Genomic DNA, 142,672 nt, shown 5'->3' with positions numbered 1-142,672 from the left:
GTCGAACATTTCATTCCCACTCAACAGTTCTCACATGAAATAATCAGTTTTGTCTGCGCTGTATAATTTTTTTCCTACTCTATAAAACATTACCATAGGAGTACGAATTTAAAGCTATCATCTTGATTTGGTAAGACGATAGCTTACTAATAAAAGCAACACATCAGCAGCAAGAAGTGCTTTTGTGAGATGTAACTATGAGCAACCATTTGGAGCCCTCTAAGCGTTCATGCTAGGCACTCCAGGAATCTGTGGGCTGTCATGGTGTATGAGCAGCCTCCTGGGTGCTTTTGCCAATGGACTAAACCGTCAACAGGGAAGAAATCGCAGAGGCGAGGATATTCAGAAGAGCGAGCTGATCTCATCAAAGAACATCTGCATGCCTCGGTTTGATCGGCGCGAACCAAAGATCAGCAGGGTTGCACAAAGATCAGTAAAAAAGATTTAATGATTTAGAAGATTCTTTGACTGGAATTTATATTTAAGATTTACTACAACACAACGAAGCTGACAAAGATAATAAACTGATACCGTTTGCTGACACAGTCCCTAAAATGTCACCCAGACATGTTATTCTTTAATCTGCGTTGCCTCAGTGTGCCTCCTTTGATTTTTCTCCACAGCCTTTAAAACTGTTTCCTTTTGACCCCAATATAGAAAACCAGCCACAAGCCAGAGAGTAATTTGCTCTCAGACAGTACATGTGAGGAAAGAAAGGGATTTCCTCTTTGAGATGATACAGTCATCTGTCATAATAGCTGTCACAGTGGTACGGTTCAACAGTTCCCATTCTCTGTTTGCTGTGTCTGAGCAGCATGCCTGCCTTTGTGAACACAAGTCTAATCTCCTGAAATGGAGAATACTGCTGCCTAACTTCAAGTATAAGAATTTTTCAAAAATGTAAAACAACCTTTATTAAACATATATTGACAATCTTATATATACCAGTACAGGAGTACTATCAGAAACAAGTTCTTAAATATCAATAAACTAAGCCTCCATCCTGCATATGATTTCACTGTATACTATTATTAAAGGTTTAAAATGTGTCAAATTGAACTCATTTATCTGTCAAAGCTAATTAGACTTCATGTAATAATCTTGTATGTATTTTTGTGTGTTTAAGTATCTAGTACCTAATGGCGTAAAGTAGACGTCAAGTCAAATGTATAGTATCTGATAAACATTGAGTAAATGTGTTTATTTTTAACTATTTATTTAGAGCAATGCATGTTTGGTCTTCAGCTACAAAACTGACACCTTGATGTCCTTCAGGATTTTTTGGCAGAGAGCAGAACTCCCCCTTTGACTCATTCTGTTCCTCTGACTGTTCTCTTATCTGCTTGCTTGACTGCTGCATAAACCTCTTTTTGTAAAATTGAGGATTTGATTTTGGGAATCTGTTTATGCCTGATACCCTTTGAACAGTTGTAGTAATGAGCAGGTTTTGTGACCTACTGCATGAGTCACCTCAAAGCTCTCAGAGGAATATTGGTAGGTCTGTCTTGTTTGGGAACAGTCAGTATTGTTCTAAGTCTTCACCAATTGTAGATAATGTCTCTCAGAGCAAAACTGCGAAGTCCCAGAGCTTCAGAAACAGCAACCTTTCACCCTCTGCCTCTTTCTTCTCGGATATCTTCTTTTTCTTTTCTTTTTTTTTGCAACATTGTGTGTTATTCATGATACCTTACAGCTTACCTCATACTGCTTGATTTGATTGAACAGGGTTGGTAGTAATCAGGTCTGGGTGCGTCCAGCCCATCTTCAATCAATATCAATGTGTTTGGGTTGTTTGATTTATTAAATAATAGGAGGGGTGAGGGAGGACATTTCTGCACAGGCAGATACGCTTTTTTATAATCATTTTCCTTTATATATCTTTATTATTTGCAACTTTTTGTTTCATTTTTTCATATTTGATCTGGTACAGTTTAGTATGAGATACACACAAAAAATAGAAGATTTTGGAGTGATTTTGGAGTGAAAATCTTTTCCACAGCACTTCAAATGTAAACATTACAAAATAAAGCAGTAAGTAGTACTTTGATGTTGCTCTTCATACAGACGGTGCTCATTTTCACTGCTTTTTAAGGTTTGGGAAATTTTAGCTATTACAAAAAAGCAGATATGTTATTTTTATGCTGATTTTCTTTTTACCATCCTGACTGTGAAATATGAAACTAATGTAAACTACACAATATACTGGAGATCTCTTGTTATAACACATGCATAATCATGAGAAGACAGTGATTGACACGCACTGTGTTCACATCCAAATCAGACCCTGATTTTTCCCACAGAGAATGAGTGAGAGCAAAATGCAAGCGCCCACAGCTCGTTACTTTATCTACTAGAAGAGCTGCTTTGTGCTGTGTAAACCAATAGAGATGGATAAAGTAAATCATACACACAAGAGCCAGAAGTGTTTTCCAGTTGACAGCCACTTCATCATTATTTACAAGATGAGCCTTTGTCCTCTTTGTTTTAGTGACCATGTTAAATTAGCTCTGAACAGATGGGTGCTGTCTTGTTGCCAAGACATCTCTGTGCTATGTGTGTGTGCGTGCATGTGTGTATGCGCCAAGGTAAACAAGACAGAGTCTTTTCGTGCACTGATCTTCATCTATGCTGTGCGTGTTTATGCATGTGCCTAATTGCAGCCATAATTGTGTATGCGCAAATCTGCTTTTCCTGCGTATGAACATATGTGTGTGTGTGTGTTCTAGTGCACAGATGCCACAGGGTCGTTACCCTGCCAGTAACAAGGACTTTTGGGGTGCAAATTTGAGGGGAGGACAGCCAGAGGATTGGCAAGGCCATGAGGTACAATCTACAGGGAGTCCAGTTTTGTGTTTCAGTGATCTGCGTACACTGAGGTACACAACTGTATGTGTGCTTTTAGGAATTGAAAGGTGTTGATGCCATGTCATTTCCATAGTCTCATTTTTGAAATATAACATGCATGTGTGTGTTTTTTGTCACACACACAGACAAAAGTTTTCTATCCATGTTCCGAACCTGATCTTGGATGATGTCATATGCAGCTGCTGCGTGGCTGACAGACAGTTTCCGCACCACAACATGAGGCCCTATGGTCTCCTTGTCAGGCCGATTGACAGGTGAATGACACCAATGAGAGCCAGCCGTCCCTCCCCCTAGGAGCCAGGCACTGAGTGACAGCCAGTAAACAGCCAGAAAGAGCTTCTCTGAACCTGAAAGTAATCTCTTTTTAACTCACTCGCTTTTTTCTTTTTCTTTTTTTCTGCAGTGCGCTTCACTCTTTCTCCTTCTTGGCCTCCAATTCCCTTTGCCTCACTTTGACTTTCTCCAGTCATCTCAGCCTCTTTTCAAAAAAAGTCTCGCTCTTTTACGCTCTCTGTGGATATTTTTCGCTTCCACTGAGGGCCTCTGTCTTTTTTCACTGTCTCTCCACCTCCCCTCTCTTTCTCCCTTTCACTCTGTCTGTCACTGCTCTGTGCTGCTTTCTCTCACTTTGTCACTGAGTCTTAAGGAGCTGCTTGACTGCCTCTCAGTTGTGCCTCTCACTCAAAACTGGGATGAAAAGTGTTTTTAGACTAAACCTAAATAGGCAGTGAACTGTATGAGAAGGAGTTCAGTTTGTTTATTTGGGAGTGTTTGTGTGTGTGCGTGAGAAAGACAGACAGACTGGGTGGCATTCCTCATGTCGAACAGTTTATTGTGGGCATAAACTCAACTCTTCTCTTCTCTTCTCTTCTCTTCTCTTCTCTTCTCTTCTCTTCTCTTCTCTTCTCTTCTCTTCTCTTCTCTTCTCTTCTCTTCTCTTCTCTTCTCTTCTCTTCTCTTCTCTTCTCTTCTCTTCTCAGCACAAATTGTCCGGTTGTCAAGATTTTATTAGAGCTTCACATTTTGAAAACATTACATGGATGGATTACTTTGATGCTCAGTTTGCTTTAGGAAGTCCTCCAGTGAGTATCTCCACCCTTACCCTCTGGACCTTGACTCTCCCTACATGGCCCTTTCTCCCAGCAGACCGGCGGTGAGCCCACCCAAGTGCCTTTCTGCCTGGCATTTTGCCCGAGGCCCACACTCCCATCTGGCCCCGTAGCATCAGGCCCATTGCCCCAGCCCCCTTTGCACCAGTTGACCCCCTCACCTCTTGACCCACTGTCCCACGCTCCCTCTGGCTTCTTTGCCACCTCGGCCAACCTCCACCACCCACACAGGTCTTCAGACTTTTAAAATGCACAGAGAAAACTCAGGGAAGCTTGTTTTACACATGAGCAGTGTAGATCTTTATACCTTGACTTCATATTATGGGTGTGTATACATATATAAAGATATATCTTGGTATTATTGGATAGGTGTAAGAAGCTTGTTAAATCTGTTTCCCCTTTCTATCTAGCTACTCTCCTCTTATTACCAACTCTCCCTCAATTCTGCCTCCCAACCTCTTTATCACAGCATGTTTCTGCCTTATTTGTCCATCACATCCATTCAATCCATCTTCATCTGTGTGGCATCTCACTTGCTCAGTCACTCAATCTCCTTGCTTTGCAAGTGTTGATGCTGTCTCCCAGTAAATCTCGCGCTGTCTGTTTCTGTCTTCTTCTTTGTTGTTTTGCTCTGTGTGCCTTTCTTTTTTGCCTTATGAGAAACTCTTAAGGGTCTTTGTTGTGAGCTCAAGTCACTTCCATGGTGATCAGCATTGACTGACAGCTCTTAAAGAAATCTCTTCATTGCAGGAGCCAGGGAAGGCATGAAGGAATGCCTATGCGTGTATGCAAAACAGATTTGTTTGTGGCTGCGTTTTACGTCTGAGCGTGTGCAAATCTGCATGTGCAAGCTCTCTCTGCTCACCAGTGTCCATCCTCTTTTGGCTTAGTTTTTCTCGCACAAGGGTTTCTGCGATGTTTATCTTAGAAAAATAAAGTGGAAGAGAGTCAGTTTAATCCACGTAATCAGCGCTGAGCCCTCTATGGTTCTGCAGGTTTGTTTGTTTATCCTCCAAGTTTCCTTTGAACCCTCGTCCCCAAACACACACAGATATACAGTATATGAACTTATATAACCCAAGAGAAAGAACCACAGAAGAGACATGCAGGAAAAAAAATCTAATTAATGTAAAAAAAAAAAATAAAAACACCCCAAATTTTATCTGATGATGGGGTTCATCCAAAGTTACGGTTACAGTATGTCACCACGTAGCTTTTGTGGCTATGGTTATTTCAGTCATGCTCGGCCATCATCCAAAAAGAAAACCCTGCAGGCACTATCTGGGAAATCTGACTAAGTCAAACAGAAGGAAGCTTTTATGTGAGTATTTTGTAGCAATTATTTCAGCCTTCGAAACGCTCAGAACAGCAAAAGACTATGCCCCGCACTTTATGCACTTTATCTTGGCTGGCCTCATTTTTCTATGTCAGCCATTAAAGCCAAATATCTGAGTGGTGATTTTAATCAAAATGATAACATCAAGTGCTTTTTGGAATGGAAAACAGAGTTGCTGAAATGAAAGGCTGCACCATAACTGCCTTAAGTGGTCTGAGTGATAATAGGAGGCAGGACAGGACACGGTCAGAGGTTGACCTTTTAACTGACAGGAAACCTGAAGTTTGATGGACAAAAGCGATGAACCTGAGGGATCAACAATTTCGATCTGAGTTTCGAACCTGTTTCATTTTCCATGTTTTTCCGGGTCTGTGCTACGTCTTAAAGATGGAAATATGTGTCTGTGCACCTCATATCAACCCAAGTTAAACATCAGCACCGTGGCACTGTGAAACTCAAGGCCGTACAACAACACGAGCCATAGACATTCCATAGCACCCAGTGAGAGGGCTTGAACTATTGCAAAAACATTCACATACAGGGAAACCCCAGGAAATACAGAAATATGGCATTTGATATTTTAAAGAACATTACTTTAGAAGTAATTGGAAATCAAATCAAGTCTTTGCTTTCTCTGACTTGAAGCTTGCAAAACCGCATTACCAAAATACCCAACTGCCGAAAGAGAAGATTGTTTTGCGGCAAATGGCTGACAATCAAAGTGGTCAAATGTCTTCGAAAAGCAGCAGGGAAAACCATCTTAAACTGGCAGAGGTTACGGCACACAGCACATGTGGTCATTCATTTCAGTGTTTTAGTTTTCAGTGGGAACCTCAATAATTTAGAAGTAATGAAGGGAGAGAACTCAGATGGGCAAGCAAACAAATGAGAAATGTAGTCCCGTGTACTTTATATTTTAAGACTCCCCTTGTTATCGTGAAGTGTTTTTGAAGTCGGTCGGCATTCTTTGAAAAAAAATAAATAATCCAGCACTGTGTTTTGGACAAAGATGGAGTGGGAGGCCAAAGAAGAAGAAGATGAGTGTCACAGTTTTTTGAAAGTGACAGGCTGCTGCCCCATCTTGCTGCACTATCAATCTCTGGGGCATTCTAATTATCCATAATTGGTTATAATTGGATTTAATTGGCTTTGATTGGCTGTAATTGGGCCGATAGGCTAATCTGATTCGAGATCAGAGAACCGGGGGTCCTGTGTGGTTTGCCAGCGAGTATTCTGTTGCCCCTTCACTGAACCAAGATGTTCACATCAAACAGATTTGTTTGTAACACAGCTGATTGCCACCGGTCATCGCTGAGTGGTTTGGGATTTGAACTACACAAGCTTATGTTGTTAGCTACAGCTGGCAATCTTGGAGGGGTCATAGGAAATTTATATAGGAAACAAAATAAATTCCTGGGTGTGTGTATACATTGTACTTGTAAGTGCATTCATGCATTCACACACTAACAAATACCCTCACGAGACAGCCTCGGAGAGAAACTGAAGGGGTGTGAGATGGCAGGCGAGATCATGAGTAAATAGTAATGCAATACAGCACTAATTTGAATCACATTTTCCTGCCCAGAGCTGCTGAATTCCTAATTGTGCATGATGCTGTCCAGAAGTCAGTTTGAATTATAATTTCCTGAACAGAAAGCGAAAAGTGACTCCGCAGCATTTTGATTTGTTCTGATGAGGGACTATGAGAGGAGGAGAGAGCAGGGAGGGGATGTGTTTGTATTGGAGTGAAAAAAAAAATCCTGCCCTCTTTTTTCATTCTCGCTCTCACTGTCTTTTGTTCCCGATCTCGGTCTACCCGGTGGCTTGACAGGCAGATGGAAGCGATTATACTGTAATAATAAACCAAGTGAGGAAACCATGGAAGAGATGAAGGGATGACAGAGGAGGAGGAGGGAGGAGAAAGGGAGATCTTTGGAGCACTCACGGGCCAGCACACGTGTCGATCGGGCCCGAGAATCAGCGCCCGTGCTCATTTCCATCAAAGTGACGGCTCAGACCCACAACGAAACACCACGAAAGAAATCAAGAGTACTGTCTGGTACCCAAGATATGCATCTCCTTTAGCGCAGCTGTAAGATCACACTTCGATCACACTTTGATTAGAATTGATTCAGCGTGTAAATGTTTCGCACTTATCTTGAAAGATGAACTTTGTTCTCTTTGAAGCAAGAAATTCACTTCCCTCCCTTCCAACCTCTCATTCTCATCAACAGTTCCTGTTTTTTTTCTTCCACTTTATGCAGCGATCGTGCTCTGACAGTAGCCCTGTCTCTTTGCTGTCTCTCCTGAGTCACAGTGTGTTTAACATCTGCCCCACAGGCTTACACCTCTTGCAGCCTTTCAGCACCCACTGCATCTCCATAGTGCCCTTCCACGGCACCAAAAACACCCCGTATCAACTCCAGCTAGGCTGCTATTCCTGTTCTGCATGGCATCTCTTTTAAACATAGACCAGTCCTCGGTTAATACAATGTGTCACCCATCACGAGGAGCCCAGCGCGCTGCTTAAATGTCAAACCTTGACCGCAGGACAGATCTGGAAAAAACATGAAGCACCTGCATGAAAAAAGGGCTGTGGGGGTTGTATAATGCTGGCATCAAATGGTGAAAAAGTCTTTGTTAGAAATGGTTAGTGCTCAGGGGGACGGAGGTTGAGTGGGTTAATGTGTAGAGTGTGCTTACGCATGAATGTCAGCATATGTATGTGTGCATGAGGGGCAGCTGGTGTGCGGATGAGGGAGAGCGCCATCATCCAGAGGCACATCGCGCCCTCCCCCTCACCTATAACCTCTCACCTTTCACCCTAACAGCAGCATAATACGTCTGTTGAAGTAGGCAAGGTTGCTTTCTGCTTGCATCAGCATACTCTGTGTCCTCCACGTTGCCTTTGCAAGCAATGTCTGTGACGAGTGGGTAGTTGGTACATCCTTATTTGCCTGTTTTCCTTGGCTGCTGCAATACCACAGATAGCCTCTGTTTACATGAGCTGTGGAGTCTGCTTCGTAATCGTACTAAGTGCTACAAGGTGTGTTTATCGGTAGTTTTTAGAAGTGCCCATGTGTATCATTTTTTTAAATGAGTCCATGTGAAAAAATTTGGATTTGCCAAAATGGTGTGTGAGCCTAGACGACCAGATGTGGCACGCAAAAGATAAGATCTACACCTGGTAACATTAACTGTTTGCATTTAAGAAGTGCGGACTGCATAAACAGTAGAGCTGGTACTTGAGAATTTGCTTTGTGTCATAACTGAAAACTCCTTCAAAAGAGAAGATTTATCAACAAATGGATAAGAAACACAAAATCATTTTTTCAATGTTTGAAGACAAGGACAGGGAATGCATAACAATATTAACTGTGCTATTCACACATGGGTGCATCACATGGGCTTTGTACTAGGGAGCTTGTGAGTTAGAGAGTGGACAGTCTCTATTTCGATTGCATCTGACATTTGAGTTCCCAAATGCACATCTACTGGGCAAATCATGCAGTGCATATGTGAAAACAGCTGTAGAGAAAGCTGAGACACAATAACTGTTTCAGTTCAATTCAGTTCAGTCCTTTCTTATTTATATAGTGCTAAATCACAACAACCGTTGCCTCGAGATGATTTTTTGTAAGATAAAGAAGCTACAATAATAGCAAGAATCACAGGACCATCTATAAGTAAGCAGTTGGCAACAGTGGGAAGGAAAAACCTCCTTTTAACAGGAAGAAATTTCTGGCAGAACCAGTCTGAGGGTGGGGCAGCCCTCTGTCACGACCAACAAATGTATGTAAATAAACACTTTGATTTGTGTATTGACTTAATTATTTAAAATAATCTGTTTTACCAGGCTGTGAAATCAATTTCCACTTGAAGACAATGGCGTGTAAGCATGGTGGGATAATAGCTACAGCAATCAACAAAAGTAACTGTCCTGACCCGCTCAGACTCCCAGGTTCAGGGAGTCACATCAGTCATCACAGTAAAACAGTAATGATTTCACCCAATAGTCCTGTCATGTTTCAACAGGCTGTTTATTAAAAACCCTCGGCCAGCCAGCAACCACACTCGCTCTACTCTCTCAGCTACGGCGTCCAGAAACACTCTCCCACATCACAACCGTCACCTCCAATCTCTGTCTTTTCCCTGTTTTCATGCTACAGCTCGTATTTTCCCTCCTGCTGTCCCTGTGGTGGTTTCCTAAGTATGACATCATCACTCAGCGCCTGGGTGAGGGCTCAGTGATCCGTGATGGTCTTCACCCAAGTTTGACTTGTTTGAAAAAGGAAAATTTTTAGAAAATTTTATGCACGGGTGTTGAGTCACGGACCGTAATCGGTGTGTATTTCTGTCACATCCATCAGCAAGACGTCCCGGACTCAGCTCAAAACAAACACTCTGAAGACCAAACCTCCCATTCAAGATTTGACAGTAACTGGATTTCGGTATGGCTAAAGACAAGAATGGTTTTCCTTTTCCTCAGTCCAATGGCTGTCCGAGTGGCACTAAGTCCATGCTGAGGCCAGCTGCACAGTGCCAGACAAGCACTTCCAGGAAAAGGGTTTCCTTCCGGTTATGGCAGGCCCTCAACTGATTAAAGAGCAGGAGAATAAGGCACACCTGAAAGATACAGCAGTTAATCAGATTGGAGTCACGGACACCAACACACAAAAGCGAGTTCATGCAGCGGAAAAGTTAACATGTCCATACACGCTGACAGCACTGGGGAAAGAAACATGTCATCAGCAGAAACATGCATCAAGCACAGAGCCTTTAATCAAGACGGGTGCTTCTCTTGCCAAATGTGTGTCAAAAAATGGTTTGTGTGTGTGTGCGTAGGTGTGTTTGTGTGTGTGTGGGGCTGGCTGTTCAGCTGAACTTGATTTCCCAATGCCTGCTGCTCCGGATACCACAAAAACATAGCACTGCCTCCATTGTCTGCCTCCCAAGGAATTTCCAAACTCTCCCATTGCTTGATTAGCAGTTCATCCAATCGCGTGATCCTCGCTTGACTGTCAGAGTTTCCCCATGTGGAGAAAAACACATGTTGTTTTAACTATACATGACCCCGAATTACAGAACTTTGGAACAGCGTGATGTCTCATTCCCCCCCACAGATACGTCAAACTACATGGGACAAATCAGGAGTTTCAAGAAGTGGAACGGAAGAAAGTGTTTTCTTTTGCACATTCAACATGATGCATGACCAAGAATACTATTGACGCGTGCCTAGATCCCTACATTTATAAAGCCGCTATCGACTGTTTAGCAACTGTGTCGCCTTAAATGCGAGCGTTTAAGACTAGATTAAGACAATGGAAATGTTTAGCTTTAAAACATGAGTCTGCTCAGCTCTATGATTTCTCCATGTTGCTCTGTTTTAAAGACTTTTTTCTTTCTCCTCCCTAATTGCGATTTACCTCTTCTTTTCAACTCTCAATCGTTCTGTCCCACCAACCATCTGGTGCCCCTTTCCCACTGAGCTGAGTTCACTACTAACAACCCACAGCTGGGCTCGCACACATGCTCACCCACACACACACATTTAGACCCACATTCATTTATTCTAAAGTTAGCAAAGATGGCCAGCAGCAAGTGATTCCCAAATCTATCTCTTAAATGTTTAGCTTAGGAAACAGGATGACCTGAGGGTTGGGGTGGCACAGGGTGATGTTGTCCCGCTGTTACTTAAGGTTTGTTGGAGTTGATCGCTGGCAGATGCTGTTTGTGTAATGGCAGAAGGTCAGAGCAGGGTAAACCAGAGGCGACAGGAGAGCGGCAGATCTGCAGAATGTAGAATAGACTTTGCCACAGAACATAGAGCAGGTCTCTTCAGTCATGAGCTGAGATCCAAACCCTGGTTCCTTCTCCTGTCAGGACCTGAGGCCTGTACACTGTCAGCTTCTGGAGGCACACACACACATAAACAGAAAGTGTAATTTAGCTGACTGAATACTTGTTTGAGGCCTTTCGCACCTCTTAGAGCCATTTCCCCGTATCCAAATCTAACGTGTCATGAGGCTAGAGGATTAATTGTTAATCTTAACAGCCATCATTATCTGGAATAATTTTAAATTCTTTCAGTCTCGCCTTGCCAGCACATGTGGTCTGTCTGTTTGACTGCTGAGGAGATCCAGAACACTTTCTTCCTCCCCAGCTTCACCCGCTTTCTTACAGTCACGTTTTTTTGCCTTTCTTTAGGACTTTGTCTCCCTCCTCTTGCTTCCTGGAGCTAATTTTCAGAATGATTTCATGGCCGCAGAATGTCCTAATTGCGGAGAGCTGGTCTCCTTCGCTGCGGGGCTACTTTTTAGGCCTAGTAATTCAGCGTGTGTGCGTGTCTGTTTCGGCGCGTTTGTGTGTCTGCAGAAAAAAAGGAGGGAAACTGGGTTTTGGGGTGGGTCACAGAGTTTTAAAGCAGGGGTACCTGTCATTTTGATGGACGTCGGAGGGACCTGACTGCCCTTGCGCCCCTGACCTCCTTCTCCAGCGCTCCACTACGCCAACATCTCACTCTGTCAGACAGTTAAATCCAGGTGGGGGGGGGATAAGATGTGTGTGACTTTATGTAAGTTGTGCCAAAAAGCAACATAGAACAGGGGCTCCTTTATAGGAAATCGACCTTAAACTCTGCTCATAGTGTCTCAGTCAGTGCCATAGACTATCAGTGGGCTTGTTTTGCATGTTTTGGACAATATTCTGAATTCCCACTTGATAAAATCAAATAAGAAGTCCAACTATTATCTTCTGTTTGTAATTATGTCATTTAGAGGCAAGTTTAAGTATTCAGTTCACTTTTTCCAATCGCTCAGTTTGAAGGTAATGAGTTCTGTCTCGCAGCTTATGCAACAGAGTATGTGCTCGTCCGTGTTTGTTCATGTGTGTGTACTCCGTGTTACACGCCATTATTTACAGACGCTCTTTCTAATTTCACACTTCACACGCTTTCTGTCATCGTCTGGAAATAGAAAAATGAAAAAACAGGCGGCAGCAGTTGATGAAAGTGAAATTGAAAAATGAAACGGAGTCAGGTCGCAGGGAAAGAGAGTGCACGTTGTCGATGGTTTAGCCCCCGGACGCTTGATGGAAACCAATCACCGTGGAAACAGCACAAATCAGCAGACCGCATCAAACCTCTCGCAAACACACGCACACACGGAGGGTGTGCATATACGTTCACACGTGCGTAAAGGAACAGTAACCTATAGCTTTTCCTGAGATCTGTGCAGTTGAATGAACACGATGGGTTTCCCCCGGCTGCTCAGGGGTTCCCATTAAACATCCACAGTCAATCTGACACAGATGCATGCACAAACATGAAACCGGCACACCGCATCAACCACTCCACCGTAGGCCATGCATGTATCTCCCTATGTGCCTTTCATTGGTTGCCTTTTCTCTTTCTCAACCTCAAATCTGCTTGAATTACTTTCCAACTTTTTCTTTTCCTCTTCTGCCTGTCCTTCCCTTTCTCCTTTTGTACCAAACTTTTCCCTGTCATATAGTTGTAGCAAGGACTAGCGGCCTAGTGGTTAAGATCCTGTGGTGATGAGAGAATGGAGGTAGTGGGGGTGGGTGGGTTTGGCAGTCCATGTCTGTGCCTGACAGGAGCAGAGCTGCCTATACAGTGTCCAAACGGGCTGAGCCGTCACTCCTGATTAACCCTCGTGCTGCACAGAGCCCCAAAGTCAGAGATCTCTGGAAGCCATTATTCAGCCAGTCAGTAAGTACCCTGTCCTCTCTTCTCACCCTTCCAACTGCCTCCCTCCCTTCCTCCCTTCAGCTTAATCACTCACAGCTGAGGAGCTACAGAAGGAGGAGGCTGAGATATGAGAGCGGGGGGTGGAGTCACACCTTAATCAGCAACAAGTGCGATTGATTCCTTTTGTGTGGGTTTTCATTCCCACTGGTAAGAGAACACACACGCACACACTGACACACACTCAGTCACTCACAACAGGGCATTTGCACCCCCAAAGGTGAGCTGCCATGTTCTGTGAGAGTGAAACCTGCCTCACAGGAACAGGAAATGAAGGAGCAGACACAAATACTGGCTGCCTTCTGTCACTGCAAGCACCAGCCTAAACACACTCTCACATTCACAGTGGCCTATGTCCACCCTCAGCTGGAGCTTGTTAAGACTCAGACTGCTGGACCAGCTTGTCTTTGTCAGAAGTCTGATGTTGCATACAAGGTGATGGCTTGGACATTTTCGTGTGTGTGTGTGTTTGTGTGCGTGCATGTTTACATAGATTGGCAGCAAGGACACTGAGCAATGGTGACACGTCGACCCCAGGCCCCCGTGTTTTCCCACTATCCCTTTCTTCTGCAAGTCACTACCCGTAATGCCTGCTGGGTGGGCAGAAAGTCAAAGAGAGAAACCTAAGCCTTCGTGAAACATATACTAATCAGCCACATGGTGACTAACAAATTCACTGTTAATAAGGATCAGCACAAAAAAGCAAATCACCACTCGCCTGCAAGGCAAAGAAAAAAAAATGCACGGGAAGCTGTATTTAGCCATTATTTGTGCTTATTATGTCTCTCTTGTGATTAAGCATACAACTGCTTTTTAGAGCTGCTGTATGGTGCACGAAAGCTGCCCAGCCAACATTAAAACAGTCAGAATGAGTCATTTCTGCAAGTGGTGTTTGCTTTCCTCCTTCGTCAGTAGCAGAAGTGGAGCTAGTCTAAGAACCACAAAGTCTAAACATCAAGCGCTTGGAGTCTTTCTGGCACTCCTTTACCTACTTCCAAGATGGCTGGAACAGAGGATGCAGTCTGAAGAGGTGAACTCTAGCAACATATGAAATATATCGAAAAACAAGTTGCTTCAGCTTGTGGGACAACCCTGATATAGAGCACCGAAATAAAGTCGCTGTGCATACTCAGAGGTCTTGAACGGACAGCAAACTCTGGACTATAACAGAGGAGACTGCAATAAATTTCCCTGTCAAACTACAGTAAAACACTGGTGGACAGATTTGCCAGTATTAAATTGCTATTTAACAGTGAAAATATTACATTACATTACTTTGCTGTGTAGAATTTAACAGCATAATGCTATCAGCTGTTAGCTCACCATTATACTGTTGTTTTTTTTGGTGTTCCTTCTGTTATCTTCGTAAACAGGTCATTACTCTAAAATGTCTATAAAAACACCATCGCTCATGCTGAATATTCAGCGTTTCTTCTCATCTTTCTTGAGCTAATTATCGGCTTTTGTTGTGTTTCCTTAGCTCCTTGAGCCGCACTGCCATGGCAACCTATATACTGTATTCAACATATTAGCAACCACGCTGAAGATGAATGCTGGCTGAAGATGATTAATCACTACACAAGTCTCTGTCATGGTGGCCCATTGCTAGCTAAGCTTCAACATTGTTCTCTGACACAAAAACACAGGGAACCACCTCACATATCCACAACAACCGATATCTAAACACGTCATGAGTAAAATATCCATCTGAACCTTGCTTTATATTACTGTGTGGCACATGCAACATGGCTGACGCTTCATAATTCAAACAGACTGTGCTAATTGATGTAGTAGGACTTGATACAACAAGGGGGTGGGGGGGGGGGAGTAAGCAAGAGTGAGTTTCAAGATTGTAAACTGAAAACAAATACTGTACAGTAGTTTGGTGTTGAACTTATTTTTCATCAAGGGCATGAAAATTAACAATATTCAAAATAAATCACATTGTGTGGTATTTTAAGGCAAATTCTTGCTTTATAAGACATTATAAGAAAGACATGGCAAACAGTTTCCGTTATAGAGCAAAGAGCCAACGGTTAATTGTGCAGCTGGTTGAGTACAAACAGAAATATAAACACTCTTAGCTGATTATTATATGAATAATAAAACCTTTAAAAGCAAAAATCCTTTGACAATTCCTAATACAAATCCTATGAAAGAATTCAGAAATGGCAAATATGGCAGGAGTCCCTCATGCCCAAAGAGCCAGTCAAGGTCTAGCTGTGTTTTTAGGCATATTCATTGTTGGAGCAAAGATGGTGGTAAAAAATACTCTTGCTTAATATATCCATAAAATGTACTATTGTGAACATTCATTGATTTCAAATATGTTGTTTTTCAATTGGTGAAAAAAATATCCTGTAAATTTTAACAAAGTAGCATATTTCTTCCAAAGAATACTTTCTGGATATTTTAACTAGTATACCCAGTGAGTGCCAAATAGCCAAATGAAAGAAGAGTATAACATGAAATGAAACTGGAGGTTTTGCAGGTATTGAGGGCCATACACAACCACCTGATAACTAGAGAAGTGCCACATGATAAAACTTGTTTATTTTCCCAAAAGCCATGTAAAGGTTTTTGAAAGGCACCAGTGATGGCATCCTGTCAATACTGCTATGAGATCAGCAAAAGCTCACATGTGTGATTGCTTTCTGTCAGAGACACCCCGCAGGAAGAAGTGGGGTGATTGTGGCTAGAGAACTAAAAAGAACTATAAATGATGATGGATAAGATTTTCCTCTCTCCTCTACCTCTCATTTCTGCTGTCCCTTTCCTTTGATGTTTACAGTGCTGAGCCCAGGTGCAGAGAGAAAGATGCATTTAACTGTGTATGTGAGAACAAGGGGCATCCACTGAGAGACAGAGAGGTGAATGAAAACATTCCTCACCTGTCACGGACCTGAGCATGGTTCAACTGACAGCTTATAAAGTGTGACCACGAATCCATTTGTTGCTCTTTGGGGGAATAGTTCAGCAGTCAAAGAGGCAGGAAGACAGAAGGAGACCAAAGGATGGGGCAGATACCAGACGAGGAGGTTACAGAGATAGCAGACCAGATGAAGAAAGACTGTTTATCTCCCACTTCCAATCATTTAAAACCTATGATTGCATCACCATCGTTTATGTGTTACACTTCATTATCTTTAGTACCGGGCCACATCTGAATCCAATGAGGTTCAAAATTCATCTCCAATATTCCCCAGGAACCTCTGTGAAAACCTGTTTTGTCAACTATGGCCAACATGACACGGAAATGTTCAGTGTGTGTGTGTGTGTGTGTGTGTGTGTGTGTGTTTTCAGTGTAGTAATAAAGGGGTTGTTAAGTGAAACCAGCATGTTTTATGGGAATAGATTTTTAAATAAAGGTGTTCTTTTTCTTGTGAACTAAAAGAATCAATGCGTTGTATTTCTTTTTACACAGCCACACTTCACATGATGCATGCTTTTGTACAAGCCTGGAAAATCAACTTAAAGGTTATATATTGTGACAAATTGAAACTAATAAAAAACGCTCTCTCCCTTTCTCTCTGGGGGTCGCTGGGCAGACAAGGTCCCTGGCTGCCATGGGACTCGCTGGCCAATTAGTGCAGAATTTGAGCACTGTAACGAGCCTGGGAGGAATAAGGGGAGCTTGATTACAACACCTAAACCTTCCTGTCACCCCCAGCCAGCAGCCCAAATGTCTCACTGACAGCCAAGTCACAGCTGGGGATGCTGGTGTAAAATAACACAGCCCACACAGCTCTTTCTGTTCAGTACAGTTTGTGAATGAACAGCCCTATGGAAAACAGGGTAGCCATTTATCTGATTTCCTTCAAGCATTGTTTGAGTTTATTATAATGCTATGGTAAAGACTTTAGATTTATCTTTCAGAAAAAGAGGCTTTTTGAAAGCACTGCAGACAGAAAAGTAGGAGCAAAAGAAACACACAAAGCACAAGTGCCTGCTTTTTCCTTCAAGCCTGCTCGTGCTCAGGCCTTCATTTGGAATTCGTGGCGTAAAAACCATAATAAACCATGAGAATGAATCATTCAACAGGCCTGATTTGCTTGGCCAAACGTCGGCTCTGAGTTTATTTGTCTCTGTTGACATGAATGACTAGGAGAGGGCTGGTTTCAGTCATCCCTGCTGGAACAGAATTCAAGAAAACGTAGGACACCTGTAGCTGTAAAGCGGATTGCCTGCTAATTGCATTCCTGGCCCTTCCATATGCCACTGTGCCCTTGGGCAAGACAAGTTAGCCCCAAGCTGCTCGAGATAAGAGACCACAGCCTTATAATGGATGTATGTAATGTCCTTCCAAGAACAATTAAGGTTAAAGAGTGCCACAGTTTCAGACATTTACTATTTTATCTTTGGAACCAACACTGGAAAGATTTGCACGTAGCCTGTTTTCAATTCGGGAATGTTTCAAGCCAACATCATTTGATTCTGAATACTTAATGATCACGCCATAGAAGCAAAATGAAAAAGATAAACTAGCACCTTGTGCTAATTGGGGAAACCAAAAGTAGGGTGTCCCAGCTTCTCAGAGCGTATCTACTAATAGCTCACACAACTGTGTAACCTGGATGAGACCCAAACCCCTGAAAAATTCAGGAAAAGCTCCACCGGCTCATTGGGGAACACTGTGCCCTCAAAACGACTCGACCTGGCCACCTCAGATGTCATCATGTTCCACTGTAATCCCGGTGTGATACCGGCACCAAAGGATTCTGTTGATGCCAATATTATCCTCGGTGTCAGCTCAGATCTGCCGTCAGCCCGCTCCTAATGCACAGTGACAGGAGCCCCACTGTGAGGACCCCACTCTGTCTTCTGACCGGGCAACCAGATGGACAGCTCAGCAGCAGGAGGGGACCTGATATCAGTGTCAGCAATCAGATCTCACCCTCTGAGAGCTTGTTTATGTGTGTGTGTGTGGGAGAGAGAGTGCACAGTGCCAAGTGATTGTTAGGAGCATATGTGCTGATGGCAGCCGGAGTGTGTGTTGAAATGAAGATTAATGAATAAGAGACCTGAATAAGTGTGTATGGAGTAGACTGAAGGGCTGGCGGACGTGTGTCAAACAGTGTACAAACTTGAGATTGAGTCTACCTTGTGATTGTGTATTGGTTGGTTGTAAGTGTGTGGTTATTCTCACAGATGCAGGTTATACAGCATCTTTTCACCACCTCTTGTCCCACAGCTGTGAAGTGCAGAGTGACATGAGAGAAACTCACAAAGCTTCATATTAACCACATGATTTAACAAGTCTAAAGTCTCCTCTGCTTCTTTGTGTGTGTGTTGGTCTTTTATGTGTCTGCACGAGAAAGCAAAAGTGGAAAATAAGACACGATTTCTTTCTGCACGTGTGCATTCATAACAATTTCCGAATCAAATTCACCGACTGACAAGTGAAACGTCTCGGCTCAGCCGCATCTATCAACAAGGAGAAGGAAAAAAATGTCTCCGTCTTCAGTAAAATATGAGGGGGTGTAGTTCCAACTGTGATGTGCACCTTGCAAAGAATGACTCAGTAGAGGCAGCGAAACAAAATTACTGCCAAGTTGGTTTGTGCTGTGTCTTTGCCAGATGTTAAGCAAATAGTAAATCAGAATCATGCTTCATGATCCCCGAAGGAAGCAAAATGTTGCTACAAGGCCAGCGAGCATAAAGTGTAAGTGCGCAGTAAAACTTTATCTCTCCCGCAAAAGTTTTGCTGGTACAAAAACTGCGTTTGTACCATTTAATAGGAAATAACAACAAACAACTGTTCAATTAAATAAAATTTTATTTACATAGCACCAAATCACAGCAACAGTTGGCTCAAGGTGTTTTATATTGTCAGTTAAAAACCCTACAATAATACAAAGGATACAACTTTACCGCATTTGATCTCTAACATAGAATTTCGACCGCAGCTTTTGGCAATAAGATGCAATAAGTCTTCTAAATTATATGGACATATCTGTCACTTGTTCCTAAAAAGAATTTCCTTTGTTCTTTATTATATTCACAGTATGGTTTAAGGTGAATACTTTCTTGAAGTTAAGGGATATTTGTCATCCGGATAACATGCATTTATTTAAACAGCCAAAACCCGCAGTTCTTTCAATGGACCCAAGAGGCTGGCTATGAAAGTGAGTCACTCCTCATGTTACAATTACCCAATTTACAGCAGTAATACACATGTTTACACCCTGGTGATATTAAATTGGTTTTGTCTCTATAGCTTATCCCCCCCCCCCCCCCTCCCCCCTTCATAACGACTGGGGTGTGACCATAGACAGTAAATAAAAATTTTAAAGAAAAATAGCTTCGGGCTTTGAAAACGTGGTCAGTGCAGATCTTTTATGGTCACAGTTTACCATATTTTAATGGCTGCTCGGAGCATAAATTAGCTCTACGTCTAAGTAGTTAAATGTTTCCAACATGGGCTTTGAAGTAAATCCAACTTTTGTGAAGGTTTAAATGTTCTGTTTTTGTTTCAGATCATCTTAATTTCTGAGTGCAAAGTTTGATTTGAATGTTTGTTTCCAAATCACTGAAAATGACACATGTGGGACGACTTGGAGAGGATGAAGGTCTGCTTGGACCTCCAGTGATACTGAATCTGCTGCTGTCTGTCTTTTAATCATAACTACGAGTACATTTGTTTTTTATTCTGTGGACGTGAAATTTAAATGTTCGCAAGTGTTGGCAGTCCCCAGGAAAAATAAAAGTACTGCTAGATGCCTGTCTTGTGTGCAGTAAATGTTCACCGCAGTGATTAATATTACAGCCTCTACAAGACAGTTTGTCTCGTATGACAAAAGACAGTAAACCGAGACATCAGCAGAAACAAATGGCCAGCTCTGGGGACATAAATAGCAAGATGTCAACACTCACAGTAAGACCCTGACAAAAGCCTTATGAAGCCACGCAACATAATTAAGAAGTACAGATGTACAAGTCAAACTTCCCCACCCTGCTTCTCAATTTCTTGTGTGTGTATTTTGGGTGGGGAGTTTGTGTGTGCCTCTGAGAGCTCTAAGAGCTGTGTTTGCTCTCTTGTCTTGCCTTTCAGCTCGAGCATTGATAGATGTGACAAGGCAAGGCAAGGGGAGAGGGAATCTACTCTTTTCAGCAGGCTCTATTGCATTGAAGCAAGGGAATGCAAGGGTCCACCCCCCCACCCCTATCCCATCCTGCCTTTTTGCCCGATCAGTCAAGCAGAAGAAATCGGAAGTCCACTCTCCAACAGAGAGCCAGGACTCATTTAGATGCCTGTTCTCAATGACCCTACTAACTGTCAACTCTTCAGGCGTCAGGTTGGCCATAAAATGTATTAGAATGGATCGCTTTCAGTTCACTATTTAGTCTAGTCGGATTTGGCATTTTTCCTGTCATCTCTGTCCTGATATTCAGCAGATAATCTATTGCTTTCTATTCTCTTCTCTTCGTTTTTTCACTTCTATGTGGCGCTGATTGTCTTTGCCATCTATCTGTCCCTCCAACCATTTATTCCAGCAACATCTGTCATTTTTGTTGTCACTTAAATCATGCATCCATCAGAAAATCCATCTTTCAAGCAACACTCTCAGTGTATCCCTTCCTCATTCATCTCTCCATTTTGTCTTCTGTGAATTGAGTCGTGGTTGCAGCTGCTGCTGAAATACGGTGACAGGTTAGAAGTAGGAGACCTTCCAGTTGGCAATACGCTTGTGTGCTTTCATGCAGACAAGACCAAACACACCTGTGTGCCTCACAACATGCAAACATACTTGTGGAAATAAGCTGCTTCCTATGACCCATATGCCTACTCTTTTCATCTTGTATGCCAGGTGTGCTACTGCTCGCATATAAGCTCTCAAATAAGATTTACACAGACAGTGAAGAGAGAGAGTTCACCTCTGTGAAGTGAACCACTAACCGGCCCGAGGTAAATGAATAGGGAGAATGAATTTGCTATGTTTGTGTGAGCGAGCGTATGTGAGCATGTGCATAAGCGGCTGTGTTTACGTGCATGTCAGCCTATACATCGATTTGACAGCGGGGTTAGAAGCCAGGGGCCTCTCGCGAACTCTCTCTTTTTGGCGTGTGAGTGAAATACAGGCCCCGTTGTCAAGGTGACAGCCTTTTGCCGCGCACACATAACAAACACACACCCACATACACATGTCCCTCTCTTTCTTACGCACTCCATCCACACTGTATTACTTTGTCCAGAATGTTAACTCACTGATTTTTTTTCCCCCCACATTTCATTTACCAAATTTCTCCTCTTGCCTCCTGTGCCTGTATATCTTCTTGGCAAGTTCATACACGGTAAGAGCGCTCTGCACACACAGATCAACTTGCCTCATGCTCAGGCAAGTTTCAGCACTCAGAGTACTCGGGTTGCATTCGGATGCGCTGGCGTGAAGCAAACATTTGGTGCAGTTTTGCCACTCGTCCAGGTGAGGGCCAGGTGCTGAGAGATGAGGGAGCAGAGTGAGAAATCACACTGAAAGTGGGAGAAGAAAAAGGCATATGAGAAGTGACACATTATCATTCTTTATTCTAATGTTTTGTTGTTCAGTAATTTGTATGTACCCATCCCAGCCTACTCTGCTATTTGTCAGTCACTTTCCCTGCATCGGTGCTCTTTATCTCTGGTTTCCTTAGATGATCTGTTTGTTTGACAGCTGGGAGGTCTTCCACCATGCCATACCTGTCAAAACCTGTCAAAAACCTCTTTCTGCCCTGTGGACACACACACACACACACACACACACACACACACACACACACACACACACACACACACACACACACACACACACTCAGACCCAAAGAAGACAGACAGATAGAAAGAGAATGAGAATGCATGTGCAGTAGATGAGCTATTTGCAAAGATACAGGAACAATTTAACAGTCACAATTCTTCTAACAAGCAGGATTCGGGAAAAGCAGAGACACTAAACCACTGATGGTTCTCAGTCTGTCCATGGAGCCTTCCTGCTTTTACTACAAATTAAATATATTCTCCATAAATTCAATCCTATTAGCTTACAGATTCAATATGTTCCAATAACTGTCATCACAATGGCTGTTTACAGCCGCTTGTTGGATACAGCTCTGCTCTCGTGCTTCTCGTTCGCTCCCAAATGGGAGTTTATTGTGGGATTGCAGGTTGATTTCTTCTCGTTAGGATGGAAAAGTTCACTGCGAATGCTTTCAAGTTGAATCATAGACGCTTTAACCAACACAAATAAAAGTGATTTATAATCACTGGTGCAAATCACAGGCATATGATTTAAAACAGAGCCATGCCAAAATACAGGATATCACATCACCACCAATTAAACAAAGCCAAACATTTACATCAAGAACTTGTTTGTGAACTTGCTTTCTCTATTAAATTACATTCACGCCTCTTGTTAAAAGTTCTTGATGTTACAGCTCCTGTCTGCTCTGACTGTCTGAAACACCATTGAGCTTTAAGTGAATAGTTAAAAAAAACTGGGAAATTTAAAAGAAATGAAGCTCAAATGTTTGGCCTTCTTTGTGCTGCACTCCTCGTAATATCAGCAAACACAAACAGAAAAAATGCTATCTTTCAGCTATGCTGTAAAAACAGGGTATCATTTTTTAATGGAAGAAGACATAATGATCAAGCATCAAACTGACAGAAATGTATGTAATTAGTAGCTCTGGATAGGGAGGGGTTATACAAATAACACAGCGTGTTTGTAAATGTATGTATTTCATGGATCACACTTCTTGTGTGCACCTAACCTAAGCCCCAGGGGTGAGCTGGGTGAGCTGCGCCTTTGGGATTCGACTGACTGAGAGACTCCTTCATTAATCTGAGGCTTTTGACAACTGTCTGTCGGCAGCTGAGGGGGGACTTCCACTCTTTTCGTCTCTGGCTGGGTTTGAGAACAAAACCCCTCATTAACGCGAGGCATAAATTTTGACACGGCATCTCTCATCACTGCCCGCCTTGACGTCTCAGAGAGAGTCTCACAGCTGACTCGGGTGTTTCCCTGAGTCTTGATTTAAGCAAAATGCTCAAAAATGAAAGGCAGGCGGTTACACAGTTGCATGCATTCACGCTTCCACCTAAGTACACAATCGTCGCTAAATTACTTTAAACTTAGACTTAAGGAATGCTAACCTGTCTGTGCGATCTGCAGAGTGCAAACAGTCCGTGTCGGTAAAGAGTGGATAAACAAAAGCTGTCGGGTCGAAAGTGATGACAGTGAAATAATAGAATCTGGAAAAAATCAGCTAACCGCTGACAGTCTGTCATTGTGTCTGATACAGTTTATCAATTACTGTTGATGACAGGCCAGTGTTGGTCTACAAGTTTAACAAGTGCTGGGTAGTTGTTCCTTCAGGTCTTGAGAGTAAAACACAAGACAGAAGACAAGAATCTGTGAAATTAAACTCTTTGATATCACTGTTTATTCCATAAAGAGCTGGGAATTCTCTCTGGTTTCATCTCTTGTCTGGTCTCATCGATTAATCTGTCTTCATGATCATAAAACTGTCACAGTTGTTCTGTCATTATAGTAGTTGTACTTAGATGGTCCTGACATGCTAAAAGATGGACAGTATGTGCACTGATGGATTTTTATCATGTGTGTGTGTGTGTGTGTGTGTGTGTGTGTGTGTGTGTGTGTGTGTGTGTGTGTGTGTGTGTGTGTGTGTGTGTGTGTGTGTGTTGCGTTGCTGTGGGTTTCCTTCCATGTGGGCTCAGCTGCACATCACGACACTTGATCTGCTCTCTCTTTCAGGCTGCTTTGCCGTCATGCTATGGCGTGACATGACTTCATTTCTTGAATATTCCGCATGCCGAAGCTTAGACTCTCAGTCACTAGAGGGAGAGATCTGTATCTCCACAAATCTACCACACTCATGTGTTCAAACAGCACTAGACGAAGTTTGCAAAGCAGTTACACAAAAGATAAAACAAACGTGAAAGGCTTTCTGCTGTCACTGTGTGCCTTTCTTTGTTGGTTTTCCACTCCATGATGAATGACTGCTGTTATGTGGCTGTGTGTGCGCATCTGTGCTTGCATGTTAAATGTATAGATGTGTGCATACATGTGCACTCCTTTTCTGCCCTCGTCTATCCCACTGTCGTAACAGTTGCTCAGCTTTCACTGTCGTCGCTCGGAAAGACATCACATGTGTTCTCCTTCCCAGCGTATGGAGACTCACACAGCTCCGCACGCCAGATTCATTCACCACCTCCATTGTGTTTGGTTTATGTTATAAAGTGGCTCATCTTCATTCATACTTTCATGCCTTGATTATAATATTATGCTGATTTCCGACTACCATACTGCTGTATTTCTGGGACTCCAGGGGTCTTGGAGGTGCAGGGGGTCCCATCTCCCACTCACTCTCACCAAGAGCAGATGGCCCTGGTTGGGATGCACTGCGTGAATGAACCCCTATTGTCTCTGGATGTAGTGTAGCCGCCTAGCCCAGATGGCTTTTGTACCTTTTGTGTCTATGCTGACTTTCTGAAGAGTAAGACAGTGCATGCTGTCTGCTCCAGTGGGTGGTAGCCCTCTGCTTGCTTTCATTAGATTAATTCACTCTCTGTTTCTTTGTCTCTCGTGCTCTTGTTTTCCAGTGTGTCAATTCATTTCAAGTCAAATGTGCTTTACTGGCATGAGCGTGAATTAAGATTGCTGCCAAAGCAAAGTGCACAAATTTATGTTAATAGTAGGTGCTTAATTTTCACAGATACCATATAAAGCCAAAAGTATGTAGTCAGTCAAACTAAGTGAAAACCTCAATATTACACCAGTATTTAACAATCAAGCATGTTTTTTTCCACGAAACTAGGCTTTCCAATTATCCTAAATGATCAGAAATTTTGCACAGAAATCTGGTAATAAGGTGTGGCTTGGTATTGGTGTTCCGGTTTATGCCAGACTTGGACTGAATGGGACTGAGATCATGGCAGTGTGCAGGCCAGTCCTCTACAATAAACACGGAAAACTACTTTTTGTGAGTCCTCATCTCTGTGGGTGGAATCACTGACGTGTTGCATTCTTTAAACAAAAAGCTGAAAATACACTGATTTCTAACAAATCCTTGCATGTCGTACAGCTGTAATTCTATTGTAATTGCCGTTAAGGGGATTATCCCAGGCCATACAGAAGAATAAGAGCCAAAGATCAAAAGTGCTCAGAACCACGAAGATGAATGTGTCTGTATAGTTTGATGTCACATTCAGATCACCTGCAGGTTTTTGACCTCACTGCATGATCTTCAGCACAGATATAGTTTCCACAGTTTTCCTGAAGCCAGACTTTCTGGCACAGTTTATACTTATTAGCGTATGGCAACATAACTACAGAAATTCAATGTTCAACATTGTTCGCTCTTTGTTTGGAACATACGGCACGTCTCAAAACCTGCACGACATGTTGTTTTGTTTAAGGGCTTAAGTGGAATTCTGCATTTGTGGCATCAGTGGCTTCTCTTTAAAACTGTACTTTTTCCCATGCTCGGGCTTAAAACCACACTTATATAGCCAAACACACGCACACACAAAGATATGACTTAGCTATTTTGACAGTTTAGTTGATAGATGCTCTGGGAGATTATGAAGGTAATCAGACTGTGTAGGTATCTGTAAAGTGAGAGAGATTTAGATAACGCTCGCATTATATCAGTATATCTGTATGTGTGTGTGTGTGTCTCTGTGTGTGTGTGTGTAGTCTGTCATCTTCACCAAACCGCAAAAAGTCACATCAGCACACCACTTCTCTTCTCCACTCATTCCCATCTAATGGCTAATTTAGTGCTTAAATCAAGTCAAATGTCTAATGAAGCTACACGTCTACGCTAACACAGACCTCAGATGACCCTAACATACATACACGGTGCTGTTAGCGTGCACTGATCTCATCACAGGGAGGCATCGTGAGTTCCCTCGTGCCCGAAGGGGCCTCTACAGCATGATGCTGATGCTTCAGAGCACTGACTAAATCCCTGTCAGAGAGAGTCAGCCTGTCTGCCTGGCAGGCTGGCACTTCAGCAGAACATATTTACAGCAACCTCTGGAAGAAAAGGATCTGATTACAGCAAGGAATATATACAACTCATCAATCAGCAGGGAGGGAGAGAGACAACAAGGGGCAGACAGAGAGAGAGAAGAGAGGAGGAGGTGTGTGGTTCGGTGTTGTGGTTTTACTGGTGCTCTTAAACCTTCACACAGACATGCATAAAAGTGCACACACACAGACGTTCACACAGTTCTTTTTTCTGGCAGTGGATGTGGGTCCAGAGAGCAGTCTGGTGTTTCAGTTTCAATCTCCCTCTTTGCCCAGATCAAATACATGAGGCGGCAACTGAAGATGATGTCACTATCCCACAGCTGTCCCTACCACTCAGTGCTACACTCACGCAATATGCACATATGACTGTGTGTGTGTGTGTGTGTGTGTGTGTGTGCTTGCGAAACGCTCCACTGAGGTCAAATCTCTCTCTGTCTCCCGCTCTTTAATTCTGTCTTCGTTCAGGATTTTGGCTATCCTGCACACCATGTTAAAAGCCACGGCCTGGATCAGGTTCTCTCCATGTGGATACGTGACACACACAAATGTGCACACACACACACACACACCGGGTACTCCGATTGTAGCTGCCGGGAATGGCATGGGGGAAGAGTGGGAAAGGGAGGGGAAACGAGGGAACGCGGGGAAGCTTTTACAGCTGGCCTATCAAAAGCAATCAAAGGATAACAATATTTTATTCACACAAAAAGAAGCCACACGGAGAACTGATCGTGTGCGCGCGCCGTGGAAATGGAGCGAAAGTCGATACAGACAATATCGCACTTCAGTGTCGTTTTGGGGTCTATGTTTCTCATTCATTCTTTTTGTCAAACTCAATACTGATCTCAGTTATTTTTCAGTAATTTACTTACATTTCTCTGTTTTGGCAAAAACCAAGTTAAAGGGTTTTGTCTGAAACAGAGTAGCTAAAATCATGACAAATCACATGAGATTTAAATTCATCTACGTTTATAAATGGGTTAACTACACCATAATGTAGCCACACTGTGACAGCTGGTATTGAATTCACCTCCTGAGTCTGTGCACATGTGCATGAGGACAGATTTCGTCAATGCAATAATGTTGTGACTGAGAAGGACACAGCTGCAAAACTTTACAGGCTTGTAGTTCAGTGAAAAATGAAGGCCGAGTTCATAGATGAGTGTGTGGTCCATGAGTAAAGGCTAAAGGACCCTGGAAGCACTTGGGCCAAAGGAGCATTGGCCCTCCCTTTTTTCACCCACGTCCCAAATTCCTTTTAATGTGAAAATACTCGCGGTCCAAGAATGCATCAGCCTCATGGCTGCTGTGATCCCAGTGCAAGGCTGTTTCTCTTTAAATATGTTACAAATAAAATTAGATTTAGTCTTCAGTTTTCTGTGGATTGTAGTTTATGTGTTTAACCCTCTCAGGCTCAAATTAAACTTTTTGTTGTTAATGCACAACCAAGTCCTGCAGTGGTACTTCTGAGTAAAAAAAACCCTCATAAAATATGTATGTGGGGTAATCAGGTTGTTAGTTTTTAACTGTTGCAAATCGGCAACGCCTGCCTTGAGAGGGTTAAAGTGATGACTAGGGCATTACTACGCAGTGAGCTCTGTGCTGCCAGTGTGACTGTCATGGGATTCCTCGCAGAGGTAATGAAGAAAAATAGAGGTAAAGCTTGATGCATATGGGAGAGATTTGCCTCTCTAACATGTACTTATTATTGTGAAAGGGTGCATTTTAACCCAAACCCATGATCTTTTCCTAAGAATAACTGAAGTTGTTTTGGTGCCTAAACTGAACAACACAGCAACTAGAAAACAAAAATTCACACACAAAGGAAAAATGAAAATCTTAGTTTTTCTAATCTATGTAAAACTTTGCACGTCGACAGCATCTCCTCTGATCTCCCTGTCATGTCTTACTACTGCATTCACAACAAGACGATAATGTCTTCTAAAAGGTCTAAAATACAATATAGAGTTGGTTTTCTTTTGTTCTTTAAGAGCATCTGGGTTGGGCTACAGCCTGGGTTCTCAAACTGCGGAGCGGGCCCGTCGTGTGGTACAAAGAGCCAATGCAGGTCATTTTTAAGTTAAGCGAGTTAAGCATGATTTTTGAAGGAGGAAAAAAATATAGTAAAGGAGGGAAAAAAGGAGGGGGGAAATAAGATGCTATCAAGCTTAACTATATTTCACCAAAATCCAACTTGGGTTATATTTTACTGCTAATGATTGGGGGAAAAAATGAGATGTGGGATGTGAACTTTTGCTTCTGAACAGAGGCCAGCCAGAAAAAGCTGCGATGCCCTGAACTAAAGGGGTGACTCAATGCAGACGATCGGCCAGCACGAAATTACTTGGATGATGTTCGGCACTTAGCAGACATACAGCGTATTTATTTTCTGATGTAACTTTTAACTTTTGAAACAGAATATAACCGCTGAAAATGAGACCTTCTTATGTTCAACCAATATTATTAACATGTCTTTGCATTTTCCAAGACAGTTTAATAATTTTATGGGGGGAAAATAATAAGGGAAACACACCAAGTGAAAGGGATTACACAGAGCTGTGCGGTCTTAGCACGACGGAGCACTTAATAGAACATTAACTACTCTTCTTCTATGGGGGGTTAACGTATGAGAGGTGCAGAACTTCCTGGAAGTGAAACATGAGTGCTCGTACTGTAACTGTGCGCAGCTACGTTTATGCACTTCAACACTTGCATTCAGGCCTTGAATGCAGGACTTTTAGAGAGCTGTTATATTACATCTGCAATGATTTAATTAAAGGTTTTTCATGACTTTTCCAACACTATGACAAAAGCAGACATGCACTCTGTTACAACTAAAGAAAAAAATGACATTTGGAGCCACTTAATGTAACAGTGGACTTGTTTTTCCCTCATCTGGTGTGCTAAAGGAAACCGGTGGTAAGTGAAGTGCAAACTCAGCATTTGGTGAGCTCATAATGTGCAAGTTAGGTGAAGAATATTTTATTAAATTATGTCTTGATACTGCACCGTATGAGGCTCGTGTCTGCTTTTAACCAAGCGTTTGCTTTGACCTGCACAAGAACACTGAAGGAAAAAAATAGCTCACATTTTTAAAAAGAGATATTACTTCAAAATCAGATTTGTTTCCTTCTCCTGTGAAAACCCCACATAAAGTGAGCAGTAAATGAATCAAGGCAGCACATGTTTCCTATCGCCCACTTTCTATATGAAAGTCTCAAATATTGAATTAGTGATAATCCTGAACAGACACATCTGTACTATTATGGTTGCTTTGGGAATTCTTAGAAAATCTTTTTTTTTCTAAAAATTCCCAATGTGGTAAACTGAAGTGACTTTGAAGAGACTGAAAATATGCATGCTTGCACTAAAACTAATAAGATTTTTTTTTCCTTACATGTTCAAAAACGTACTGTTCCTGCCTCATTTGCTTCAGGCGCTGCAGAGGGTTCAGCTGCATCTTGGGGAGAGGTCGGAGGTCGCAGCGCAGCTCCCTGCGTGGGTGTCTTTTAACCATTTGACCTCCTCTGACCCGGTGAACAGCAGCCGAACTGGCTGTCCAACTGGGAGCAGAGAGAAGGCCCAGAGGTCAGGAGAAGAAGCCTTTTCTCAAACTTGAGCTTCTTTTCCTCTCTTATTTCTGTATCTCACTTTTCTTCCTAAAACGTAAATATTTCTTACAACAATATTTTTATTGTCTTAATTTGGCAATAAAAATAAAGTAGGGATTTTTTAAAAAAGAAGAAGAAGGAGAAGAAGAAGAATTGTTTTATAAGACACCAGGGATTTTCTATTTATTCACCAGGTTTTAAAGATGTTTCCAGAGCCCAAGGATAATGAAAGTCACTCAACAGATAAATGGCTGTGCAAACATTCAAGGAAAGCAAGAAAGTGGCAGGGGTTTCTTCTTGTCTTATTTATTTTCACGTGCAGAACAGAAAGTGTTTCAAAACTCATTTAATTTATTTCTGTTTTCCTTTTTCTTCTTCTTCTCACTACTCTATTTCTCTCACCGCCGGGTTTCTGCTTCTGTTTTTACATTTTATTGCCGGACCTCAATCACTCATCTTCGCTACCATCCATGTGTTGTTTATCTCTTTCCACTTGAAAAGACTGTAGGCTTTTATACTTGGGGTGAAAGGATTATATCTTAGAAGACAAACTAAAGCTGTGGCAGATTTTTTTCAACCTGGCCAGAGCATTTTACACTCTCTCTCTCACATACACACACACACAAACACACACACCCTCTACTTGGGCCCCTTTTAACTCCCCTCATTCTTCCCATCCTCCAACTCCCCCCCTTCTCTCTCTCCATCTCATCAAGGGTCATTTGCTCAGCTTCCTGCCTGCCTGTCTTCGCGTTTCCTCTCCTGTTCTTATTGGTGGGTTTCTGCTAGGCTATGATTGGTTTACACTGAGAGTACCTCCCCCTCCTTGACAGTCATTAAACACCTCCTCCTTTTCTGGGACACTCCCTCTGTCCATTAAGGGCAGCCCCCTCCTGACTCCGCCTCTCCTGTAAGTGCTCCTCCTCCTCTGCAAACTGGGGAAGAGGTGTGTAAGAGTGCCACCTGGCGGAGAGTTCGTTTTGCACTGAGCATCGTCCGGCTTAAAAACTCTACATGCTGCACTAAATGCGCTTCTTTTACATTTTTTTTTAAAAAGTCGTCGAAAAAGAATAAGCCAATAAATAATTAAAGGAAAAGGTGTGAAAGCAAGAAAAAATGTCAAAGTAAACTGAGAAGATTTTTTTTCTTTGCATTTTAAATAAGATACAGGTGAAGAAAACATGAACTTATTCATTCTAAGAGAATAAATTGAAGCCACAGAAAGTTATAACTGTATGTATACTGTATGTATACTATATTTCTTCAGTGAAACTGACACACTTTCCATTTGCTTGAGCTCCCAACAAGTGCAGAGTGCCTTTACAAAACCAGCCCCATGTTTTGTTATTTTAGATTTTTTTTTTATTCATCTGATAAATACGTACACTGGTTTTAGACTAATGTGTTAAAAATCAAAAACAGATGGTTGTCAGTCATTTAGAACCTCCGTGTGTATCCAGGACCCATTATTTAACCCATGGGTTAAATAATCCAAATTCCAGCTTTTCAGCAACTAAGAAGCGTACTTGTTTTAGAAGACTGTTTTATGTTTATGATCCAAAACATTTCAATGAATTCCTTTAAATCATTTAATCAAAGGCAATTTGGGCAATCTGACCCTGATTTTTCTCTATGCAAAACACACAATCTCTAAATTACTTGTTAGCTCCACAATACGCTACTTGTGAAGATGCTGTGAAATTGCTCTCAATTTTCTCTGGGCATCTCAGGCTAATCATCATCTGAATAGGAGCCATCAGTTCAGCATACAGATGATAGACGGTGTGTACGCTGAAGGATAAATTGCCAAGTCAGGGCTGATAAAAATCAAAGTATATTTGCGGGGTGACAGGTAAACTGACAACAAGTCCAGTCTCCTTCTTTTTAAGCTCCTGAGACTACCAAGGCCTCAATAACTGAGAACCTAGGCAGACATCTGATTTGTTTGTGGATGTTTCTTAATATAGTTTATATGTAAATTAGACAAAGGGGAGTTGGGGTTTGTTTGTTTTTTAAATTGTGGACATATGTGATGATCTGTGTCTATTCTTCTCAACATTTGTCAACAGATCCTAATGACTTGGTCTAACCAAAGCCTGACAACTCTGTGCTGCAGGGCTCCATTGTTCCTTAAAAGCTACTCAAACTCTTAAATGTGACACATAATGGCATTTAGCTAACACTATAAAATGAAACAGACCCTAACAGATGGGGTAGTTGCTGTTGCTAAAGATTGCAGTGCTGCCTTATTTGTCTTTATTGGTTAGCAGTAGAGTTGATAGCCACTCAAAAGCTGAGGGGATTTAGATTTGAAAAACAGGGAAAAATACATTACTGGTTTTGGTCCTTGCTTAGGACTTATTAGAAAATATTTGTTGTTTTTTGTGTAATCCTGTTCTGTACAGTTACCACATGTCACACCCTATCTAAGTGGGATAATTCACGATCTTGTCCTGGGATTATCTCCATAAGGGCATTGCAGTCAAATTCTGCCTGCGTAAAAGGCTAAATACTTTTATATAAAACTCTGTCTTTATGTGCTAAGACATATTTCCAAATGCTTTTCATTGGGCTTCCTTTTTCATGGCTGTCGTGTGGTAGACGTAGATCTATCTATCAGCATCCACCACCATCCGAGACACAGAATCACTCGAGCGTCTGTCTGCCCAGCGTCACTTTGTCTTCCCTTGCATTATAATGCTGTAATTCCACATAAATTGATCTGATCATTGATAATACCATACCCCTTCACCAAGGTTTGATGAATGTGTCTCCTTGCTGAGTGTACAGGCATGTGGAGTGTTGTGATGATGACCTGGCCGATGTCTAAGTGCGGGGGGAGATAAAACTTGACATAAATCAGCTCAACGGGGCGATAACAGCATGCTCCCACAAATCAACGCAGGAATCTGAGGGTGTCCCTGTGCTCGAGAGGAATTCTGGGAAGTTTGCCAAGTCTCGGCCAGACACTGAAAGGGACAACCAGGAGTCAGCGGACTCATTCTTGTCTCTTTCTTGCTCTGTTTATATTCCTTTTCTTTTCGCTTCTGTCTGTATTTGCTTTATTAACTGAAGTTTTTCCAGTTAATAAGATTATTTTAATTGCAGGTGATTATTTTGAATTTGACATCAGCAGTAATGTTTTTGTTTTTTGTTTTTTAAACTGAGGAAAGGTGATACAAGTTATTAGTAAAATGGCTTAGTCTTTTAGGCAGTAACGCATCTCAAATATAGAAAACTTTGAGCACTCTGTAAAAGACTGTGTGGACGTTCAGGTTTAGAGGAATCCATTTTGAATTTTCCTGAGCTATTTAGGATTAGTGCTGAGAAAAGGTGAATATGTCTTCATATGGGGACACTGGGTTTATTTTATAGCATAATGCCATCCAGTTACCATTGCTGAACAAAGTATTAAACACCTTCTTCAGCAGAATAAAGTATAAGGTGCAGAAAAGCAAAGCTGTAATGTCCCCGTATGTAGAGTCTCAGGAGGCTTCTCATCATCAGGGGTGCAAGAGACAAATCAGTCAGTTTAGTTACAATGGAGACTTTTGAAAACTATTTTCAGTGATCAAAGTTCATCACTGCATCTATAAATGTAAGACAAAACTGTATATAAAAAAAGAGCAAGATCGAGAAAAGCTGCCGCTGAGATGTGGGATTCAACATTTTTCTGCAGTTAGTCAGCTTAGCTGCTCCGAGATAAACTGCAAAGGAACAGCTAGCTCTCAGTGCTCAGGCCTAAAGTCATCAACCGGTGTGTAAGTACTTACATGGCATCAGTAACTTTGACATCTGCTAAGGCGCGATTCACGCGGAACAATAAATACAGGTTTTGGAGGAAGATATGCTGCCATCAGCAGGATGCCTTTTCTCTAGGAAGGTTTGCTTATTTCCGCAAGACAGTGCCAAACTACATTCTAAAGAATTCAGTGATCTGATCTTTCTGCAATCCATAAAATTAAAATGATTTGCAGATTATTGCATTCTGCTTTTGGAAAGTTGTATTTGCAGAATTGACTTATCTTTGTTTCCACTGTATCTTCTAGGTTAGTACTTAATTAATTGTAATATAATGAAATTAAAAGACACACATGAAATTCAGGGGATATCTCATAAACCTAATACATACAAGTAATCATAAACACGAGTGCAATATTTGTCAAGAAAAACGTATTTCTGGAGGGCTGACGTGGTTTAAATCAAACTTGGGCCGTATTTCTATCAAGCAAACAGCATCTGTTTTCAAGTACGCAGAGGCAGAGAGGATGGGAAGGGGGGGCCCTAAAGCACGTAAATGGAAAGATGAAAAGGCTGCAGGGGTGGTGAGGGATGAACATTAAAAACATTAAGAAGAGAGAATTACAGTGGCAGCGAACAAGGTCTTCAAGGGAGTGCTGGGGGAGCTCAGCGAAAGAACAAAGGGAGAGCTTGAGGTATAGTGAAGCCTTCTGCAGATAGGACTCTAGATAAGTATCCGACACATGATCGTAAATCTCAAACCCCTTAGTCTGCAGGCTGAGGTCAGGGTCAGAGAGGAAAAGCCCAAAGAGAAACAGGGGGGGTTGTAACACAGAAAAATAGATTGAAACAATAGCCATAAAAAACACTTTATTCTGAACCAGATGTGATTCAGATACTTTAAGCACAGAGGTGAAACTGGACGTGGCAACATGGAAAACGGCAACAATGATAAGTTCGCGTTCATTTCAAATGAAAATTTACCCGCAGGCTGTCATTAAAACCTGCTGCCTCTCAACAGGCATTCCTCACATTCTGTCTGCGTCGACAGCTCCAGTGAGTCATTTGTGCATCTAAAAACACTAATCACACCTTCAGAAACAGGAATGATGAGTGAGGTCATCCATACTCCTGTGGCGCAAATATTTGTCACAGCTGAACTGTCCAACGGTTGCTAGATACAGATACAGAGGTGGAAAAAATGTTTCTTTTTCTCTCCCTCTTGATTTCCCATCAAGAGAGCAGACCTCTCAATCATTACATCAATTTCTGCTCTATGCACTATTTATCATTGTGATCTATCAATGTATTGTCCATATAGTTTGTCATTACATACATCTGGCTTCATGCAGCAAGATAAAAAAAAATGTCCTTTGTTCATGTGGCAAGTGGCAATTTCAAAGTCATGATGTCCTTGCATAAATACTAAAATAAACTACACAAGCTATATTGCTGTCTCTTTGTGTCAACCCTTTGATAGACTGGTGGCCTGTCGGATGAGTGGTTAAGAAAAATACTTCGGTTTAAGAACTAAAACAACTTTTACGTTTACATTTGTCAAACAGGCGTGGCAAAACATGACACTGACATGTGGACTGGCAGTTATGTTACACAACACCCACAGAGAGCCCACGTGCACAGTCACATAACTGCAGAAAATAATCTGGGTTATTTCATGATCGTATACTCCAATGGATGATGTGCACCTTCTGATATCCCAATAAGTGAAGTCTGCCAAATCAAAAGCATATTTGAAACAGATGATCTGTTGAATAGCATGTGGCTCACAGTTTTTGCACGCCAGGAAGAAAGCTCTTAAGAATGGGTCACATGATAAGAGGGGTTATCGGAACTGTGTCGTCAGAGCCAGAGGCCACAGTCATCATCAGTTTTACAGCCTTCTTACTGACAGACAGATTACCCATGGCAATAGGGGGCTATACTCACGCCAGGCCATTCAGCACTTAAGCTAAAAATCCAAACCAGAAATCAGTGATTTGCAAACCTCATAAATTCTTATTTTATTCACAACAGAACAGAGGAAACGTATAAAATGTTTAAAATGAAACATTTTACTGTTTCATGAGAAATTATGGTTTATTTTTAATCTAATGGCAGTAACACATCTCAAATAAGTTGGGAGAAAGGAACAAAAGACTGAAAAAGTAAGAGAAAAAGCTGAAGGAACATATTAACAGTAATTAGGTTGACTGGCATTGGTTCAGTAACATTATCAGGTATAGAAAGAGCTTCTCAGAAGTAAATATGGGTAGAGGTTCACCAAAAAACTAATCTAATCTACACTGTAAAAAGTCATCTATAGAATCTACCCAATAAATCTGAGGTAACAATTTGCATTGACTTTTTTGGGGTATATTTAGTTCAATATATTGTGTATAAAATAACTTCAATAAAAAGCTATGAAATACTTAATTAAATTGGGTAAAATTTACCCCATATTTATGTATACATTCAACAGCTACTTATTCATTGAAATTAGGTAAAATTATCTCTTGTTTGCTAGTTGGTAATACCTGATAATTAGTAATAAAATTTAATTATTATCAGTTGATAAACATTACCTATTCATATAAGGTAAAATGTACCCCCCCAAAAAAGATATTCAAATGGTTCATCATCTCAATGTTTTTATCCCATAAAAATACAGAATAAAGTGCAACACAACGGCTAATGCAGACAACACTTTCAAAGGCCACTCAGTCCATTTTAAAAGCCAAAAGCACAGAAACTCTACAAGGTTGTTTCTGTGCATGTACGTTATCAAACATATGGATAGACAGAACAGAACACTAACACCAACATTCAATAGTTTCTGTGCTTGCTGTCAGAAGAAAAATTACAGCTCCATCTAGCTATGTCCTCTGGGAACAAGAGGGGAAAGGTGTGTGCATTGCATAAGCTTATTTTTGAGGCCGTGGACCTAGGTCAGTAGTTTCGCCCCGTCTATTTCCAAAAACAGTTTTTGAAAAGTGTCAAATGTGTTCTTCAGCTCCTTCGGATATTCGAGGTTGAGGGCATATATCAGTCCCATCAGCAGTACACATGCCTTTGTTCGGATTCCACATCCCTCCATCACTTGGTTTCCCTCAATCACAATGGACACATCTGATGGATCCTCCTCAGCCATGATGTTGTGGATCACGATCACCTTCATCATATTGTCTGTGTAATCCTCACATTCCTACATGTTAAAAAGAAAGAAACAAAAAGCATGCACACATTTTATTTTATTTAAGATGCTTTTTCAATATATTTCAGTTGATCTAAAGAGGGGAGTGGACAGAAGATGAATGGAGAAGGGGAGAACAGGGGATAGGAGAGGACAGGAGAGAAGAACATTAGGATCCCTTGAGTTAATAAGTAAACTGTTATCAATATGACAAACCTGGCAGTCATGAAAAAGATTTTCTTGTCTTTCCCCGAGGAAGGTAATGAGGCAGCAGATAAGGAGATCCCTTTTCTTCTCAATGCTCTGTGTCTGTAGGGAGATACAATTTAGTGAAAAGACTAAGTCGAGTGATTTACTTACATTAAGACTGAATTACTTAAAAACAAAACATGGCTGATGCCTCTCTCCAGCTTTCAACAGGTGAGAGGCTGGGTACACCCTGGACAGTCAATCACAAGGAAACATAGAGACAGACAGGATAAACAACCATGCACGCACACACTCAAACCTAAGGACAATTTAGAGAGACCAATTAACCTAACAGCCATGCTTTCTGACTGTGGGAGGAAGCCGGAGTACCCGGGGGGAACCCACACATGCACAGGGAGAACATGCAAACTCCATGCATAAAGACCCTGGGCCGGGATTTGAACCCAGGACCTTCTTGCTACCCACTGCAGCCCTCCATAATTACATATTTGTGAAAAAAGTCAAATAACATAGGTCATTCAAAGTGTCCAGCAGAGGTCTCATCTTGGAACCAGCGGCTCCTCCTTTGGCAGGCATAAGCTGCAAAAGACCTGGTGTGTACTCATCAAGTTTCAGCATGAATGTCTCCACCAAAGAAACTGTGGTGATGTGTCTGAACTCTTCGATGAGCTAAGAAGTAAGGGGACAAAAAAAAAGACATTTCAATTTGTTGACATTTGTTTGACATTTGTTTTTTGGTGGATAGGAATAGTTATCACACATACTCACCTGAGCCTCAGTGAATAATGCTGGCCACCTTTCTTTTAACTCACCCACAGAGGGGCAGAGGCTGACCACTCCAAGTCTTCGGCTAGAGAACGTTTTATTCATTTTATCTGCAATTATATTTGCATTGTTTTTCTTTGTTATTTCATAAATTAATTCCAGCCTCTCTTTCTCCAGTGTCTCTTGGGTTTCTCCAGTAGGATGCGGAGGGAGATAATTAACCTCTGCTTTTTTTTGTTGGCTTTTTTACATTCTTTGATGGCACTGCATCAGCTGGATGCTACCTTTTTAAGGCATTAATTTCAATTTCCGGGTAAGAAAATTTTCGAGATCTTAGCTTGGCACGGTAATTGTGCATCTTGTTTTTTATGCGCTGCTGCCAGCCATATAAGCTGGCAAATGATAATAAGACACGGAAACTTTGAAACCAAGGCTTCAGCCACTGAGAGGATCTGCTGATTGGTTGGGTAAGCAGTGTACGAAAAAATTACTTTTGCAAGGTCTTGCATTGCATCACTGCATCACAGTTTGGTACGGAAGCTGCTCTGCCAGCAGGACATTCAGGACATTTATCTCCAGCGATGCCTCCGTAAAGCACACAGCATCATCAAGGACCACAGCCACCCACAGAGCAGACCACCCAGCACATCAGCTGTTCTCCTTGTTACCATCTGGCAGACGTTACAGGAGCCTGTGTGCTCGGACTACAAGACTCAAAAACAGTTTTTACCACCAAGCCATACGACACCTCAACCACAACACTTAAACACACACAACACAGCACTCAGAAGCTACCTGCAGCTTCACAAGTACTCTGTTTAATCTGCACTGGTCACTCCACTTTATTGTCATTGATATTTATATTTAAAAGTGCAATACTGTAATTTTCTGCTGCTCATTCCTGTGCAATATCCCATCTGCCCTCCCATCACATTTCTTTTCAAGATTTTCTTATTTAATCACTAGTGTACATATATTTATATTTATAGATACATATATATTTAGTCATCTTTTCTCTTTTACCACGTCTCTCTAATATTTTGCTCCTTACTATTTTTCTATTTTCTTTATTATTTTCTTTTATTTTTATTATATTTTCTCCTACTGTATCATGCTGCTGAGTGACTGCTGCTCGTCAAACACATTTTATTGCAATGTTGACCCTGTGCTAACTTGCATATGACAAATAAAACTGAAAAAAAAACATTGTTGCTGATTTAACACTGGCATCCATGAAAGGTCTTCCAGTGTTGCGATATGAGTTGTTTGCCTCAGCAAGGATTAGTTGTATGTCTCGGGAAAACTCCGGTACTTGAAATGGCACTGGCCACGCAGCAGGGCGACATGAATCAGGGAGAATGATGGTGTCACTGGAACTTGACGATGCGCAGTCGGACACCTGTGAGGGTGCATCATGATTGGCAGGGCAGATGTCCGTTTCAGTAGTACTTGCAGGATGAGTGCTCACTGAAGCCGAAGAGTTCAATGCAGACGATGATCCTGATTCACATACTGGTTGTAATTCAAGGGTGATTACTGGCTCTTTAAGGATCACTTTAACAGTGGCCTTGTCATACAAGTCAGCAGTTGAGATGACACTGAAAAACTGATTGTCAAAGTCTTTGTCTTGGTATAGCAGTCCAAATTCCCCATGTAGCTGGAAAGTTTCAGTAATTATGGAAACAAGATCTTCCACTGTATTAGGAATTCCTGTTGGAAGTGTCAACTTATGAATGCTGTGTTCTTCTAAAACGACTCTTAACTGGACTGCCATTGTTGTTTGGTTTGTGTTTCCTCAGCTGTTGAGACAGAGAAAGAAAAGAAATTGAGACAGGTTATTAATAGTTGATAAGCTTACATGCATATATTTTCTTCATTATCTTCTGCCAGAGAAATAAAAGCAGAGATTTAGTTCAGTAGAATTTTGAATAAATAATTTTTGATTGTCATTTTAAGAAGAGGGAGATAAGGGCAATGTTTCTTTCAGTTCAGAACGTTTAAGGATTTCTGTCTCTCCTGTGGGCTCTACTTTGAAACTCCTCAGGTGTTCACAGTACCAGCCTCTAAGCAACTTCAGAACAAACACAGGAGTTCTGTGCACAATGACTATTTGATGGATTTCTGCAAAGTCAGGTAGGCCTCCTGTTGAGCCAAACGGCAGCATCATGCCAATATTATAGTCTGTGCCTAAAATGGTTGCTTTATTTGTCATGTTCACAAAGTCTTCCCTGGGGAACTTCCTTGCAAGGGACTCCTTAATGCTGTCTTTTAGAACATCGACTGCCACTTGAGTCTTCTGTGACAATAAAAAAAAATAAAAATAAAAAAATAAAGTGATTTGATTTGATTTGATTTGATTTGATTTGATTCTGGGACACTGACAGTGCTGGCCTTTGGTGGTTGTAATCGTGGGTATGATACGCAATCATCGATTGGTGTTTTCTTGCCATTGTCATGAGGATGTTTCTACACCCAGTCTGCCTCACAATCCTTTTAAAGAATCGATGTTTGGCTTCAAATCGCATAGTCCAGAAATGTACAAGTAAACAGTTGTAAGCAAAGGATAGTGCTCGAGAAAGTGATGTTTTGGTCTTAGTTTCTCCTCTGGGAACACTTCTAAATATCTGTTACGGTGTTCTGAGATCTTACTTTGCATGTATCCTATTGTGTGATCTGTGTGGAGAGGAGCCATGACAAGCTCAACAACATCTTTCAGGGTCATCAAAACCTCCCAAGCAGGCTCATCTTCTGGTACTTTGATACCACTCATGATTGGTGACATTCTCAACAAACACCAGTTTTTGTGTGCATTACCTTCTACACTTTTTCGCGCTGTGAAATTTGGGGCAATGGGTTGTGGACAGTTTGTTTTGTCACTCCATTTGTAAGGAAAGAAGCGGATGGAACGGTTGAGCTGCTCAAGAGATATGTATTTTTTCCTGATTAACACATCATGACAGAGTGAAATTTCAACAGGTACAATCCCTTCAAGCAAATCATGCAAAGCATCTGGGGGATAACCTGATGTAGCATGAAAGTGACTGAGTCTGTCTGAGATTGGACACTGTCTTTTAACTCCACAGTGGTGAGCTTCTGCAGGATCAGACAGTGCTGCTTTGACATGGATGGCATAGTTGGACTTAGTCCGTAGAGGAAACAGTCCTTCTCCTACTTCATGCTCCTGGATCTGTGACCTTTCGCCAATGCAAAAGCGACAGAAATGTGAAGCTGAAAAGCTTTCAACAAACCCGCCTGTTGAGTGAGCGCCAAGATTGTCAGCGACTACAGCAAGTACAGTGCCCTTGACCACTTTGCCCAGACTTGAAACAAAAATACCATTATCTTCAAAGGACTTCAAAATCTTTGAGCAGTGGGTCCAAAACATTTGCATAGCCAAACTGGTTGACATCATTTGCCTTGCATAAAATGGTTAAGTAAATGGAAATCAGTATAGATCTCAAGGTGGCAGGTATGTCTGCAAACACCCAAGACACAGCTGTGACTTTATGCTTCTTGCGGGATGTTCCCAGAGGGTTGCATATCTCAAAGTCATCTATATAAAGGATGAGTGGGAGTTTAAGTTCATCTTCACATAAAAAGCTGTTTTCTCTTAGTAAAGATCCATCATTAAATGATTTGTATTCCGAAGAGACATCAGATGGCCTTTTGTTTTGTAATATTGTGTTTTGAATGTCTCTGTTGTCCACAAGTTGAGATAATAATGGGAGGATTGGTATATACTGAAATGTTTTATTATCTGTACTATCAAGTATGTACTCAACAGGTTCAGTCAATGAGAGATGCTCCTTTCTAAATTGCTCTCTCCTGAACTGACTGCTTAAAGGCCCTTCCACTCTTAAAGCAGCACAGACAGGGCTTAGCCGGCAAAGGTCTTTGACCAGTTCTGAAATCACTGAGTCTTCCAATGTACAGCCATGTTTTCTCAAAGTGCTCAGAATTATTTCTTTAATGACGGGACCAGATGCAGATGCTGTAAGGAAATGAAGTTCCTCTACTAGTTTGTCAATGCATGAATTGGACACATTGAAAATGCTCTCCATTTTCAGGAGGAGTAGCCCCACTTTCTTAGTAATAATTTTGTTTAAGTCCTCATCCTCCTCAAGGACTGAGCCACATTCATTGTCATGGTCAACAATGTCACATTCTTCATCCGGGTTCTTTTGGTATTGATGAAGAACATTAGTCTTGAAATCTTCCAAGGAATGTGGGTTGTGTTTTCTACTCTTGTGGCTGTGGAATGTTGTGTATTTGTTAACCTTATAATCACAATCCTCAAAAATACATGGCACAGTTTCAAACTTTTTTAGATGGCCACCAAGATTTTCAAAAAACTGCCTCTGTCAAAAGAGCATGAATTACAGACAATGCACGTGAATGAAAGGATGTTGCCTGGCTGGGATGACTGTGAATGATGCCTTGACAAATGTGTCCTTAATGCACCCCATGTCTTGACAGTGCAAGGGCAATCTGCATGAAGGCAGGGTATGGAGTGGACTCGACCAAAATGCCCATGTATTAGCCTGACGTGTTTCAGCAGGTCTAATCTTTTTGTGGTTGTGAAGTTGCACAACTTGCATTTCCAGTTCATTTTCCCATAACTGAGGACTTTGGTTAAGATTAACCACATGTGATTTATTTCATTTAGAAACTTGCATACCTATAAAGGATACACCGGGGGTGGGGATGTGGGTGGGTGCATCAGCCCTAGAACTGGTAACAGAGTCGTCTATCAGTGAGTCTCTGCTTGTAAAGGACACATGTGAGGGCCTGAAAAAGAGGGCAAATAGTGAGTGTCCACATACACAGATTCTTCATGCAACAAAAATAAGAAAATACATTACACAAAAGAAATTTTCAGATATGTACCTGGTTACAAGTTATTTAGCTAACCTCAAAATTTCTCTGAGTCTCTTTAATAAAGGTAGAAATTAAACATAAGGTGAATATTGTTCTTCAGTTTTTCTTTGCTCTTTGCTCCTCTCCTTCATCGTTCTTTCTCCCTTTCCTATTCCTCAGTCATGTCTGTCCCGTCTGTAACAACTGAAAATAAAATAAAATAAATAATAACAACAAAGGTAGATCAAACGGACCAATATGGCAAGGCCGTGATGATCCATTTGGGAAAGTAAATCCATTGGGTCTCCTTGTTGGTCTTCAGACAACAATTCTGACGGCTAAAGAACCAAATGGGACAGGCAAAAAAAAAGTGAAGTTGACTAAAAGATCTCAGAAAGCAACATCGTGGATATCTAAAGAAACAGCTAAGAAACACTGAACTCTATCAGTCTGGAAACAAAGTAACAGTCTGGTTACAAAGGCATTTCAAGCGCTTTGGGAATCGAACCACGATGAGGGCCTTAATCCAGAAAATGTGAAAAACCTGAAGGCCTCACTAGTCTCATTTAATGTGCCCTGAAGCTCAAATGCACCAGGACAATAATGCAAAACACAGCAGCAAGATCATCTCTGAATGGCTCAAAAAACAACATGGAGGTTTTGACCTGGTCAAAGTGCAGACTGCAATCAGATTGAGATGGTTTAGCATGACCTTAAAAACTCAGCCTATGCTGGAAAACCCTCCAAAGTGGCCGAATGAAAACAATTCTGCAAAGAAGAGAGGACCAAATTTCCTCCACAGCGCTGTAACACACTCATCACCAGTTATTGCAAATGCTTGATTGCAGTTCTTGCTAGATGACAAAACCACTTATTAGGTTTAGAAGGAAATTACTTTTTCTACATGAGGTAAAGTTGGAGAGCTGTTTCCCCAAACTAAATGAAATCATCATTTAAAAAACTACAATCTGTATTTACTCTGAAAATCTGTGTTAACATTTGAAATTGGAAACATTTAAGTGTAACAAACATGTTAAAACATAAGTAATCAGGAAGGGGCATGTATAGGAATTTCTTTTACTTATGTATTAATCACATTATTTTATTGTATGATACCTTGGTGCCACTGGATTTTAACATGTCTGACACTCATACAGTAAGACAAATGGAGGGGGTGTAGTAAGGAAGTTGGGGGAAGCAGACAACTCCACAGGAAGAGTCTTTTGTCTCTTTGAGGACTCTGGGAGGTAGCAAGGGAGTGTGAACCTTAAGATGTGAAACAGCTGTGTACTGCCTTTTGTTCCTGGAGAAGGTATTTAACTGAGAGCCATGCTAGGCTCAGGGAGACTCTGCTGACCGTCTGTCCCACGGTCATGCAGGGACTTCATCAAGCTTGGTTGTCTGTTCTTTGTGTGTTTGGATTAAAGAATGTTAGCTACCGCTCACCGCTCGTCTGCAGGCTTTATTTAAATGGAAAACTTCCACAACAGGCAAAAAAAAAGCTTTTTGCTAAAAAAAAAAAAGATTTAGAGCAGAAGTTTTTTGCACTGCATTTTAAAATCAGAACATATTGCATTTATTTACAATTAAAGACACACAGAGCAGAAAGTGTGTTACTGTTTTAAATCCACAGACACACAAGAAAAGAAGCAGGCAACATGAGGTCAAGTTATGGCAATTTTATTTGTGTATTTCAGTACATGTATTTAGATTAGAGTTTTTAAAAAACAAACAAACGTCCCAAGAAGAAGGATGGGGTGAAAGAAAGGTGGAGAGAGGAGGAAGACACTATTGATGTCCTCAAACTCGATGCTGCTGGGTCAGTTCTTTCTCAGCAGTCTGCTCCAGAATCCCCTCCTGTCCTCGGCTTGCTTTTCTTTTGCCTTGAGTTCTTTTAAGGTTTTGTTGAGCTGCTCCTCGGCATCTTTAAATTTTTCTTTCAGCTGCTGTTTGGCCAGTTTCACTTTCTGTTTGAGGAGCTCTTTAGCTTCCTTTTTGTGCTTTCGTATTTCTTTAAGTGCGGCTTTGCAGTCTTTCTTGGTCACCGCAGAGCCGGTCGTTTCTTTCTTGAATACCTTCACCTCAATTCTCTCTTCTGCAAGTTCTTCTTGCACTTTCATCAGTTCCTTCTTCATGTTTTGAGTGTAACTCTTACACTCACTCTTTCAAATAGATGCAAGTAAAACACAGCAGAAAATAAATAAAGTCAAAGACTCAGCGGTCCTGTTGCTCTATTTTCACCTGTAAAGCAGGACTGGAGCAGGCGGAGGTTTACCCTGGTGCAGGTGTGCTGCGGTCAGTTGAAGAATCTGCGAGTTTCTCTGTGCATTTCCCATTACGTTGTTGTGCACTCGGTGTTTGCTTGGAAGTTTAGGGGTTTTTTTCGCTGTAAAAAGAAGTTTTCTTCCCACGCACAACGGACGCTAATGTTTTTGTCACTTTTTATGGAATCAAACTCAAAATAAGGTCAGTACTTCCACGCTTTAAACGCTGCACGCTCATACTCTCTCCCACAATCGATATGTGATCCATTGTTGATCTGCACACAGCTGTTGTCACTAACGGCGCACTCGCTTACGTCACCGTCGTGAGACATTCTCGCAAAAAATCACGGTTTTAGTAACGCAGTAACGCAGCGTTCCTACGGGAAAGTAACGGTAATCTAATTACCGTTTTCACAATAGTAATCCCTTACTTTACTCGTTACTTGAAAAAAGTAATCAGATTACAGTAACGCGTTACAAGTAACGCGTTACTGCCCATCTCTGAACATGAGTGAGGAGAAAACTGGAGCAGCCAAGCAGGGAGCTGCAGGTTGCTGGTTTAAGTCTCTGTTCAGATGCTGGTGTCTCCTCTCTCTGAGATGTCTGCAAACAGTCCCAGATAAAACAATAAGGATAATAAACAAACACGTGACTAAAATAACAATTATGACTCTGATGTGTTTCATGTGTAGCAGGATGGCCTCTATACAGCAGTCGCTGCAAGCATCCACATCGCCACACTTACTTTTCTTTAAGCAGGCGTGCTGGGGTCCTCCTAAGGAAAGTTTGAAACTTCATTTCCTTCATGCTGGTGAACTTTTTACCAAATATTTTCATCAAAGCTTCTCCATCACTGACAGGGATTGTTTGGATTGTCTGTTACCCAACAGCTCGATAACTAGCCGGGAGCTCGAGGGTCACTAGAACGGCACAACTCCCGGCACATCATTTTCAGATCACCGCTGTCTTTCGCTACTCAGGTTAAACGTAGGTTTACATCCGGCCTACCCGACCTTCTGAGGACCCGGCCCACATAGCCCGCGAAGGCCGGGTCCTCAGGAGGATTCAGCCCATGAATTTGGACACGACCTCAGTGTTCCGATTACCTTACATAAGACTCATGGTTTGGGGGTATATTTTACTGCATTTTTTAATGTAATGTTGTTACTCTTCAGAAAAGGGTATAATAAACCCATTACTTTATAATTCCTTAGCTGAGGGCAATAATAGAGTAAATTTTATATGATTTGCATAGATTATATATACCTCTCTCCAAAATAGCTTTTATCAGTGTACAACTTCACAATAATGTCCCTCAACATGAAACTGTGAAGACTTTAAATATCTCATTAAACATAACACATAATACAAAGTACATAATAATATCAAAAGACTGTCAAGGCTGAAAGTCAATTTTGAATCCCTGTGATCTTTAGGCTCTCAGTTGACACTGCATTAAAAGCAGGGATGTATTTCCAGAAATCACTGTCTGTGAACACGGTTCACCACAAGGTGTCATTCATGAATTTAGGTTTAAGCTAAATTCGAGCAAAGAAGAAGCCATAACCTAGAAACGCACATCTTCTCTTTGTCAAAGTTTTAAAATTAACTGGTCAAAATTTACAGTCGTACCGATTAATTGCTCCTTCCATAATTCCTCTTCTACACCACTGCAATCGGGAAATATAAAATATTTAGGTATTAATGTTTCTCCCAAGCTTGCAGATCTAACTAAATTAAACCATATCCCACTTTTAAAGAAGGTAGAAGATGATCTGGCTAGATGGAAATGTCTACCCATATCACTCATGGGAAGGGTTGCCGCTATAAAAATGATGGTCTTACCAAAAATAAATTATTTATTCTCAATGATCCCAACTAAACCGCCACAAGATTGGTTCAGATCTCTAGATTCATGTATGTCCAAATTCCTTTGGAAAAATAAACCCCCACGTATAAGCTTAAAAACACTACAAAAGACCAAGGATAAAGGAGGACTAGAACTGCCTAACTTTCAGCACTACTTCTTAGCCAACAGGCTTCAGTTTATCTCAGGATGGCTAAAACATACCCTCTTAGATGAACCTTGGCTAGATGTAGAACAAGCACTTTGCAATAATCTAGAGATCTCAGACCTACCATTTATCAGCTCAGACATCCAACGACATGAATGCTTTAAAAGCATCAACATCAGCTCTTCTCTGACAGCATGGTGGGAGTTTCTAAAATTGACGGCGTCTTCATTAATCCCATGCAAACGTACACCTATCTGGAACAACCCTGACATATTACAAAACAATAATATGATAAACTTTTCAGATTGGAGTGATAAAGGAATCAAATATTTAGAACATATACTAGAAGGAACAGAATTTATTTCATTTGACGGACTAGTTACACAATATGGGATCAACAAGAAAAGATTTTTAGAATATCAACAAATTAAATCCATAGTAAAAAAGAAATTTAAACCGGATCAAGTTGAACTACAAACACCACCAAGTGTGGTTCAATTTCTTACTCTTAAAACCCCCAAATTACTATCCAAAATATACAGAATGCTTTCTAAATCAGATGAATCAATATCACTTCCTATTGCAAAATGGGAAGCGGATTTATCAGTTAACTTAGACCTAAACTTCTGGTCTCAGATTTGCTTAAAAACCTTTCATCTAATTAGAAATCCCAGTCTTCAATTAATTCAATACAAAATATTACATAGAGTGCACTATACAGGTCATCGGATGTTCAAGATGGGCTTTACGTCTACCAACAACAGCTCACACTGCCAAACCAATTCACCGGACAATTATATCCACGCTCTTTGGTTCTGTCCACCAGTTCAGAAGTTTTGGCGTGAGATATGTGAAGACTTATCGAAGTGTCTGAAATGTAACATTCCAACTTCCCCCTTAGTGTGTTTGTTGGGCAGCTTATGGTTTTCACTGCCCTATGCATAGCCAAGAAAACAGTCCTCATGAACTGGAAAAATAAAAATAATCTTAATTCTAACCAGTATAGAAATTATCTATTAGATTACATTAGTCTTGATACAGCCTCTGCCACCACATCAGATCAATTGCTCTGGGCTCCTTTGATCAGCTCCATCACCTAGTGGGGGTGGGGGGTCATAGTTTGGTCCCGCCTTCACTGTTGTGATTGGTGTGGGGGTAGGGACAGGCTTAGGGCGTCGGGGGGTTCCCCGGAGGCATCTTCCTTGGGGGGCTCAACCCGGGGTAACGGTCATGTCCGGTTAGGGGCTCTGTTGGCTCTCAGGTGACTGTTTCCTCGCGGCTGCGTGCAGCGGGGCTAGGGGAGGGTCTGTGCTGATGGACGTGGGTTACTGACCTGGTAGCCTGGCTGCCCCTGGGTGGGTCCGGGATGGGCGTGAGGTTCTGGGGGCGCTCCGTCTCTGGGCTGGGACCCCGACCGGGCCTCGGGGGCTTGGGTCCTGGTTGGTGTGTTGCCGGGGTTGTGGGCGGGTGGGTGCATGGGGGCCCAGCCCTGGAGCAGGGTGCCGCCGGTGCATCGAGCCACCTGGGGGGCTCTTCAACTGGTGGGGGAGATTGTCACATCTTGCAGGAGCTTTCCTCTCCTCAGGAGCTCCCTCTGCAGGAGGGGGAGATACAGGAGAGGTGGAGGAAGATCTCAGCCTGGGTGTTTATTGTCTTATGTAGTCTGGAAGATGAGTGGATGGTGGGGTGGGTGCAGTTTTCTCTGTGGTGGGGTTGGGTGGACTGTTCCGGGCTCTGTGGGGCCGGGAGGCGCTGCTGCACTGGGCCCGGTCTGGATGGGCCTGAGCCCCCTTTCCCTGGCAGGTCGCGGAGTATGGGGGTGCCTACTGGGGTCAGCGGGGGAGCTGGCCCCAGGGAGGGGTCACTTGCCCCTCCCTTCCTTCCCTCCCCATCTCCAGCTGCCTCCCTCTTCCCGCTCCACCACAACCACCCACACATGCAGGACCTTGGAGTAGGGGTGTGTCACCAGGGTGCAGAGGAGGCTACCCCCCCCCCCCCCCCTCTGTCCCCTTCTGGCTGCCTCTGCCTCAATTTTATCCCACAACTTAGACATTCACATTACTCACACTCTCATTACACATACATATAGGATCTTGGGGGTGGGCACGATACACGGAGTCCAAAGTACCATCAGGGTATACACCCCACCCCTGGCGTCGTTTCCCACCTCTCAATTTTAAATACACGTAGACATTGAGGGCTAGCAGGAGGGACCATGCGCTTACCTGCTGCTCTCTGGCAGGTAGCTCCATGCCCTCCTGGGTTTTAAATGCACCTTAGAACACACATGCATCAACACTACAATGAGCGGGTGGAGGGAGGTTTGGAGTCTTCTCTCACCCACATTCTCTGCGACCTGCTGGAGCGGGGGGGCTAGGAGGAGGAGTTGGCCGTCCGACTGCGGTCTGGATTGTGGGGCCTTCCTGCTGCTGCGGAGTCGGGGCGGTCTGCCTCCCCCCACCGCAGGGAAAAGGGTAACACCACCAGGGTCTGGGTGCAGTTCCCCCCTCCAGGGGCAAGGGTACCTAGACCCGGTTTGTAGAGTACGCTTGGGGAGTGTGATCGTGTGTACAACGTCTCTTTATGTCTGTCTCCACGTTGGTTGAGTGTGGAGTAAGTGCATATGAGAGCATGAGGGTGGGAATGGATGTTTGTGTCTGTGTGTGCCTGTATGTCTGTGTCTATATGTCAGGTTGGGTGTCAGGCGCCACCTCTCTGGGGACATCTCAGGCCCTCCAAGGTTTGGAGGGCTATCTCCCCCTACCACCACTTCCCCTGCCAGTGACGGACTCCCTCAGACATCGGTGCGTTGGTGGTTCTTTGTGTCTGGGGATGGGCGTCCAGGTACACACCGGCTCACTCCTTGGCGGCCGCTTATCTGGGCCTGGAGCCTGGGGCTCGCTCGGGCCACTTTGGAGGTGGGGTGCCCCCGGCCTCTCAGCCTGGGGCTCGGTCACTCAGGCACGGCTGGCTGCCAGCGGAGCTCACGGGCGCGTCACTGCAACTCCCCCTGGCTTCTGCTCCGCGGCTGCTGAGTGAGCCCTCATCTGGGACTCTCCTCAGCTCTTTCTGGGACAGTGGCGCGGCTGCCCCTCTGTTGGTCTTCCTTGGTCTCTTGTGTTCTGGGGGCCTCTGGATGTCTGGAGTTTTGATCTCCTCCACACCTGCTTCATGCCCTGGAGGACGGGGCTGTGGCCCCCCCACACCCTCTAGCAGATCATTACATGAAGGAACCTTTTAAAAAACAAAAAACAAGCGCGTCCATGCTCACAGGTGTACACACGGGTGATCACACCCACAAACTACACCCTTTTTGGCTCCTACCTCAAAGCACACTGTGTTCTGTTGATCTTATGTGCTGCACAATAATGTTTAATATTTAGTATTTACTGTCATATTCCCATATATCATTGTTATGTTGTTTATTCTATTACTCTTGTTCTCTTCTGCTTGTTTTCTTTTTTCTTTCTCAGCAAGTGATCCAGGTGATTGATATATGCATTTTTTTTCTCTGCCCGTTCTGTTGGTTTATGTTTTTTGCCCTTCTCCCCCGTCCCTCTTCTCAGCTGTTTCTCTTTCCCTCTTTCTTTCTCCCCTTCTTTCCCCCAGTCAAGTCTGTCCCGTATTCAGTAAGTGAAAATAAAATAAACAATAAAAGGTGAATCAAATGGACCATTACGGCAAGGCTGGGATGGTCAATTTGGTAAAGTAAATCCGTTGGGCATCTTTGTTTGCCTTTAGACAACAATTCTGATGGCAAAAGAGCCAAACGGGACAGGCAAAAAAAAAAAAAAAGTTTTAAAATAGACTGAGGAAAAGTGTAAAAACAGCGTTAGAGTCAGACAAATCAAAATTTGAAATTCTTATTGGAAAAATATGGATGCTGCATCCTCCAGACTAAAGAGAGGAAGAACCATTAGGTTTGTTATCAATGTTCAAAAGCTTCCATCTCAGATTTTACAGGGATGCACTAGTACCTATGGAATTAGCAGCTTGCAGGTGTCTGCATCTTTTAGAGCAGCATACGTTCCCATCAGAGAAGGCCTTGCATATTTCAGCAAGACAATGCTGAACCGCATCCTGCATCTATTAAAACAGCATGGCTTCATAGGAGAAGAGTCCAAGTGCTGAATTGGAGTCCAGATGTTTCACTAACTGAAAGCGTGTGAGGCATTATGAAATAAAAATAAAAAATAAAAAAAAGCAGCAGCTGGTCTCCTCAGGTCCCGTTCATGGACTGGGATGCTACACAGTGGGAAATATGGCCCTGTCCCAGTGCTTTCAAGAACTGCTGCAGCTATTCAATTCAAATTGATTTAATTTTTTTTTTGATTGTTTTCTTAAAACGGTACACTTTTTCACTTTCAACATTTTATATATTTTAAAATATGTCTTCATGAGATTTGCAAGTTATTGCATGTTTTTTTCTGCTTCTTGTTTTGTTTTGTTTTGGCTTGGTTTTTTATTTTTTTATTTTTTTTATTATTTTTGGACATATTACACAGCATCCCAACTACTTCAGAACTGCGTTTGTAGATGCGTAGACCAAGGTGTTTCTTATAAATATCACATTTTTTTTAAAAAACATATAGAATAATTTAATATAATAATTCAAACTAACTGAATTTTCAATAACTTGAATAAAATTATAATTGCTCTTATTTTTCTCAGGCCGTCGTTTCATACATGGTTATTTACATGCACGTAAATGTAAACATTTTAGTTACACTGTAAAGAAAACTTACAAGAAATCCTTACAAAAATGAATGTTTTGTTCTGGCTCACTGTAAATCAAATTGTGATGCTAAAAATGTGATATGTGGTATCTTTGTTGAACACCTGTTTTTGCTTCCTGTCAACTTCCTGCTTTCAACCAAACTAAACCGAAAACACGCTGACTGGTTCATTCAGCAGCCTAATTAGGACATACATACCTCCTCAAACATATCCTTCAGAGAAGGATAATTAGTAGGGTCAGGAATTTCCTCCTGTTAAATTAGGCTGAAGATGTATGTGCATGTGTTTGACTGTCTTCATCACACACCGCCAGTGACGCATGCTTTCAGGGACCTTTAATACCTGCAGACACTGTGGTAACCATATGTCCTCAGGCTGCTCAGAGAAGTTGTGAAATATGGTTGTTAATATGTTGGTAACAATGATACTGTCTGCGCTCCTGATGCTGCGGGGTCTTGGAGGGTCTGATGTACACGTCTTTGGGAAATTGGTCCGCAGCGGTAAAAACTTGCTCAGCAGCAATGACGGCACATATTCTGTGAGGAAACAGCCGCACCAAGAGGTAAGAAATAATTAGACCCATAACTTGTTAGTAAATGAGTAAAACATGTTTTGTGAACTGATTTAACATTTCAGAAATTGGTTAAAGTGTGAAAACCTCAAATAATCTTCAATTTCTTGAGCTTAAAAATTTAACCATATGGTAATTTTAGCTGATGTACAAGATTGTTAAATGAATAGCTGAGCAGATTTTAAATAAGGCAACTCAAATAGATCATCTTGGGCTCTCCAAAATTAGCTTTTGCAGACATTGTTTCACTTTTTTGCAGAAAAATATGGGGTATGAGCATAACCTGTGGTGGCAACTAATGATTGCTTTTGCTGTGAACAAAAAAATTTTTTTAATGAATGTGAGAAAAAAATGCCCTTGACCCAGTAGTGAACCAGCAATTGTTTGGCTTGCAAAACTACTGAAACAGTGCATTATGTGCATTATATTTCATCTGATCTCTTGTTTCTAGACTAAAAATAAAATCCACAGGAGCTTAGATCTCGAGAGCTTCAATATACACGTGGCTCCCACCACCAGCAAATTCAGCCTCCCGACCATCGTCAGGTTCTATCCGCCCACTGTCAAACCCCTCCACCAGCACGCCAACATGCCATTGCGCTTTGGGAGACAGAGTCATCCCAGTGATGAAAGGACACCAAACTCCTCTCCCAACCTGCCCCAGAGGTTTGGAAGATCCTGGGTGGCAATTCGAGTGTGTGCAGAGTGCCCGAGCATCAGACGAGCACCGAACCAAGTGCTGTCTCAAAGATTTGAGAGGAATAGTCCCTACTGGAAGCTTCTGAGGACTGTTGCCATTGAACAGTTATTAAACACTGGCTTGCACTGGTAGGTAAATGATGTTCTTAATGGTTTATCTATCTTCAACCTCGGGTGCACTCCTGAGAAGGGATGGGTGTCTCATTGTGCATTTGCAAACAGTGTGCTTTGTTCCTACAGGGCTGAAAACTTTGATTCAACAACTACCTCAGATGAAGAAACAGAGCTGGAAGAAAAAAAGAGTAAATAGTGATTTTTGTCTATAGGGCTCTGTAGGATGTAAATATCAACATTTCTTTATTTTACTGTATAAACAAGTGCTTAAAGTGAAACATTTGAGGAAAATCTTGTATGTCTCTTTAAATAAAGTTACACATATTGTGATGGAAAGCAAATTTTCATATTTCATACTAAGTCACAGAAATTTTTCTCTTACATCTGACTTGACTTTGCACAGTTGACCTAGCAACGGTCATGAGCAATGTTTAAACCTCAGCCCTGCAATCACAAACTGTTCCGTCCTGATCCAAAGGAGTGTCAGTGGGCTGTGCCATTGGGAATAAAACTGATTTACACAAACATTAATATCCTGTGATGGTGGTCCATTCCTCCAGCTAATGCTGTGATTATCTCAGACATTGTTTAAATTTTTTTTCATCAGTTTTGCTTTTCAGTACTTCTTTGGAAAAATCATTTTATTGTTGAATTTTTTTTTAACCTTGCAGTTAACTATGTTAGCACCCGGCATCCACTGAAACCCTGCCGATACAGGAGCAACTTTACGGCATGTGATCCTGCAGTTCAGTGATAAACCACAAGGGGGAGACAAAAACCCAATCAAAGTGGCCACTGTGATCTTTCTGCTCAGCCTCTAGTTTGAAAATTTATTCACTTTTTTCATAATAATTCCAGTAAATATATATTTAATAAAGAAAATATGCTTCCTTGTCTTCCTATAGTGGCGTGTAAATAAACTCCTCGTGTCCTGGAAACCACCAACTATATATGTACGTACTCTGTCAGTAGTGGGGGTATATCAGGGTAATATGTACTATTTCAATGGCCAAAGAGGTTAGAATACTGGTGATTGGTGCAATATCATGAGATAGTTTTAAAAAAAACCTTCTGACATTTTGTATTCAGTGTTTTGTATATCAGTGGCTAGGTTGATGTGGAGGTTAGCGCTGTCACCTCACTGCAAGAATTCAAACCTTCTCAGGGACTTTGTTGGGTTTTCCTCTGGATTCAGTGTAAGTGTGGGGTTAACTGCTTTCTAAGCTGGTTGTAGATGCAGATGTGAGATAGAAAATACTTTGAGAAAAAGTAAATAAACATAACTTGCAATAGCATTAAAGAAAGTATGGCTATCCCGTAGCCAGTTTTACACCCTTTGCATTAGAGCCTTAGCTGGATAACACAACAAATAAAAAAATCTGTTGGCTGGCCTGGACAGTGTGGTTTTTAACAGATGAAAATGAGGAGCTGTGTTTATAAATCCATTATGGTTGCATAATGGTGACAAATGCATTTTAACCTGCAGATGAACCTTCAAACTGCAAGTGGGGATCACTGTAAAAATAGATTTCATAGAGGTGTTTATCAAAAGGAAAATTTATACTTTGTAAGTCTATCTAACACTTTAAAGAGTTATCTTACAAAACAGAAGGCTTATAGGGAAGGAAGTCCACATTAAAGCAAGGCAGTTGTGTTTCTTTAAAATCTTTATTCAATTAATGTAATTTCTTAAGTTCGAGCAGACAATTGCATTACTGTTAGTATTACAGAGTAAAGCAGGGAAGTTAACACATAAAACATTAAGCACACAGAAAACTCACACACTCCCACTGTTTCCTTAGTACTGTGCATCCTGTACTGCGGGCACTATCACTTTGTTAGATAAAACTCTTTATGTCATCCACCGGTTAAAAATTCATTCACACCTTTCTTGATTCACTGGAATGATTCTGAAAATAGTGATACTGATTTTGTTACTCCAGACTGAGGGAAAATGTGACCACCTTGGTTGTGTTTGGTCTCCCTCTAGTGGCCAATCATTGTACCGAATGAATGTCCTACTGAACCACTGCATAGTCAACCACCCCCATTATAAATTTGAGATCTTACTTTCTGAGCTTCAAACTATCCGGCGCAACGCTGAAGCTGAAGCTGAAGCTAAACACTGAACTTCTGTCCAGAGGTATTTCAGCCACAGTCCAATATCTGCAAGTTTTCCCTTTTGTTTATTAACTGTTCATTTATTTGTTTTTTATGTGTTTTTTTGGAGGATAAATGATGGCATAAATCTTTTCTCACTTTGACTTTTTAGCAAAAGCGAGTCAATCTTCCTGTTAAATAAACTATTTTAGATTTTTTTTTCTTTTAAACTTGTTTTTTTTTTGTTTGTTTTTTTGTTTTTTTGTTTTTTTACATGTTTTTGTTCCCAGAACATCTTGTTCCACATTTCATAACTTGTGCATTAACAGCCTGGAAGTTGGTGAGTGGTTTTTTTGACTCTGGGCTACTGTTACATGTAAATATTTGTGTAGTATATTTCCACTCGCTTCATATGTTACTAGTTTGGGTGTGACTCATTCCAGGTTGCACACTTCGCTTGTGTCTCCTCCCAGCCACTGGTAATGGGGGATGTCAAGAAAGGAAAGAAAGTGTTTGTGCAGAAATGCTCCCAGTGCCGCACAGTGGGAAAGGGGGAGAGCCACAAGGTGGGGCCCAACCTGTGGGGACTGTTTGGAAGGCAGACAGGGCAAGCACCTGGCTACTCCTATACACAGGCCAACATTGATACAGGTACCATTGCTGTGCAGAACTCACCTTGGTTAGACTGACAGATTGATTGATCTCCATGCATCTCAGCTTTGTGAAGCTTTGTGTCTGAGTCTTTTCTATGTGAAAAGATGCAAATCAGATTGGTGGAAAATTAAAGCGGAGTGAATAAGCCAGTGCTAGCTTCTTCTGTGAAAAAGTCAATCATAATCAATCTATCCTCTAAGAACTATTTCTTCATCTTCAGCTGCTCCCTTTAGGGGTCGCTACAGTGAATCATCTGCCTCCATCTCATTCTATCCCTCAGCATCATTTTTCTTTTATGCCATCCCCCTGCATGTCCTCACTACATCCACAAATCTCCTCCGCAGTCTTCATCGTCTTCATATTCAACATCCTGACAGAACAAACCTTCATAATCTTATAAATTTCAGTAGAGCTTTGAATGTGAATTGTAATCTGCATTTTAACTCTTCTGTACTGGAATTTATGGGAGTTTTCCCTTGGAGTGCTCAGTAGTGTGTATATTTCTGCTATAATATTAAGAAAGGATATGTTTCCCATACCTGATGGCCAGAGCAGCAGGCCTGAACAGGTAGCACAGTAGCCAGCATTCTTCTCCGATTCACCGATTTTAATCTCAAAGAATTAATTTAATTATTGTGTTTTCTTTTTTAGATATTGTATGGGATGAAGACACAGAAAATCCAAAAAAGTACATTCCAGGCACCAAGATGATCTTCAGTGGCATCAGAAAGAAAAAAGAGAGAAAGGATATTATAGACTATTTAAAAGAAGCTTATGAGGCGCATAAACTACTGCTGATCGATGCTTGTGTGGAACATTGTTAGAACTTTGTTTTCTGTTAACACATAAGTGTTTTCTGTTTAGATGTATCAATTTGGGCAGGCTTTGTGTAAGAGGTTTTTAATCATCTTTTCAAACCACTGGGTGTTACAGACTTCGATCGTTACAGTGCTGCTCTTTACTTTCACTGAATTCATTTCTGTTTTTGTTTCTGTTCTGTGTTTTTTATGGATAGTATGGTCAACAAATAGATTGCTGTTGTATTTTTAAAAACATAAGAGAATAAGGAACAATGTAAAGTGCTTAGATTACTTTAACAGGCCTCATTCTTTATACTGAGTTAGCATGCTATTTTACATTTGCCAAACACCATTGACTTTGACCTTGTAGTGTTTAGTTAATCTTATATTAAATTTTTGCATAAAAACACAGCTGGTGTGATTTTTTAAGGTTGCCATTTATTTTCTTGAAGCACTGCTTTGTTTTTAATATGTTTGGCTTCACCACACAGCACTAGGATTCTAGCAGACAAAATTTTAGATTGAGACACTAATAATATATTCATAGAGCATATAGTTTTGAAGGACAAATTACTTTGCACCAACAGCCAACAGCTATCCTGAATCCTCTGGGTTTAAGATTACAGACGGATAAAAGTGAGCGGAGAGAGCAAATGAGTTAAGTTTGTCCAGCAGGTGTCTATCCTCCAGCAGTCCTCTGCTGGCTCCTCCATCACACACTGCTCATTATCACTGCACATCCTGATTACTATCAGTGATTTTGCCCTTTTCTCCTTTCTCCTCCCAAACTATGTGGATCAGACAACCACCCCCACAGGCAATTGATGATCAGGATCTATTCCTAAGGAAGTTTACATACTTCACTGGGTGCAGCAAAAAATGAGAGATTTTTTATCAGTTAGTTGTGGTGAGTACGGTGTACCTTACTGGGGGAGCAGCATCAGAGCTAGTGACACCAAATGACTGAATATACTAATCACAAAGGCTGGCTCTGTGATTGACTGCAAATTGGACACTTTTGAAGATGTGGTGGTGAGGAGATCATTGAACTATCTGCTATCCATTATGGAAAATCTTGGCCACCCGCTCCACCACTTACTAGACAGGCACCTGCTCTAACAGATTGCAAGTCTGGTAAAGTGTCTTGCACCAGGCCCTATTTGTCTAGCTGTCTATTTTCCTTTGTAATCTTTGAGCTTGCTTTCCCATCTGGCAGGGTGGATGAAGTGCAGCCAGACACGAGTTGCTTACTCGTGTCTGGCATCCAAATAAAAAAAAACATCCAAATAAAAGTTTTTATTAACACATAACATATTTCCTGCAGTATCCGAAGCAGCATTGCGTCTTATTTTTCATCTTTATATACAAAATAGTGCAATTTAATCGGACAACCAAAGTGTTAATTGGTAAAAAAGATAAAGATAAAATCCACGTTACAAACAATTATCACCAATAGGCTCGATCAATCAGCTGTTAGTGAAACTTTATTTTATTTTATTTTATTTTATTTTATTTTATTTTATTTTATTTTATTTTATTTTATTTTATTTTATTTTATTTTATTTTGTTTTATTTTATTAAACGGACAAAGGTATCCAGCAGAGGGCGCCATTACTCCAATAAAGAGCTCACCACTGAGGACGCAGAACGTGCCAGGCCAGTGCAGGCACGCGCAAACTTAAATTGCGTTATGCGGCCAGCTGTCCTGAACCCGATCCAGATGACACAACAGTAAATGGTCCCGCGATCCACGCCCGCTGGGAGCTGAACAGCACACCGCCGTGTCTGCTCCACTCAGTGGCTTCTCTCTCTGATGGGCTCTGAGGAGCGCCAAGAGAAAAAACAAACGGTCCTCTGAGCTGCAATTGTGTTGTTATTGACCGGCGGTGAAGAAGCGGGTCGATAAGTGGATCGGATTTATTAGCTCTCCAGATTGGCTACACAAATGTCAGAGGAGCCACAGTACTCGGGACTGCACAGCGCGCATCTCATTTAGACGAAAGGAGCGCCGGACGGCGTGTCTACAACAAGTGCGGCGCAATTTCGAGCTGAAGGTAAAGAGATCGCGCAAATGAAATCCACGGGATGACATTTATTAGTGGTTTAGGGCTGTGGTGTCGTTTCGACAGCATGTACTGTTTAATCAATAGGCTGCGAGAAGAAGAAGTGAGCGCCAGTGGCGATGTGATATGGAGTGACACGTGAGCCTTTATCAGCATCTTTATGCAAAGCCACCCTCTTTCTCTCTCTCCCTCCTGTTATTGACCTGCATTGACCGCATGCAGTGTGAGCGTGTTAAAATGGTTTGTGTGAATGAATCTTACTATTGTTGACAAGCAGTGGCCTCCCCTCTGTCTAATTCTGGCACAGAGGGTGGGTAGGTGATGGTGGTAGTGGTGGTGCATGGCTGGAATTACAGCGGTGTTTAAATCTGCTGCAGTGTGGAGCTGCAACAAGTTTATGATGCTATAAGGAGAGAGAGAGAGAGGCTTTAGTGGACTGAAGTGATGAAATAGTGACACCCTCAAGAGGGAATAAGGAAAAGTGACAGGTGCCAACTACTGCAGTAAGCTCAGGGAACAGAAATAGAGTGTACTGTGTGTATAATCGGCTGCCCTGTGTGCGTTTTAGGAAAAGTAATCCAGCAGCATGGACCTGGAGAATATTGCAGTTACCTTTCTCATCCTTCTGTCTCCTGCGTGGGCCTCATCTCATCACTCCTATATGGACGCCATCCTCTCAGCCCGCTCAGGTAAGTCCAGCTTTGCGTGTGTGTGTGTGTGCATGTTCCACTCCATTTGATGCGCACTGCTCTCTTTTTTCCTCTCAGGCTTCAGGTTCCTGGCCGAGCCGATGAGGTTTGACCCCTGTTGTCTCATGTCACCTCCTCCACCACCACTCTTCCCTCCTCCGCCTCAGCTTTGGAAGAGGGTCAGCCCTGTACGTCTTCACAAACACACCTGTTTCTATACAGCCTCCCCTACCTGCCCGATGTAGGCCACTGACTTAAAAAGAACTTTCTCTCTGATTGTGTGTTTACTGATCAAATGAAGGACAGCAACAGCCTGTTGGAGCCGAGTGTTTTCGGAGGGGAGGTGCAGATAAAACCAAAGCCTGTGATACCAGGATGTCCGCCTGGACCTCCGGGTCCTCCAGGTCCGACTGGCCCAGAGGTAAGGCTTTACTTCTAAATAAATAAATAAGCTGCTGCACAAAATCATTCTCTAAAAGCAATTCAGCCCGATTTAGCCACAGAGCATCCACCTGACAGCAAAACCATTCTTAGACAGCAGATGGACATATTGTTAAACAAGCGCAAACCTTTTTAGTATTGATTTTTCTACAAATGTACCATGCTCATTATGGGATATGTGAGATTTATATAAATCTGGTGACATTTTTCAGGGTCATAGTGGATTGCCCGGCATAAGAGGACCAAAGGGAGAGAAGGTGTGTGTGTGTGTGTGTGTGTTTTGAGGGTTTTGTTTGAGGGGTGGGGGTGAGTGAATTATGTCTCTAATGCAGTTTTCTGTAAAAGCATTTGTGTTTGTGTGTGTCCTTGTGCTCTTCTCTGCTCTAACGAGCACCCCATCTCCTGCCCCTCCATTTGTCCTCCTCCAGGGAGAAATTGGACGTCCAGGGTTAAAGGTGAGCTGCTCATCCTCTCCTGCACATCTTGTGCTCCTCAACTCTCTCCGGTCCATCTCGTCATCTTGTCCTTGGTGTAATGGGATCAGGATTTTCCCCACTGTCTGCCTCTATTCTCCCCCCTGGATGCATCCTGGAGCTCTGTGATGTGATTTGTCTATTGATGTGCTCAGAATATCCTCTGCAGCTGCTAAATGGGTTCTGCTGCATTAGTCCCAGAAGATGCTCGTCCTGCAGCAAACTTTGATCCCGTTGTCCCCTCACCTTGCTGTTCCTTTTTTCTCCTCTGCTCCGGCTTCCTCTCTCCGTATTTCTTTTTCCTTGGCCTTGCTCCAGTAGCTCTCGTACCAAACTCTAGTCCTGCTGATCCAGCCTCTCCAGCACTCTACTTCTCTACTTTAATCACTCTAAGTGCCTTTGCTCTTCGTGATAAATCACTCCACACACATACACACACACACACACAGCAGGTCCGTAGAGTCTCTACAGGCTGCGGTTTTAATGAAAGGCAGTTAAATGAAAGCACATTGCTTAGCATGGCAGCAGCTCTGCAATGCTTGTCCGGGTGTCACGGAGATGTTCGGCTGTTGTCTATCATGTTTGGCTCTTTTGCCCAGAACCCAGATTGATTAGGCTTTCATTCCCGTCCAGTAATTTGCAGTGCTTCTAGAGCGGAGTCTGAGTTGGAGGTCGGACTCTAAATGAGTTTGCAGCAAAATTCTTCGTGCAGTTTTAGAGTAGACGAGCAGCTTTTTGTGTTCACATCACTTTTACTGAAGCGGGCAGAGAAACTGTTACTGGTATTGATGTTTTTGTAGGGTCGTACTGGAGCTCCAGGCCTGCCAGGCAAACAAGGAATTCCAGGATGGCCTGGCCCACAGGGGCCCAAGGTAAGTGTCATGACTCTTCCTCCAGGCACAGACACATTTTTGGGTGCATTTTGTTTTTTACTCCTGACACCTGAAATACATCTAGTTGTATTTTTTCTCAGGGTGAGAAAGGGGACCCCGGACTCATGGGATTACCAGGACTGAGGGGACCACCTGGAATAAAGGTTAGTGGCATGTTTACAGGACTACCTGTTTGATTCTTATTAAGCTTTCTCTCTCTGATGTACTCTTGTCTCTTACTCTGTCTTTTCAGGGTTTACGTGGTTACAAAGGGGAGAAGGCAAGTTCTGTGTCACATCCTCTAACTAACTGCTCTTACTAAAAAAGTGTCATATCCACATTTTCTCTTTCTCCCCTCGCCCCAATTCTTTTTTATAAGGGAGCTCGAGGCGATCCTGGACCAGTAGGCCTAAAAGGCGATAAGGTTTGATACACTCCCTTTTTTTTAAATTTAAAATTCAAATGATTTCAGACCTTTTTCTTGGTATGGCTGTTTCAGAGTCCAAATAAATTACTGTTAAGTATTTCATATACATGTTATGATAAAGTCAGTGTTCTCACAACAAGCTCCCATTCTGTCTCTGAACAGGGTTCAATTGGTTTGCCTGGGATGCTTGGACAGAAGGTAAGAGTAATTAAAGACTTAAGAAGATGAAAGATTTGCTTTTTATCCAGTTATTCCTCAATTTTGCTTCTCTCAAAGGGCGAAAAAGGACCAAAGGGAGAGCCAGGAACATCAGGGAAGAGAGGACCGACTGGGCGTCCGGGGAAGAGAGGCAAACAGGTGAAAAAAAGAAACGTTCTTAAAACAGTTTTGGAAAATATAGCCAGTGAAGTGGGGTCTTTTACCTCACACACACACTCACTGATGCTGTTCCCATTGATTAGCACTTTTTTTTTTTTTGCATATTTGCTTTGTAATCTACTTTCTGGTATTTTATAATTTGCACAGGGTATGAAGGGCCAGACTGGGGCCACTGGATTGATGGGCCCTCCCGGACCTCCAGGTCCTACTGGCCACCCTGGGCCACCTGGTCCTCCTGCATCAGGTATAGTAGCTCACAGACATGACCCAATCAGAAGCAGTATCCCACTGGCTGCTTGTGTGTTATCCAAGTTTATTTTTGTAAACTATGTGTTTCTTATAGGTCTCTATCTAGTAGGGGAAAAGGGGGATAAGGGTCTTCCTGGTCCACCGGGTCACTGTAATTGTGAAGGTGCTCTCGGACCAAATAATGCTCCTTTTGGAAGTTACACACAGCGGCGGAGTGGAAATAAAGTCACAGCGGTAAAACCACATCCTGTCACAATACTGTTATTGAGTATTTAAATTGGCATGCTTTCACTGATCAGTGTGTGTGTGTGTGTGTGTGTGTGTGTGTGTGTGTGTGTGTGTGTGTGTGTGTGTGTGTGTGTGTGTGTGTGTGTGTGTGTGTGTGTGTGTGTGTTTCATATTCACCACAAGATATTTGTGGTAAACAGTGAGGAGGAGATGGACCATCTACAACAAGAGAATGCAATAGCATTCAGGAAGGATCAGAGGATGCTTTATTTTAAAGACAAAGATGGATGGAAGCCCATACAGGTAATTTCAAAGCATTTGCAGCACTGAGCAGCAGCAAGTCAACTGTATGACTATATGTACTGATGAAGGCAACGGTATGAGGCTGAAAGCGCTAGAAGAAAGTGGGGGTTTTTTGTAGATGGTACACAAAAGCTTTCCAGAAAATAAACTGCAACTTTAGCCTCAATGCTTTGATATCTTACATGCAAACCACTAGACTCAGAGGAAGTTGGAGCTTGTTCTTTCAATTTTTCTAGCCCTTCCAGCCATACCAGTCTACTGAGAAAGTCCCAGACAGAGTTGGCGTGTGTGGAGATGGAAAGGTGCAAGCCCAGCACGGAGAGGAGTGTGATGATGGAAACCAGATTGTCACAGATTCTTGCCTCAGTGAGTTCCGTGTTTGCTTTGTTAACTTGCACACCTGCAGAAATAGCCTGTAGAGGTTGAAATCTCATATAATGCAAGATGTCCCATTTTGCTTATGTTTCTTTATCTCTTACAAATATCCAGCTTATGTGAATTTAGCTGAAACTGCTTTTCATTTGTCTAAATTAAAAAAAAAAAAAGAGTCTCCAACTGTAAAGTAGATTGGTTTTGCTGCTGATGAGGTACCCTGCAGAGCATAACTCCAGTACACCACAGAGTCTGATCCCACATGGCATAGGATGAAAGCTAGTAAGCACTGTGAGACCTTTCCTTGATCTTTCATTAATCTCAACCCCCCTCTTTTTTCTGCTGCCATCCTCTCCCTACTCTCTGCTTCTGTTCAATTAAATTAGCAAGAAAATGCTGTATTGGCATCACTGAAGCAGACTGCAGTGCCAAAGAAATTAGTAATGTCTTCTCTCTCCCTACCCTCCTCTGCCTCCTGCTGTCTCTCACCTCCTTTCCCTTGTGACAGACTGTAAGTGGGCCTACTGTGGAGATGGCTACAGGCACGAAGGAATAGAGGAGTGCGATGGAAAAGACTTTGGTTACCAGACCTGCAAGTCTTATCTCCCTGGGTATGTTCACAGACAGCTCTCAGAACACAAATGTAGAGTCCATTCATTTAGACTTGCTCCAGAGACCAGATAACTCAAGATGAATCCATTAAAGTGTCAAAAACTGCATTTCTAATATGGGACTCTGTGAGGACGGACTATTTGGAGCCATTTTCACATGGCCATTTGAGAAACTGACGTTTTTGGCACACATTCACGTTGATTTCAGTTTTCAATCTCAGATTTTGTACTGTGTTAGCAACTAGTGAGCTAGTTACTGCATCATCTTTTGTCTTCTTGCAGTGTAGTAATCAGTGTTAGGGTGACGTAGTGAAATTTAAACATGTTTTGTGAGCAGCACAGTTTGAAACAGTCCGCTGGCCGGGCCTTTCTACATGGAGTTTGCATGTTCTCTGCAGCTACTCTGGGTCGTCCCACAGTCCAGAGACATGCACGGATTAGGTTAACTGGCAATTCTAAATTGGCCCTGGGTGTGAATGTGATTGTGAACAGTTGCCTGCCTCTCTCTGTTAGCCCTGCAATAGACTGTCCAAGTTGTACACAGCTGGTATATGCTCAAACCCGTGACGTAACACAGTATATCTCATTTCTATATCATAGCAAAAGCACAGTTTGGGGTTTTCAGTGCCGTACTTTATTTAGGCCAGGATTTCTGTGAGTCCTGACTTTAAAAAATATAAAACATAAAATGTTATTAGTGAGCCATAAAGATGCTCACATGCAGATTTTTTGTTTTTTAACATGTTTTTAACTCCTTTTTATGGACTATGATGGCATCATAATTTCTTATATAGTTAAGAACCTTCAGCGGCCTAAAATACACATGTGTGACAAGTTCAGTTGCTCAGCTCCTGGGTCGTCTACAGCGAAGAAAGTTCAACATACCCAGATTGTCTGATGTGGATTCACTAAATGCAGCGCTGCTTTAAAAAGGACAAAAGCCAAAAGATTAATTTTGAACCACCTAAACAAAACACAGGGTTAACCCTGAAGTTAAGGATAAGCCAAAATCCTGCTTTGTAAAACAAGCCTCTGTTGGTATAGGAGGAGTTTGCAGACAAAGATACAAACAAATACAGAGAGAGAGTTTTTGTAAGTATAGTAAGTGTTACTGTATGAATATAAGAGCTCATCTAATGGTGGGTCTGCTTTGAGAAATAAGTCAGTATGCTTATCTTCCAAAAATAGTCCACTCACGATAACTGTAAGACAATGCAGCGCATCAATTGCACGTATTACAAACCAGTTTTTGTGTCTCCTGCAGGTCCTTTGGGCATCTCAAATGCACCGACTCATGCCTCATTGATTCTACTGGCTGCAAGTACTTCACCTGAATTCAGAGGTTTGAAAACAGCCTCAGTGGATCTTTGCAAATCCTCTTGATGATCATTGTGATCAAAGGGATTGTACTTCAGATTTCAACTGAAGTCTCACCACTTTAAAAAAAAAAAAATTAATTAATTAATAAATAAACGACAGACTGAGAAAGAGTAGTTAAGGGAAGCTCTTGTGCCTGTTCTGAGCCACGAAAGGTCACGGGAGGTGTAATCTCTAATTGACCTCAGAAAACAGCTCTTTGCTAGTGTCACTTCATCGGCTGCAGCACTGTTACGGACACTAGAACTGTTGGGAAACATTTTAATGATTTCATGTTTGTATCATACGAAATAGTTGTGTATGACTTGCTGACTGTTAATGCAGAAATAATCTGTGTTATAAAGCACTTTTTAATATGAAAAAGATATAGAGATATATGTACTGTAGTATACAAATCAGGGGTGTGTAAGTGTGTTTATTCCTGTGCAATATATTACAAAAAAATGCAGTATATTGATGAAGTGCAATGCTGTCATATTGCATGTAAATGTGTTTTTTTAGTGCACGACAGACCGCTTTAACCAATGCTGTAAATATCCAAGCCAAAGTGAGGCCTTTTAGAAATGAATGTCCAAATAACTCAGATGGAAGAGATGGGAAAAAATGAATGTCATCCAAAAAAGGATCATATTTGATTATTGCAGCAGCATGTGGGGGATACATCAAATCATTCATTAAACTGTAATTAGCTGATAATCTGCCTGCATGACTGTACGTTTCATGAAGCACTGTACACTAATAAAGATTCATTCAGATGTTGCCAAAGGAAAGTTGTGAGGGGGATTGTCTGTGGGTGGGGCTGCCGAAAAACGATCAGCCAATCAGAGGAAAACTTCCTGCAGCGACTTGTCTCTGCCACGTAGAGGAACAGCTGCACGTTTTCATGCCGCAGCAAGTCTGTTAGAAACTTTTTAGCTCTTTGTTCAACAGGCTGTTTCTTCTGAAAGCTGACTGTGTCAGCATGCTGCTGGTTGTGCTGAGCTGGCTCTGCTCCTTCATGCTGGTGTCCGTCAGCAGCGGGGGGAAGCTGCCCGAAGCTGAAGTGACGATAGAAGTTCTGCACAGACCTTTCCTCTGTCACCGAAAGTCCAAGTATGGAGACATTCTGCTGGTGCATCATGACGGATACTTTGAGAATGGCACCATGTTTTTCTCCAGGTTTGTTTCATGGCTAACGCGAGGCTTATAACGCTCAAATATGATGATGCAACTCTGTCAAGGAAGCAATGAAGGAGCTGGCTGAAGGAGAGATGCAGTGACGTCACCCTGGTTTCATAAACAGCTTTTATAGATTTAAAACTCTCGAATGTCGATGTTAGCATTTATCTGCAAGGGATACAAAGTTAAATGTTATGTCAAACATGAGGCCCGTGGGCCAAAATAGGCCGGGCAAAGACTCCAATCTGGTCCACTGAACACATAGCTGTAAAACTTTTAACTACTGCCAAAGACTTCCCCCAGGGCCATTCATACCACACCAAAGTTATTAAGTAATAGATTAGCAGAATTTCCTTATCATGTAGAAAAACTGAGTCATACTATTAAAAATTGCTTCTTTTCCTTATACTAAGACATGTGAACGATTCAATGTGTAGTTTAACTTCTTTACACAGACAGAAAGGGGAGTTTCACTGGTGGGCTGGACCAGTGAAGTGGCCTGTATGTGGCCCACGATGTAAAATGAGTTTGACGTCCCTGCTTTAGTGCAAGAGTGTCAAACATTAGGTCCATGGCCAAAAATGGGCCCAGCCAAGACTCCAGTGCGAGCTTTGGAAAATGTGATTAGGATCAATTTTGGACTTTTAACTGTATTTTAAGTTTTAGAGTAAAGACCTCCCCCATGGACAGTTGTATTACACCAAATTAACAGTTTAAAAATAAAATTAAATAATAATAATGTAAATTAATAATATTATTGTAAAGTAGATTTTCTGTGAACTAACAAATTCTTCTGTTTTATAATTACAGGACTGTCTGGGCAATGAGCTAGCAGAACATTTTTTTATAATTGTACACATTTCTTTCTTACAATTAATGCCCAAAGAGTCGTGGCAACAGATGTTTTTCATTTACTAGAGAAATATATAACAATATATATCGGATGACGATATAAAAAAGTATGTTTCATTTTACGCTATCGTTTGTTTCGTGGTGTCGCAAAATAAACTGTTTACGGCAATATTTTTTCATTGTTTTGATGATCACTGTAGTGGCTATATTAATTTCTTCAAGTTCTCTCTTTCTCTTATATTTTATATAACCACACTACAGACGGACAAGTGCCTGTTTTTATGCGTTGTGGTTAGCAACAACGACGGTAAAACCATCGCGTGTCCGCTTGTTTATGTTCCACATAAACCTTTCACAATAAAGCTTAAGATCCTGTTGAGACTTTTCAAAATAAACTGAATAACGTGAAAGAGCAGATTATTAACGGATGAGAATTAAAAAGGAGCCGCCAGGTGCTAAAAAATAAACCTTAGACTCAAATAAATACTCACAAAGAAAACGGCGGCCTTTACAACTTATGTCTAAAAATGTATAGTTTCATGCATCGGTTAAAACACTTGACTCCGGGTAAAGGACGCGCAGCTGGAAACACTTCCCGCAAGACGAGCTGCCCGAGATTCACAGAATTTACAGAAATTGTTACATTTTTGTGATTTATATCGTTATCGGGACGATAGAACTCTTATATCGGGATATGAGATTTTGGTCATATCGCACAGCCCTACCTCTCGTGCATCCAATGCTGACAACAAGCAGCTTTAGTCTTCAGATTGGCTGGACCTCACAAATGTAAGGTTTTGACACTGGGTGGGTGGAAAAATAATATCCCTCTTCTTGAATTAATGAAAAATACTTTATTTATCCCATAAATAATAACATCGACTGCCAGATGACTCTCTGCCAGACAGATATTTTTTTTATGATGCAATAATACAGCTATTTTCTCTTGCTTTAGACTCAGGTGGTAAAAGTGACTCAGGAACACAGACACAAGGCTAACACAGGTCTTCAGAACCTCGCACTGATGCCATCAGGGTCTGCGTCCTTGCTGTAGTGTGTAGTTTCTCCAGCTGTCTTCTAACCAGGCCAGAAGACAAACAAGCAGGGGTGGTTCCTCAGATGTGGGGTGGATGTGGTTTTAATGAAGAATAAGTGGAGAACTCATTGAAGGTGATGAGGGTGTTTACTGAAGGAGGAGGCTGCAGAATGCCCTTCATGCTGCACTCTCCTCAGTTCCTTTTCTCCAGACATGAAGGCGTCTTTTTTTTTTTTTTAACAAGCAGTTCTTTCGGGTCACTGGTGATCAAGGTTTATTGTTCTTAAAGCAGCATACAGTTCCAGCTGGAAAGATAGTGTTCACTTGATATCTTCTGAGATGGAGCTTGTCGATTTGTTAATGTTCTCTCAGTGGGGTTGGCTAGGTCCACAGTCTTTGAAATCACATAGAGCCTGCAGTAGAAAAACTGTCTGATTGGAGCATTCATATCAGCAGGAATCATTATAACTCTGAGAAAAGCATCATAATTTCCTTGACCTTTGATGACACCTCAGACCTTCTCTACATCTCAACTTTTCACTCTTTCGACACCTGTGTTTGTTGACCAGTCGAGTCAGCGGTGACAAGCAGCCAATCTGGTTCACTCTGGGCATCAGAGAAGCAATCAAAGGCTGGGATAAAGGCCTGCAAAACATGTGCTCAGGAGAGAAGAGAAAACTGGTCATACCTCCAGAACTGGCCTATGGGAAGGAAGGAAAAGGTACAGAAGCTTCATCCATATCTAAGAAGTTTCACTGCATGTTTTATGACACGGTCTTCTTGGTGTCTCCAATTCTCACAGTGTGACATTATTATGCACGCATCTTATTATACTTGTCTTTCTTGTTCTTTTTAATTGCTTTCTAGGAATGAATTCATTCAATGTCTCTGAATGAAGGTTTCATTCAGTGACATTAGTCCACTTATTCTCTACGTGGAGCATGTGAACAATACTGTGCTTTTTTTGTCCGGTAAGCACAAACCACTTTAACCCATAACATCTGTCTCTTCTGTTTCTAACTAACCTTTCTAATGCCAACAGATTCACAGCAATAGATTTGCTTTTTATTCCTTTTTACCATCTGTGTTCTTCAACGGAAGAAAACTTCCTGGATGCTTACTGGAAGTTTTGGCAATATTCAATTTCAGTTTGAACTGACATCTCTGCCCATTACCCTCCTGTTCTCTGTATTCAGGTAAGATTCCACCTGAAAGCACGCTTACCTTTATCATCGAGGTGCTACAGATCAGAAATGGACCTAGGTCACATGAGTCCTTTCAGGAAATGGACCTCAACGATGACTGGAAGCTCTCCAAGCATGAGGTGAAGATAACCATTGAAAACACATATGAAGTTACATGGATCGGTTACATATCCCATGTCACTCTAGACTTTACTTTCTGTACAAAGAGGAAAAAGTGTGATTTCTAATTCATTTTATTATGTTTGTACTTAAGTCCCAGTCATCCTGTTCTTTTCATGTCTGCCAGGTGAAAGAGTATCTAAGGAAGGAGTTTGAGCGTCACGGCTACCCTCCCAACGACACTCTACACGAGAACATGGCGGAGGATATCTTTGCCAAAGAGGATGAGAACAAGGACGGTTTTATATCCTCTAGAGAGTTCACTTACAAACACGATGAACTGTGAAGTCCCATGAAGCGCTGGTTTGTGTTTCGTGGTGGAAATCCTTGTCAGAGACTCTTTGAGGTTATTTTTGTCTGTTTCAGTTTTACAGAAGCTTTAAGTCTGTGTTGCGTGACGCTGTGTGTGGTTAAGTTTAGTTGCAGATTGTTTTTTTAATTTTGTGATTTGTTTATGAAAATCCTTTTTGGGACCAAAGTTAGATATTTTCACAAGTCTAAATATCTGTGTGAAAACTGTCGTGAAATATCAGGTTAATGTTTTTTGCTCTTTTTTATAAATGTAAATAAATTTTGGGCAAACTTGGGAAGACTGAATTAATGTTGTGACACAATGAAGAATAACTCAAAACCACAGGAGAACTTTACCTGTTGTTTTAATGGGGTTTTTGAGATAACACACACATGTTTACAGCCCTGTTTGTGCAGCTTTGGGATTGTTTGAATGGATCAAGAGCCTCAACTCAAAAAAGGACCACTGTTTAAGGCAGATACATTTATTAGTTGTTGTTTTTTTTTTAAGTAAAGTATCTGTGTAAACTTTTTAGTTGCTTTGGTTTATTTGTTGGTGACAGATCAAACCAACAGGTGGCACTGTCCTCCCATGTGTTAGTGTTGGTTAATACATGAGGGGCAAGAAAATGGTACACCTAGTTACCCAATTGCCGCCACCAAGGCAAGAGCTGAGACTGAGGTATGTTTGCTTGTCTTTAGCAACGTAGTCACAAAAACTGCCTGCTTGAAAGCAAATTTTACAACTACAAGTGCACAGAGATGATGGTTAACATATTACAAACTGTCAAGAGTCATGTTAGCGATAATTAATGGAAGACCCTGTTCTTCTAGCCTGTGTGTAGAGTCTGAATGGAGCTTATGAGCACAAGCAGGGCGAGTGCTTCTCCTCTCACGCACACAAAACATTCTGTACTTGAAAAGGTCAGAGGTCACATAGTCAGAATAAGACGGGTCCTTGTTTTGATGCTTTGAAAATGCACAACCACACGCACACACACAAATGCACCAAACACAACAACACACACACACAAAGCCTCTATCCATGCAAGTCCATGGCAGTAATGTCAGTTTAACTGTGAGGACTCGTAAGAAGGAGAAGGAATACTGAGATTTGTCCTTTTTTTTGTTGCGTGTCACGGTGCTGAGATCATGACTCATCGGAGGTGTGTCCTGATCCCTGGTGGTTTGGGGTTCACTGTAAAAGAACAAGGAGGAAGAAAAACAGAGCTCAGCAGATGAGACTACAGTGCTGAGAAAAGAAAAGCTGAGGAGTAGTAACTTTGCTTTGTGGCTACCACTGTTTTCTTTGCTGGGGTAGATCCGTGGGAAAGGCTTGAATTCATCGGGTGGGGGTAAGTCTTCTACAGGGTGGAACTGGAACTTTGATTCAAAGTCATCCGCTGGAGTAAAGAAGATGCAGATTAGAAGTTTCTACCCTTTTAAAAAAAAAAACAATGTCCTTCTGCTGAGCAGCAAAAAGTAACTTTCAAAGTTTACATAAAAGTTATACATTTGAACAATAAAAATCCTTTTAAAATCTTACCTAAGCTCTGAAGATGTCCATTCCTGAGACTGGATGGGGGCATGGGAGGAGGTGGAGGAGGAGGAATGCGGGTGGACAACTCTGTGGTGGGGGAACGGGCGGGGGGAGCAGGAGGAGGAGCCAGTCGACCCACACCTGTTAATAAGTGGGCATCAGAAGAAAAAGAACATTTAAAATAAAAACAAAAAATATACATTTTATGGAATTTTGATTCAGCCTGGATGACCTCTGATTTCCTGCTTCTAAATATAGAAACTAAGGTTATTGTACTTTGCCGTATAAATCTTAGAAATATAATGTTGAACCGGATGCTTACTCTGAATGGCATTATCTTGGCCTCCAGTAACACTGTGAGGAATCTTGGATTTGTTTTTGACCAGGATATGTCCTTCATTGCGCGTATTAAACAAATACGTAGGACTGCTTAGTTCCATTTATAAAATATCTCTAGAATTAAAAATATCCTGTCTCAGAGTGATGCTGAAAAACTAGTTAATGCATTTAAAACTTCTAGGCTGGACTACTGTAATTCATTATTATCAGGCTGTCCTAAAACTCCCTGAAAAGCCTCCAGCTGAACAAGAGTATTGAAAGCAACAAGAAAGTGAGAGTATATTTCTCCTATACTGGTTTCTCTTTACTGGCTCCCCTGTTACACCCAGAATCAGATTTAAAATCATTCTCCTCACATACAAGGTCTCGAATAATCAGGCCCCATCATATCTTAAATCTCGTCTGAAGACTCACCCTTTCAGTTTGGCTTTTAAACCCAGTATAGAATGGTAATTTCATTTGGATTTCATTGCCTTTTTATATTGTTACTGTTATTTCAACTTGTATTTTATTTTTAGCATTTATGTTTTTATTGTTTTAGTTCTGTTCAGCACTTTGGTCAGTGCTCACTGTTTTTAAAGCGCTTTTTAAATAAAGTTGGCTTGGCTTAAAGACCTCATAATACCGTATCACCCCAACAGAGCACTTCACTCTCAGACTGCGGGCTTACTTGTGGTTTGTTTGGTATTTAAAAGTCGAATGGGAGCGGAAGAGCCTTCAGCTTTCAGACCCTTCGTCTGTGGAACCAGCTTTCAGTTTGGATTCAGGAGACAGACACCCTCTCTACTTTTAAGATTAGGCTTAGAACTTTCCTTTTTGATAAAGCTTTTAGGGCTGGATCAGCAGTCTTAACACCTGTTTTTCTTTCCACTCACAATGTGTTTATACACCCCTCTGCATGTAATCATTAGTTATCATTAATCTCTGGCTCTCTTCCACACCATGTCTTTGTAACGTCCTCCTCCCCTCACTCCCAACTACTCACGGCAGATGGCTGTCCCTCCCTGAGCCTGGTTCTGCCAGAAGTTTCTTCCTTTTGAAAGTGAGTTTTTCCTTCCCACTGTTGCCAGTTGTTCATAAGGGCTCATCTAATTATTGAGATTGTCTCTGTTTTCTCTGTATTATTGTATTGCTCTTTACCTTACAATGTAAAATGCCTGAAGGGAACTGTTGTTGGGATTTGGCGCTATATAAATAAAACTGAATTTAACTGAATTAAATTGCTTTTGAGAAGCTTCGAGTCTGGCCTGTAGACACTGGAGAGGAATAGAGAAAACACTGTGGAAGGATAGACTTCAGAACCTAATCAGCACACCAGCTGTGATATACACTCATTTTTCTGCACAAAGATAAACCGGGTGTCACCAATTTTCCTATTTTCATTTTATGCTGGTTAACTGCCTATAAATGCTTAAGGTTGGTTTTTTACAAGATAAAAACATCTTAAAGTATAACATTGTGTAACAGAGCTTCTTCAGCTAGTAAATATCAACTTTCTACTCTACACTGTGGCATCTATGTATGGGATCAATCATGTAAATGTTCTCAAAAAAGGCTAATAATACTATAATAGGTCTATCTCACCCTGTCAGAACTGTTACCATCAGGTAGACAGTACTGAACAAGTAAAACAAGCAGAAACAGACTGAATAACAGCTTTTATCCCAGTTCTATACAGGCATTAGATGCTGCAATGGCCACATGTGTTTTGTGCAAGAAGGGGTTGTGAGAATGGAGGAAGGCTGCTTTTGACTTTTGTATTTACTTTTATCTCTTATACAGTTTTATGTCGTTTTTATGATGTGAGTGATCTTTGCACTGTTGAGATTGAGGCTAATTATGCTGTACTTGTTGCATGTAATAGTGGCAATAAAGATATTCTAATCTACATGGATGGGTTTAAACCTGTCTTCTTTCTTATGGCAAAAAGGGCTTGACTCCTCTGGTACAAAAAGATACCAGATTCTATTGAACTTTGACCCTCTCCAAAAAATGACGCCACTACTTACCTGATTTATCTCAGTAGACACTTCCTAATGAGTTAATTACCTTAACCATTATGTAATCCACATTTAGAGTAAAGTATGGCTAGGTATGATTTAGGATAAGATATTATCCCTTGGTCTCTCAGTCAGGTCCTCCACCTCAAACATCATGTCCAGTTTTAAAAAGCACATAGCAATGGTGAAACTGCTCTTGAAGCTTGGGGCTTCACAACAACCCTTCGCTAACCAGTCGGTGAGGTCACAGTAGCTACTTCCATCTTTTACAACTATTATTGGGAACTTTCTTAGGCCACACCCTTAGCTGAACTTGTTTTCTGATCTCTAAAACATTGCTTCAGCGCAATCGTTTTCTTTCAGATTTTCTTTTAATTTTCCTTCTTTTTATATCATCACCATTAATATATCGAGTCAGCTCCATTTACATGACTGAATCATTTCTCGCATAAAGACAGAATTCAAAAGATTTTCCAAAGGCATGAAGCAGTGGTTTAAACTTTTTATCTTTCATACAGACTTTATCCGTTTCAATTATGGAAAAAACATGTAACAGGCAACAGGTTTATATTTATAAACACAAGTGGCATTAAAGAAGCATTTTTACATCCTGTTGTCCACCTACCTGCACTCCTGGGTATAGCTGGTGGCCGTCGCGTGGGAGCGTTGCAAGGGTATGAGGGAGGCAGAGAGCGCATTGCTGGGGAAGGCACTGGAGCCACTTTGGGTGGTGGTGGAGGTAGGGTAGACGGGCAGCTTGGAGTAATGGAAGGTGGCAGAGAGGGAGGCGGAGGTGGGGGAGGCGGTCCCAGGGGGCTGTCCCGAAGAACAGGGAACCTTGAAGTTTCAGAGTAGACTGCAGATGAAGGCGGAGAGTAGAAGTACCCCGAAGAATGGTCCCCTGGGATAGTTGACAGAGGCTGGACAGTTGGAGGCGGTGGTGGAGGAGGAGGAGCAGGAGGAGGAGAGGGCTGGGAGACAGATGAGTGTTGCGAGTGCTGGATGGGGAGCCACATGGGCTTGGTAGTCTGGGATGGAGGTGGAGGTGGAGGGCAGGAGGGGAGAGGGGGAGGCTTGTTACCTGGCCGGTCCTGGAAGGCCTGAGGCGGGGGAGGTGGGGGAGGAGCAGAGGGAGGGGCAGGTGGAAGGGGAGTGGAAGGAGGGAAAGGTGGCGGGTGCATGCTGCTGTGAGAGGGGGAGGGAGGAGCAGAGGCCGAGGGGGCGAGTAGGCGGTGGACGGAGGTTTGGATCTCCGCTTTCCTGTCGGGTTCAGGGAAGCTGCTGGAGTCGGCCGATGAAGGAGGGTTCCACAGAGGCTTCAGAGAGACTGATGAGCTCGATCGAGACACTTAAACAGAACAAACACACCCAAGAGGAGCCATTTGAAAGGGAAAAAATGTTATTGTGACTACTGACAAATCATAAATATATCTATGAGCAAGAATATGACATTTTGCACCAACCTCTGGTTTTGCCTGCTAGGTCTCTTTGTCCTGTAGGCCTGAGAGTGGGGAACCCTCCAGCAAATAGCCCACTCAATGATGGCCCCACGGGTGCCATGCCACCCGATGAGGCCTGAGAAGTGCCAGCATTTCCAGATAAATCTCCTGTGCTAGCCTTGGAATCTGGGGAACGCCATGTGCACATGTTAGTAATGAAATAACAGCAGTGCAAAGGCATGAAAGCTTAATAAATCATGTGGTCAATCACAATATTTGGTCTAATATCATTATAAATGTATTCACTACATAACATTGTATATCTTATAAGCTCATGAGTTTTGTCCCAACAAGAGCTTGTTTTTAGTGCTGGAAAAAACCTAATGAAGCTAACATCAAAAACTCAAACATGTGCAACTTTCACACCACCACACTTACCTAACCTCCCAATATTATTAGCCCCCTGAGAAAATGACCACTGCTGTGCAATGATGTGCTTTAACTTTGTAATGCTCAAAGCTTTTAAAAATCAAGTTAAAACTGAAGCTTCCAATTTACATAAATTGGAAGCTTCAGTGAGGGGCTGAGCTGTCGCTTGATTAAAGCATCATGCCAAAATCAAAAACAAATCAGTTTAGACTTAAGAAAGAATTGCTGATGCTTACAAAACAGGAGATGAATATACAAAGTTATCACCACCATTCCCAGTGTCAAGAAGTCCAGTGAGTGCTATGTATCGTTAAAAACTTCAAAGAGAGCCGCACAGTACAGAACAAGTCTGGCAGAGGTAAGAAGCAAAAGATCTCAAAGAATCTGATACTGATGAATGACTGTATTCAGAAACTGTCAGACTGTCTCACGGAAGATATTCACTAGAACCCTGCACAGGAATAGAGTCTGAGGTTACAGAACAAGAAAAACTCAACTTTTGCAAAAGAAACACCTTCAGGCCAGACTGGAGTAGGCCAAGTACAATCTGGAGAAAGATTTTGTAAACTGGAAACATGTCCTTTAGTCAGATGAGATTAAACCAGAGCTCTGCTTACTCTGCTTAAGTTTGGAGAAAGAAGGGAGAGACGTACAACCCAAGAACAGGGTTCCCAAAGTGAAACACTGCGGTGTGGGTATTATGTTGTCGGGACCCTTCAGTGCATCTAGGAATCTCGCCAAGGTGGAAGGAATCATGAAGAAATAAGAATGTGTGAAGATCTTGTAGAAAACCTCAAGCAGTCAGTAGCAAACCTGGAAGAACCTCCAGAAGACCAAAGTCAACATTACTGACTGACTTGAAATCTACTGATAATATGTGGGTTGAACTGAAGACCCTGGTAGTTTTTCTTTTTGTAAAACTATTTTTTGTGCAAAGTCAAATAAGATAAGCATCCAAAAAATAAAACTACAATGTTTAGAAAAGCTATGTTAAAATCCCTTGCTCTGTTTAAAATGACTTGGAAATTAAAAATTTCAGAGGGTCCTAATGATCTTGTCTTCATCTATACACATAAAGGAATTAGTTACTGATTACTTTTTTCAAGTAACTTGACCAACACTGCACACAGCACGCACGCATATCTGTTTCACAGTCTTTAGTGATATTGCACAGGGTGTGTTGAGTGGTGACAGTGCACAGTGTTTTTGCCTTTTCTATTGTGTCAGTGTATATAATACCATCTGTCTGTTCTTCCTGCGTCTTAATCAGCTATAGGGCATTCCTTCCTGAAGCGTGCACTGGCCTTGTGAGTTCAAATATAGCACAAAGACACCAAACATCCCCCAGTCTTCTCCCCTTCTTTGTCCTTCACTTTAATATGTCGAGTGTTTCACGAGAACACATCACACTGGCATATTTCAAACTACAGACACACACTATATGAAGCACCCATTCACCTACGAGAGTGGCTGAGTGGGCGCTACTGTGATGTAAGGATGTAACATTTAGAGAAAACAAACTGAGTGTGTCTGTATATGTGCAGGCTATAGGATGGTCATGTTGTGGGACCTACTATTGACGACGGGGGCGCTGCGGTCGTTGACCTGCGTGACTTTCTTGAGCTTGGTTCCTTTCTGGATGTCTGCCAGCAGGGCATTCCTTCCACCACCTCCTCCTCCTCCGCTAAACTGGACCTTGGGAGGATCTAATGGACACTGAAGAAAAACAGAACAAAAAAGAAGTAAGAGTGGAGAGGATCACTTTTTTGTTTATGCAGACAGACGTTACTGCTGTATCCAGAATCTACTGAGCCATGTCTTTGCCCTGTTCGCTGGCTGCAGCAGCTCATTTAACAAGAGAACACTATGAGCCTGCTGGGGTAACGTAACACTCTTTTGCCACTGACAGCCTGCTGTCTGGGTTGTGTGTGTCTAAGTCAGTGTGTGTGTGTGTGTATACTAGCTCAATTAATAATGCAAATGAGCTCCAGATGGTCGATGATCAGCAAGAAGAACACAATGAGTGTTTGCAATTGCATAAGAGAGTTGCTGGAAGAATCTTATACCTGTGGCAGGGCAGCACTGGGTGGCGGTGGGGGTGGCGGGGCTGCTGGTGGAGGCGGAGGGGGAGGTGGGGGAACCGGCATGCCTCGGCCTCAAATACCTGGAGAAGACAAAGCGCACTCTATTGCAGGAAACCCTGTATGCAGTGCTTCGAGGTTTTTTATTTGCTCCGCGTCAGAAGAAGCTACTGTGTACTGGGTGCATTCGATGACCTGTCACCCTCTTCCCCTGAACAGGAAGAGCTTTCACCACCATACAGCACAAAACAGGAAACAGCAAAGCGCTCCATCCTCTCCAGAGAAATCTGACACATCTCCTCCTTTTCCCACAATGCCCCATGGCAGATTACTTCAGGCTAGAACAATGGAGAGTGTTGTGTGAACAGTAATGGACCCCTACCCTTTATTCGAGTCAGTGTCCAAAGGCATTTACTGCAGTAACTGTATGGAACTTCATGGAAAAGAAATTAAGGAAAGTCCAGAGGAAACAACAACAGTGTCCCAACACACTGTTCTATTCTTTTATGTTTCAGGTTGTACTGAGTGTAACTGTGCAAAGAAAGCTTTTAAGAGCTACTGGTTCAGTAATCAAAGCCCCGCTAAATGTCCACTACAACAGCGTTCCAGGAAACAGCTTGCGTACAGAGTCATGTCACATGTTTCAGCTTCTACAGCTAGTAAATGGTCCACAGTGACAGTCGCTGACATGTCCACCCACCATCTTGACATCATGCATTTTTGATAAGCTGTCTTCCTCGGCTGACCGGCTGAAAACAGCCTGAGGTTTGTGCACAAACCTCAGGCTGTGGAATTTGCACATTCTCCTCTTTAGCAATTTAATAAAGCACACAACAGAACCTGTTTTTGTTGAACACATCTCTCTTGTCGTCTGGGGGAAGAGAACTAAGCACAATTACTCAAGTACACTATTTCAGTCCAAATTTAAACTTGTGTACTTTATTTGATGGTTTTATTCAGTTACAAGTTCCCCTACACTTTCAATACATTGATCTTCAAATGGGGTAATTAATTTTTGGATTGGTTTGGGAACATTTGCTTACTTCTTATTCCATTTAAAGCCTTGTTGTATTAGACAGGAGAAGCTGGAAACACAACTGTTTTCCGACATCAGGATAGTTTCACTTGTTGGAAATAGTTTTCAAACATGTAAACATATGATGACATCATAATATGGTTCTTTATTGTGGATTAAACAACTAAGCAGCACAGAAAGTATATTGAAATTACCTGAACTGTTAAGCTTTAGTGCCATAAAATGCTTAAGTTATCCAAAGACAAGAGATATTAAAAGCACTGTCAATAAACATAAGTGCACAATAAGTGCTTTTAATTAAGTAATTTTATGGCTAGCAAATACCTTTACTTGAATATGTTTTTGTAATGGAAGTAACGGATCTGAATCATGCTACTGGTATTCTGTCTGTGTGCAGTTCATGCTTTCCCTCTTTGCAAGTGGCAGGCTGTCCTCCGTTGCTATTTCTATCTTCATAACTGTGTCAAGCAGCCTCAGTGACACTGCCAGTTTAGCTCTCTAAAGGGGGGAAGCTGGACACCGGTCAGCTGAGGTCTTCCAGAACAGGTGGGGAAGTAAGTGAGGTGAGTACACCTCTCACAGCAGTTGTTGCTTTTCTTTGTACCTCAAGTATGAGCTTAATCTTCCCCAGAAAGAAGATCTGATATGACAGCTGCTGCAGCCAAAAAAAAGATGGATCACACTTTTTATTTTCTAGTAATTTATTTCCATATTTTATAATCGTTACAAAAATCCCAACCAATTTGTGATACGTCTTCACAAAGAATGGCTGATTTTGCAAACCCAGCCCAAGAATAACAGCCAGGATTAGCACAACACAGTGGTTTTAAGTAATGTCCATGTATGTTTTATTTATTTATATTTTTATATTATTCATTCATTAATTTATTATTATTATTATTCATTCATTATTGCCCATTTTTGTAATGCAAAATGTATCTGAAAGGACATTTAAAAAAGGGTGGGTACACTTGATGCTCCATGCCTGTGCAGGGAGCTCGAATAAATCCAATTCATCTGCTATAAACATTTCTATTTGGACCTGCATTTTTAAACATTTCATTACAAACTTCTGTGAGAATAAAAACATTAAACCGTTACATGCAAAAGTGCACTCGTTAAGAAATCGCCCTACCTTCAGAAAATGTCAGAACTTCACCTGTTTGCAGAGAGAACTTCAGTGTGGTCCGTTAGCGCAGTGCCCTCTGCATAGCGGGACACTTGTGAGAAAGTTTCCAGGTTATATTTACGTAGTCAAATGAGGACACTTCGTATCACACGCCTGGGTTGTGGTGCTCTTGCAGATATCTTAAAAAGTTCCACAAACTTTATTTTGCTTAATTTTTGAGTTTATAGCGGAGACGCTGACGACACTGCAGCACAACAGCCCTGGCTGTTTTCGGTTTATTCTCTTGGGAGCGCAGCGTCGGGGGCGCACAGAGTAAAGCCACACCTCACTGCTCCACAGTCAACGACACAGAGACACACAGAGAGAGAGAGAGAGAAACAGGATCAGTGTCGTTGGCTTCGTCCGTGCTGAAGGAGCCAAAAGACTTTCCCTCTTATTGTGTTACACCAGTGGAAGGAGACAAGCATTGTGTATCCACGACTGTGGGTTCTGACTGCGCGGTAAAGACGTCTGAAGTAAATTCTTTGCCCCCTACAAAACTACAGTTTGTTTTTTCTAAGTATATCTTCCTCCTGTTCATTGCAGTTTGTTGCTGTATGACAGTCTACTGGCGGTACATTATTGCCCCTTGTGTTGAAGATATGGTATTACAAGTCGGTCTTATTCATTTGTGCACGCACAACTTCACACTTACACGTTTAACTGTTGCACTTTAGCAGCTATGAGACAGCCGACAATAAATATGGTGTCATTGTAAAAAGTATATCAATTATAACCTTTGACATGCACTGTGCACACACACAGATACACACCTTAAACAGTGACAGAAGAATGCCGCGACACTGGCATACTCCTCCTTTTAACTACCTGTGACTCACACCTGGGCTTAACATCTACTACCTGCTTTATTTAATTAGCTGTAATTCCTTGTGAGTGCTTTTTTTAGACATTGTGATGAGAACACACAAGGTTGTCACTCTCAACACAGCTGCCAAATTTACTGACATGTTTTTAGGTGGGGTGTTTTTTGCTTTACTCCATCTTCAGATTTTCTTATTTCCTTATTTGGTGTTATTGTTGTTGTTATTGATGGGCTTTGCTGTGTTAAAGTTGTTTTTAATGGGGACGAAGAAGCAAACTTTGCACTGCGTGGGTTAATCCATCAACAAATGGGGATTTGTGAAGCACACAGACACACACCAATCAGCTGTAGCAGATGTCAGATTTATTTCTCATATTTTGCCTTCATGTAAAACTATTCAGAGGCCATCCAAAAGCAGAGAAGTCTTAAAAAGAAATTAACATCACTTCCTTGTCCTCATTTCATCTGCCTGGATATTTCAGCAGTGATGGCTTTGCTAAAGGTTTTGTGCAATATGTCAATTTGAATCCTTCATTGAAGTATTTTATGCATTTTGCTGACAAGTTTTGTGCATCTGATTAAGCACTGCTAACAAACCATTTTTTTCTCTCTCTGTTTTCTTCACACACACACACACATAAAGGAACCATTTACACCTTCATAAACACCTTTATAGCCCTTATAAAAAGCACTGTAAAATTATTGTTACACATATCCTTCATTATTAGGTTTATATTATTAGATATTATTTTCTATTAATCTTATTACAGAAAAAATGTAAACATTTTATGAGCAGTTCCTTCCTGAAACACATATGGAGCACTGAAAGGAGAAAGGGCATTCCTGTTTTCTAAGTGTAATATTGCTGACACTGTTTTTTTGGCTTTCTGGCAAAGTGCATCAACAAATGTCTAAAATCATCCTTTTTTTCCAGTATTGGGCTAAAACTTGAATGCTCATCGTCTTCATTATCACCAACATATAAAAAAAGAAGAAAAAAAAGAAAAATCAGCAGAATTCCTGGCATGCTTCATGAGAGTGAAACATCTTCATAGACCTTGATTTCTTCTTCTCCTCCGTCTTCAAGCATCTCTGTAAAGCAGTCTTTGATCGCCCAGCTTTTTACTCCTTGCTGTCACCGTGCGTCCTCTCTCCCAGACGTCACGTTCTCTTTCTCTTTCTGCTCTATTGGAATAGTTGTACGGATCTTCTTCTTTTCTTTGAATCGGCCTGAGCGCGATATATTCATGTTCCTGCGACAAGTCTGCTCATTGAAGACCGAGTCCAGTCGGGAGTCGTCGAAGGTTTCATCGCTGAGCAGGCTGGAGCTGTTGTTGGACACCGGCTGGGAGGCCTTGGAGGCTGCAGGAGAGGATTTTGCCCAAGGGTCAAAGTTCACATCAAAGGCTTGATCCTTGGGGGCCTTTTTCTTTGGCAGGAATGCCTTCCACCATGGGGTCCTCTCTGTCATCTTTGACTAAAGGGATGCAGTGACCTGTAAAGAGGAACGCAACCCATCAATAATTTTTAAGATTTTATCATCTTTTACAGTATTTGTCCTTTAATATAATCCAATTTGAGGGGCCAGTTTGTCATTCTTTTATCATATATATATATATATATATATATATATATATATATATATATATATATATATATATATATATATATATATAGTTGGTTTAGTATTCATGCTGTTCTACAGCCTTATGTCCACTCATAATTACTACAAGTGTAATTTCTGTTTTAATGTCTTAAATTACACTTTACCTAAATGTTTGCCTATCTACATATATTTTAGATGAGTGAGAGGTGTCTTGCCAACTAATCCTATGAATAACCAGTGTAACCATATTTAGCGTCGCTGTAAAACTGGTTTAATGAGTCTGAGAGTAGAAGTGCAAACCCAAACCGAGATTCACAGGCGATCAATACGCAAAAAGGACTCAGAAACACTTATCCTACCTGTGTTGCAAGAGGTGGCGTGGACAGTTAAAACGACCCTAATAAAAGTGTCAGCGTCGGGCTTTTAATCGTGACGAGCTATCTATAAACAACAATCGGTGTCCTCTTCTTTACTGGCGCAACACCTGGAACAGCAGTGACAACAGTCCTTCAAAGGTTCGTAGACGTATCCATCTTACGCACGAGCCAAGTACTCTGTCTCCTTAAACTTCCCAGCAACAAAACCTTTTCTTTCTTTTATGTTGCTCTTATCAAACAACTCCGCTCTACTCCTCAGCAGTTCTTGATAAAAGAAAACAAATGAAGTGACAGACTAATAAGGAGCGGCTTACACTTAACCAGCAGGTTTCCGCCTCCGAAACTTTGATGAAGAAACACCTGTCCTCCATCCTGATTGGATTGGACCCTTTGCGCTTGTCACGTGAACACGGTTCAGGTGAATACATTGGGATGGTAGGCGGGGCGTGTCGTTGCACGGCAACACGACCCACGGGATCGTACAGCCTCCTCAGTAACAAAAAAAAAAAAGAAAAAAAGAAGAAGATTCCTTTGTCAAAGCGGCCCAACCCTAAGCCAGAGAGCCAAATTACGTTTCAGTGTTTGGACGTCCTGTTTTTTAGGCTCTCGCCTGTCGTGCAAAGGAGAAGAATGAGGTAGTGAAACGTTTATTCAACGAGTTAATAGCGCAATTAATACCCGTCGTGGCTGGATTGCTGCTCGGTAGCGTTCAGTTCAACCGCATGGATTTAAATTATAGCCTGAGTTAAAAATCATTACATTTCAGGTGTCTATTGACGTCATTTTACTGCTCTAAACGTGCGCTAGTGCTGCTGTAAATTCAAATTTAATGGGAACAGTTTGGCTCTCCGCCAGATTCATTCAGTTTCATCCACCGAGGCACTCTCATGTGTTCCTTCCGGGTACATTTGCTTGTCCCTGCATTGTAGTTTGTCTCTGGAGTCTGTCACTAAGGCTCAATGTGTTATAATGTTACAGTTTTATTACTATTTCATTATTATTATTCATTAGAGGCTCAGCCTTTGACTTCACCTGTTATATACATGTATACATACATACACACGCACACACACACACATACATACATACATACATACATATATATATATATATATATATATATATATATATATATATATATATATATATATAAGTTTAAATAAATTGAACCCTGTTTGATGATGTTTCAGATCATCAAACAAATTTAAATATTAGAAAAAGATAAGAGGTAAACATAAAATGCAGTTTCCAACTGAAAGTGTTTGTTATTAAGGGGGCAAAAAATTCCAACCTACATCACCCTTTAAAAAGAAGTGATTGTCCCCTAACCCTAATAACTGGTTGGACCACCCTTAGCAGCAACAACTGCAATCAAGCATTTGCAATAGCTCGCTTCGAGTCTTTTACAGTACTGTGGAGGACTTTTGGCCCATTCTTCTTTGCAGAATTGTTGTAGCAACATTGGAGGGTTTTTGAGCATGAACCGCCGTTTTGTTTTGGATCGCTGTCCTGCTGCAGAACCCAAATGCGCTTCAGCTTGAGGTCACAAACAGATGTCTGGACATTCTCTTTCAGGATGTTTTGGTAGACAGCAGAATTCATGGTTCCAGTTACAAAATCAAGTCTTGCTGGTCCTAAGGCAGCAAAACAGCCCCAGAAGATCACACTACCACATTTTGATGTTGGTGTGATGTTCCTTTTCTGAAATGCTGTGTTACTTTTACGCCAGATGCAACAGGACTTAAACTGTCCAAATAGTTCAACCTTGTATCGTCAGAATATTTTCCCAGGGTATTTTCTTGGAAGTCATCAAGATGTTTTCTAGCAAAACTGAGATGAACCTTTGTGTTCCTTTTGCTCAGCAGTGGTTAATCGTCTTGGAACTGGGGCCATTTTAGCCCAGTCTCTTTCTTATGGTGGAGTCATGAACGCTTACCTTAACTGAGGCAATTAGGGCCTGCAATTTTTGCACTCATGACTGTGCACAGGTGCCCCGTCCAGCACATATCAGCAGAATGCAAGATGCAAGCTAGGACACTCAAGTGCCTGGGATAGTATACGGGAAGATCTGTGAGGCTAAGACTAGAAGTCTTTCAAGTCCCGATGGGATGAGGACAGCAGTCCTGTCCTGTGGGACTTTGAATTTAAGACTGACAAGGAGGTCCTGGCCAAGAAGCAGAAGACATTAGATGTGATAGATGAAGTACCACAGGCTGGAATAACAACTGGAGCAAAAGTGAAAGGTAAAGTCCAAAGTGGCTGATACGCAGATAGGTAGGCAGATACATAAATGTAAATTCAATGATTTTATTTTTCTATTTTATTTTCAGTATGAACACCAAGATCCAATTTGCCTTTTAACCCTTGCTAATTAGGGAAATTGCATCACCTCTTTGCTGCGCTTATGAAAGCAGTTTCTCTGACCATGGAATCCCACAATGGTTTCTGTGTGGCTTGCTGTCAACAGGGAATACCCAGTCTGAGCTGAGAAACACAGAAACAGAGATAGAAAGAATATCAGGGAATCCTTTCTATCTCCCTCCTCCGAAACACAGGTGAAAGTTGTTGCTATGGCAACGGGAAACTGTTTGCAGTTCCTCTTTGTCTCTCTCTTTCTGTTTCAGTCAGTGTCCTGCATAACTGGGAGACTCCCTCTCCTCCTCTCCCGTCTGGGCCGAAACTCTCTAGAGTTATTTCCTCTTTCCGGTGCGAACAGAAAGCTGGTTGTGTTTGTACTTTGTTGTTCCTGTGCTCAAACAGAGGTAACCGTGAATCCTTATCCGACCATCATTTATGCATTTTCACCCAAGTAAACAATACCATTTTTTACAGTACAATTTTTTTTTGCAACCTTGCACGTAAACATTTTTGTCTTAAATAAACTGATTGATAATGAACTGGCCTTTAAAACAGAAACACGATGCCTTCAAGTGTCATGTTTTGGCATTCCACTTGCTTTCGTGAAGCCATTTCTCACATTTGTGAAGCTGTTTTTTTGCCATTTTTGCCATGTGTGCCATATTTCAACTTAGAACTGCATCACATTATGCTATTATATTATATCTTCTCCCAGTCTTTTCTTCCAGCTTTCTCTCCTATATCGCTTCATCTGTTCTCCTCTCCCCTAATGCTGCAAGCAGCCTTGCTGAGAGTTGATATTTAACTTCAGCCCCACCAGATAAAGAAAGCACCCATGCAGTTATTTTGAGAGGAAGATCTACAAAATAAAGATTAGCTTCCAATCCCAAGAACACTGAACTGATTATTCAGGGTGAAAATACAGAGGAAGAGCATTTGTCCCTTGAAACAGTAAAGCATGTGGAGAATGTGAGTAGAAAACTTGAAGTTGCAACACACTGAAACAATGACCTTTATTGCAGGTGTTCCCTCCATTTGTATCTGTTTCTGTGTGGTTTGACTGTGTGCCATTAGAAACATAATAAATCAACACTTTTTTCTCACAGCCACACAGTCACAAGTATGCAGCAGCCATGCAGAGGAAATGAACACTTTTAGTCACTTTAGGGAGGTAATGTTTTAAAATACAAATAATTATTATATATTTGTGCTCTGTCAGGTATAAAAAATCATTTTTAAATGACTTTGAATGGAATTTAATCTAGTAAATGTGTACACTTGGGACTTGAATTTGAGTGCTCTTTTACTTTTTCCACTGGCAGGAAGTCATATATTGTCAGCAACATAGTATAACGTCCTAAACCTATATATAGATGTCATGACTCTTTAGTAGGTTATGACAGATTAAGACACAATGAGTTTACCATTAGGTTACAAGCCCATAAATAAACATTGACTCACATGCACACACAGTTCGACTTACGTGTGCCCATCTGCGCTCGTGTTTCCATACGCGATGACGTTGGTGCGTTTGCATCACACCTTATGCGTATGAGTGAAATTTGATAAACCTGAAAATCTTTTTTGAGTACTGAACAACTGGTTGAACCAAGGTGTGCTAGCCATGGGAAAGAGAGCAGGAAGGCAGCCAGTTAGACTGGTAGAGTCAGATAGAGAAAAAAAAAAGAAAAAGCAGCAGAGGAAGTGAGAGGTTACTGTATCTAAGGATAGTAATGATGTAAACAGAGGTCTGTCTGCAGACAACATGAACCCCTCTGAGCCCTAAAACCACAGGCCACCTCAGTGACAAATTCTGAATCACAGCCTAAAGACTATAGAGGTGAAATACCACTAAGAACTGGACCAACAAAAATAGTAACAGTTGTTTGTTACTTTGGGTGGAGTTTGGATTTGCATTGTATCTTTTTAATTAAACAGTTTGCATTCCTGGGATGTTTTCAGTCAATGTTTTTGGAACTATGAGTAAAGCAGCGAGAAACTCACCATAGCTTCACCTGTGATTGCTGACGTTATGAGAACGTCCAAGAATGCAGAAAGGAATCCAACAGCTCTCGGCCAATTTTCTTTCTATTTAATGTGTTTCTTTTCGTGAATGCAGATACACGCACATGAACCTAGAACTGCACCTACCCATGGTAACTTTGCACTGGCTTTGAAATGGTTGACCTTAATGTACAACACTGCTACATGTCAGATCTTAAAATTGCCTAATTCCAGTTGCCTTTATCTTTAGATCTTTCCATTATTTTTCTGATGATACAATACCTCCTGGCAATGGCTAAACAATCCTGAGATTCATAAATAGCACCAGAGAGTAATCAACAGACCACAATGTATTCTCTCTAAGGTGTTAGTAAAGGTATAAAATGTCACACAATGTTTTCAAACTGCAGTTATTATAACCGATTGTGCAGCCATTAATTCACTGAAGGACAGGCAGTAATGCAATGCACTTGCATTTATACAGTGCTTTAATCTCTTACTCACCACTCAAAGACTTTAGACTACAAGTCATATGTTTTTCACTTTCATACAGTGCTTTATCTACCTCGCATCCATGGCCAGTTTTGAATTGCCAATCAACTGAACGTGTCCAGGACTGTGGGAGCAAGCCAGGAAACCCACGCAGGGACAACATGCAAACTTCGAACCAGGAAACTGCTTGGTGCCAGGCAGCATTGCTAACCAATGACAAAACCAGCATTCGGTTGAATTTCTGCCTGATCTACATTATTGTACAAAAGTCTTGAACCAACCAGCATTATCTCTGCTGTGTGGAGTGTGGTCATGTTGGAATCCATTACAATGTGGCTTATATCTGCCAAGGTCTTTACATTTTATTTACTGATTTTTTTGGTGGAAAATTATAATGGAAAGCCTTATAACTTGCAACGTATGATTCATACAAGGGTGGTGTGTCTGTGTCAAGCTGTAGAAAGTAACATAGGATTTCACGTAGGATGGTATTTAAAATACTGTGTCACAGTTGACCTCTGACCTGTCGCTCAGAGTCAAATTGAGCGATTTTAAATAACAATTGGTTTTCAGACTGACAGGAACAGGTTCACACGGGATCATTTTTGAGTACAGTTGATTAATTTTATTACGACTTTGTTATGTAAATTATAGTAAAATGTCCTAACTGTTTAAATTCATAACAATTTGAATACAAATACAATGTATCTGAATAAGTATTTTTTTGGAAAACAAACTGCCAGAAACTTCTTTAACTTGATACATATCACTGTCAAGTGTGTTTAAATGAGTTTCAGCAGGGCAAATAACAAAAGGCTGCACTTTGCACTTGTTTTTACTGCACTACAAACGTGTTTGTTAAGCCACTTAACACTGACCTTTGAACCATTTAAGCATAAAAAGGCACCTAACTCAAGCGATGAATCAGTGTTATGTCTACAGCTTAGCAAAGAACCAGTTTTAAAATGTAACTTCGGGCACTTTGTTATGAGCAGCCTGTAACAAAAACACAGAGTTTGTTTCAGTTTTTTTAGTCAAATCTATGAACAACGCCAAAGAAAACACAGTTTGACAGGCATAAAATTCTGTTTTTGCAACAACAAAGTGATTCCCAAAGAGCTATTAGCTAAAAACTGGGCATAACACCACATGCTGTGTACTGTGTCTTTGGAAAATGCCAGGAAACTGGACAAGTTCAGGCAGAAAAAGAAGTGGCCGGCCTAAAAAAACTATGTACAGCAGATGAACAGTATCTGAAAGTCATGTCCATAAGAAAGAGGAATAAAACCAGCCAAAATCTAACACAGGACCTGAGAGATCCATCTGACCCTGCAGTTGATCCATCTACTGTTCACTGAAACCTCTTTAAAAAAAATGGCCTCAGTGGAAGGGTGGATCTCATGAAGCTATTCTTAATGAAGGGAAATGGGAAGAAGAGACTGTCAAATTACACAGTATTCGACTGAAAATCAGTATCAACAGGTGTTATGGAATGATGGATCCAAATCAAATTATTTGTTACAAATCATCATCAATAAGTAGAGGGAAAGAAATGACACCAAGAAATGAGGGGTGGCTGAAGACTTTTGTACTGTATTATACAATCCTTTATCCTCCACATCAAAAAATGTGAAAGCAGTTGTGAAAAAAGCAAAAAGCATGTGGCTGTATTAGTGAAATCATTAAGAAACATTAAACAAACATGAAGGAGACTTTAAAAGAAGGAGCAAGCTGTGTGTCCTGGTCCCAGGCTTTCTAAGTTTTGGGCCTGTTTTGAGTTTTCTTTATCCTGGTATTTTTGATTATCTGTGGCCTAAGGGTTAGTCTTTTATGTTCTGGTTTCATACTTTCTTTAAGTATTATTTATTGGTTTCAGTGTGTTACAGGAATCCCTGGTTATTCCTGCCTAAATGTGTTTCTGTCTCTTGTCTGTGTTTGTTTACCTTTCTGTCTTTGTGTCATGTCTGCCTTTCTTTTCTTGTATTCTGTTCCTTCCTTCTTTTTTTGGGGTTTGTCTCCACTAAGCCTCGTGCCGAGTTTTACTTCCTCCGATGTCAATATGTTAGTGATCCCCAGCTGTGTTCCCACCTGTTTCCCATCCTCTTGTTATCCTGTGTTTGTATATATTTGCCTTGCCCTTGCTTTTTGTCTCATCCTCCTGCCTTGTTGTGTCTTCCCTTGCAGTAATCCTCTTCCATGAAGAGTTGTAGATTTAATTTTTTCATCTTATTATATTGTGCTTAGTTTAAGTTAATAAAGCCACTTTTTAGTTTGTGCTTCTAATTTCCGAGTCCTGCATTTACAGTGGGGCAAAAAAGTATTTAGTCAGCCACCGATTGTGCAAGTTCCCCCACTTAAAATGATGACAGAGGTCAGTAATTTGCACCAGAGGTACACTTCAACTGTGAGAGACAGAATGTGAAAAAAAAAAAAAAAATCCATGAATCCACATGGTAGGATTTGTAAAGAATTTATTCGTAAATCAGGGTGGAAAATAAGTATTTGGTCAATAACAAAAATACAACTCAATACTTTGTAACATAACCTTTGTTGGCAATAACAGAGGTCAAACGTTTACTATAGGTCTTTACCAGGTTTGCACACACAGTAGCTGGTATTTTGGCCCATTCCTCCATGCAGATCTTCTCGAGAGCAGTGATGTTTTGGGGCTGTCGCCGAGCAACACGGACTTTCAACTCCCGCCACAGATTTTCTATGGGGTTGAGGTCTGGAGACTGGCTAGGCCACTCCAGGACTTTCAAATGCTTCTTACGGAGCCACTCCTTTGTTGCCCGGGCGGTGTGTTTTGGATCATTGTCATGTTGGAAGACCCAGCCTCGTTTCATCTTCAAAGTTCTCACTGATGGAAGGAGGTTTTGGCTCAAAATCTCACGATACATGGCCCCATTCATTCTGTCCTTAACACGGATCAGTCGTCCTGTCCCCTTGGCAGAAAAACAGCCCCATAGCATGATGTTTCCACCCCCATGCTTCACAGTAGGTATGGTGTTCTTGGGATGCAACTCAGTATTCTTCTTCCTCCAAACACGACGAGTTGAGTTTATACCAAAAAGTTCTACTTTGGTTTCATCTGACCACATGACATTCTCCCAATCCTCTGCTGTATCATCCATGTGCTCTCTGGCAAACTTCAGACGGGCCTGGACATGCACTGGCTTCAGCAGCGGAACACGTCTGGCACTGCGGGATTTGATTCCCTGCCGTTGTAGTGTGTTACTGATGGTGACCTTTGTTACTTTGGTCCCAGCTCTCTGCAGGTCATTCACCAGGTCCCCCCGTGTGGTTCTGGGATCTTTGCTCACGGTTCTCATGATCATTTTGACCCCACGGGATGAGATCTTGCGTGGAGCCCCAGATCGAGGGAGATTATCAGTGGTCTTGTATGTCTTCCATTTTCTGATGATTGCTCCCACAGTTGATTTTTTCACACCAAGCTGCTTGCCTATTGTAGATTCACTCTTCCCAGTCTGGTGCAGGTCTACAATACTTTTCCTGGTGTCCTTCGAAAGCTCTTTGGTCTTGGTCTTGGCCATGGCGGAGTTTGGAGTCTGACTGTTTGAGGCTGTGGACAGGTGTCTTTTATAAAGATGATGAGTTCAAACAGGTGCCATTCATACAGGTAACGAGTGGGGGACAGAAAAGCTTCTTACAGAAGACGTTACAGGTCTGTGAGAGCCAGAGATTTTCCTTGTTTGAGGTGACCAAATACTTATTTTCCAAATTCTTTACAAATCCTACCATGTGAATTCATGGATTTTTTTTTTTTCACATTCTGTCTCTCACAGTTGAAGTGTACCTCTGGTGCAAATTACTGACCTCTGTCATCATTTTAAGTGGGGGAACTTGCACAATCGGTGGCTGACTAAATACTTTTTTGCCCCACTGTAGGTCCAATTCTTGCCTGCTCCACAGCCAGCCTTGACACTACCACAATTTCACCCTCTGGCGTTGCAATGTTCACTGTTTATGGCCACAAGATGGAGCCAAATTTATTTCTATATTGCCTGTTATCCATGCATTAATAAGTAAAATTCAACAGAGCAGCCATGTGACAAAAAACTAAAGTGGAGATTGCCCTCATTAATATGGCATTTTGTTAATTTTTGAATTAAAGTATTTAAAGGATTCTATCCATTAAAATGGGCTATATAAACTGTGAGACTGTCTAATACACTATGGCACCTATAACAGAGAAGGCAAAAATCTCCTGCAGAGCTCAACGCTAAACATTAAATTTTGGTGAATAAGTCACTATTAAAATAATGAGACCGTAGCACAAGTGACATCTGATGGATTTACGTTGTGTTTGTGTTTTTTTCTGAGGGAGTACAATTGCTTTTGAAGTAAGAATGTGGGTTCTGGTCAGGCGCTGGATGCTATTTGCCAACAGGGGGCGTTACTAGAACAGAAGAAGTCGCCAGCCGCAGTAAAACGACGAAGAAGAAGTCACCTGTCGCGTCATGTCATCATAAGACCACCAAGGTTATTCCGAAGGTACACGAGACAATTATGAAGAGCGTTTGACAGAAGTAAAGTCCTCTCTTATGCCGGTAAGAAGAAAAATATGATTAGTTTGTGTCAAGTAATGAAATGTAACCGGCATTTACTCGGTAGCTAGCTTCAACTAGCCGGCTAACCTCATGATGGAGGCGGTCACACCAAACTCCATTAAAAATAGTCTGATTTTAATACATGGAGGTGTATACTGATCGGAAAAGAAACAAAAGTGGGTGTATAAAATACTCATATGTGATGCTAAGCATAAGGTACAGACTCCGGCTTTGAAAGCTAAATCCAGGTGTTTTCTGCTCTAATCTGACATGAACCCAGGTCGCGATGAGGATCTCCTGTTTACTGTCCGCCACTGCTCGAACCTTCAGTCTGTCGTGTCCTGCAGCCGGTCTGCTCTGCTGTAGGCTGCTGGGCCCCAGCTCTGTCGTGAGGTGAGTTTCCTGAGGGGGCAAAGTAGATTCTGACAACGAAAGAAGTGTATGTTTTTGAGTGGACCCCCATCTCCCCTGTTCTTGTATTACGAGCAACAGAAAATCAGAGCCCATATAGTCTGATTTAAACTATCCACAGGCCTAAATGAAATGAGAAAGAATGTCAGATTATGGCTTTTGTTCTCATTTTTGTCTTCATCTCTTCTTCAAGATCTTGGAGACTACCTCCAGCATTGCTGTTATTTTTAGATCACTTCCTATAAGGGGTAATCCTTACATCAGCCTTGAAATTCATTCTTATATTGCTTCCTATATATTTCTGTTGCGTCCCATTATGATCATTGCACTGTGATTTCACTGTGGCTCTTAAACATTTGCAGAGAGCAAACATCATCATTATTTGGTACCAACTGTCCTGACTTCAATGTGTAGAATCATTGGAGGCGGTGAGTTGGGTCTCTAGCTACAAACGAATAGTTTTCATTTATGTCCATGTGGGAAATAGGAACAGGAATTAATTTCGAGGCTGATATTGTCAACTTGGTTATCCACTTTGCCAAAGTAGACATCAGGTGTAAGGATCACAGTTTTGACATACTGGTGGAGATCCCGCATCCTTTTTAGAGCCAAAGTGCACAAGCAAGGGTGCATAATGGAACTTCTAGGATGTGATTTATATATTTAATGGTCACATTCCTGGAACTTTTCAGTGACACTTTGAGAAATATCCATGTGCCCAATAATGACCGTTCCTTAAATCTCGGTTTTTGAATAAACTGAAAAAACTCAATAAGAATTATATTTTGGCCCCTAGTAAACACAAAAGAGCTTTAGTGACATTAAATATAAAATGTTCCCACAGCTGTGATGGCAGGAGAATGGTTGCTGGGATTTTCTGTGTTACAGGTGCATAACACAGAGTGTACAGAGTGAGACGTGCATAAGGTCCAGACTGATCTCGAGTCTCTGCTTGGATTAAATTATGGGAATAATTACTAAAGATCCTGCTGTTGTGCTAAATGTGTAAATGCATGCAGCTCTCTGGTTACATGTTTCAGTCTGTGGCTTTTCTCAGCATTTGTGAAATGTTTCTGGGTGTAACCCTGATAAAACAGTCATTCATTAACTAATGAAAAATCAAATAGAAGAAGAAAATGTGCAGTTCGTTTACCCACCACAAAAAAAATGATATACAAATGTATCAGTAATGCATCCATGTAAACACGTGGAGTAGTCCAAATACTGTAACCTGCAAATAAAATTGAAGCAAAAAATTATATCATTTTATAATGAAAAAATTATGTCTTATTCTGTATTAGCAGGGTGTAGTAATACACACTAATAATCCTGCTGCTTTAAGTAACCCTATAAATCTGCATGCTTTTAATAAACTCACAAGAAAGTCAGCAGTTAACAACAAGCACTACTTCAGCTGCTGTTTTGTTAAACCCATGCTGCATTCATTACTGGTGACTCTCATTAAGTAGTCTGTGTGCACATCATGGTAGTAGGCAGCGGGTCTGTTGCTAACCGCTGGGAGATGAAGTAGGGGGCACCATAATTCATTGTAGTATTTATATTGCTTCTAATTGTCTGACGGTGCCTAATGTACTTTTTCTTGAATTTAAATAAGTTCTTATGATTGTTATGATCGATGATCATTAGCCTGTTTTGGCGCCCCCTCCAGCACTTGGTGCCCTGTGCACACCACAGTGTGCGAGGTGCTGTGAATGAGCTGCGAAGAGTTAGTGAGAAACTGTGTTTTTGTTTTAGGGTTTTTTGTATTTTTAATGTTGATGAACTGGATCCTTAACTCGATGGTTCCCTGTTGACAGTGAGGGCAAACTCCACTTGCTGCCTATATTTTTTTTTTTTTTTTTCTTGTGTGTGTGTCACATGTGGCTGCTTTCTTGCTCTTCACTGCACGACACAGTATTTTTCATACGAGACAAGTGACCAGACCGTTTCCTTTTCAGTAGAAGAAATATGTCCTCCAAAAGGCAAATGGACCACCTAGAGAGGACCTCGAACAACTACAGACAAAATGTAAGTCTACAGTGTGTAGCTGAGGAATCTGATCTTGATGTCTGTTAACTGTGCCACACTATTATTAACCCACCACTGAACTCTTCTCTGTGTGTCTCTAACTGGGTTTTTGACTTAGACTCTGTATCCAGCACAAGTATGTGGAATTATAAATGAGTCAGAGACGGTAAAAAGACTGAGAATAGCCGTGCATCCAAACTTCACCTTCAAAGCAGGCCAGTGGTGAGTAGACTCTCATTAAGTTTTAAATAAGAGAAGGTACAACTGAAATCAGCATTTTCCAGGTCAAACTACACACAGTACCAGGGTCGACTGCAGTTTTCTGAAACTTATGTCTGTGAGAATACTCATATGACAGCTTCAGTCAGTAGTAGAAGATCCCAGAGTGGGATACACTCTAGGAGCACATCAAACACAACTTATAGACAGTTATAGACTGTATTTGAACAGTATTCAGTATTTGAACAGTATTACCAATATGGATCATTCTGTCATATTTAATGGCATGCCAGTATTAAAACTTTTTTTTTAAATACACAATGCTTGGGGTGATTTAGAAATGGTGGCATGACAAAGTTTGTCCGACTGAACATCTCCTACCCAAGTAATTACTACTATCCTATTAACACAGGTTGGCACATTCATAGTAAAAGTCAAGTCAGAGTTCATTCCTATATGCTATATATATATTCCAGTCACTAAATCACCATTCACTATACACTGAAAATCAAATAAAATGAGTAGATAAGAGTGTTTGCATTAGGGCTGGGTATCGTCACTGATTTCTAGAATGGATTTGATTGCAATTCACAAGGCCCCGAATCGATTCGATTCAATTTGAATCGGGGAAATTTTGCCTCAGACAGTCAGAAATATTATAATTCAGATCATGCATCAGTACATTTCCATATTCGTATACCTATAAAAAGAAAGCTGACACTTGCGAGACTTTACCAAAGGTGTGAGCATCACAGCAGATGCCTTTGTGTCAAAGTAGCTGTGGATAAAACACAGAAAAACATGAAGGTGATTTTCCTGGCCTGGGATTTTATAAATATATTGTGCAGTCAATCAAAAACGAAAGAAAACCATTAATCAACATATGAATATTACCTGATGCTGCTGAAGTGAAGCAGAGCAAAGTTACAGATGTTTTATTAGAGACACAGCCAAGCGTTTTGCAATTTTGCATAATTTTAAAAAGTTTAAATTTGTTCAGTAGCTTACTGAACAGCAGAAATGAGGAAAAAACAGCGGCCGACAGCGCTGTAAACAACGGTAGACTTGTGCGCAAGCGAATAATGAAGAAAACAGATTTTTAGATGGGAAACTGTTCTTGAAGTATAATGTGAGAGAGAGAGAGAGAGAGAGCTGTGCATGAAGTGTGGTTTTTATCGTGGTGGAAGCAAAACAGCAAAAGTCAGAGTGAATTCTTGACGATGTTTATGTGAAGCAAAGTTTGGATCTTCTTTTGCTGCTGGTTCAGTCAATATTGTTTGGAGAGAGATCAAACTAACAGCTTTAGAATCAGCGCAAAAAGGACGTAAACACAAAGCGCGGACCCGCCGAAACATCAGAATCAGCGAGCTGTCAGCTTTCAGCCCCGACCGTGTCCGTGCCGTCAGGTGAGAAAGGCAACATCTCACTGCTTCTGATCCGTTGGGTCCGCGCTTTGTGTTTACGTCTTTGTGCAGAATCCATGTTCCTGCTCTCATTTACTGTTTTAGCTGTTTGGTGGTTGTTGAAACTTTGTGAGGTTTAACCTGAGATTCTGGCATTTCGGGCAAAATAAATTTATATTAAAAAATCGATTCAGGATTTTAATGAATCAATATCACGTTATCCAAGCCGGAATCGATTTTAATTGATAATCAAAACCCACCCCTAGTTTGCATACTCTGCTCTGCTCAACTAGACTTGAAGGTAAACAAGAACAAATATGTTTTTAAAAGTGGTTTAAAATGACTGAGAAACTGGGGATCTCTTATGTAAAAAGGTTGCAGAGTATATATCACAGCTGATGATCTCAGAAGTTCAGTGTTGGTCAGTGTCAGTTTTTAACATTTGAATAATTCAGAGTAAAATGGTTCTATTCACACACTGTGCTACAACTTGGAAATGTTTAAGAGTTAGCATGGGATAAGAGTCCCTGAGGCTTTCTTTGCTTTATTTGTCTTGACAAAACGTAAAACCTCAGTTAGAGATGGCAGGTATCACAACAGTAACTGTAAGCTTTCTTTGTTAAGCCAGGCTTTCTGCTTCATTGTCTGTGATATGACTCTTCTTCCACACAAATGAGCCCTGATAGTGTGTCCTACTCCAATCAGAGGTGATGATACAGATAAAATGGTGTTTAGAAATCTACAAAGAACATAAACAAATACCAGTAAATTGTAAATAAAGGAGTGTAATGCTGCAGAAAATCATTAATCTGGTCATTTAGCACACCGAGCGGAAAAATAAACATTTTAATTTAAGGTAAATTGCACGTTAAAGCTCTGCAACATTAAACTGGATACATTTTAAGATTAAAGTTTACTGTCCCATAGTCTAATAAAGGAGACCTGGGAATCGCTTTGGTTTATGGCCGGCTCAAAGAGAAATTAGATTTATTGATTCAGCTGGTATTCTTGTTGTGTTTTCTGTGCCTTAATAGCTGCATTTCCAACAATATAAAAGAGATTAGTCATCAGATTAGAAACAAGTATAAAAACATTTAAACATTTTCTGCATCACCAGCTGAATACATAAATACATAAAGGTTATGTGTTCAGCATAAGTTACTGCAGTGATTTAGCCAGATAGAGACCCATTTTTCTGATACAGAAAACTCTGAGTTCAACATGGCTTACGAAGCTATTAATCTGGCCTCGTAGTACACCCGTCTGTTCAGACTTGTAATACATATCCTGACACCGCTGGCTTTGTCGTTCTGTTTATGCAGTAGTGTGGTTTTTCAGACATGCCCATGGCGTTTGCCATATGGGAAGTACACTAAGTGGCATATAATGCATGATGTTTTCTTTCTACAGCACGGCACACAAACAAGAGCGTGTCCTTGTTTTGTTTTATTACACTGTAATTTATGTGTAATTGGGTATAAACAGCATTGTTAGCTCCAACCACGAGTGCTTGGGCCCGTCATTCTATATGCCTCAGGTAAAATGGCCGTATTGTTGTGTAGTGACACTGGGTTGTAATAGCGTCTGTCAATTTAGAAAAACCAAGGACGACAAAAGGCAACAGAGCTGCATCGTTATTGGTGTGACTCGAGAGTGCAGCCTGGTAATGTGGGCAGAGATTTGGCTTTCAGTTGTAAACTGTAGTGCTGTAAAAGAAAAATGCGTCCATTAACACACAAAGGCCTGTTCTCTTTCTAAAGACTTTGGGAATAACGTAATTTAAAATAGTGGATACACTCCCATCTTCTTTGATTTCTAGCTGCAAAAGACAATAAATTACATAGCATGTATTCATAAAGTAATTACAAGTATATTTGGTTTACTACTAAAATTTAAGCTAATAGTTTTTCTGTTTTCTTCATGGTGCCATTAGAAACCCAATACAGTGATAGCACTTAGGTCTTCCTTCATCAGTCATTGTCATGTAGTGCCTATAATCACCACATGGGGGCAGGGTTGTGTCAGATTCATCTTTTCCAAGCACTTCTTACAGAACTTCCAGTAAATTTCAGCTGTAGTCCTCATATTGGTCAATACCATCAACCGGAGGAAGGATCGAAGCCTCTTAATCATTTAAAGCCTTGAGTCAGATGAGGATGACTGAAAATAGACACACGGGGAAGCGTTTATCGTCCTTGATGTTGCTCGTATACTGGCAGCTTTTTGACCGATGCATAACATGAGGAAATGTTTAAGCTAACGTCAAGAGACTCTTCCAATAGCAGGTTGGGAACTTCTTCAATGAGCCAGAGCCTTTTTTTTTTTTTTGGTTCTGTTTTGTTCTCAGTCCTGGTCTGTCAGTCAGTGTTGCCATTGTTAATTAGTGTAGCTTGCACATGCAGTATGTACATGAGCCCATACTGTTGGTGGGCGGTGGTGAGAAATAAAACTGGCAGCCAGTTGCCCTGCGGCGGCTGATAATGAATGTAAATAGATGGAAATTCTCGACTTGCAATGTTTTTTAAGAAAAAAGGGACTGTTTAGTTGTTCATCTCCAGGTGGGAGAGGAGGAAGAGAAGGAGGAGGTGGATGGAACATATGTACATGATTTCACAGCGGATCCATATTTATGATGCCTCTGAGGGTCTCTCTGGTGTAACAGTAGGTCATTGTGTTGGTGGAACATTAGCCCAACTGTTTAGCACTGCATTTTTCCCACTGTGACTACTCTATTGTTCCTACTGATTGACAGATGTGACTATGTGTAAGAAAGAGATGCTTCACTTTGAATAAACTGATCAGCTTTACATCTGGTTCTGTTTTGTTGTCCCTGGTTTCCAAAAGAGGATTTCTGCTGCGTCGATGCACATGGAAACACTCTATAAGCATTTCGACTTTGGCCCTGTTTTTGTTTTTGCTGTTTTATTAACTGTTAGCAAGTAGGCATGTACCAATTTGTGCTACAGTCACCATTCCTGGCCCTTATGATGGCTAGACCCGATCAATTTCCCAAAGTTTGTCTAATATATTACTCTTCTACGCTGGCTAACTGTTCAAAGACATCTTTATATTGTTCCCAAAAATAATAACTAAGTGACAATAAAATCAGTGAAACAATCTATGGATCAAGTTCAAACATCTGCTAATGTAAATAATCAATAAACTGAATGATTAAATGCTGTGTTTTGCTGTTGTGTGTCTGCAGGGTGGATTTCTTTATCCCTGATGTGGAGAAGGTTGGAGGCTTCTCCATGTGCTCCAGCCCAGGTCTGCTGCAGAGGGAGGGAGTTGTTGAACTGGCTGTCAAATATGCCAAACACCCACCAGCCCACTGGGTCCACACTACAGTGAGTACAATAATCACGACCTTTATGGTATCCAGATCTCTGGTTTTGTATGAAAATCAAGAAAACTGAAAGGAATATTATAAAACAGCAGAGGTTCAAAAATCATGAGGCTAAGACCAATAATGGATAAGGTGTTACAGCATTACAATCCACATTACGACATAATCACACAAGTGTTGAATGGAACAAGATAAATGAGCTGATATTTTTAGAATTGTTTGATGTGTGTGTGTTTGCATACACCCTATTATCTGCGAACAACCATTAATTGAGCTCTCTTGTATCTTTCCTTTTGTGTCATTTATTTATTATAATGGTGGATTTAATTTTAAACATGGCTCAAAATGTCACACAGTGAGGTCAGCAAACATGAGTCAGAAATTCAGACTGCTCTAAATGCTCAGTGTCAAACAGTTTCTTTGCTCCCAACTCATGGCTCTTCATGATGTCATCAAGAGCAGATGGAGATAATTTTGTCATCTCAAATAAACACCTCTGACTGTATGTACAGGAGGGTTCCCTTAAACAGAATAGAATAGAGTAGCCTTTTATTGTTATTGTACATGCAATGTTCCCTCTAATTTTTCACGTGTCTGAGCGAACACGCAAACTCCCCGAGCGGTCCCTTGGAGCACTGTGAGCGACATCAGACGTGTGCACTGTGGTCACGCCAGCATCAAATCCATCCAAGTTACATGGTTTATTAAAATAATCAAATTACAGCATTTACATTTATGTTAGACTACTTTTAATTAACTGCTTTAGCCCATTTACAATGAAAATTTTTTTAAAAATCTAGTCATTGACCTGTGTAGTATGGTAACACTATTGGAAGTAAAAATAACTTGAACTCCAATTTTGAAAACACAACTTTCTTTCTTTTTAAAAAAAGCTTTGACTTGTATTATGAGTCTGTGGTCTGGTTTTACGTGGCCTATCAACACAATTTAAAAACTGGTATAAGTCCACACTTTTTCCGTCAATTGTTCCGTCTGTCCTGCTCACATCTCCAATGGTTGTACACGTTGTCATTAACGTGGCTTCACTCCACATCAGCCACGCCGCTTTGCTAGCTAAAACACCGGTGTCGGCACATAAGGACGCTGTCATAGCTGTCAGCAACGTTGATTAACTGCGTATATACGAATGTGAATCGCATCATTGGCTGGACTATGGGATATGGTGGCATCGTTCTAATCCCATACTGGAGCAGCCAGTTACTTACTGACTAACACTGCAAAACAGAATTGTTAAAGTATTAATTTTAATTTCAATGCAGGTTAGATTTTTTTCTTTTGTGCGCAACACAGATTTTCTGTGCGCAGAGACCGTGCCAGCAGTGCGCAATTGCGCACGTGCGCAGCTTAGAGGGAACATTGTGTACATGTATAACAAAATTGTCGGTGATCTGCACCAACTCTGTTGGAATAAAATATAAATGGTAGACCGCAGGAATAAATGACAAGGGTGACAATTACTTTTTTTAAAACAGGACCAGATAGGTATGGATAGCTTTTTTCCCTTTTAATATATGAAATCAAATTCTAGAGCAAATATATCACAACAGTGTGTGTGTGTGTGTGTGTGTGTGTGTGTGTGTGTGTGTGTGTGTGTGTGTGTGTGTGTGTGTGTGTGTGTGTGTGTGTGTGTGTGTGTGTGTGTGTGTGTGTGTGTGTGTGTGTGTGTGTGAGAGAGAGACAAACGCATCATTTTTAAACTCCACTGGTGCCAGTAGTTGTATGAATATTAACAGCGTTTTCTTCCAGCTCTGTCTCCCTTTCTGTAGTCTACATGTTTGTTTGCAGCTTCTTTGTTTGATGATGGGCTCAAAAAAATAGCTTTGAGCTACTATGCTGTGTGTAAATAGGAACGAGCGATGTGTGTTTGAGGGTACTGAGACTTACATCTATCAGCTCTGAGATCACTTTATGATCCTTTTGTTTGATATTGTGTTACAGGGATAGTGTAGGGACCATCACAGCAGATTACGACTGCATGCATTATCATGTGGGCGAGTGGTCATGTGTGCTAAAGCAGATAAAGGCATATTTAGTGCTCTCCTCGACTTCAAAAGGCCTTTTGTAACTTGTAATATCGGCTGCACTCGTACAGCAGCAACATCGATTTGTAGTGCGTATGATCTAAAATTGGCTTTTTACACTTGTTGAGGCTGGTTTTAGATGCAGTTTGTCTCTGAAAATTTTTATTTCAGCTTCTTATCACGGATGGATGCAAGTTAGCTGGCTTTGCAGTTTGTTTCAAACTCCTTCCACTTCTCCGTCTCTCCCTCTTCCTCTCAGTGTACAGTGGGCTCCAGAGTGGCCATGCGTGTCGGCGGGGAATTCTTCTTTGACCCATCGCCATCTGAACCCTCTGTGGATTTGCTGCTGGTGGCTGGAGGTGTAGGGATCAATCCCTTGTATTCAATTATGCTGCACACAGCAGATCTGCTGCGTCTCAATCGAGCTTCAGGTGGCCAGGATTACAACATAGGCTCCGCCCACCTCTGTTACAGTGCCAAGAACACCGAAGAGCTGCTGTTCAAGGTATGCTTTAGAAAATTTCCATGTGTGTAAAATCTATGAGAAGGTTTGTTTGTTTGTTTTTATTATTTTAATAAACTTTTATAAATGTACAACATCCTACCTTCTGTGTTCCCAGAATTCTATCATTGAGGTGTGCCAAGAGTTTCCTGACAAGTTCTCCTGTGACTTCCATGTCACGCAGCAGAGCACAGACGTCGACCTACAACTCCTGCCGTTTGTCAACCGTAAATACTGCACTTTCGCTTTTCTTTGTTTGGATGAGATGATTGAGTAACTGTCACATTCAACCACAGCCTGTCTTGGTTGATTTATGTGTGTCATCATAGGCTAAGTCTCCATGTAGGCGACTGAGATGGGATAGGTGCCGCAGCACCGCGTCTTAATTAATTGATTTGCTTCCCTTGTGTCTCATCAGATGGGAGACTCACAGAGGAGGTGTTGCGGAAACACGTGGACCCACAAAAAACTCTGTGTTACTTGTGTGGACCCCCGCCAATGATTGAATCAATTTCAAAAACCCTCATGGACCTCAGCCTCCCCAAAGATAGGATCTTCTTCGAGAAGTGGTGGTAGGGGCCCTCCTACAGCTCCCAGAAACCAATTCCTGCCTTTTGTTGTCATCAGTGGGGAAGGTGTACATCTGGGAGAATGGAAAGCAAGTGAAATGTTCCAGTGATCTGGATTTCAGTATGAATGTTTGTGTAGATGAGGAAACTCATCCTCTGATCCCTGCCACAGCAACCCGTGCTTGATTTGCGATAGACCGCTGGGACCGCCCACGCCTCAGCTAGCAGCTGACACACAAAGACAATAGAGATTATTTATATTTCCTATAGTATAAACCAGCAAGATGAGTGAAATTCCAGTGTCCTGTACATGTGTGCATCTTCAGATCTGTTCACATTTGCAGACACTTCTGCTGCAATGTCAAATCAGGTTTTCAGCGAAAAACTGTGTTAACAAGGGGACCAAGAACCAATGTAGAGGGGAGAGACTAAAGAAATAACAAAAATGAAGACCGCTGGAAAAATCAGCATGTTTGAAGGGTTTTAATTGTGAAACAGAACTCTTCCTTTGGGAAATAAGCTTTTGGTGTTGTTGAAAAGATTGATCTGTAAAATTTAAAATTAGATTACAAAGTTGGACTGTATGAGTGTGAGGAGATATGTTGCTAACTGAAAAATACTCCAATACAAAACAGTTTGTAAAATAACGACTTTTTTTTCACAGTTTCTGCACCGATGAAACGAGCGCTAGGTAAAGTGTAACCAGAGAGATTTGGAAGTGATAGCAGATGGACTTATTGGGTGCTTAAGTTATTTAAAGGAAATGGAGGGATATTTGAAACATTAGCATTGTGTACTTTTATTTTACGCTGTACATTAGCGTTTTAATGACTCTCTTTTAACGCAGTACCTCACCTATTTGATACAATGTAACTTAGAAGTATTACGGTGTTTATATTCAGTGTACTGACACTTTTTATTTAAAGAGCCGCAGGTTTTAGAGTTGCATCAAAGCATTTGTTTTTCACATATTACTCCTCAGCTTTACACCACTGATCATATTTTTAGATTTAAAACTTCACAGGCTCCCACACATTGGCCAGTATCCCCCCCCCGCTTTACTCACTTACGCTGTTACCACATGCATGCGCAGCGCCCATCCCCTATACAGCCTCTTCTTCAGCCACAGGCATTCACATACCCATAAACGGTTTCTCATCACAGGGTAGAGTAAATATCCCATGGTGCCATGTAATGGAACCTCCAGGTGGTCTGCAATTGGCTCGGATCACTGAACATCCCTCAGAGATGGTTGCAAGCTTCCTGTTGTCATCTCTCAGTGGGGGGTTGTGCCGTTGAGACTCAATTTTGAGTTGTTTGTGCATTTCTTCCTCATATGAGGACAGCTGTTTATGATTTTAAAGGAAATAAAGAAAATTGAGTCAAGTCCGCCTGCAAAGACTTTATTGACTCTTTTTTTTTTTTTTATATGAAGACCTACATGTTACACTACTTATACACAACACAGGTGGTCCAGGAAATGAGTCGTAAATATCTGATTTTTAAATTACACATTTTCTAAGGTCAAGTTTACCCAAATTACAAAAAAAGTGTTAATTAATCAACAGCCTCTAGTAGTTTCTAGCCCTGTAGACAGTTAATTTGTTTAACACAGGCTTTGTTATCTTTTCCTCTGACAAATTGCAACCAACACCTTATTACAATAATAAAAACAAAACTCAAGACTTCAGTGCACTTCAAATCCCGACCCTTGCTGTTTATCTGAGATTCATACTGATAATGTTGCAGGATAAAGGTTTATAAACCGTTAGTTTTTTCTATATTTCTGCACAAATTAGATCCAAACTGTTACCGGATTTTAACAAAAGTCCTAACTACTGATTAAATTTTTAAAAAAAGATGCTCACTTATTAACTTCATTTAGTTATTGAGGAAAATGATCCATGATTGTATGTCTGTGTGTGGCAAAGGTAGGTGAAATCTGAACCTAAGAATTTCCAGTTTTAATCAGCTAAAACTTGACTGTGTGTGTGCTCTCTGTTTTTATTTATAGAACTATCAAAGTCTATTCTTCATAACTCACATTTAGGGAAGTGAATAATTACCCTTTGTCGCCGTACGTACAAAGGAAGGAAGGAATTTCTAAGGATTTCAGAATAACAATTGTTTACGCTTACCACCCTGAAAAAGGATGCAAACCCACCCACTAGTGTTGCCCTCCCCAGGAGTGGCTGACAAAGAGAAAGGAGTACGAACCCCAAAGAAACCCAGGCTAACTGCTTGGATAATGTTTGTAAGTCTATCATCAGGAGAACACTGAACAATAATGGTGAGCTGCAGAGGAGTGTAAGGCGAAAAGCACTGCTCTCCAAGAACACTGGTGCAATTTACTAAAGATCACATGCACAAGTGAGATTTGTAGCTCAATGAGACTAAAAGAAATTGTCTTTTTGAAAGCACCCCATTGAAGGATAAGAACCTCGTCTGATATGTGAAACCTAGTGTTGGTAGACTTATCGTTTGAAGCTTTTTTTGTGGCATCTAGGCCATAATGGCTTACCAGTGGCCCAGTCATACCAGTAAATGGTCACTTTCCTCAATAGAGAGTGTCACATAATATTTTCTACTTTTCACACTAGACAAATTTGATGACAGATCATGTTGTTACAGAAATATGGAAAAAAAACTAACTTTTTCCTGCACCTGTGAGAATTTAAGCCATCTGATAATTATATATGTGCTATTATTATTCATTCTAAACAAATCCTTCAAAATAGGGTAGATTATTAACAATCGTGACCGAGATACGTGAGCAAAAACACACATTTAAGCGCTCACAAACTGGAATCAAAACAACGTATCAAATGATTTAAATACCATCAACATCACTGAGCTGCATCCTTGTTACTCTTCCGCCGTCGCATAAGCGAACACAAACGGATCGATTCAGGCTGTAATGCAGTACTACGCACTTGTTTTTCCTCTTAAATTATACTTTTTTTCATACATATAAAAATACAGTGAGCCCATTGAAATCAAAACTCACAGTCCTATTACAAGAATGTAGTAAAATACAACAGTGTGAAAGAATAATACTTAAGGCTTGGACTGGAGGCTAACTCTAGGTTGTACAGTCTCATTTCATTTAAAGACACATAGCAGCACCAACCCGAAGCAGAAGACTGCACAACACTTTTCCCATTTACAGGAGCTACGACCTCAAAAGGCATTGTGTTAATGCCCTAAACAGAGCAGATAGAAGCGTTAGCAACAGAACGCAATATGAATACAGTGGTTATTTCTGGGCTTGTTCACAAAGAACTAAAAAAAATGCAAGTCAACAAAAAGTTGAAAAGCTTTTTTATAGACTAACCAGCTTTTAGTGCCCTTTGCCCGCTTTGTGCCGAATATGTCAACAAACACCAGAAAAGAGCTGTTGTCTGATCCGCTCTTCCACCCTCGCCGCCTCCTTGGGCCCTGCGTTGGCTTCCTGATAGAAATCTGTCCATCTTACTGACTTCTCCTGCTTGGGCAGTGGGATCTTGTCAATGTCAGTTTCCTCTTCCTGGTCTTCAAGAGAAGCCCTGCTCTTCGACAGGAACAAGAAGTCCTTTTGATGTGGTGCATCCTCTTCCCCTTTATCCCCACCTTGCTGCAGGACTGCTCTTTTGCGCTTTCCGCTGTCCCTGCTCTTCCCTCTTCCTCCCGCCTCCTCTTCCTCCTCCTCCTCTTTTGAGTTTCTTCTTAACCTGTCCATCTCTGTCTCTATCAAAGGGGACCTGGTTTCTCTCTCTTCTAGTAATTCTCCAGTAGCACTTTTCTTTGCCTTGCTGCGACCCCTGAGGTTCAGCATCTGAAATCAAATACATGCGTTTGAGACAGTTTTGTGCTTTGTGTCATGTCTTCTTCTTTCTATCTCTCCAGACACCTGACAAAGTACAACAAAGCCTCTTTTATTGATGCCTTCTTCCTGTACAGTTTTAGGCCAACTATTTGCCTATTATTAGACTTTTCCAGAGTGGATTTATATATTCGCTGTACATCCCATATTTAGAAACATGACTTTTTAATGGCACCTTCTGTGACATAAAGTCACGTGCCCTAAAGGCACAACAGAAGAAGAGTGACAGGTTTGTTGCGAAGATTGAAGAAGAAGAAAGGGAGACAAACCTTGAAGTCTTTTCTCTTGCGCTGCAAAACGGGTCTCTGAAGAAAAAGAATTTGCTTCGTCGACAAACTCCCGTCACTGCACAAAGACAGAGAGCTGCACTTTTACTACTGTTAACCCGCTACGCTGTAGTGCGAGAAGCGTGCACGCCACTGTATTTACTGAAATCCAGTTTCTGCATGCTGCAGTTTGTAAAAGTGACAGGTTACAAGACAACAGCAGTTCAATGACAGCGTTACTGCTCGCGAGCCCTGGCTGATTTCAAAAGCGGTTTCATGTTGTGATGAGCATATGATCAAGATTTGTCAGATCTTGGACCATCTGTCCTGCATATCTAAGCCACGCTGTCAGTCCTAATCCTAAAAACAATGAGGCAGGCAACATCTTAGGAGAAAAAATCAGTCTACAAAGCGTAGTCCTTGCTGAGTTTAGGTGATACGATTCAGAGCACGTACTGACTCAGTGGATCTGGGTGCATGGTAGGACAGTTGTGTGTTTTTTCTTGGGTACCTGTTTGTCTTGACAATGGGTGTGGGTAGCACGCACATCAGTCTCCATCCATACGGAGCTAAAGACTGAAGCAGTGGGATGTAGTCTGTCTTCACCATAACACCCTGGACAGAGGAAAGAGTGCTAATGTCTCACATATAAAGAATGCAGTCATACATATATGCATGCAAAATGCAAGCAGGTAGGTAATGGCACAAGCTTAAGGCCAAAATGGTTGCTCAAAAGAGCACATTTTATCTAGAGCTTTAAAAGCCTGAAAAACCTCACGTCAACAACTGTCCACTGCTCAACTACGATAGCATCATAAGAAGTGTTTGCAGTTTCCTCAGCAGAGGTCTGGAGGATGAACACGCTATCCACAGATGAAACCCCATTAGCTGGAGAGAAAAAGGGGACAAATTGGAGACAAGAGTTAGATAAACACAAATGGATAAATGGGATTCAAAGAGGAACTAAAAACTAAATCTCTATTCTCCAATCTCTCATTTTTCATCCCCTGTTCCACTCGACTTAAGCCTGCTTATTCCATGGGTGGCTGAACAGTGACTTATGGCATAAGCCGTGGACTTTCTGCACATAACACCATGCATATCATCCATTACTCAACAGTGAAGCATGGATCTACAGCCTGAGCTCAGGCTGTAGATCCATGCATCCATGAAATGCAGTGTCATAGATTTAGTGGGTGAGGAGTTTGTGCTATTGTATTGGTTATGTTAAAGATGGGTGCTTTCCACACCATGAATCTATGCAAGCATATAGTATGAAAGGATTCATTTAGATTAATTACTGAATTGGATAAAAATTAAGCCAAAATGACTCCATACTTTCAGTTTTGAAACTAAAATCAAACAAGTGAAAACAATCAATTAAAGACATGAAAGGAGTGGAAGCACAACCTTGGTCTGTCAACTTTTATTTTACGTATGACAGTACATGGAAAAATGGTGTTGCATTGCTATGGTTACAGGACTTACCGTTATCATCTCCGAGATGGAAAAACCCATCAATGAGGTGTGCTCCGCTGTTGAAATGCTGGGTCAAGTGGTCGAGCCAGTGTGCATCAACTCCTGTGATTAGCCCTGCCTCCTTTTGCACTTGCAGTGGCACCCTGAGTGAGTAGAACCTCATAGAGCTGTTCAGCTCTTCTGTGTGGTTGTACAGTGCAAAGAGCTGCATTCCTACAGGACATGCAAACAGGTAAAATTCACAAACGGAGAAACAACCCAACGAGTAAACAAGCAAACAGGATCCTGCGTACTTACTGGCCTGCGCCAGTGGCGAGGTTGCCCCCTTGTCTTCTTCGGAACTCTTTAGCCTGATGTGGTTGTTGTTGTGCGTCGTCACTGTGCTCTGCCCACGTGCACGAGCAGACTTTCTTTCACTGTTACGATCCAGCTCTGGAGAGCTGAGCCAGCTGTCTGAGCTTGAACCACGTCTCTCTCTCTGGTCTGGAAGGCTAAAACGTTTTTCTGTGCATCCACTCAAGTTTCCTTTAGCTCCTGGTACACCATGCTCCTGCGGCCTTGTTGAACCTACTGTTTCTGGAAGGGTCGGAGTTAGCCCGTTCCCCTGGGTCTCTGCAGAGCTTTGAACTATGTCTAAACCAGGTTTGACGTGATTTTGAGGTTCATTCGTTGACTCTTTGAAGCTGATCTGTGAGGTAAGAACTTGTTCACTAGACTCTCCTGGGGCGGGGCTAAAGTCTGGTTCTCTTGGGCCCAAAGTGCTGTGCTCCTGTGGATTACATTTAAACTCACAATGATCTAACTCAGAGGAGCACCGATCAGTTTCAGCACCATTTTGACGAGGTTCTGTAGGATCCGTTGGGCTGGTGTTGGCACTGAAGGGGTGTCGATGTATGGGAGAAGGGCTTGAATGTAACGACGACAGCTCGTCGGGATCCCAATTTCCTAAGAAGCAAGGTCCTCCCCCCGGCTGCTGGAGAAAGCCCACAAACATCACACCTTGCTCTGCTACATCCTGAATCTGCAACGGCAATATATGCACACCCATACGCTCTATTATAACAAAGCTGAGCGATGCATACATATAAAGGATGTCTTTCACTGCACCACAAATAAATTTGCAGTCTTTTTTTTTTTTTACTATAGGCAAACAAAGCCTCATTTACACACAAACAAAGGCTGACATACGCAGACTAGATATTCTGCAAAATAACAACCTACCTAATCATCTGCAAAGATCAAATATTCAAATGACAAAAGGACCTCATTATCTCAACGCACCCGTGTGTGTACATGTGTGACAGAGTTTGTGTGTGGGTCTGTGTATGTGTGCGCATGCTGCTCCCTCCCACGGAGCTCTGGTGGTTAATTGTCAGCTGATATTTGGGCTGACAGTTTTAGACAGACTCGACAGGAGAGAAATCAGATCGCAAACTAACACTGAACAATAATGAGACACATCTTCCCCTATTACCCGCTACTTTTGACACTTCACTCGTCCATACATGCATATCACATTTTTAAAAACACTCGCTATTACCAACACACGCGCAAAGTTTACACACAGATTTATCTGATGAGTATGTCCAGAGGGAGACAGAGTGGGTACCCTAGTGGGGCGAGAAAAAAAAAGTATAAAATTTCAAAACTGAACACACACACACACACGCGCACACACACACGCGCACACACACACACACACACACACACACACACACACACACACACACACACACACACACACACACATATATATATTCCATCAGTCTGCCTGCTCGATGCAGCTCCTGGGTTCTTATCTCGAACTCTCTCTGGCAGCTTGTGATCTGATTGGTTATTCATGTCACGCTGCCGAAGCCTATCATATTATACTCAGTGATGTGCATTTCCATCCAATCAGGTTTTCCTTTGTGCTCTCTGGGTGTTCAAATGCCAATCTATTCAATAGTGCACATTTTCATTTCCCAATGTAGAACTGTTGGAGAATTCATGAGCAGAAAGACTAAAAGTGAGTTTAACAGCTGATAAATGCCAACCATGAGGCTCTGTGTTGGCATGCCATCTTTGGGGCTTACTTCTTTCTGTAGTTTACAATGACACTCTCTTCGTTATGTTCCTTCTCCTTTGGTTTCCTTGTTACGGGTTTAGCAAACAGTGTAATTGGAAACTAGTCAAAATCCAGTGTCTTTTGCTGATTTCTTCTCTTCCATCTTTTTTTTTTTTAAACTCCCTCTTGGGTCCTACGTATGACATCTGGGCTTGGGTTTTTGTTCAGCTCCTGTCACAACGCGTTGTTAAAATCTCTTCAGCCAGGTGAATTTGCAAGATTTTAAAATGGAAAAGCCCCATTTGAAATGAAGACGATCTGCATGCTAGTACCAAAGGCAGAGCTACCATATGGCACAGACAGGCAATTATAGGCAGTTGCCTGTGGCCATATGAGCAGGGTAATATTTCCTTTACCGTCACAGTCGTGCTGTGCCAACGTGAAACACACAAACACACAGAGAAACAGTGCAACAGGTATGGAGACAGTGAGCGAGGAGGGTAAGTATGGTAAGGCAACCATGAAAGAAGAAGAATTTTAAATATACTTAATGTCTTCCTGTCTTCTTCTGACCAAGCAGGAAACAACCTGTGTGCATTTTTCACAACAAGGCCTTTCCTCCAAATACTTGTAGAAACATGAGGACCAGCATTCTGCACATGCGGCTTCAATAAAGTAACACTGGATGATGTTTTGGGTATACAAGGTGATGAAAGTGACATACTATTTTACATCTATATGACACAGTGAAGCTTGAGCTGCCTACACTTGCAATTGAACTCACCCTCTTGACGTAGCTCTGGATGACTTCTGGGTCAGCGGCTTGATGACCAGCCACACAGACATCCGTCTCCAGACGATTTCTTGCCCATCTCAGTTGGCTTTTCTCTGAACTAAAGGGTGAGAAATAAATTTAAGGTGAGAAATGTATACTTTAGCTAAATTCTGCTCTTGTGAAGTAGAAAATGCCAGAATACGCTGGCTCTCTAATGACATTGTGCTAGACGGTCTCATTTAGTTTTTTATGTCCTGGTCATTATAGCCACAGCATGACAAAGTAGCATTACATAGTAGCATTAGTCTAAAGGAGCTACAGCTATATAGTATCTGGCAGATGTGCTCCTGTTCACAAGCACTCATTGGCTCAAAATGATTGCAGCAGAAACATAATGTCAAATCTGATACAGGGAGAATTTTCCATTTTAGGAGAACACACATTCATCAAAACCACAAAAGACTTATTAGACAGAAGAAGGACTGAATTTCCTTCTGCTCCCGCTGCAAGACACCATCATAAAAGGAGTATTCAGATACGCCTCTTCAGATTTGGATTGAGGTCAGTGGGAAGGCCGTGGTAATATCTTGCGCTCTGAGGCGTGAGCGACATTCTCAGCTAGATTTGAAACAGTAGATCTGTCATATTTTTTTTCCCTTTCATTTTTAGGGTTTTTGATGAAAGGGGATGGTGGTGATGGGGAGATAAAAGGCAGAGTAAAGGGGACGAAAGGGGGGTGACGAGGACAAAGGAAAAGTGGGGGACGGTCATCACTGAAGAAAGCAGATGAAAGGATGGAGAGATGGTTTCTCTCTTTCAGTGTGCCGTTCCCCTCTGGCGAGTGCTGATGATGCAATCAGCCGTCTCCACGGTGACAGGTGCCAGGAAGCAGCAGGACCACTTGGCAGGAGGGGCATCAAAGGAGCAGCTTGGCACCTGTCGGTACACTACAGAGTGTGTGTGTGTGTGTGTGTGTGTGTGTGTGTGTGTGTGTGTGTGTGTGTGTGTGTGTGTGTGTGTAAACCATTGCTTGAATTCACACAAGAGGAAGAGAGAAGGCTAGCCAAAAACTGCAGACTAAACAAAGTAATGCCTTTAATTTCATGGTGTATAGATGACAACCAATGGGAGTTTACAAACTATGTAATCAAAGCTCTCTGAATAAAAGACAAAGGAATGATCCTGTCTACATGAGACATCTTTATTCAAATAATTATTTTAAAAAGGTTCTAGTAAGATGATGACTTGTTGGAGAGAGCATGAGCTGTTAAAAGGATCAGATCCTATCCATATATTTTGAAAATGGAAAAACAAATAGTGACAGAAATGGGATGCAATAAACTACCACCATCTAAAAACAATATCCAAAGAGAGAATTTCCTCTTTGTTCAAATACTGGTGGGCTTATAGACTGCAGCTCTGTAGCCATGCTAGTTCCAACATGAGACACGCCATTGTTTTTATGCTAGCACCACTTCCTCATGCTAGCCTGCTAACCATAGACCAGAGGTGTCCCAGGACCAGAATCACCCTGGCAAAGACTCCAGTCCAGCCCACTTGAAGACTTTGGAAAATGTGAACAGTATTTTCACCACTTTAAAGCTTTTCTTAATGATAAAGACCTCCGCCATGGCACTTCATATTACACCAAAGTAATCAAGTAATGGGTAAAAAAAAAATTTATGACAGAAGATATACATTTTTTCCCCACTACAATAGAAATATAACATTTTCACAGTGAAGAAAAAAAAATCTGTCATCAAAAAAAATTGAAATGTAACTTTTTTTTTCTTATATTACAATATTTGAGAGTGAATTTGTGTAGTTTAACTTCTTCACACTGACAGAAAGAGGAGTTTCACTGGTCCGGCCCACTTAAGATCAGAGTGATCTCTACGTGGCTCAAAGTGTAAAATTAGCTTGATATCCCTGCCATAGACAGTAAAAAGCATGAACATAACTTCCAGGTCAGAAAAATAGAAGCCAATGCAGAAGTGCCTTGAATCTGAAGGCCACTAGATGGGAAAGCTGTGGCTACAAAACCCTTGAGGTGTTCCTCACTCACCTCTCTTTCCATCAGTAATGATTAAACTCTGGCTCTCTTTCACTGTTTGTCTTTTGGCCTCTCTCTCCCATCATCCCCAACCTGACGCAGCAGATGGCTGCCCTTCCTTGAGCCTGGTTCTGCTGGAGGTTTCTTCCTGTTAAAAGCGAATTTTTCTTTCCCGCTGCCACCAAGTGCTTGCTCATAGGGGGTCATCTGGCTGTTGGGTTTTTTTCTCTGTTATTGTAGAGTCTTTACCCTACAATATAAAGCACCTTAAGGCAACTGTTTTTGTGATTTGGTGCTATATAAATAAAAATGAATTGAACTGAACTGATGACAGTGCTAAACCTTAGTGAATCCCTGAAACATAAATGTTTCTCTAAATTCAGTCGGGCAGATTTTTAGGTAAGTCACAAAATGGGAGAAACATTTTAAACCTCTTATGGTCAGACTAGCCAACCATTATTCTTCTACTGGGAGCAACTGAAGTCATCATAAAATTTAGTACTCCACAAACTATAAAACTGATCTATCCTCTGGGTCTGAAAAGTAATATGCAGCAGTGCCCTAAACTTATTTTGTTTCTAACAGCCAGTACGGGAAACTCTTGTCCAAAGAAGTTTGATCATATAGAAGACCATGGGAAATGTACCAAACGTCTGGTTCAATATTCCTCAATAATAAGGCCTCATCATATCTTATAGACCTCATAGTACCATCGTATCCCAACAGAGCTCTTCAATCTCAGAGCGCAGAGGCATATTTTCAATTTCCAGAAGAAGAGCCTTCAGTTATCAGTTTGGACTCTGAAGACAGCCACCCTATCTACTTTTAAGATTAGGGCCCAAACTTTCATTTTTGATAAAGCTTAAAATTGGGGCTGGATCACATGACACTGAACCCTTACTTAGTTGTGCTGCTTTAGGCTGGCTGAGCATTCCTCCTCCTTTCACCATTGTTCATTGCCAGCTCGTTTTCATGCCACAGTAGCATTTCATAAACTTTTCTCTTCTGTCTCCTAAAGTTTGTGTTTTGTCTGTGCTCCTTTTTTTTTTCCTCGCTCTTTCTCCTCCACCACACAACCAATTGCAGCAGACAGTTCACCCTCCCTGAGCCCAGTTCTGCAGTTTCTTCCTGTTAAAAGAGAGTTCTTCCTTTCTACTCTCACCAAGTGCTTACTCATTGGGGATTGTCTGACTACAGGGGTTCTCTGAATAATATTGTAGTGTCTTTACCTTACAATACAAACAGTCTCAAGACAACTTCCTGTGCCAAAATGGCTAAAAAGCTAGCACAGGCAACTGGAAAAAACAGGAACGTCAACATAGGATAAATGAAAATCAGGAAAACAGACGGAGAACGTTGGGAAAACTTAATATGATGCAAAGATAAAAATGAAACCGAGCCATCAATAAACACATCAACAGGACTACACATATGATGATATATACTCATAAATAATGAACAGTGTTAGGAGAGCTCATGGTTTATATTTGGGTTCATTAACTTCTTTGATGAGACGCTGAAAATGAACTCAGGTTGGAAACATGCAAGAAGTGAAGAAGAACTGGGTTACAGATGAGACAGCTACACGATTTAGTCTCAGTACAGTATATTACATTTATAGTCAAGAGTGAGAGAATTGGGATACAGAGCTAAAGTTAGCCATTTTAAGTGGCTGACTCACCAGCAATTAAAAAAAAAAAAGCAGGTGAGGAAGCTTGTGATAATGAGTCTCAATTGGCTTCCATGTCAAAACAATGAAGTCACATAGGTTGGCAGCTTCAAACGAGTGCCTAAATGAGGCTGCAAATTAATCATCTTAATTATCTTAATCAATCTGGAGTGAATAATCTTACAGGTTACAATTTCTTCCCTAAAGCTGGGTACAGTTGCTCATAGGCATAAGCATGTTTAATAGGTTTACCTCGGTGTCTCTCGGACCAGCACGGCCCGGTGGAGCTGGCGCTGGATGTGTGCTTGGCGGGGCCCGCAGGGGTGAACAAAAGGGTGGACGGCAACCAGGACAAAACCCTGTGTGTAGAGCTCCCTGACTTGAACCGGCAGCTCTCTGACCGAGGACAGACAAAGGACTGATGACACCGGCACCTCTGGAGGGAGGAAAATGGGTGAGAGGAAAGGGAGAACAACAAGGTTATACAAGGATAGGGTAATGGGAAATAAGGAGCAGGTTGTAAAAGGTGGCAGAGAATTACATAGGAGTGGATAAAAGCTGAAACAAAGAGGTGGGGGCAGAAAAAAAAACAGAGAGGTGGGGAAAGAGACAAAGGGACAAAGGGTGTGAAGGAACAAAGATGGAGCATGTTTCATTATGATAATTCACACTGAACAACAACACATGGCATCTTCATGCTAAATCTGAAACTAATTACACCGGAACTATTAGCCTCTGTCCTCACTGTCACCAGCACAGTCTGGCTTTTGGAAAACACACACAAGTGTGCAGGGACACACACTGTTATGGATGGACAGATGCTGGAAAGTGCTTATTAGGAACCACATTCGCCCATATTAACAGAGAGTTTAACACATCTTTCCCCCCGACACAGACACACACACACACACACATCAAAAGGTTTGACAGACAATGCTATCACATCGCCTGTTTGGGCGTACGGTATTAGCAGCAATCGCTAACACAGAGCCGCTTCTCTTATTACCAAACACAATGGAAAGAAAACCCGTTTACTTCAGTGGAAATGGTTAGCAGAGCTTATCGTATGGAGGCAAATCCACCAGGGAGAGCGCAATGTTTGTGAGAGCGACCCTCTTGAGGTCGGTGCATTGTAGTAAGGCTCTCTGCCTGTTTACAGGCTTTTAAGGAAGCATGCACATGGCTGGGTGTTTGAGCGAAGCCAGGTGTGTGAGAGGGAGGAGGGCGGCAGGGAGGGGAATAAAAAAAAGAGAGAAGACAAGTAAAGAAAACAGCAGACAGAAAGAACGAGTCGGTTAGCAGAGCTGGGTTGGAGAAGGAGGAGAGCAGAGAAAGAGAGCGAGAGATGAGGCTGTCTGTTTGTGCCTGAATGCTTGTCATCCTTCCCCATTCAATCTCATTTGCATGGGTCTGGAGAAGAGAAAATAACCTGAATAAATTAACTAGACACACACACAAAACACACAGACATCCACACATGGAGAGAGAGAGGGAAAGAAAATGTGCAAACCATCTCATTTTCAATTTGTTCCTCATCATCTGGCATGTTCACACATACACACACATACAGACACCCAAGAAGCTGGCAAGTATGTTAGGGATACAAGCACATGAGGACACATTCTCCTGACTCCCATCTCAGTGAAACAATAGGAGAAAGAAAGGGGAAAAAAACTCCCAGAGAAAATCCAACCATCACATCATTTTGGCATAAATGCTTGGAACCACAAGAGCCTTTCATCAGGCAAACACTTAAAAGGGTGTCTGTGGGGACTTATCAAAAGCAGTACAGTGATAATAATAATAACAGCTGGAGACTGGGGTAGGGTGGTGGTGGTGTGGGGGGGGATAACAACGATCCTGTCACCGTAAACAGTCATTAGCCGTCATTAGCCCTGCACGGCTGGCACTCACCCACCAACGAGATGCAGGCGAGGCATCGCAGCTAATGCCGACAGGAATACAGAAAGTTATTAGGGTGTTCTGCAAGTGCTTTAGGCTGGGAAGCGACTTCATTTATACCGTCTGCCACTGTGGGATTTAAAAGGGAGGATGCGATTCTGCTCCAGAATGGGAACGGCTCAGGGCCGAAAAGCCGGCTGGAGTTTTGTGGTGCCAGGGAGGTTAGTGTCAGAAGGGTGAAAGAGTCTGATGGGTGCATCAGTATCAAACTGTCTTTTTTTCTGTGACTTTTGGGGTTTGAAACTAAGAGGGCAAAGTGCACATTTAAGTAAGTATGAGTGTTTTTATCAAAATGTCCATCCACACACTACAACTGCTTAAAAGAGAGACTAATCCAAGGATACATTGTTTCACGGGCACAAGAAGCAACTGTGGGACAGTTCTGTGGATCTTCTATTTTTATTTCAGCTTTGACCACATCATTGCCACACTGGGCTAAAGGCAATGTCTCACTTTTTGACCCATGATTTCACAAGCTACATGTAGAGCGTGAGAGTCATCCCCTTCCTGTAGTTGCCTGAAAGGGCTTATTAATTCCTTGTACAAATCCCAGAATTTCAATGTGTGACTGTAAAGCATATTTTGCAGTGTATGTGTGCCACAGCATCACTGTGCGAGCGAATGCGCGTGTGCGTGCGGGCCATCTTTTTGCCTCTGTTGTCTGAGTGTGTGCGTGCGTTAGGAAGAAAGCGCTTGCGCTAAGCCTGCTAGGTGATGCATGCGGATTACTACTTACAGCCACCCTCAAGGCTTATCCCCCTGCTTGCTGGAGGTTCACGTTTATTTAAATAGCCTTCTAATGACTTGCAGAGGTTTTAGGCGAGAATATGTGCCAAAACAGTGACTATAAAATAATCAACTTCCAGGAGCCTGGAGCTCCCCCGCCGTTTGAGGAATGTAGCTCCAAGTTATGAGAGTTGCCGGTCAGTATCTGAGTTTTGACAATGGAGGAACGATGTCCTCAGTACACACACTTTATGAGAAATGTCTCAGAGAAAGCGTCGGGTTCACAAAACATGGCTGACAAGTACAAACCAGAGAGAAAAGGTTTTGCTGTGGTGAGAACACAGTGTGGCGCTTAAGGCACATACAGTGCCCATGTACTTGTGATGCTGTGAATTCCAGTCTGGCTCACTTTTGACACATAGCATCTCTCTGCCATCTTTGCTGGCATTCTCTCAAGGCCTTTTGCCAATAAGACTGAAACTGCAAAAAAAAAAAAAATGGGATGATTTGAACTACGTCAGGCTGACAAGCTCTCCGTTTTGAAAAATGTTGATATGCTTACCTTGAAAAAAAATGCGTCAGGCAATGTGCAGATGCCACAAGTGATGGATCTGTGGCATGCCAAATGCATCACATGAGATATTCTAATAGCAAGGCCATGTAAGGAAAAATCCGCCATAACGTTGTGGTGTGAGTGTGGTGTGAGTGAAGTACACAAAAAATACACGCAAAACCATTGCAAAAACTGTGCGCATAACTCTGCTCGAAAATAAACTTGCCCACAGGTATGCAAAAGCACCGCAAACAGCTCCAGCTACATACACACACACACAGGGACACACACAGAGCTGAGCATTAGACACATGTTGTAAGTTTTAATGAGCCGAGTGGGTCTCCATCTCTGCAGGGCAGCAGAAAGTCATCAGCAGAGTTCAGCTCCTCGCTGTCTGCTCCAGAGACCAGCGTTAGTCACACAGCATCACACCTAACTTCCTTCCTCACACGTCGGCAGAGTCCTGGCTCCCGCTCACTCGTTCTCACACCTCTAGCTCTCTCTCTCTCGACTTCTCCTCTCTCCTCACTCACAAGCTGCTCGTTCCCCTCCCCGCACCAGACCCAGCGAGCATTCACCACAACTCTTCTTTTTTTTTGTCCTCTGTTCTCTAATAAACCACCATGACTGCACTCTCCACTCTTTTCTACCTGGTTTTCCATTCTTTTCCATTTCTTCTGTTCATTACTGAGCAGATCTTCCACACCAAAGCCGGCCGGGTTTAAATGCCACACCTGGCTGTTAGATTTCATACATTCACGCTGACAATGTCGAGGTAACCGATCAGTGTTACAGCATCGATAATGAAGATCATCGTACCTTTCGCCAAGCCAAGACGATCTGTCAAGCTACAGCAGACCGGTGATTAGAGAGTAATAAGACCGCTGAATAGAAGGAGACATTAGAATGGAGTCACGTGACGAGACGCGCCTTGACAAACCAAATAAATGGCCATGTGTGAACCGCAGGGCAAATGCCCGAAATGTTGAACATATTTCTCCTCATCCTCCTTGGATTAATCACAGGGTTGCCGTGACCCGGAGCTGGGCTTAGTCACATGGAAAACAAATAATATTTTTCTTTTTTAGCTCAACCACTACGAGAGCTCAGAAAACAAAGGCTGACACTGTATCATCAGCAACATTGTTTCTGGTGAGTTTCATCACTCAGCGGTCAAAGGTCAAGTTAGAAATCACACTGTGTTCCTCCTCACTCTGAACATTAAGTTCCTCTTCCCGAGAACACAACTTAGTTTAATAAACAGCCATCCAGTCTCCCATATTTCACAGCGGCACCGGGGAAAATATTTGTTTTTCGTTACTGTGGAGGAGTCATCAAGTCACGCTGGCAGGGAAATAATACTATTAATGGAAGCCAAATTGAATTAAAGCACGCATTTGACCGTGGGTTTCCTCAATGACACAGGCTGACATACAGATTCCTCTATCTGCCTCCTACATACACACAAACACATACACGCGCACACACACAAATACAAATAAATCCCTTTGCTGGGAATGAGGTCTCTCAATCTCCACAAACAATCAGATAATCCTCCAGGAATCCTTCAATTCTCTTGGTCTCTCTATCACAAATGGAGAGAGAGGGGCCGGCATATACACTCTCACAGACACACACACACACACACACACAATCAATTCATAGTAGCTGTGTTTATCCTAAAATAGTCTACCAATCTTAAGCAGCTCAGGTGGCGTCAGTGAGTTTACCATATAAATGACCTGCCTGTCTGTTGAACGATAACACTAACTCTGTTGACTAAGTGCTATGAAGTGTTTTTTTGTGTGTGAATGTAGCACCGTGGATGCTTATATGATCACCGTGTAAGAGTGTGTGTGGTCCTCCTGCATCTATATGTGTGTATGCTGCGGCACATGTGATTAGACAATTTATCTGCTACCGCCTTCAGCAACAAGGAAGACAAGCAATCCTCATGTCTATTGTCTGTTTTGGTCACCACCATTTGGGGTTGCCATATTTCTCTCTGCCAACACTAGAGCCTAACCCACTTGCCAAACATAACAGGGCTGGCTGAAAACGAAGCCGACTGGCAACCGGACCAGTGCCACTTGGCTGTGGCTTTGTGCCTGCTGTCTGTTACACTGTTGCATTTGAAACTCGAACAGAAAAAGGATTTCGGTGAGCTGCTCGCACCTGCTTCTCCTTGTCAGGTGATGGGTCTTAGAAACATTAAGCCATAAGGCAAAGAGGCTTCGACGCAACGGTTTCTCCTTCACACCCCTATTTTTCCCCTCACGCCTTCTCTCCACAGACCACACCGGCATAATGGCAGAATTAGTATTTTTAGAAACCAAATGCCTCTTGAGGATTCTCATCAAATGTTCTAAAGACGCAGTCAGCATACACGCCCACGCATTATCATACACACAATTGTTCATATTTGCAAAACGGTGCAAACAAAAACGCGCATTTCCAAAGGCGGCATGTCGCGCACACTCGTCAGCTTTACTACACTGTCACTGTGAGAGGGAGCAGCAAAGGGATGTTAGAGGGCACTGCTGCAGCACAATAACAGCTGAATCTCAGAATTAGAGGCTTTGAACTCACTGCAACAGGAGCTGCACACAGAAACAACTTCAACTTATAAGCCACTTTCTTCCCTCAAGATACTTAATGTAGGAAAAAAAAGACAAGAGCTGCTGACCTAAACATTTCACTTGACTGTTTAAAGTTAGAATAGCTACTGTGGCTATTTTACGAGTAGTACACACACACATGCGTGCGCACAAATCTGTAACCAGAGTTCAGGATGACAAAGCAAAGGAGAGTTCGACATAAAACAGCAAACTACAGCAAACAACCAGGCTCAGTTTAAAGAATTCCTCCGAATCACTTTGGAATGGCCAAATGTGAAGGCACATTCCTAGGAGCCTCCTCCAGACTGGAACTGGGACAAACCAGGAATCAGATCTAAATGAAGCTTGCCTGCTGCATATCAGGGCCAAGATTTATTCTTCTTATTTGAGCTGCGTCTGAAATCTCTATCAGTCATTCATTTAGTCAGTCACTCATTCATTGCTGTCATAACGATTGTTAGCAAGCAGAAGGATTCGGGAACTAAAATTTGTAAAGGCATCTTTAGATTCGCTCTGCCAAGAATCAATTATAAAACCGATCTATCGGTTACAAAGGAAACAAATACTGAGAGAGCTCTTGTTAAAGCCAATAGCTATTAGACTAAGCTGAAACAATATGGAACAGACAGATGATACTGCTAATGGGTGATGACTTAGTTTCTTATTTATGGTTCTGGCACTTAAGAAGGAATAACTCTCATCATCTGTTTTAACTTTTGTTACTGGTTAGCTGGAAAACTGAGTCAAGTATCCTGCAGCTCTTCCTTCCTTCAGTTTTGGCCTCTAGTAACCGTGGACTGTATTTGGCTATTTTAGCTACTAATTACACACCTATGTTTGCCAGCTACTCACTCACTCGCTTTAACGTCAGTTTGGCACTTGGCAGGAGCTCATAGTCAGGTTGTCAGAGCTTTTTTTTCACCGTAGAAAACAGGATGGCATCAAAACCGTAAAGGCATAGGTCGTATAACTAATATAATGAGCTGAAGGATGCTGATAAAAAGCTCCACACAGCTGATGTGACCAGCGATCTTGCCGTATGTGTTTCAGCAAGATTACGCAGGGCCAGCTTGAGCTCTCAGGAAGAACAAAGAAAACACCTGTACACATAAATGGGGATATGTTTCTGTCTGTTAAACAGAGATGACTGACAGGACGTGGAGCTGCACTTCATACCTTCTTTTCCCAACAGGAAATCCAGGAAGTGGTAGGTGTAGGCCACTCCTACTTTGGTCTCCACCTGAGGACGTCGGAGGGTGGAGTAAATGTTTCCTGGGCTGTGCCTCTCTTCGGTCTTGCGCAACTTTGGGAGCCTACACCCCATATCTCTGTGTGAGGAGAGGAGATGGGTGAGATTAGAAAGCTTGTTCAAAAGATCTGCGATGATAAGAAAAAAAAACAAACAGAGAAGCATGGAACAAAGACTTGAGTGGGAGACATGGAATCGATTGAGTTTCTAAATATACAAAATGCATTAGCACTTCCAATAAAGTGTGTGATAGTCACACACAAACCTAAATCCATTTTTTGGGGGGGAGGTAATGTGTGTATCTAAGGTTTGCACGTTCATACCTCACACAGACACGTGTGCTGCTGTAGCGCACTGAAATATGAGAGCGTCAGCCATTACCTGTTTGGTGGGGTGTGATACGGGCATCTCCTAATCAAATAGGGCTGATTGAGAGCGACATGTTTGATCAGAACGAATTAAAGGAGAAATGAGACTGATTTCCTGCCCTGTCAAGCAGAGCGACACGAGACTAGATAGAAAGAGGAGAGGAGAGGGCAACCAAGGTATTAGGCATGTTGTACAGCTAACCAATTTATATGTTGATCCAAAGCTTGCCTTGAAGCACAAAGAAATCCGTGTTCTTTTAATAAATGTAAAAAAAAAATGATGTAAGGACACCAGATTGCCTTGAGAACAGGTGATTGGAAAAACAGCTCAGTGTATGGCTTGAAATTTCTCTGGAAAATGCTATAAATAATTGGGAACAGAAAGTAGAATTACAAAAAGAGGGGGGCAGAGAAAGGGGCTAAATGACAAGAGACTGGGGGGCGTGGCCAAAATCAAGCTAATCAGATGTGACAGGGTTGGCACTCTCCAAACATCTCCACAGATAAGCTTAATATTCCTGTCTACCACGGCCCGTAAGAGTCACAAGATGAGGCATCTGCATATCTATGGGTGCGAGTGTGTTCTTGTGAGCGTGTATATGTGTTCCCCAGGGCCAGGTCTATATCTGTATCGCCATATCTGTTCAGGGAGCATGGAGAATGACACAGACGCTCCCATTGGGCCAAGTGCATGGACATTAACTCGGCTAACGATCCCAACAGACTACATTAAGCCTGGTTTGCGCATGCATGCATGTGCGTGTCTATGTGTGTGTGCGTTATGTGGGTTTGGGTGACTTACAGTTTTTATCGTATTGTACATGCATTTTTGAAAGGTTAAAAAGTTGCAAAAAATAAAAAGGGAAGCAGCTTTGTTATATTTTTGTAGGTCATCTGTCTTAAAAGAGTACACTCCGTTATAATAAATTTTGCAAAGAGAACATAATTAAAACTCATCATTCTTTCAATAGAACATGCTGCTTCATAATGAGGACAAATGAGGAGAGATGGAGGGATGATGCTTTGGGGGAAGGACAAGGAGAGAGTCAACAGCATATCTTATCAGATTGTCTCCCTTTTCCTCTTGACCCTTCTTAAACTCCCATAAACCATTAGATCTTCGCTGTCTCCTGTTCTTAATTTGCAGAACGCTCGCTCTTACGTCTTCTGTCCACCACCTTTGATTAGGGCCACTCCGTGCACACTGCTGGCACAATGGCCTTGATTATCCTTACAGTAAACTCTTCATTTTTCTCATTCTTGCTTTTTGTGTCCGTCTGATTGCCAGTCTTGCAACATCCTCTTTCTTGTCACCAGTTCTGACCTCTACATTTGCTTCATCCAACCACATTTCTTTTCTTAACATCTCTCCAGTCATGCCATTTCAGTCCTCACCTTGCCCGACCTCGCTTCTCACTGTGTCCCTCATATCACCGTGTGGACCCCAGGAAGAATAGATACTGCTGTGCTTTAGCTGATGGGAATTCCAATAAACTAAACCTTTGCCGCATCTATTGCCATGTGCCACTTCTAATCCTTTCTGTCTTTACAATATAACATTACAGTGTGCCCTTCCACACCCCCTGTCCTCTAGCCATCCATTCCCTTTGTCTGTTGTCTCACGAGTCTTCTCCCCTGCAGAGCCTACTAAGTCCCGTAAAAGTATTACAGTGTCTCCAGACAGGCAAACAGACAGTCGAGTAGGCCCCGAGTTATGACTGAGTTACAGCATGTACATCCACTCCTAAATATTTTCCCTCCTGGGCTCTACTTTAATACACTCTGTCTGCTGACGGGGGTAAAGGTAGGGTAATGTGGGGATGTTTAGCAGACTTCATCCTGGCTGGTTAGGGAATAGGGATTTAGGTTTGGGAGTAGATGGTAGGATCAAATTTAGGAGGGAGGAGGAAAGATGGGGAGTACAATCATATAGAAAGACAACAGTCTTCCATCACTTCCCTTGGATCTGCTCATCATCCGATTCCAAGTTTTGCCCCACTCCATGCAAAATCTTCAGACACATCACATCCATTCAAAGTCTCACTCCATTCACAAGGCACTATGCAACAGTGGGAAACCATCACCACTTGGGATAACACACTTACCGTTTTGATAGTAACAGCTGATTTAGTTGTTCTTAAATAAATTGTGATTGGTCTTGGTCCTGACTGGCCAACTGCTCTATTCTATTTATTCGACACCTCATTATCCCTTTCGTTGTATTCTGTATCTGTAATTGGACGCAACACTGAAATGAAAAACCTAGGTTGTAGTGCAACAGAAACTCGTCTGAGTTGAAGACTTGAGGCCTTTTTCGCTACACGCGAGGCCTTTTTCTCTACATGTCGACTTCAAACAGAATCTCTCGCTTGCTGTCGCGCAAACACACAGGCAAGAAAAGGCCTTGACAGCAAAAAAACATCCATTAAACGGGTAGAGACAGGAGAGGGAGACAGATAAAAGGAGAGAAGAAGAGAGAGAGGAGAGTGAAGAGGGAGACAGACAGGGAGTAGCAGAGGGCTTCTCATTAGAGAATCTCTTGTAACAGAGAGTTTTGAAATGACAGCAGATTTACGCGAGAGCATAATCCGTCTGCACTATGCCACCGCTCTGCTAACTCCTGTGCCACACGGGAAGGGGTGGGAGGGTGGGGGTGTGGGATGCCCGATTTCCAAGTAGCAATATTCATCGGCAGCAGAGTGAGAGCTAAATGATGGACGCAGGCTGTGGGAATTTCACAGTAAATGCAGATAGAACCACTTGGGAGTCACCACAATGGTGAAAAGCTGAAACTGGCATTTTCTGTCTGATACTGAACACTGTTATTGTTTTAGGTCTAACTCAATAGCATACCTGCATTAGGCCCCTCATAATCTATTGTATTAGTCGCTTTAGCTGAAAACAGTGGCATCTGGTGCGGTCTTCTGCAGCTGTTGCACATCTGCTTCAAGGTTTAATATGTTGTGTGTTCAGAGATGCTCTTCTGCATAACCTGCTTGTAAATAGGGGGGAATATCTGAGTTACTGTTGCCTTCCTGTCAGCTTAAAGTAGTCTGGCCATTGTCCTCTGAAATCTCCCATCAACGAGGCATTTTTCCCCAAGGAACTGCTGCTCACTGGATATTTTCTCTTTCTGGACCATTCTCTGTAAACTCTAGAGACGGTCGTGTGTAACAATCTCATCAGATCAAGACCAGCCCATCTGGCACCAACAACCATGCCAGATACAAAGTCACTTAAATTGCCTTTCTTCCCCATTTTGATGAACCTCCCATACTGAAGTTCATTTTGAACATCTTGACATATCTACATGACTAAATGAACTCTTGTTTTAGCGTTTTATTGTTTAATAAACTAAATAAAAATAAATAAACTAAAAAACAAAACAGATGCATATAAATGTGACACTTCTTGAATGTGTAGGAGTTTTTTTTTTTAAACAACCTTATACACAAATACACCCTAAAATCATTTACTGACATTTGACATCTTCCCAAAAATACAATAGAACAAAAGAGGAAATCCTACCTGTGTGCGTGTGTGTGTGTGTCTATGTGTGTGTGTGTCTGTGTGTTGACTGATCAGGGCAAGTTGCCAATTATTTAAAAGCAATGGAGAATGTCAGAGCTTGGCTGCAATATATTCCAGTATGTGCTGCTACAAAAATAGAGATGTTTCCATCATACACAGAAACATGGATCAGCATATTTACAAGTAAATCATCTGAACTAAAAGGTCAGTCCTCTGACTGCTGGTAAGGCTCAGATTCAGACAGGTTTCTCTCTCTTAGCTCTTTATGCTGTCAGACAGAGCAGACACACCTTATATGGTCATCTCAGGTGCACAGCTCTGGATGTGATCCCCAACCACCAGCCATTCAAATCTTCTGCTTATGAGGGGCAGCCAATCACAAGAAAACTGACTTAAAAGAAGAGGGAGGGATGCACTCTGGGCCAGCGTAAAATAAGCAAGGATTACTCTAAACTGTGACTTTAAGTATATTATTATCAGAGTAATAACATTAATATCTCTTCGCTATTTGCTAGCATAATGAAATACTAACCAAATTCTAATGAAAACCACATGCTTATTTAAACCAAATGATTACAGTAGTCTAATTTCCAGTTTCTGGGATAGTAAAAATATAACAGGGGCTTGAAATTGTACCATGCTTGTTACCAGAAGTTAAAGAAGAGTGTTTGCTTATGCTTGCTGCAAAAGGCAGCTTATAGTGCTTGTTATCTTGTGTATCTGTTGCACTAAAGTGATTTATAGCTACAAAGAGGCAAATAAAACAGTCACTGCTAGCTTCTATTTTACTTTATGGGCCAACTTTAAAAGCCACAATTTGCACTATTTGTGAGTGGATGGCATTATAAATAGGTTAGTGTACATGCAGAGTTTTGTTATTAGTTTATCTTATTCCCCTTTAAAATCTATGTATTTGTTGAATTTATATATATTTTATATAAAATATGTTTCAAATATTATTTTTCTATTTTATATGACATATTTTAAGTCCATTGTTCAGTACTTTGGTCAGTGGTTACTGTTTTTAAAACGCTTTATAAATAAAGTTGGCTTGGCTCCCAAAATAGTTTGGAACTCTGATTTAAGTCACGCAGTTTACGCAGTTGTTTAACAGTAAATCAAGGCACTATAATGAAAACTGCATGCTTATTTTAGCTATCTTACATACATGCGTTTGCACAGTATTTCACTGAATTTCAAAATTAGAGGTGACAGACTAAGCCCTGGGGCGACAGCTCACCTCCCACTGGGTGGGGAGCTCCACTCAGATCCTATTCAAGCATGATGGACGCTGATCATCAGGAAAGAGAAGGGGAAAAAATACAATGAGGCAAAAGGAGACAGAGAGAGTGATAAAAGACAGGCAGGGAGCAGAGAGGGAGCATGTCAAGTTGCTAGGAGCGAAGTGTGACTCCCCCTAAGCAACAAAGTAGTCACCTCAAACGGTGTTTTAATGAGGATGCACTGGGAGGATAAAAACAAATTATGACATTGATGTATTGGTCTGTCTCACAGCTTCTCGCACAGCCTATTTTTCTTTTCTTTTCTTTTTTTAAAGCACAGTTTATGAACAAAGGAAGATGGCTTAGACTGGAGCATCAATTTACTAAGCCCCGAGGTTCCTGAATCCATCATACACGGGCCTATTAGACTGGATATCAGAGGAGCGAGAATAACTGGTGACACAGAGAACATCAGGCAGCTCTTAGCACGGCCAGTATGATAAACTGGGTGTCAGTCACCGCTGTTGCTGTACAGTGAGCAGTCAAACATACCCGTGTAACTAATCGCTGTCCCGTGCATTTTGTGAGCGCAGCCTAGCTTGAAATTACATGTTTCTGGTTTTCCTTCCCCCCCCCCCCCCCCCCCCTCCTCTCTGGTGTGTTCAACCCCAACCACACACACACAACACGTGGCTGGCTGGTGGAGCCCGTTAACGGCGGTAGTTTAGTGAACGGGAAATGATACATGACAGGGCGCTTACGCACCAAATCCTTCACGATGTGACGCGCGCGCACACACGCACACACACGTGCGCTTTTCCATCTCCGCTCGGCACATTTAGCTTACTCCGTCACGCTATATCTTGAGTTCACTTCAACCTGTGACAGTGAGCAGAAAGCTTATTCATTTCGTTCCGCCATGAATATAAATGGCACACAACATCACACAAATCAAATGACTGTCTGAACGTCTAAACCAAAAGCATTTCTCTAGCTGTCACCGGTGTTTTATAGTGCAAGGCTCCCAAATCTAAAGTAAAAAAGAACTAAAGAAAGAAGGATTTCTTACTCTTGGAAACGCAACCCCGCCTTTTAAGTTGTTTTGAAAGCTGTACGCTCTAGAAGATAAGTTACTCAACAGTGAGAAAAGTTATATAAACATTATGTGCACTTTAAAAAAAAATGCGCAAACTCCAAACGCCAAGAATCATATATACATTGCTCCCATTACTTTACAGAAATTAAAGAAAACCCTATAGTTGTTTTTACTCACGATCACGCAAGTCCCGGTCTTACGGTGTACTGGAAACCTCCTCACGCTTGAGTCAGTCTACGCGCTTCCCTCTCCTCTCTCTTATTTCTTTGCCGTGTGCGCTCCAGTCACTGCTGCTGGAATGAGACGCACTCACTCTCCTCTCTGACAGCTCCAATAGGTAGAAAACACGAATCCTTCATTTAGAAACAACTGACTTCACTGCAGGCTAGCGATAAAGTCCCTCTTCCTCCCTGCAGCAGCAGCGTGTGGTGGAGACGAGTGAAGGAGAGGGCGGTTTATCTCATCCTCTCTCCTCCTTCCTGTTGTTCCTCACTCGCTGCTCTAGGTTTGGATTCTCTGAAACACTTTAGGAGAAATATGCACCCCTTTAGATGAGGGAGAAAAAAAAGTTATCTCAATGACTACCCCAGGGTAATTTACAGATGTTTTTGCTCCAATAAGTAGTCACAAGTCACATTCTGGGTACTATTGGGGTCATTAGGCTCTGAGACTTTTGTTTTTCCAAGGGCTACCCCCCTTTTAAAATTCATATTTCATAAGAAGCAATCCAGACTTATCCATAATTCAGAAACGTCTGACTGAGGGGGGTGGGTGCGGTTTGGTGGGTGGCCACAGGGCTGAACAGAGCACCCTGGGGAACCCTGTCACACCACCAGACTGTGACAAAAACAAAAAACTGTGACCAGGAGATGATGGGCTTGTTGCCAGGGAAAGACAGGCAATCCAACCCTGACTGAAAACTAGCAGCCACAGACAGGCTTATGAGGCCTGGGAGCAGCAGCTGCAACCGGTATGTTGCCTGTCTGTACCTCCACACAGATCACCAAAGTATGACAAACAGGAAGTTTCAAAATAAGCAAGAGATGGAAAAACATTAACAGCCTCAAATGATAACACATTTCAACTTTTATTTATCAACAAACCCTGAAAAACATGAACAGTAACAACCCTAACAGTGCTGTGCCCAGGCTCTCTGAACAAAACAACACAATCATGTCTGCGCACAGCAACAAGACCTCAGAGGTCAATCTCCATATGTAACTACACAGAACTGGGTCAAAGAAAAGCCGTGATGTACACCACACACCGATGTGCATTTTCAATCACACAAAGCTACTTCTACTATTAAACCTCAAACACATTTTAAGTGCACTTACTGGAAGAAAAATGCCTAAAAACATTTCTCAATTATGACATATCTGTAAAACACTTTGTGTAAACTGCACTAAAATCCCAAAACAAATACAAACTAAACCCTAACAGTGAACCTTGTCTTAAAGAGATGAAATACAGCATATTGTTTTAAATCATGTCCTTCATTTTTTAAGTATGAGTTGATTAATGAGTTAATGTAAACAAAAATTATGCCGTGATTGTCCTCGAGTGTGGAACCACTGGACAAACATTAGACCAATGATGAAGATGAGAAGTAAGTAATAATGATGAGGCGACTGAGATTGGTTTACTGCCTCAACCTACACCCCATGAATCTAAATAAACAACCAAAAAAAAAAAAAAAAAAAAAAAGAAAGGAAACAAAAGGAGGGTGGTGCGCTCCAAATTAATGGAATGACCAAGTGCTCTTATGCTATAGTAAACAAGTTAATGAAGATTATTAATCTGAGGAGCATTAGACCAGAACTTGAGTTAGAAGACAAATATGCCAATGCTGAAAAAAACAGATTGAGGTCAAGACATTGTAGTAATATACAAATATATACATATGTACAGAGAGCCCAAGCACAGGATAAAACCCTCCAACCAAACATTTAAAATAATTCCAAAAGTAAATTAAAACTAAAATATAAATAAGCACAAAAGGTGGGCTTAAAAAAGTCGTCCCGTTCTATGTTTGGGATACTTAAAAAGAAAGAAACAAACAAAAAAAAAAGTGATCCCATGTGCCAGCTGGTTTGGTGAGGGTGCTTTGCTCTTCCTGTGCTGTCACTGTGATCCATGTGGGTTAAAAGCAGCTGACTGCAGGTCAGCACTACAAATTGTAATTGTGGGATGAGATTAGCTGAAGTGTAAAGATCATGCAGTTTGGTGTTAAAATGGCTCTCAAACGTTTGAGGCATGGAATGAGAGGCGAGGGCATTTGGAAAACAGCCTGAAGAGTTGGGTTACTCCAGATGTCCAGAGTATCAAGGTGTAATCTTGTCTAAATTCTGACTCCCTGAGGCCTGCAGAGAAAGGACAAATAAATAAATCACAAGTAAGTAAAGTTGTTTTCCCAAATCACACAGACAAACAGAAAAAGTATTTTTAAAAGCGTTGGTCAAACATTTTTGCTTTGTGTGACTTCAATAAAGATTAACAAAGTTCTTAGGAAAATACAACCATTTGCAGTGGTTCTGCTTTACCTGGCATGGTTCTCAGTAGCTGTGGACTACAGCACAGTCAGCATGGTCTGGACTCCACAGTCCACAAAGCTCTGGAAACAAAGTGTAACACAAGAAAAAGAGTTTGGTGGAATAATCCTATAGATGTGCTTCAAAGACATGAACAACTACAAAAACAAGCACAAACAGAAAAGCACTGGATGTGTCATGAATTGTCAAGCCCACAAAATTAACTTTTGTGGAAAAAAGGGAAGGTTAGAGTGCATTGTTGAGCCATTCTTCAGGATGCCAACACAGGCCAGACAACACCATCTAGTGGTGTACATGGACATCACAGTTCTGGACAACAATGACTTTTGTTCCTAGGGGGGCAAACCAAAAACGGAGGGAAAAGAAAAGAAGGGAAAAAACGAAAAAGAAAAAACAAGGTTCATCTGCAATAGTTAACCAATTCTCAAAGAACATCTGTTTAGTCTTTCTTTTTAATGACTTCTATTCTTACTCCTATTCAATGCAGTCACCTGATTGACAGGCCGTGTCCTCTGGTCCGGCGTCCAGGGAGGTGGGGTGTACTGTGTATGAGGGGAGAGGCGTCAGCTGTCAAACAGAGGGCAACAGACAAACCCAGACTCGCTACTATAGGAGGACGGGAGGGTATGTTGGATTGTGGGGTAAGCAGGGCCAGGTGTACTTTAACCAGATTGAACCCCTCATCTCACATGCAGGAGCATATGTGCAATGGCTGCGAGACCCTTTGTGTGGGGGTGTGTGTTTTTGTGTGCGTGTACCTGATAGGCATAGGCATTCTGCGCGTAATTCACTGGCATCTGCGGGATCATGACCCCTCCAAAGTTGGCATAGGAGTATGGCTGCAATCAAAGCCAGTAACAACACATGAAACCACAGCACAGAGTTTGTAGAGCCAAACAACATACCATTTACTGAATAACCGGCCAATTTGGAGATTATTTATAACAAAGCTACTTACAATTGTTGCCTTTTCAATTAAAGTTATACATTATTGTACACTTTGCAACTTTATTCTTTGTGAGGATTAACCAACTGTCTCAGCAAATACATGTTCCATTTTATATTTCAGAAGTATTATCACTGGAGAAAACACAAAACAAATATATATATATATATATATATATATATATATATATATACTTAAAAAGAGACTCCAACTAAAAACAAAACCAACATGACAATAAAATTCTAAACATTTTACAAATTACAATGATAAAACTTGAATAGCTCCGTTTGTTAAACTCACATTCATTAAAATAGGTTAACAACTTCACTGAACATCATCGCACTAGTTTCTTGGCATTATTCCATCCATGCATGTTTTTTTTCTCCAGTAATTGCATGGAGTTTCTCAGCTGTGACTGACAAATCACATTGCCCTCATCTTCCACCTGTTTTCCTCCTTTTCTAGTGGTCTGTTGCCGTTTTTCCCAACCACATTTATTTTGATGTAAAAACTTCTTTTTTTTCTCCCCCCACTTGTGCTGTTTCACTGGATACAACAAGTACCATCTCAAATGTTTCAGCCTGCTTTTTACTTTATCCCCCATAAAAACCACCACCAGTCCCAAGGAAACACTATTGTATCAATTTCTACATGGAAATTCTTTTGTTTTTGCTCAAGCAGCCGCCTGACTTGTGTTTTACAATAGCTTTGGCACTTTCTTGATGATCAATCTAAAGGTAACCATGTTTTCTTATCTAAAATTGGTGGTTATGGTAATATGTAGTTTGTGAGCAAGCGCTTATCGATTACAAATGATCAGCATTTAACAACATTCAATAACAATCTGAAGGTAATTTCAGTGTAAGATACCTGATTGTATGGGTTGCCTCCGTTTATGATGGGCGAAGGTTGTGGCACCCCACCTCCCATGGGTGAGCAGCAAGCACAGTAGAAGTACTGGGTGGGATTCACCCAAGGAGCGGGGCCAACCAGACGCGACGGCATCGACCCTGGATGTGGGGTGGGGGGAATCAGTTTGGCATTAACATTATAAACCCTATTTAGTGAAAACAGAACAATAAGTACATGCACTACCCAACAAACAGAATACATACGAGAGACCCTTTCTTTCATGATGGCAGGGCCCAACTTGAGTTTCCGTCCCTTAAAACTGATCTGTTGCTATGGCAAAAATATTTACAGAAAATATATATTATTATTATTCCACATTAGACATATGCATAGACACAAAATAGATCCAATGACGGGCTTCTTACCTCAATGACTGACTGAATGTTGACATCTTCACTGAAGTACACAAATCCATAACTAGGAACAAACACACAAAATAAATCAGAATATCCAAATATATCAAAGAAGTAATAACATTCAGTCTGAAATGTAAGTAGATTAATAAACTTCACTAATACTTCTACATGTTCAATAATCTGATCATCACACTCCAAAATTTAACCTCAGTACGTTGAAACAGAAAGTGAAGCAATAGTCATTTCATTACCTCTTCAAAATCTGGGAGCAAAACCCGAATTACTCTGAACAGAAAAAACTTACCCTTTGCAGATTCCTCCACGGTATGTGATAATCTTTACTTCCTTAACAGTACCATATCTTGCAAAGAAGTCCCGGATTTCATTTTCATCCACCTAAAGATTAAAACAAGTGAAGAGAGAAACCAGATTTTTAGCAGACTGGTAACCTGTCCAGGGTGTATCACACCTGACTCCACAGGCTCCTGACAAATCTCTTCGTTTTCATGTGATTTTCAATAGATTTATAAACAAAATTCTTAAGAAAATACCCAGAAAAGTCCTATTATTCCCAGGCCATCTGAGAGATGTAATCTCTCCAGCATGTCCCAGGTCTGTTCTGGGGTCTCCTCCTCCTTTCAAGTAGTGTCTCTACTGTGAGCTGCAGTGCCTGGCTATTGCCACATGTTCTAATTAATACGTTTTAAAAGAACCATGTAGTTTGTTTTTTTTTTCTTCTCGAAATGTGTGCGGTTAAAGAAAGCAAATTATTTTTCTTTAAATTTTTGCTCGATATGTTAAACCCCGCCCCAAAAAAGGATTATACACAATTCACCAAATTTAGAGTGGCATGTATGTATAATTTTAAGTGATTTAAATTTTAATTATTAATAATTTTTAATGTCATATTTTAGCTTATATTGGTAAATGGGCTCTAGTAAACAGGATTCACAAATTGTAACATATAAGAAAAAGAAATTACCTCTTTTACAAGCATCCTTAATAGTCTGCGTTTTTCTACCCTACTCTGTGTTCCACACTATAATCAATCGAGTCCTTTTTAGCCACTGAAAATACATTCGTATCACTGTTTTGTTGCTTTTCTTGCAATTTCTGCTGCCCTATGACCAGCTCTGTCTTGAAATTAACACTTCTAATATTAACTAGTATTAAGCTAAATAAGTAAAGGATATTCAAGAGTTCAAAAAACAACTGCTGCTTCTGCCCTATGAAAGGAGTATTCTGTGTGACTCAAAATGACTTTTTATCAGTAATGAGATATGTTAGCGTAAAGGTCAACAAGTCTTTTACAACAACTTAAAATACTGGCGTTTTTTGGCAAATGTCGGAAAATACTTTCTGGCTTGACAGCTTCGGCATTACCTTCATGTCGATCCCGCCAACAAAGAGGGCATTAGGAGTCAATTTGCCCTCAGGTAAGATGTATCCATTTGACAACTTCAAAGAAGATAAGGTCTGGTTAGCGCTTCTGGGCTTGTTGATATCCTTAAAATTTAAAAAAGAAAGAAAACAACAAACAAGCCATTTCAATTCACAAGCTTATATTTCGGGAATATACCTATCTCTACAAGATCGCGAGTGTGCCTAACATGCGTTCGCTACTCGGAACTGCCACCATGTGATGGCTGCTGGCCCAACCACTAAAACCAATTTAAAAGTGCAGACTTATTTAAGTTACAAAACTTTACTGTAGATTTAGCATTAACTACCCTTGTAAAGATCATATAGTGTCTAAGCCTTATTTTTAATGCGATTTCCCGCAAAAAAAAAAAAAATCAGCTTGTTCAGGCACTGATGCTAGCAGTAGTGCACCGAGGTCTTCGACATATAAATCTTTAAAAAAATAGAAACTACAAAATAATAAAACAGTATGAAAACACAAGTTTGTTTCGTAAGCCATGTAATTTATGTTAACATTACCTTTTTTCCTTTTTTTTAACAGTTATTGTTAAATGTGGCTTAAATGGGCTGTTAGCTAAAGCAAGTGCGCCTTTTTAACTTTAGCAGGCAAGGTCAAGCTATCAACTAGCTAGCTAAGAGAAAGTTAGCACAGTGATGACTGGTGAGCCGCCGTACCAATTAAGAAGTTAACAAGTACAATAACCTGTATCGCTAAGACTGTTGTGCTACACTGTCGGGTGCAGAAATTTAACAGTGGAACTTACCATGTCTAAAACCTGACCAGACACACTGAAAGGTACGCCGTCGACCTTGTTCTGCCCGACAACAGTGACCTCCACCCGTGGTGAAACCACGCCCACCCAGTCCACGTGACTAACTAAAGCAGGACGTGAGTAATGTCATTATTTTCATAATTTTGTTAAGTTAAATAGCATGGAATAATGAAATAGCTGCAAATTAAAATCTCTCAATCGTATGTAAACTTATATGAAAAGTTTTGATGACTCACAATTTGACTCGGTGCTGTGTTTTACATATGCAACAGAATTTATGTGAGATATAAGATAAGATAAGATAAGATAGAACTTTATTAATCCCTCGGGTGGGTTCCTCTGGGAAATTCGACTTCCAAAAAAAAGCACAGCAACGACCAAAGTTACAGTTACAGAACTGTTATATATATATATACACACACACACACACACACATATATATAAATACAGAGACAAATATAAATAAAATATACAAAGGGGATAAATAGAATAAATAGGAATAAAAAATAAAAATACAAGTGAATTGCACATTTCAAGTATTGAGTCTATTGCACTGTTGACTATTTACAAAAAGTATTGCACAAGGTATTGTACAGTGAGGTGCAGAGGCACTACAGCTTAGTTGTTCCCCCCTCCTTTGTCCTCCTTTGTCCTCCTTTGTATATATATATATATATATATATATATATATATATATATATATATATATATATATATATATATATATATATATATATATATATATAGTATTTTGTATTTTGCATGCACTATATGTATTCATCGTTTTATATCAATGTTAATGCTATATCAGAAGTATATTTGATGTGTGGTATATTCTATCATAAGACATTTTGTTCGGATACCGTCCCGAATGAGATCAACGGTGTTTCAGTTTATGGTACATGATGATTATTCTTGATTTAAAGCCTTGACAGAGCAAACGGTAGCCTGAGGTAGAGTGTGTGCAGATATGTGCAATATGTGAGTGGCGGATTAATACGTGCTACAACCGCAGCATTTCCAAGCTACAGGTTACAACAGCTGGACTTTTAAATTGAAAATCTAACCTGGCGCTGCTCAAAAATCTGCCAGTGTTGCCAATTTAGCGACTTTGTCGCTATATTTAGCGAGTTTTCAGACCTCCTTAGCGACTTTTTTTTTTTCTAAAAAGCGACTAGCGACAAATCTGGCGACTTTTTCTGGTGTTGTCGGAGACTTATTTATGACGACTTTTTGCTGTGAAAACGCGTATCGCTCTCAACAAGCAGCGGGTGCTGCCGTGGGCATCTCGCCCGTGCCAGAGTGTTCACAGGTGGAGGATAGTCCTCCCTAGGGTTGCCAACCGTCCCTTAAAATACGGAATCGTCCCGTATTTCGAAACAAAAGTACACGTCCCGTATTGAGCTAATAAGGGACGCACTTTGTCCCGTAATACAGTGAGAACCAAAAGTAGTCTATAAATGTTTATGGAATTAACGCCTTGTTTGAAAACATAATTCCCAGCCCCTCTCCTGCTTTGTGACCAATGAGCTGACAGCACACTTATGACAATTCGAGTATGACAATTCAGATTACCGCTCATCTCATTGGTCGAGGAAAGGTCGCTTTCGGAGAAAATACCGGAAGACAACAGGTGACCACAACAAGAAGCATGGCCAACAGGGAAACAAACGCCGACACTGCGGTGCAAGTCTCGGACGACAGTACACCTAAAGCTGGGCAAACACTGTGCGATTTTTTCAGTCACGTTATTCAGCTCCTGCTCAAACTGCACGATTGACTCACAGGGGTTAGAAGTTCATAGGTCACGATGTACTCTCACACTGTACCGCCCGATGCTCTGATGCGACCTGAGTGCTCACACTGTGCCGCTGTTGTGCCAAAGTAGTTACCCCCGCCATAAAATGAAGGTTATAACAGAAAATCTGTCGCTCTCTCTCTCTGTCTTTCATTCACACAGACACACCACTACCATCAACTTTGCTAAATTGCTAATGAAAAACATTGATCAGGCAGCTGTGATTAAGCAGCAGTGTAAATCCAACTATTTTCACAGTTGTTGTGGTCGTGATAATTTTGTGAGGCCACATCGAAAAGGCTCGGATGAGCTTTCCAAAGTTCTACAAGTTGTGCCTCCATCGCTTGTGTCCAGATCACACGCTGCACAGCCGCGCTGCTCCGTCTTTTTCACCGACGTTTACGTGTTTGCGCGCGAGCAGCTGCGGTGACACCCTCACGAGCGATTGATGATCGGGAACTGGTCGTGAGGTGTTAATCACTTCTCGTTACCCAACGTATACTACATGACGCACGATGAAGGCCAAAATCGGTCCGATCACTCAAAAATCGGCTCAAAATGGGCCTAAAACCGCACAGTGTAAGCCCAGCATTAGAGCAGCAATGTTTGTTTCCCTCAGAGAAAGGGAAGAATGGGAAAAGGAAAACACCTGACTGGAAAAAGTTAATATGGGCATGTGCAGTAAATATCAGCGCTATGTGGCCAGAAGTGTGATAATATAATTTATTTTGTGTAATAAACAACTGCAAGGATAGATGATTACAACAAATAGATGACTAATACATAAAAGTAATACATAGGTGAATAATGATGATGAGTTATGATGCGTAATCATGGGAACAAGTGGGTTTACAAACAGGAGCAGCTGATTAGCATTAGAAAAGCTGAAATAATACCTCAACTGAAGCCAATTGTACTAAATGCACTAAATAGAATAGAATAGAATTCAACTTTATTGTCATTGCACATGCACAGGTACAGGGCAACGAAATGCAGTTTGCATCCATCCAGAAGTGCTTTAGTGATATAGATATATTACAATATATATTAGCAATAATATAGATATGTGAGTATATTACAGAAATGGGTCTATTATGGTATGTTATAATGTACACGGTATGAAGTATGTTGTGAATATTCTATAACTATAAGTATGTACAGGCTGTAGTGAGTACAAGCTATGTACAGGATATGAACAGGATATAAATATGAAAAACTATACAGAATATGAAATGAAATAAATAACTTTACAGAATCTGAGATATACAGCTATACAGAAATGGGAACTATGCAAGTTGTAAACAGTTGTAGGATTAAAGATTATCGAATGTACAGAATGATTATTTACACAGAGCTATACAGTAGTGCAGTTAAGATAAGTGAGGGTGTAGATAGTTTCTACAGAGGCTATATAAAGTGCTAGTGGTTGTGAGTGGTGGTTCACTTCATGTTATTATTGTGTTTGAGGGTACAGTTGTCCATTGTGGGTGTGTGTATGTTCAGTCCATGAGTTTAACGTGGGTCAGATGTCAGGAGGCAGAGTTCAGGAGTCTGACAGCTGTGGGGAAGAAGCTGTTCCGGTACCTGGTGGTCTTAGTCCGGAGGCTCCTGTGGCGCCTCCCAGAGGGCAGGAGGGTGAAGAGTCCATGTGATGGGTGACTGGGGTCTTTGATGATTTTCCCAGCCCTTTTCAGACACCGCTTCCTGTAGATGTCTTTTATGGCAGGAAGTGGTGCTCCGGCGATGCGCTGGGCAGTTTTCACGACCCTCTGCAACGCCTTCCGGTCCGAGGCAGAGCAGTTCCCGTACCAGACTGTTATACAGTTGGTCAGGATGCTCTCGATGGTGCAGCGATAGAAGTTCACCAGGATGTCTGAGGACAGGTGGTTCTTCCTCAGAGTCCTCAAGAAGAAGAGGCGCTGGTGAGCCTTCTTGACCAGCTTGGCACTGTTACAAGAATATTTTTCTTTCTATTGTTTTCTATTATTTTAAGTTAAGCAGGACAGAGTTCTTTTAAAGAAAGATTTACTTATATTCTCAAAAGTTAAGCATGACAGGCTTCTGTTTAAGAAAGAGACCTGTTTTATTGTGTTAATGTTGTCATTTTGAGCTAAAAATAAATAGCTAAATGATCATTTGTTTCACATGTGTTGATATCACAAAGAATAGAATATGCATCTACTTAAATCAACTTCAAGTCAAATGGTTAAAAAAAGTTGGCAACCCTAGTCCTCCCCCAGCTGCAGGAGTTGTTCACACCTATGCGTCCAAACTGCAAATGAATCGCGCATGAGCGAAGCCGCTGCTCCCGCCCTGACCGTTCAATTCTTCTTTTACTGTTATGTTGTTTTGTGGTGCCTATTTCGGGCACTTTTGCCGGTTTTCTGAGAAACCATCCTACTCTGACAAAACGTCCTACCCGTATTATAATTTGACAGTGACTTGCTACTAAACCTAACCCTACCCATAACCTTAAGAAGTATTCCGGATGGGTGAAAGAAAAAGAAGTTAATTCGGCGTTGGTGTAGTGCGCATGCTCCGCGTCTGCGCAGAAACATTGGGCAGGATGTTTTTTCAGGTAGGATGGATTCCCAGAACACCTGTCCAAGCCCGGATAAAGGAGCAGGGTTGGAATTGTGACATTAAAAAAAACAATAATTGCCAAAAGAAAATTAATTTGTAGTTCTAAATACATTCTACATGCATTTGGGACGTTTTCACTGACTTTATGTGACCAATTATGCAAATTAGGCGATGACGTCATTTAGCGACTTTTAGGACAGCCAATAGCGATTTTCCTTACTGAGGAGTTGGCATCACTGAATCCTGCTAGCATAACATTACAAAGACCGAAACGAGGTAACTGACAGCACACCTGCATTTTTCCGGCTTTAGTCTTTAAATCTGACAAGATGTGAATTTATATCATTTTTGCTTCTATAGTCACAAGTTCCCATGCTTTTATTTTCCTTTGTAACAGAAAAGCTGAACAAAATGGAAAGGCTGAAAAAAGTAAAAAAAATAAAACTAAAAAATTACTCTGCCACGGGTCGCTGAACTCTATTTGGTTTATAGGGGAGAGAGAAATTGGGTTAAAATATAGGCTTGTCAATGTCCACAGAATATACGTGATGGTTAATGGATAAATTTAACGTTGGCTTCCAGTTTATAAACGTTTGGAAGGGAAAACTTTGTCGTGTTGGTTCCAGCAACAAACAAAAGGCTCTGGCCTCTAACTGCATCAGTTCCTTCTTTCTTGCCTATGCATTTATCCTTCTTTAATTTACAGCATGTTTGTAATATTTCTTTTATCAGTTAATCCTAATTGAAAAATAAGCACTGACAGATCAAAACAATTGGTTTATGCAGAATGCAAATTACGGTAATAAAGCTTTAAGTGTGTGTTTAAGTGTCTTTGTGTTCCAACCAATGCTTCCTCTAAGCTGCGTGCGTGCGCAATTGCGCACTGCTGGCACGGTCTCTGCGCACAGAAAATCTGCGTTGTGCACAAAAAAAAAATCTAACCTGAATTGAAATTAAAATAAATACGTTAACAATTCTGTTTTGCAGTGTTAGTCAGTAAGTGACTGGCTGCTCCTGTATGGGATGCCACCTTATCCCATAGTCCAGCTAATAATGCGATTCACATTCGTATATACGCAGCTAATCAACGTCGTTGACAGGCTATAGCTGTGTCCCAATTCAGGGTCTGCACGCTTGAAGTACGCGCACTACGCGTACTATGTACGGTGCGTACTATAAGTACGAGAAGTACGGAAGTGAGAGGCTTGTGAAATGGGACGGACTAGCCTTCGTTGGGCTGTTCAGGTTGCCTAGCAACCATGATACTAACCGCGAGAAACGTTTCATACAGCATTGTTTGACATAAATGAAGGAGAAACAATGTTTTGTTGGTCATTCGTTTTTGTCATGACATCATTTTGATTGAGTATCTGAGGCTGAGACCACGGGACTGTAAAACATGATAGTTGGGCGTCATTTCTGTACTAAACAGTCATTTCAAGATTAGTTACTAAATAACAATTAGCTAATGTTGGTCATGAGACTAAAATCATCTCACTGTGGTAATGTAAATATAATATGTATTGTCAGATTATTATGATATAGATAGATAGATAGATAGATAGATAGATAGATAGATAGATAGATATTACATCACTGAGCTTGAACTCTGGGTCAAAGATTCAAGTTGCAGTTATTTATATTTCCTATCACCTTAAATCTTCACTCAAAGACAAGTATCTTTGACAGTGTATATATAGATTTATTATACATATGAGACAATTATTGTTCGTTTAATATGTTGGCATTATTACATTTGGCTCAATGCTTACATATATGTGTAAAAAGGAAAATGTACGAGCTGTGAAAACTGTTTCTGATAGAATGAAGAGTAGACTGATATATTAAATATTCCTTTATTGGGTGAGAAAATCAGACCATGTCATAACTGCTTAAAGTCATACAGAATAGATATCAGAGCCTTAAACAGGCTGACTTCTGCTAAATGGGTCAAACTGGGCAGAAAGTCTATAAACACATAACATCCTTATAGAATATGATGTAACACTATAGATCAACTTACCTCAGAATATATAAAGCATATAAACAATTACAGCAATATGATGCAACAAACACAGCAGTGCTACTAATCCAAAATACTCAAAGCTTCATAGAACTGAAACAAACATTTATTTTTAGGTCCATTCTGCTGCTGATACATATTGAACTGAATATTAAACTTGTTTCTGCCTTTCATAGTGTTTCACTTGAAGGCCCTGAGTACTTTCTCCCACACTGAAAACACTGGAATGTAGGGGTGCAACGATACACAAAATTCACGGTTCGGTTCGGTTCGGTTCGATACTTTGGTGTCACGGTTCGATATTTTTTCGATACAAAAAATGTTCATGCCTTTTTAATTTGTCATTTATTAAAATTATAAATATATATTTTAACTCAAAAGTACAGTTTTTAAATTTAACCCTAACCCTTGTGCGTGTTTTTTATTTTGACAGCGAATGCGCACCTGCGGACCACTTATGTGCAGCCCTGGTTATTTAGCTCATCATATCGCAGCCACAGAAATTCTTTTGTCCATGAAACCATAAAGCTGCACTTTCTTTTTGCCTTATAGTCTGATTTGTCATAACTTCTCCGTTTTGTGGTAAGCTTTTCTTTGGCTGTCACTTCTTCACCCTGACCTGTCTTATTTGGCTCAGCAGAACTGAAATGCTTTTACACGCTCACTCACATAAGCTCAGCGATTCTCTGCGCGATCAACCTCTCACATGTGTAAGCTGCGGGAGATTTCACTTGTCATGTTTGCATAGTAAGCTAACGATTAATAAGACGATGTCAGAGGAATTGGTGCACAAATTATCATCACTCACAGATCAGTGCTGTCGCTCTCTATACACAGTTCGCACGATTGCAAAGTGAAAGCAAAAAAACAAGCGCAAATTCAAACGCGACTTCAATATGTCACATATTGACAGTGGCTCACCGATGCCAATGACATAATTACCCAGCTACATTTCTGAAAGAATGCAAAAGCATTGACATATATTTTTCCTACAATAGCCCGACGGGCAGGGAAGAGAAAGATTTTGGTAGCCCGACTGAAAAAAATCGCTAGCTCCAGGACGTCGGGCTAGCGATATTGCGAGCCCTGTATCTGATTGAGGAATCACTCATCTTTGGAAAAGAGAGTTTATTACAGAGAAATGGCTCTTTCCAAAATAAAAGCTATACTATCCGCTTCTTCTGGGCTATATTCTCAGCAGCATAAGGAGAATCATGTGCTAACAGCTGTCTAAATGACTCGGCTAAAGTTAGTAGCATGCTTGCTTTTTTTTGTCTGCTTCCACTTGTCTTTGCACTAGGATGATGTCGGCGTAAATGTGCAGTCATATTCGTTGTGTTCCCACTAGTGCTTTCAGGTTAATCTCGTTGAAATGACCTTAACGCCACAACACGGCAAATCTCCGTTAACGAGCTACCGCCGATCACTC

General features: G+C 41.4%; 7 protein-coding genes and 2 long non-coding RNA genes across 18 annotated transcripts; 5 read left to right on the top strand and 4 right to left on the bottom strand.

The window, feature by feature from the left end:
• Positions 1-34,313: 34,313 nt before the first annotated feature.
• Positions 34,314-37,609, bottom strand: LOC145423699 (uncharacterized). Its single transcript, XR_013904754.1, has 2 exons — positions 36,865-37,609; positions 34,314-36,660 (listed from the first exon to the last, which is right to left on the bottom strand). It is a non-coding gene; the product is annotated as an uncharacterized LOC145423699 (long non-coding RNA).
• Positions 37,610-51,765: 14,156 nt separating this feature from the next.
• On the top strand, positions 51,766-53,411 carry npvf (neuropeptide VF precursor). The gene is made up of 3 exons (XM_026156932.2): positions 51,766-52,058; positions 52,519-52,895; positions 53,007-53,411. The coding sequence occupies exons 1-3, from the start codon at positions 51,894-51,896 to the stop codon at positions 53,074-53,076; spliced, it is 612 nt and encodes a 203-aa protein (XP_026012717.2). The 5' UTR covers positions 51,766-51,893; the 3' UTR covers positions 53,077-53,411.
• A 4,232-nt stretch (positions 53,412-57,643) lies between these two features.
• On the top strand, positions 57,644-65,687 carry LOC113014744 (uncharacterized). The gene is made up of 18 exons (XM_026156458.2): positions 57,644-58,488; positions 59,066-59,186; positions 59,265-59,374; positions 59,488-59,607; positions 59,840-59,884; positions 60,056-60,082; positions 60,901-60,972; positions 61,074-61,136; positions 61,226-61,252; positions 61,352-61,396; positions 61,562-61,597; positions 61,676-61,756; positions 61,925-62,021; positions 62,121-62,260; positions 62,438-62,557; positions 62,794-62,923; positions 63,438-63,540; positions 64,805-65,687. Exons 2-18 carry the CDS (start codon positions 59,084-59,086, stop codon positions 64,872-64,874), a joined length of 1,389 nt encoding a protein of 462 aa, XP_026012243.1. The 5' UTR covers positions 57,644-58,488; positions 59,066-59,083; the 3' UTR covers positions 64,875-65,687.
• Positions 65,688-65,727: 40 nt separating this feature from the next.
• LOC113014746 (peptidyl-prolyl cis-trans isomerase FKBP14-like) lies at positions 65,728-69,913 on the top strand. Its single transcript, XM_026156462.2, has 4 exons — positions 65,728-66,075; positions 68,533-68,684; positions 69,160-69,287; positions 69,455-69,913. The coding sequence occupies exons 1-4, from the start codon at positions 65,879-65,881 to the stop codon at positions 69,611-69,613; spliced, it is 636 nt and encodes a 211-aa protein (XP_026012247.1). The 5' UTR covers positions 65,728-65,878; the 3' UTR covers positions 69,614-69,913.
• Positions 69,615-83,370, bottom strand: wipf3 (WAS/WASL interacting protein family member 3). Of its 3 annotated transcripts, none has more exons than XM_026156459.2 (9): positions 82,439-83,370; positions 79,618-81,968; positions 77,432-77,529; positions 76,940-77,081; positions 74,961-75,122; positions 74,123-74,845; positions 71,165-71,299; positions 70,917-71,021; positions 69,615-70,816 (listed from the first exon to the last, which is right to left on the bottom strand). In XM_026156459.2, exons 3-9 carry the CDS (start codon positions 77,510-77,512, stop codon positions 70,776-70,778), a joined length of 1,389 nt encoding a protein of 462 aa, XP_026012244.2. In that variant the 5' UTR covers positions 77,513-77,529; positions 79,618-81,968; positions 82,439-83,370; the 3' UTR covers positions 69,615-70,775. The 3 variants fall into 3 exon arrangements, with proteins under 3 accessions (XP_026012244.2, XP_026012246.2, XP_026012245.2); XM_026156461.2 differs by having other exon boundaries at positions 70,920-71,021; XM_026156460.2 differs by having other exon boundaries at positions 79,642-81,968.
• On the top strand, positions 82,949-88,046 carry LOC145423736 (uncharacterized). Its single transcript, XR_013904772.1, has 2 exons — positions 82,949-83,091; positions 87,372-88,046. It is a non-coding gene; the product is annotated as an uncharacterized LOC145423736 (long non-coding RNA).
• A 3,636-nt stretch (positions 88,047-91,682) lies between these two features.
• oxnad1 (oxidoreductase NAD-binding domain containing 1) lies at positions 91,683-103,787 on the top strand. 5 transcript variants are annotated; one of them, XM_026156049.2, is made up of 8 exons: positions 91,683-91,825; positions 92,162-92,274; positions 94,251-94,320; positions 94,439-94,542; positions 99,148-99,289; positions 101,590-101,835; positions 101,951-102,059; positions 102,251-103,787. In XM_026156049.2, exons 2-8 carry the CDS (start codon positions 92,168-92,170, stop codon positions 102,406-102,408), a joined length of 936 nt encoding a protein of 311 aa, XP_026011834.2. In that variant the 5' UTR covers positions 91,683-91,825; positions 92,162-92,167; the 3' UTR covers positions 102,409-103,787. The 5 variants fall into 5 exon arrangements, with proteins under 5 accessions (XP_026011834.2, XP_026011833.2, XP_026011832.2 ...); XM_026156048.2 differs by having other exon boundaries at positions 91,710-91,881; positions 94,254-94,320; XM_026156047.2 differs by having other exon boundaries at positions 91,720-91,881.
• A 1-nt stretch (position 103,788) lies between these two features.
• On the bottom strand, positions 103,789-128,813 carry rftn1a (raftlin, lipid raft linker 1a). Its single transcript, XM_026156046.2, has 10 exons — positions 128,056-128,813; positions 121,588-121,739; positions 114,805-114,988; positions 110,840-110,948; positions 108,306-109,029; positions 108,018-108,221; positions 107,308-107,417; positions 107,041-107,144; positions 106,533-106,608; positions 103,789-106,215 (listed from the first exon to the last, which is right to left on the bottom strand). The coding sequence occupies exons 2-10, from the start codon at positions 121,733-121,735 to the stop codon at positions 105,775-105,777; spliced, it is 2,100 nt and encodes a 699-aa protein (XP_026011831.2). The 5' UTR covers positions 121,736-121,739; positions 128,056-128,813; the 3' UTR covers positions 103,789-105,774.
• Positions 128,814-128,946: 133 nt separating this feature from the next.
• dazl (deleted in azoospermia-like) lies at positions 128,947-134,983 on the bottom strand. 4 transcript variants are annotated; one of them, XM_026156873.2, is made up of 10 exons: positions 134,831-134,983; positions 134,028-134,150; positions 132,949-133,040; positions 132,654-132,705; positions 132,492-132,558; positions 132,247-132,386; positions 131,189-131,269; positions 130,922-130,997; positions 130,422-130,492; positions 128,947-130,241 (listed from the first exon to the last, which is right to left on the bottom strand). In XM_026156873.2, the coding sequence occupies exons 1-9, from the start codon at positions 134,831-134,833 to the stop codon at positions 130,434-130,436; spliced, it is 693 nt and encodes a 230-aa protein (XP_026012658.1). In that variant the 5' UTR covers positions 134,834-134,983; the 3' UTR covers positions 128,947-130,241; positions 130,422-130,433. The 4 variants fall into 4 exon arrangements, with proteins under 4 accessions (XP_026012658.1, XP_026012659.1, XP_080152619.1 ...); XM_026156874.2 differs by having other exon boundaries at positions 130,922-130,972; XM_080296493.1 differs by lacking the exon at positions 134,831-134,983 and adding an exon at positions 134,586-134,792.
• Between the last annotated feature and the right edge of the window lie 7,689 nt (positions 134,984-142,672).

This window comes from Astatotilapia calliptera, chromosome 22 (assembly GCF_964374335.1).
Source record: "Astatotilapia calliptera chromosome 22, fAstCal68.1, whole genome shotgun sequence".
Lineage (NCBI taxonomy): Eukaryota > Metazoa > Chordata > Actinopteri > Cichliformes > Cichlidae > Astatotilapia > Astatotilapia calliptera.
Note: the sequence above shows the minus strand (reverse complement) of the source record. Positions and strands in the feature narration are given on the sequence as shown.

What these genes read in the sequence shown, in the direction of transcription:
- npvf (XM_026156932.2), top strand. Translation starts at nt 51,894, where the DNA reads ATGGTTGTTAATATGTTGGTAACAATGATACTGTCTGCGCTCCTGATG. An exon ending in GGAAACAGCCGCACCAAGAG is followed by an intron (nt 52,059 to 52,518) that starts GTAAGAAATAAT and finishes TCTTGTTTCTAG; the next exon opens with ACTAAAAATAAAATCCACAG. An exon ending in TTAAACACTGGCTTGCACTG is followed by an intron (nt 52,896 to 53,006) that starts GTAGGTAAATGA and finishes TTGTTCCTACAG; the next exon opens with GGCTGAAAACTTTGATTCAA.
- LOC113014744 (XM_026156458.2), top strand. Translation starts at nt 59,084, where the DNA reads ATGGACCTGGAGAATATTGCAGTTACCTTTCTCATCCTTCTGTCTCCT. An exon ending in CAGGTCCGACTGGCCCAGAG is followed by an intron (nt 59,608 to 59,839) that starts GTAAGGCTTTAC and finishes GACATTTTTCAG; the next exon opens with GGTCATAGTGGATTGCCCGG. An exon ending in GTGGTTACAAAGGGGAGAAG is followed by an intron (nt 61,253 to 61,351) that starts GCAAGTTCTGTG and finishes CTTTTTTATAAG; the next exon opens with GGAGCTCGAGGCGATCCTGG.
- LOC113014746 (XM_026156462.2), top strand. Translation starts at nt 65,879, where the DNA reads ATGCTGCTGGTTGTGCTGAGCTGGCTCTGCTCCTTCATGCTGGTGTCC. An exon ending in GGCACCATGTTTTTCTCCAG is followed by an intron (nt 66,076 to 68,532) that starts GTTTGTTTCATG and finishes TTTGTTGACCAG; the next exon opens with TCGAGTCAGCGGTGACAAGC. An exon ending in GGAAGCTCTCCAAGCATGAG is followed by an intron (nt 69,288 to 69,454) that starts GTGAAGATAACC and finishes CATGTCTGCCAG; the next exon opens with GTGAAAGAGTATCTAAGGAA.
- wipf3 (XM_026156459.2), bottom strand. Translation starts at nt 77,512, where the DNA reads ATGCCGGTTCCCCCACCTCCCCCTCCGCCTCCACCAGCAGCCCCGCCA. An exon ending in CCAGTGCTGCCCTGCCACAG is followed by an intron (nt 77,082 to 77,431) that starts GTATAAGATTCT and finishes GTTTTTCTTCAG; the next exon opens with TGTCCATTAGATCCTCCCAA. An exon ending in CCTAGCAGGCAAAACCAGAG is followed by an intron (nt 74,846 to 74,960) that starts GTTGGTGCAAAA and finishes GTTCTGTTTAAG; the next exon opens with TGTCTCGATCGAGCTCATCA.
- oxnad1 (XM_026156047.2), top strand. An exon ending in CGAACAACTACAGACAAAAT is followed by an intron (nt 94,321 to 94,438) that starts GTAAGTCTACAG and finishes TTTTTGACTTAG; the next exon opens with ACTCTGTATCCAGCACAAGT. An exon ending in CCGAAGAGCTGCTGTTCAAG is followed by an intron (nt 101,836 to 101,950) that starts GTATGCTTTAGA and finishes CTGTGTTCCCAG; the next exon opens with AATTCTATCATTGAGGTGTG.
- rftn1a (XM_026156046.2), bottom strand. Translation starts at nt 121,735, where the DNA reads ATGGGGTGTAGGCTCCCAAAGTTGCGCAAGACCGAAGAGAGGCACAGC. An exon ending in CTCGCCACTGGCGCAGGCCA is followed by an intron (nt 108,222 to 108,305) that starts GTAAGTACGCAG and finishes CATGTCCTGTAG; the next exon opens with GAATGCAGCTCTTTGCACTG. An exon ending in GCAAGAGAAAAGACTTCAAG is followed by an intron (nt 106,216 to 106,532) that starts GTTTGTCTCCCT and finishes ATTTGATTTCAG; the next exon opens with ATGCTGAACCTCAGGGGTCG.
- dazl (XM_026156873.2), bottom strand. An exon ending in CATGAAAGAAAGGGTCTCTC is followed by an intron (nt 132,387 to 132,491) that starts GTATGTATTCTG and finishes CCCCACATCCAG; the next exon opens with GGTCGATGCCGTCGCGTCTG. An exon ending in AGAATGCCTATGCCTATCAG is followed by an intron (nt 130,998 to 131,188) that starts GTACACGCACAC and finishes TCTGTTTGACAG; the next exon opens with CTGACGCCTCTCCCCTCATA.